Below are 102,318 nucleotides of genomic sequence, written 5' to 3' on the forward strand. Positions count from 1 at the left end.
TTGCTCAAATTTCCTGAGTACTACACTACTGACCTTCAAAGAGATGAAAAAAAAATTTTTTTTAAACTCACTCCAGCAAATTTTTATGGACTTCTATATGTCTTAATAACTCACTAAAGTTGTTAAAAGTCCACAAAAAGTCCATATGTTTAATTTTTTGATGTTTGATTTTTTCAATTTTTGTCGCGATTTTGGTCGATTTCGGGTACCCGGAACATTTCTCGAGCAATAGCTCCGGAACTATTAGAGATAACCTCATGAAGTGTATTATCGTTGGAAAGCTCTTTAAATTATCTATTTTTTTCAAAAAAGATTATTGTTCTCCGACTAATAGTTTTCGAGCAAATTGCTGATAAATGCAAAAATTGGTAATATTTTAAAAAATTCATAACTAAAAAACTATTGGGAATTTGGCAGTTTTCTCGACGCCAATCGCTTCCTCGGATTATTTTGCATTGGTGAGGATGAAAATAGTTCCACTTGTTCGAGTAGTTTTGCTACAATTAAGAAAATATTTTTTTTAATAATGGCCGATTGTCTCAAAATCAAATAGAATTTAAAGTTTTGACTAAATTGAAAAATATTTAGGAAAATTATTTAAAATTTTGACAAACACGTTAGGGGAATTCGGGACATATTGGTACACAGTATTGATTGAAACTCGCTATTTTATTATTTACAAAATAATGCCTGCTAACATTAAAACCACCAAAACTGTGGCAAACCCATGCAAAGTTCCCTTGCTTTTACACGCATTTTCCTCCCCATTGCCTATACAAGAAGCATATGCCATAAAATGTGGTATCACATTTTGTTCCACTACTCCCCTATACAAATGTGCCCATGGCCCTCTTGCAAAAATAATAACATCATCCCCACCATGTGTCTCCGAATCTAGGGGAACCACAGCCGGGTATCTGTACTCAATATCACCTAAAACAACCGACTCACACACGTTATTTTTTCTACTACTCTACCAAAATTATACCCAAATCATCCTTAGATGGGTCATGCCTTGCCCCATCCTCCGCCTTCCTAAACCCAGGCCCATTGGCGTAATTAAGCGTAGTGAAGGCTAACCCATCGGCGGCTTGATCGCCCACGACACCCAAAATATCGTTACCACGGAACGGGTAACCGCCCATGGACATGGTATGGGCATGGTCGGACGTTACCACAATCAGGGTGTCGTGTTCTGAGGTCAAACTCACGGCCCGTTCAACGGCTCGGGAAAACTCTGCGGTTTCCTCCAGGGCCAAGTGGGCCATGGCCTGGTGGTGACCCATATCGATCCTCGCGCCTTCCACAAACAGGAAAAACCCATCAGGGTTCTTCGACAGGATTTTGATGGCGCTTTCGGTCATTTCGGTGAGCGTTGGGTCCATAGCTGGGTCCCGCTCCAGGTGGAAGGGGCAATGGTCACTTTCAAAAATCCCTAAATTATACCATTACTCCCCTCTCCCGAAATTTTAGCAAAATAACTAAATACCTAAAACATAGTCTATGTCCTGGGGGTCAAGACCCAGGAGTTGCTCCCGATTCCAGATATATTTTGCCTTTCCCTTCCTCAATTTCTTCCACCCTTCGATCAAATTCACCCCATCTGACCTGTACCCATAATCGCCCTCCTCCCCCTTAGTGTCATTCGGGAGGAAGGCGTACCGGCCCCCGCCCATGACCACGTTCAAATTTTTACCATCATGGTACACCAGTTGGGTGGCCAAGTCCGTACAAATTTTAGGGTCTTTACCATCGTTCAGTATATCGGTGTCCGTCTCCCACTCCCGTTGGGCCGAGTGCCCGAAAACCCCAGCTGGGGAGGCATGAGTGACTCTGGCCGTGGTCACAAAACCCGTACTTTTACCCTGTTTTTGGGCCCAAAGGGCTATGGATGGGACGTTGTTGGAAGTGTTGGTCATGGCCTGGCAATCGTCCCATGGGACATGGGCCGTTACCCCAACGGTGCCCAAGTTACCCTTGACCCCACCCAGGTATGCAGTGGCGGTGCATGCCGAGTCGGGCACTTGGTAATTGACACAGTATGTCTAAAAAAAACTCAAAAATATTTTTTTATCAATTTTTGGAGTAGATTAAATAGCACTTTAACCGAAAAGGTGGATAAAATGTGTATAACTTGAAAACAATGTCTTATACACGACGATCAAGATTAAGACTTCAGTCTCTTTATCGTCTTGTATAACAACTAACCATTACCTTAGAAATGGCAGTGTGGGGGAATTTGTCGAAAGACAGCTCGAAATTTTCGCCCCCCATGTAAACCCTGGTTGCGGCAAGGGTTGGCACTGACATGCCATCCCCCATAAACAAAATCACGTTTTTTGCAACATCTACAATTTTTTTGTAGAATTTTGATTTTTTGCAAAAACTTACTTGTGTTAATTGTTTCCGAAACGTGGGCTTTGAGGGTGCTTTGCGCTTGTTCGTTCCAAAATTTCGCCGTGTTTTCGTCACTTTTGTATGGAATTTTAGGGGTTGTTTGGGGGTGGGGGTGCATGAGTTTGTCATTCAACCCTTTTGTTTTTGCACAGATGGCGAGATAAATAATTAATGAAATTATTTTGGGCATTTTTGGCGACTTTGTGGCTGTTTTTTGCCGATTGTTGCTTTAAATAGGTTTGAAAGTGTGGGCAAAAAATTATCTAGAGTGGGTTATCTTGTATTATTTTTTATAATGGTATTGTTTCGGGTGCGAAAAAAAACGCCTTGTCGTTAAAACACTCTATTTTGATAAATCAAGTGTACATAAAAAATGTAACGTAACAACAACGAAGGGTTATTGTAGTAAAAACTACAAAATTATAGCCATTCACCGATTAGTTTATTGTCTATGACGAGTGTCCCCTTTAAAGCAAGCGAAAGAGGCGAAAATGGTGAAACGTGGCCTCTTGTCGGTTATTTTAACGAGGACCAGACATTTATACATTTCAACATTTAACTGTAACATTGAATATCACCAAAAATTGGCTCTACTGAATTAATTAATTTAATTAATTTAAAGCATAACTTTGTAAAAAATTCATTATTGGATCATGTTATAAAATGGAATACAATTTGTCTTAAAATTAATTGCTATCTAATTAAACGTGTACTCTAATTGCGATTAATTAGTAACAACCTCATATCAAGCTTTCGTTTCACGTAATTTGTAATTTGTTTGTCATCATCATAGAAACGCGGAGAGAGGAAAAATTCTTAAACTTACTTTAGAAAGACTCGAAAAGGCCTAACAATTAATTAATTACGAAAATTAACAACTAATTAAGGCTGTATTTAATAAAAATAATTTCTCGACCATTATTTTTAATAAATATCTCAACCCTGTAAGTTAGCGTTTGTTTCTTCTTTCAAATGTAAGTATCTAGAAGAATTGTACAGAATAGAAGCAGTGCTTGTAATAATGAATACGATTAGACTGTAGTTGTTTAACTTTATATAATTTTAAGTTTTTTGTTGCTGGGCATTCTTTGATATAAGCAGTACGCTAATTGGACCATTGGCTTCCAGTCTCTTTCTAGTTCTTGGCCGTCAAAATGTTGACGAATTCTGGAAAAAAAGCACAAAATTAGTACTTATTTACGCAATGAAAAAAACTAATTTTAACGAATTACACTCAATTAATTGATTCAAGGTTAAATAACTACTTAATTCGAATTTTACACATAAAGTAATTATTTTTGTTAAACGTAAAATAAAAATTATATAATTAAGTGCCACAAAATTTTATTAATTACTTAATAAAATTAATTAATAATTAATACTCAAAAGAAAATCGTAATTACCTGGTACAATTAGTAATTCATTCAAGCAATTAAAAGTCCTAATTTCAACAAATTACACTTAATTAACTGATTCTAGGTTATATAACTAATTAATTCAATTAACTGCCTGGAAATTTTCTTAATTATTGTAAATTTTGAAATTGAGAAAAACCTGATTACTTAGAAAAAATAAGTAATCGTAATTAATTAGAGGCATTTTTAACACGTACAAAAATAACAAAATTAGTAATTCAACTACGTAATTAGAAGGCCTAATTTCAACGAATTACATTACACTTAATGAAACTAAATACAGAAACAACTGATTCCAAGTTAAATAATTGATTAATTGGAACTTTACACGTAAATTATAATAAGTAATTACTAACTATAGTAACTAAAACATTACTTTTGCAAGTTAGTTTTGTTAAACTAAAATAAAAATTACAATTAACTGCCCGGAAATTAAATTATTTATTATAATATTTTCACATTATTGAAAATTAAAAAATTACTCAAGAACACAATAAATAATTGTAATTAATTATTAAAATTAATTAATAAAATTAGTAATTCATTTACGTAATTAGTAGTAATTTCAACGAATTACACTAACAAAACTTAACTCAGAAGCAATTAACAAATTCCAAATTAAATAAATAATTAATTAATTGGAATTTTGCACATTAATTATAATAAGTAATTAGTAATTATTAATTAAAACAACAGTTTTGTTATTTTTATTGAGCATAAAATTAATTGCATGGAAATTCCGTTAATTATTGAATTCACGTAATTGAAAATTACGAAAAACGGAAAAAATGAATCGTAATTATTTAGAGACACTTTCAACACTTGGAAAAAAATTAACCAGCTATAAAGCAACGTAATAAAATTAATTATAGTTTGCAGGAGCACTTGAAATATCGAGCGTCCGTAATTAATTAAACTCCTCTGCAATGATTATAATTAAACATGAGACAAGCTAATAAAATGATTCGTAGCATTTTCGTCGGTCATAATTATAATTTGTTTTGGCAAAGTTGCAATCGATTATAGCCGCGCAATTACTTAGAATTACTAATTAAATTGGAAAATTTGATGCGTCCAATCCAATCACGAGCAGTGACCTTACGCAACAATACTCGTCTCATTAAAATCGCCTAATTATTGACTCGGTGCCAAGTCGAAAATATCTCGCATATTTTTCTCGCACCCACCTTCGTAGTTGACTTGGCCGTCGCCGTCCAAGTCCGCCTCTTTGATCATATCGTCGACCTCCTCTTCAGAGAGGCGCTCCCCCAGGCTGGTCATCACGTGACGCAGCTCATTGGACGATATCAGCCCGTCGTTGTTCTTATCAAAGACGCGAAACGCCTCCTTCAGCTCCTCTTCCCCGTCGGCGTCCTTCAACTTCTTGGACATCATCTGCAGGAATTCGTTGAACTCGATGGTGCCGTTGCCGTCCTGGTCCACCTCGTTCACCATGTCGCGCAGTTCCGTCTCTGAAAATGGCGGATGAGCCTCCCCTCCGGCCGCCATTACGCTTACCTGTAGGTCGTTGACCCAGCGACCGCATTACCACCCCTAGCTCCGCCATTGTTATCGTGCCGTCTTCGTCTTTGTCAAAAAGCATGAAGGCTTCCTTGAACTCGGCCACTTGGTCCTCCGATAAGCCATATTCCGTCTGTAACGAAAAACTAAGTTAATTTTTTTTCGGACATTTTTCCACCCCCTCCACTCACGGATGTCTGGATTACGTCTAAATTGCTGGTCAAGCGCCTCAAACGGCTGTATTCCTGGCCGTAGCGTTCGGTTTCTGTCATCTTATGAATCTAGTGAGCTGGTTTCGTCCAGCCAACTCGATTTTCGCCAAACAACTAAGTAAATTTCGGTGTTTATGTAACCTTCTATTTATTTACTTCGTTGTTGGCAAAACGACAGCTTATTTGAAATTTTTCGGGAGAGATGAGATGCACCCTTTGATAATGAAACAATGACCCAATTGACGACGACGAAAATATATGTCGCATAAATACATTTTCGATTTGTTTTCTTCTGGTGATAGCGAATATCGGCAAGGATTTTTTCCAAATTGAATTTTGTGGCGGTCGTTACCGCATATTTACATTTCATTCAGTCCAGCACACAAAGAACAATATTAGTGGGAGTTGACGTTACATTTTTCAATGATGTATGCTTTGTTGACGCGCCTTGATTAAAAACAATGCAAATTTATGGGTCAATAAATGAATTGCGTAGCTAACGTGCGTCTCAAATTGCTGTGAATTTTTACCATGGCTAGAAAATCTTTTTTTGGGCATCTCCAGCTGTTTTGAACACACTTTGTATTATTTCAAATACGGCGTGATTTGCTAATCGATTTTTTACTCAAAAAAATAAAAAAAAAATATTGCCACAGAGAAAAATATGGAATATTTAAGATCAAACGATTTAATCATGATTTTTTCTTATGTTCTTTCTTTTTATCTGATTTCCTACAGATTTTTTCTTTTTAATTAGAAATTTAAATTTTTTTACCTAAATTTAGGGTAGCCACTTGTCACATTGGAAAATTTTATTCAACAAAAAAAATTCATAACTCAAAAACTAAAAGTCGTAGAGCAATGCGGTTTGTTCCATTGAATTCAGCGGTTCATTTTCTGTATTATACCAACCTTGCACGAGATTTAAAATTTTCAATTTTTTTGCTCAAATTTCCTGAGTAATACACTTACTTACCTTCAAAGAGGAGAAAAAAATTTTTTTTAAACTAACTCCAGCAAATTTTTATGGACTTCTGCATGTCTTAGCAACCCACAAAAGTTGTTAAAAGTCCACAAAAAGTCTAAATGTTCGATTTTTTGATGTTTGATTTTTTCAATTTTCGTCGCAATTTTTGTCAGTTTTGGGTACCAGGACCATTTCTCGAGCAATAGCTCCGGAACTATTAGAGATAACCTCATGAAGTGTACTATCGTTGGAAAGCTCTCTAAATTATCTATTTTTTTAAAAAAATATTATTGTTCTCCGACTAATAGTTTTCGAGCAAATTGCTGCTAAATGCTAAAATTGGTAAAATTTTAAAAAATTCATAACTAAAAAACTATTGGGAATTTGGCAATTTTCTCAATGCCAATCGATTCCCCGGATCATTTTGCATGGGTATGGATTAAAACAGTTCCACTTTTTAGAATAGTTTAGCCGTAAATGAGAAAATATAAAAAATAAAAAAAAAGTTAACACCCCCCCCCTTAAAATCGGTCAATTTTTAAAGTGTCTCAAAATCAAATGAAACCCATCCTATCTTATAGTTTTTGATGTGCTCTTTACGATGGAACAAACCGTTTTCTCCTAGCACTTTTAGTTTGGCCGTAATCGGCGATTGAAAATTGAAATTTTTTTGCGAGATATCGCTTTGAGTCTTATGCTATTTTGTAGAGTTTTTTATTCCGGTTGTCCTCCATTTTTTTGTTTCTCGATAACTCTAATAGTTTCGCCGTAATTGGCGGTTGAAAATTGAAAAAAAGTGAAAATGGAAACCTTTTTTTGCGCTTTTCTCAGAAACTGTAAGATTTAGAGCAACGAACAAAAAACAATCGAATAGCGCTTAATTTTATCTATTTTTTCGTCTAAACCCGGAGCCGCTCCGTGCAACGGTTCCGGTTACAGAGGCGATCAAAGTTTTTCACTAAAAAAATTCATAAAAAAAAACTAAAAGTCGTAGAGCATTGCGGTTTGTTCCATTGAATTCTACGGCTCATTTTACATATTATATCAGTTTTTCACAAGAATTAAAAATTTAAAATTTTTTGCCTAAATTTAGGGTAGCCATTTGTCATAGTGAAAAATTTTATTCATTAAAAAAATTCATAACTCGAAAACTAAAAGTCGTAGAGCAGTGCGGTTTGTTCCATTGGATTCAGCGGCTTTTTTTCTTTGTTATACTAATTTTTCACGCAATTTAAAATTTTCAATTTTTTTGCTCAAATTTCCTGAGTAATAATACTTTACCTTCAAAAATGTGAAAAAAATTTTTTTTTAAACTAACTCCAGCAAATTTTTATGGACTTCTACATGTCTTAACAACCCACTAAAGTTGTTAAAAGTCCACAAAAAGTCCAAATGTTCGATTTTTTGATGTTTGATTTTTCCAATTTTTGTTGCGATTTTGGTCGATTTCGGGTATCTGGAACATTTATCGAGCAATAATTTTGGAACTATTAGAGATAACTCCATGAAGTATATTATCTTTGGAAAGCTCTTTTAATTATCTATCTTTTTCAAGAAAGACCTTTGTTCTCCGACTAATAGTTTTCGAGAAAATTGCAAATAAAAGCAAAAATAGGTACAATTTTAAAAAATTTATAACTAAGAAACTATTAGGAATTTGGCAATTTTCTCAATGCCAATCGATTTCCCGGATCATTTTGCAAGAGTGAGGATTAAAATAGTTCAACTTTTTCGAACAATTTTGCCGTAATTGAGAAATAATAAAAAAAATATATTTTTAAATGGATGTAAATTGGCGACCAAGTTGAAAAATTGCGTTGTTTCTCTTGCTATAGTTTAGATTAGGTTTGTTAGTGAAAAACTTTTCTTTTTTGCAAAAAGGCCTAAAAATCACGTAACTAGTTCATGTAGAAAAGTCCAGTAATCTAAAAATGCATTAAAAATGCATTTTTTTTTCTATCAGTAGTAGGGGAGAGTGAGGTAAAATGATCCCTTTAAAGAGAAAACTCTTTATAATGTGGGATTTAGACAAAAATTTAGATTTAGAAAAAAAATTTGTTCATCAAGTCACCTATGAAATTTGAACGTAGTGCCGCTTGATTTAAAAAAAAAATAAAAATAAAACAGAGAAACTAAATAGTCATTTAGACGAAGCGGAACAATGAATTTGAATTCCATAGTCAACTTGATGAACACCATTTTTGAACACACTGTATTAATGTTTTAATTAAAACTCGGATAAATTTGATTATATTTATTGTTTCAAAATTCGAGTTTTAAGAATTTTGCGTTTGGACGTGAGTCACATTTTTCGCAATTTTTTCCAAAAACTAAATGATTGCGCCTCGCCGGCCCATTTATCCAGTCCCATTTCGCCGACTCATTTCCCGCTCTAAAAATACGCCTCGTCGAAAATTTCAAGATCGCTCGAACCGGGTTACGGTTACGCCACTCACCAGGTTAATAGTCACGATGAGGTCGTGCTGGTGATGTTTCCCCTTCTTGGTCTTCTTCGCCGTTTTGTTAACAGCCGCAGCCGCCGCCTTGGCCGGCGCCTGCTTGATCGGCTGCCCTTTCTGGGCCGCATTCTTCTGCGACGGCTTGCTTGGTGTCTTCGGGGGGCCGTTTTTGGCCCCGTGTGTCGGCGTGCGTTGCCCGGCTTGCAGCTTTTGGGCCACGTGACCGTCAGCCGGCTTATTGCGGGCCTGAAACAACAACAGGAACCGCTATTTATACCGAAAAATATAAAAATAGCCGCGTATTGATTCTACAAACATGGAGTAAAAATAACAGCCAAAATATAAAATTGAAAGTGAAATGTGAGAATTGATTTGTTGACGCGGGGATTTGCTGATTAATTAGTGGCGCTTTGTGCTTTTGATGACAGGCGGTGGCGGTTTGTTGCAATTTCCTGTTTTCGCATCGAATTGTTGCATTTGATTCGGGATGATTCATTTGGCTTATTTTGGGACAAAGAAGTTGCGATTCGACGATTTCTATTTTTCTCAATCATTATTTTTATTTTAAATTGCTTTATTTACTACTTGATCAAAACAGATATTTTTGCAGCACCTCAAATGGAGTGCATCAAAATATCAATTAGTTTAATTAGTTTAAATTATCAATTTGTTTAACAAAATTTTTGTTTAATTAAAATTCATATATCATTACGAATGTTCAATGTTTAAAATCCTCTTTGTCTTTGTTTAATTTGTCACTCCAGTAAAGTAGAATGCATTTTTTTAATAACTATAAAAATAAAATGACAATCTTTGGTTGTGATTAACACAAACTAAGTTTTTTATTTAATTTACCAAAACCAAACCATAGATTTTTCTAACGGAACGCTTTGGCTCCAAAAATATGAAACAGACAGACAGACAACAAAGCAAGTTAAATAAAACCTTTTAACTAACATTTTTTTTGCAATTTTTTTAACGTGAAAAACCAACTTAAATTATTAGTTTACAAATAATACCGGTGCCTAATGGCTTAAGCAAATCGAAAATTATGTTAAAAAATCGAAAACTATGTAGTTAGTTTTGCATAAATGTGCCAGAACATGCCATTTATCCAATTATTCATTCCATTTCTTGTTTTACAGCGAAAAATTCACACGATGTTTTGTAAAAAAATTAATTAAAATAAATTAGAATTGAGGTTTTTTGGCTTGATTAGAGTGAATTACATTGTTTTGAGCCTAAAACTCACTCGTATTTTGCAAAATTTTTGCCTAATACTTATTAAGAAGTTTTAAGGAAAATAAAAAATGTCTTTATTTTATTATTTTTATTGTTTAATGTTTCCCCATAAAAAAAGCAGCTAGCTAACTGAATAATTGGTTTCAAGACTTTTCTTCAGTGAAAGCCGACTTTGTACGTGAAATTCCGCTCAAATATTATCAGAAAGAGACATTACTTTTGTCTTTTAGCACACTCTTAGTTAAAAATAAATCACTTATTTTGCATAAATTTCTAGAAAATCAGAAAGGAAGCGTGAAAATGATGTTGTTTTTGAGTAAGAAACTTACTTATTTTGCGATTTTTTTTTGTAAAATGTTTAAAATATATCGAAATTAACATTTTTTTGACTAGTTAGAGTTTTTTTGCGGAATTTTTGAAAAATCATTTATTTTAATACCTTATTCTGAAATAATGAAACTTCCCTCTAATGAAATAAAAGAACCTGTTTTTATATTCCTTTTGCTGTAGGTATAGATCTTGCTTATTTATTATTGAAAAACTTTTCTTTTTTTGTAAAAACTCACGTAATTAGTCAATGTATGTAAATTTTAATTTGTTTTTTTACATCACCATTAATTGTTGAAATAAGGAATTGGATGGTAAACAAAAGTTTGCTAATTTGTTGTAATTTTAAGGAAAGAAGATTGAATCAGGTAATACATAAGGTTAGATAGATTTATTTAATTGTAGAAATTTTGTCAGGAGAATTGAAAAACATCGTTTTTAGTTTAAAATACGTTATTTTAGAATTACCAAATTTCAAATCTTTTCATCTTTACTTTTTTTTAATGTTACACCCTTCAAAAAAAATTTTTACAATAATGGTAAATTTTTAGAGAAAATAAGGAATAATTTAAAAAAATAAGAAATAATTTGAAAAAAGTAGAGACATTAGATAATTAGAGACCCACTGTTTTTATGTTATTTTTTTATCAAAATAGAGTGTTTTAATGACAAGGTGATTTTTTTCGTACCCGAAAACAATACCGCTATAAAAAATACGAGATAATACACTCCAGATAATTTTTTGCAATTAATTAATTAATTAATTTAGTAGAAATAAACAAAACAAAATGAGCAAAATGTTCATTAATACTTGTTTTTTCCCAGTAAAACAGGCAAGGAAATAAAACTGACATAAAATCAGATTCAGTCATTTTTATTTTATGGTTTGTTGTCCACAAACCGTAATTGGCTTTTAATGCCTCCCTTTTAATTCGTCTTTTCATCAGTCCGGTTAATTACAAATTCAATAACTAGAATTGATAAATAATTCCCTATTATTACAAATCGATCCCTTGTATAAATAAAATGTTTACGACTTTGTGACCTATTCAAAAGTTTGCGAAAAAATTTATTACACTGCAACATTTCCGCGTCTTTTCAACCCTCCTTCTTGGCGCCACAATATCATGTAACTCCGACCAAAACAATCCCAGACAGTTGCAATCAAAATTCCCAATTCGGGGACAAAATAGATCAAAGTAGAAATTCAAACTAAAAGAGCTACAACAAAAATTAATTGCACTGCGTGACGCAGCGAGAAAACGCACAATTAAGTGCTAATGCCGGGTATATTTTGAGGCGAAATTGCGAGCTTTATGCTCTTGCGGAGCAATAAGTTTGATTTATTTGGCATAAAAATTTTCCGCTCACTCTGTAATTTTTTACCCACGTGTGAAAACTATTTCCCCGTCAAAAAAACCAAACCTGGACCGTGAAGAAAAGTGTTTTAATTTGTGCCGAGACGGAATTTTTGACACAGGGCCAGGGATAATTTAGCGACCATTTATCTTAATTTTAATAAACGAATACTTCCAATTTTTGCACGAAATTTTCGAGGCCGACGAACTTCACTCTGGACGGATCAAAGTTTGAGCTGATAACTCATTTATCTATTTTTATTATTTCGATAAAATCTGCTTTCGGCTCTCCAGCGTTATTAATGGGAGTTAGTCGAATTTATTTACGAAGAGTTATGGCCCGGCTCCTGACCGTTTTATTTATCATTGTAAATGTTTCCTTCACGAGAAAATTAAATGCGAAGAATTGGCTTTTAAAAATGAAACGAGACGTTCACCCCTCTGCATAATTATAAACGTATTTGTTTAACGAAATCGGTTCGATCTAATTACCCGGCTTGAGGCTGTGCGAACACTCGTGGATGTAATTTGCCTGAAAGAAATGTACACAACTTACCTTATTTGCCAAAAACGTTTATTTAGGGACAAGAATGAAAAAAGCTGGAATTGTGCTGAAATTTATTTCGAGTTTTGGAAATAAGTATTAATCCTCCTTCCACCGAATCTCATTATCTTGTCACGAAGCTTTCAGTCTAATTATCCTTTATGCAACTGTTCCATCAAGTATAATAACCGCATCCGCAAAACTATTCCAAGCTTCGCTTTAAACTTAAATAAAGCCTTGCTAATCCAGGCTGAATTACCACCACGATAAATACTCGTAATATTGCCAATTTCCCGCCAATCAGTCCTTTATTTTCCCCGATTTATGCCTCGTAAATACGAGCATCTGCTTTCAGTTTTACGGCCATCTTATTTCAGAAGTTGCTCAATTGTTTATGACCCATTTTTTATTTTTTGTTACGGAAATTATTTGCTCCATTTTTTCAGTTCAACGAAAGCAAGGGGACATAAAATGGTGTAATTATATTGTCTAAATGGTTTTATTCTTACTTACAAATTAGATCGAAACTTGCTATAAATGACCAAAAAACACTACTTAATTTTTGTTTCTTTCGAGTGGTAAAATCACCAAAATAGCTTAAAAATTTTGTTATTTTTGGCTTTTTCAAGAGTTTAAGCACATTATTAAGGTAAAAACAATACGTATTATTCATTATTTTAGCTAAAATTGGCTGGAAAATCTCGGAATACGTTTGATTTTTTTTTATTTCGCAAGGTTATGTCAAAGTTTTGGTTATTGTTTTACTCGATTTAGTTCGTTTTTGAACAAAATTTCTTCAAAAATACACCAAAAAAGTCGAACTGAACGTTCTTTTTTGTTTTCAGAAAAAAATATTTTTCTAAATTTGTAAAAATGTGAAAAACAAACCAAAATTTTACCAGATTAGACCGAAAATTGTGTGAATTCTAGTTTTCTAAATTGATTAAACACCTTTTTAAGATAAAAACTGTGTTCTTTAGAAAAAAAACACTATTTTTTATTAGAATTAGATCGAACCTGATGTTGTCTTATCTTTTATAGTTTTTTTATTTATTTGGCAATAAGTTGTCAAAAGACACGAAAAAATCACAAAATAAATGGGAGCTCATGTTAAGTTTTTCAAGATTTAGCTGTCAAAATAGACCAAAAAATTACAGAATTTGGTCAAAAATCAGATAAAATGTTAAGATTAAGATGATGTATTTAAAACAATTTGAAAAATTATCCATAAGTAAATAAAAAGTTGGGTAATTTTTGCCTTTTTGGAGTGTTTAGAATGTTTTTTAGCTGGAAACAAAAATATTTGCAAAATTTTAACAAATCAAACCAGAAAATCAACAAAATTAAGACAAAATACCTTTTTCTTTTGAAGAATTTTGGAAAAACTGGCTGAAAAATTACCAAAATTCTATTGAAAAAAAAATTTTAATTAATTCAATTCTTTTTTGAACCTGAAAATCATTTCATTTGTAAAGTTTTTGCAAAACGTTTCAAAATCACAAAAATAAAAAAATAAACAAATGTTTGCTTGTTTTACGCGATTTTTTGAGCGAAATTTCGTCAAGAATAAGCTGAACAATGCCAAAATGTGTTCGAAAAAGTTATTGTTTTTACTTTTTTCAAGGCAAAAACGTAATTATTTTGCAAAAACTGCAAAAAATAAGTGAAATAATTGTCAAGAAAATAATTTAGCAGTCCCTTTAATAAAGATACCCACTCGCTATCGCTCGTTCGTGCTCTAAAATGTACCGATTATATTAACTGCTCAATGATTATTAATGTAGATACGTAATTATTTTGCAAAAGTTGTCAAAATTAAGTCAAGAAATTTCCGAAAAGTTTATTTAATAACTCCCTATATCAAAAGCACTCACTCGCTATCGCTTGCTCGTGCTTTAAAATTAAATTATTTCAATGCAGATACGTAATTATTTCGCAAAAATTGAAAAAAAAGGCAAAAAATCGCTAAAAATATAATTTAACAATCCTTTAATTAAAGACACTCACTCGCTATTGCTCGTTCGTGCTTCAAAAGGTACCGGTTATATTTATTGCTTAACGGTTATTACCTCAGACACGTAATTATTTTATAAAAATTGACTAAAATAAGCGGAGAAATCGCCAAAAAGTTTATTTAATAATTTCACAGGTATATTAAAGGCACTCACTCGCAGTGCTCTAAACAGTATTGATTGTTTTAACTGCCTAACGATACAGATACGTAATTAATTCACTAAAATGGAAAAATAAACTATTTTTTTTTTTCAAAAAAAAAATGGAGAGAGAATAACCGAATTAGTTCGAACTTGATGTTATCTTATCTTTTATAAATTTTTTATTTATTTTGCAATAAGCTGTCAGAAGACACGGAAAAATCACAAAATAAATGGAAGCTCATGTTAAATTTCTCAAGATTTAGTTGTCAAAATAGGCCAAAAAATTACAGAATTTGGTCAAAAATCAGATAAAATTTTAAGATTAAGATGATCTTTTTAAAACAATTTGAAAAATTATCCATAAGTAAATAAAAAGTTGGGTAATTTTTGCCTTTTTGGAGTGTTTAGAATGTTTTTTTAGCTGGAAACAAAAATATTTGCAAAATTTTAACAAATCAAAGCAGAAAATCAACAAAATTAAGACAAAATACCTGTTTCTTTCGAAGAATTTTGGAAAAACTGGCTGAAAAATTACCAAAACTCCATTGAAATCGACATTAATTTTATGCTATTTTAATAAATTTAATTCTTTTTTGAACCTGAAAATCATTTAATTTGTAAAGTTTTTGCAAAACGTTTCAAAATCACAAAAATAAAAAAATAAACTCATGTTTTGAACTTTGAAGAATAAGCTGAACAATGCCAAAATGTGTTCGAAAAAGTTATTGTTTTTACTTTTTTCAAGGCAAAAACGTAATTATTTTCCAAAAACTGCAAAAAATAAGTGAAATAATTGTCAAGAAAATAATTTAGCAGTCCCTTTAATAAAGATACCCACTCGCTATCGCTCGTTCGTGCTCTAAAATGTACCGATTATATTAACTGCTCAATGATTATTAATGTAGATACGTAATTATTTTGCAAAAGTTGTCAAAATGAAGTCAAGAAATTGCCGAAAAGTTTATTTAATAACTCCCTATATCAAAAGCACTCACTCGCTATCGCTTGCTCGTGCTTTAAAATTAAATTATTTTAATGCAGATACGTAATTATTTCGCAAAAATTGAAAAAAAAGGGCAAAAAATCGCTAAAAATATAATTTAACAATCTTTTAATTAAAGACACTTACTCGCTATTGCTCGTTCGTGCTTCAAAAGGTACCGGTTATATTTATTGCTTAACGGTTATCACCTCAGACACGTAATTATTTTATAAAAATTGACAAAAATAAGCGGAGAAATCGCCAAAAAGTTTATTTAATAATTTCACAGGTATATTAAAGGCACTCACTCGCAGTGCTCTAAACAGTATTGAGTGTTTTAACTGCTTAACGATACAGATACGTAATTAATTCACTAAAATGGAAAAATAAACCAAAAAATCGTCAATAAAATTATTTAATAATCTTTCTATATCAAAGGCACTCACTCGCTATTGCTTGTTCGTGCTTTAAAATTAAATATTTTAATGCAGATACGTAATTATTTCACAAAAATTTGTCAACAATAAGCCAAGAAATCGTCGTACATTTACAATAACCGTTTTGTGAGTTTTGGGTGGTTTTTGGCGCTTTTTGTGTCTATTGTGTGCATTTTTGAAATAGCCCTCACGCTTGTTAGCTGTTCGCGCTCCAGTTGAGCGCATTGCTGCCAACCTTGCGATCGGAAAGTCGAAAAGAATCGCCAAATTCTCCGACGACATCACAACACCTATAATTTCAAGTATAGTCGATTGCGAGTGTCGTCGCTAAATATAAAACCCCGCCTCTACCACATGAGAGTTTCTTATGCGGGTGTGCAAGCCGAAAGCCCCCCCGGATTTATAAAGAGTGAAATCGGTCCGAAAGCAGGACCAGTCTTTGTGCTTTGCGTGATGCTGATGGTGCTATTGTCGAATTATGGTTAGTTACTGCTTTCATTTATCTCCGGACTAATCCGGGCCTTTGCCTCACTTCCGGCGCAGCGAAACTGTAACAAAAATTTTGAAAAAAAAATTATGTTACGTCCGGTATGTTTATTACTCCTTCCAGTGTTTTAATTTGGAATTGTGTTTCAGGCCGACGGTTTGGATAAGGAAAAAGTGAAGCGTGAGTAAAATTTGCCTAAAAATAGTTTCAAGAGTGATAAACAAAAGCGCGTGGGTGTGTGATTACAAATCGAGAGAATTATTAATTCGCAACTATTTGTGGAAGCAAAAATGAGTGCACTAGGTCGAGACATTGACTAATCGGCACGTACAACGTGAACAATTCATAAAATTTCCGACTACTTAAATTGCTCGTATTTTTCAATGGAATTAACTCGCTTGTTTATAACGTGGTCATTTGTTTAGCCGTTAAATTCGCTCAATCGGAACATTTTACGTAGTTTCGAATTGATAATAAAAGGGAAATGGTCGTAAAACAAGTTCGGGGCCAAAGTAATGCGACTCGTGTTGCGATTTTTTCGATGCTCACTGTACTCTTATGGCATGATTTTTTTAATCGTAAAAGTACAGTAGTTCAATACTTTGTCTTAATAGAGCAAATTGGTGGATGCACTCATTATTTGTTTCAAATATAAACAATAATAGTAATAACAAAAATAAATAAAATAATAATACATAAAGGTATAAAAAAAATTAAAAATGCATGACAATAATAAAAATATACCCAACAAGTGTAACGAGTTAAAAAGCTGAATAAGTAGATATTTATTACAAGCAAATTAATAAGAAATAAAAAAAAATAAAAATGAAAAAAATTATTATTTCTTCTAATAAAACATACAACAAAAGTGAACTTAGCAGCGTAATTTGGACATTAAAGACAATATTTGTAAAACAACTTTGGGTACACTTCCGGACAAAAATAATGCGACTCCTGTTTCAATTTTTTTCTGACGTTTACTGTACCTTACAGGACAGAAAAATTATGAGCTGTCAACATTATTTCCTTACGTTGACATGATTGTTCTTTATTTAATTTAATAAAGAATTTTAAAATTGTAATAGCAAAATTATAGTTCAAAAACAAAAAAAGCCAAAATATTAAAAAAAAATTGTTTTTTTCTGTCAATTTTGTTTCCTTGTTGACATTATATTTTTATTTTATTTGAAAAAGGGACCCAGAATAGTAAGAAAACAATAATTCTAAACAAAAAAAAACAAAAATATTCAAAGAATTTTGTTTAAATAAATAAAGAGAACAAAAGATCAAAACAAAAAAAGGCAAAAATATTTAGAAAAAAGCCCTAATTTTGTGTATTTACGTTGGCTGCACTGATTATTTGTTCAAAACTAAAAATTGCTACGTGATTTGGACTGAAATAATAATCATAAATATTAATTATTTAAAATAAATCGATTTTGAATTAATCACTTTGCTGATTGGCTCATTATAAATTTAATTAATCTTATCATTGTTTCGATTTTTCTCTGACGTTCACTGTACATAATTTAAATACTTAAATACCTTTCAATTAATGAGTTTCTATAAATTTATCGAAAGTAGGAAGAAACTAATGCACAAAATACCTTTGTTGTGTCACTTTTTTAAAATTTTTAATGCTACATTTTCTGACTTTATAATGATATTTCTGACGTCGATTTTAATTTTTTTTAATGATTATTGATCTTTTTCATTAGTTTCTTAGATTGTCCATATTTTGATCTTTCCGATAAATACAGTAACAAATTCAAAAAAAGATTATAAAATCGAATAAAAATAAAAAAATTATGACATATAAAATAAATCAAGAACAAAATAATAAAGCCTACTATTTTAAATTGTCAATTTTTATATTTTGTATACTTTATACTTCATTAAACTTTTATACTTTACTCAATTTATTTTTAATTTTTAAATTTATTTGTTATTTTTTATTTCCAAAAAGATAATAAAGATGTGTACTATCTAAAACAGTAAACAAAAATCTAGATAGTCATTAAAAATTTTTTTTTAAATTAATACCAAGATATAAATTTTGTACGTTATTTTTGGTTTTGTCGTGTTTCTTTAACAAAGTTTAAAAAAACTGATATTACAAATAATATTTCACATTTTTTCATTTCTGGTTAAGTCTAAACAATCGATTTATATGTTTTATTACAAATAAGTACAAAAATTCAAGCCACCGCTTTTTCGTAAATAGTAATAATAATTTTAAAGTTAGCATTTTTTAGTTTATTTCATTTTTATATGCAAATATTTTTTCTTCTTTTTTTTTTGAAGAATCCTTTCTTGTTTCTTGTTTCTTGAGAGACTGGCAATAATTTTGCTTTTTTAGTTTTTTGTTGCTATTTTTATATTTATATTTTTATATTTTCTATTATTTTCTTCTTTGAAGTTGAGTAGCTTGAAGCTTGTTCATCTGTGTATTACTGTTTAATTTTTTTCAATAAAGGCTCATTATTATTATAGTATAAAAATTAACTAAATGAAGAAATATTTTCGTTGTCATTTACTTTATGTGGACTTAGTTAATTAAAATAAAAGATTAATTGGTTACTGATTATCACTAACTGAAAAATTATTTGTTAATGAGCTTTTAGATTAACCCATTTATTTGTTCGTAAATGATTAACCACTAAACTTTGTAATTAGTAAATAATTACGATTATTTCTTTGCGCTTTTCGTCAATGTGTCTTTGCTTGCGTGGAAACCGCGCAAGAATGCGTTATTCCAGCGCTCCAAATTAGATCGAAAATTGCTATAAATGACCAAAAAACACTACTTAATTTTTGTTTCTTTTGAGTGGTAAAATCACCAAAATAGCTTAAAAATTTTGTTATTTTTGGCTTTTTCAAGAGTTTAAGCACATTATTAAAGTAAAAACAAAACTTATTATTCATTAGTTTAGATAAAATTGGCTGGAAAATCTCGGAAAACGTTTGATTTTTTTTATGTCAAGGTTATGTCAAAGTTTTGGTTATTGTTTTACTCGATTTAGTTTGTTTTTGAACAAAATTTCTCCAAAAATACACCAAAAAAGTCGAACTGAACCTTCTTTTTTGTTTTCAAAAAAATATTTTTCAAAATTTGTAAAAATGTGAAAAACAAACCAAAATTTTACCAGATTAGACCGAAAATTGTGTGAATTCTAGTTTTCTAAATTGATTAAACACCTTTTTAAGATAAAAACTGTGTTCTTTAGAAAAAAAACTATTTTTTATTAGAATTAGATCGAACCTGATGTCTTATCTTTTATAGTTTTTTTTATTTATTTGGCAATAAGTTGTCAAAAGACACGAAAAAATCACAAAATAAATGGGAGCTCATGTTAAGTTTTTCAAGATTTAGCTGTCAAAATAGACCAAAAAAATTACAGAATTTGGTCAAAAATCAAATAAAATTTTAAGATAAGATGATGTATTTAAAACAATTTGAAAAATTATCCATAAGTAAATAAAAAGTTGGGTAATTTTTGCCTTTTTGGAGTGTTTAGAATGTTTTTTAGCTGGAAACAAAAATATTTGCAAAATTTTAACAAATCAAAGCAGAAAATCAACAAAATTAAGACAAAATACCTTTTTCTTTCGAAGAATTTTGGAAAAACTGGCTGAAAAATTACCAAAATTCTATTGAAATCGATATTAATTTTATGCTATTTTAATTAATTTAGTTCTTTTTTGAACCTGAAAATCATTTAAAGCAGAAAATCAAAAAAATTAAGACAAAATATCTTTTTCTTTAACTGGTTACCGATTATCACTAACTAAAAAATTATTTGTTAATGAGCTTTTAGATTAACCCATTTATTTGTTCGTAAATGATTAACCACTAAACTTTGTAATTAGTAAATAATTACGATTATTTCTTTGCGCTTTTCGTCAATGTGTCTTTGCTTGTGTGGAAACCGCGCAAGAATGCGTTATTCCAGCGCTCCAAACTAATAAATCGCCGTTTATTTAATTTCTCCTCGTTCCATTTTTAGCCGTCATTTTCAAGTTCATTCTCGTATTTTTGGCTCAGCGACTGATTTAAACCCCATTGTCCGTCGTGCGCTTTCATCTTTCACCGATCATTTTCAAAAAGCATAATCCAAACAAACGCGTTTCAGCTTTAATATCGCATGATCAAAAAGATTTGGCGAGTAAATAGATCGTTTTTTAAGCGAATTGTCTCTTTGCTTGGCACACGAATCGCGATGACACTTCATAAATAAATCCGAGTCAATTAGAAATGAGTTCTTTTGCTGGAAAAATAATGATGTGGGTGGAGGCGAAACTTTTTCCCTCCACGTGTTTTAGACAGGACCGGGCTAATAAATGCCCCGGTTTAATCTCCCCCATTGTAGCGAGTTGCTTTGTTTCGTGTGCGTTTTAATCACACTGTCCAACATTGGAAAAAGCGTGTTTTCATTTTTTGTTTCAGTGCTGAAGAGGGCCTTCTCCATGTTCGATTCGTCGAAGACGGGCAGCATCGAGAAGGAGAAAGTTCGCACGATTTTAACCACTTTGGGACAGACTTATGATGAGAAACAACTAGATACACTTCTGGATGGAGAGGATCCAGAAGGTGGTTGAATTTTTTTTTTTAATTTTTTTTTGTAAGATTGATCGACTCTTGTCAGCGCTAGTGCGAAAGTTTTGTCGAGAAACATTTTCAATCACACATTAAATATTTGATGATGGATGTTTACACGAGGTTTCGACAAGTCGGATCGATTCATTGAGCACGTGACTGTTATGCAACTGGGAGAGAACTAGTTATGATGAGTTTTTTCAAAAAGCAAACAAATCGATTAATTACATCAAGGTGTGAGGCGGAAAGTGATAATTGATCGTTCCGTTCAAAATTTACTTATCTACGCCAACTTTGCGTATTCAAAATTTTTTTTAAATTTGTCCAAAACTGATAAATATTTGGTTTGGTAAATGGGTGTTTTGAAATCTTTATTACCAGACTAGAAACTAGTCGTTTGTCGTTTTCGTGTTATTGTTCAATAGAGAAGGTCAAAATCTACCAAGCTGAAAAATTTCAGGCGATTTCAGGCATTTTTGTAGAAGTTATGCGGTCAAATGTGAAACAAGTGCCTGAATTCAGGAATTTTTGCCTGAAAATGTTTTTTTAAACTTTATTTCTATATTTTTGAAAGCTACAAGATTAGCAAGGTATGAATAATGTTGAGAAGCTTTAGAATAAATCCAAATCACAGTTTTTAATCCACTTTTGACACTATGACAAATTTTCAGAACAAATTTTTGGTCATGTAATTTTATACAAAAAATTGATTGAGGAGTTTTTGGAGGCGGAATTTTTTTACATCAGGGTTTTAGTGTGTGCTAATTACGAATTTGAGGTCGTTATTATGTTATGATTATGTTGTAATGAATTCCTGAAATATTTATAATGCAATATCGACAAAAAATGTAGGCTTCACTTCTGACGTTTCTGACACCAGAACTAGAAGACGTATCTTGTTTTTCTGGTCATTTTTGGATAGAACAGCTCAAAATCTATAACAATAGAAAGTTTCAGTTGGTTTCAAGCATTTTTGTAGGAGTTATGCAGTTAAGTGTGAAATCAAAGCCTCAATCAAATTATTCCAATTATTTTTTGGGCTCGCTATTTTTAAGTTATGGAAGTTACTGGCTTATAAAATGTTAGGAGGCTCTAAAAAAATTCAAAATACCTGTTTTTATATTTTTGGCACTTAGACGAAGGATCAAATTAAGAAAAAAATACATGAAAACTTTTGTCACAAAAAATCTGAAAAATTGATTAAGGGTTTTGAAAAGTTGAATTTTTTTATCAGAATCGGAAGACATATGTCATTTTCGTGCTTATTATTGGATAGAACAGCCCAAAATTAGTAGAAATGGAAAGTTTCAGGCGATTTCAGGCATTCATGTAGGAGTTATACGCTCAAATATAAAATAAAAGCCACATTTCAGTAATTTTTGCTGAAATTATTTTTTGAGCTCTATATTTTTATTTTTGGAAGCTACTGATTTACGCAAATTTTAAAATCATGCCAAGAAGCTAAAGAAGAATTAAAAAATGTACTACTTATTTAAATTTCTGGAACTTTGACTATTAATTAAATTTCTGAAAAAATTTTTGATGAAAAAATTTAAAATAAAAAATCTGAAAAATTGATTTAGTGATTTATTGGGCGTCTTTTTTATTTCAGGATTTTTGTGTGTGCTGATTACCTATTTATAAGGTCGCTATTATGTTATGGTTATGATATAATAATTTCCTGAAACGTTTATAGTGCAATGTTGACAAAAAATGTTGGCTTTACTTTTGAGGTTTGTGACACTAGAACCAGGAGACGTATGTCGTTTCTGTGCCCATCATTGGATAGAACAGCACAAAATCTATAATCCTGGAAAATTTCAGGCAATTCTAAACATTTTTGTAAATGTTATGCCCAATATTTTGCTCGAAAATAATGTTTTGAGCTTTTTTTCCTTTTAAAAGCACCTGGTTTACACAAAGTTCCGAATAGTGTTGAAAAGTTTCAGAAAATATTCAAAATGCCTGTTTTGAATTATTTTTGCCATTTTACAAACAGTAAAATTTCCTGATTAAATTTTTTTTTACTACAAAATCAGAAAAATTTTATCAAAGCTCTTTTGGTGGCTACAATTTTTATTCCATTGTTTTTGTTTAATTTAAAATCACTTTTATGTTATAATTTATTGGTTTTTTGAAACTTTTATTACATACTTACTTTAATGTCGACAAAAAAAGTAGGCTCCAAATTATTTTCGTAATTATTTTGGATAGAACATCTTAAAATTTATAAAAGTGGAAACTTTTAAGCAAACTTAAAAATTTCCGTGAAAGTTATGAGGTTACATTACGTACAATAAGAGCATGAAATTTAAAATTTTAATGTATTCAGAAGCTTCCGAATGTTTGAGATGCGTATTTTTGAAAAAATAAAAATTTCTTGGTCTCCACGTATATTAGGAAAAAATGTCCGCTTTGAAATAATGGTTCCCGAAATAAAAAACCGCACTTGTCACGGTGCCAAGTCGTTTTTATGACCAAAAATTCCCGAAATTTTTTCCCAAACATTCACTTCCTGTTGTTGACAAAAAGCAGGTCAGGCCTCGCCCGGAAATCGGCAACAATTCGCGCTTTGAAGTCTTATTTATTCCTTTCTAAACGTCGTCTGCGACAAGCAATAAAAGCACAATTTCAACTCAACTCAACGAAATCGTTCCCCAGGACCGTATTTTGACAAATTTAGAACACGCATCGCCGCCAACTAAACCACATAAATAATAAACGCGCCCACGTGTCATCACTTCGATCAACAAAAACGAAAAATATTATAAATCTCGATTCCAGGGACGGGCTATTTAAATTTCGACTCATTTTGCAAAGTCGCCGCCAACTTCCTCGATAATGAGGACGACGAAGTCCTTCAGAAGGAATTAAAGGAGGCGTTCCGGCTGTACGACAAACAAGGTGAGTCGCAGGTGGCGCGAAGCGCTCTTGATTTTTCCCATCGACAGGAAACGGATACATCCCGACTTCGAGCCTGCGGGAAATCTTGGTGGCCTTGGATGACCAGCTCACCAACGATCAATTAAACGAAATGATCGCGGAAATTGACACGGATTCCTCCGGAACGGTCGACTTCGAAGGTAAGATCAAGTCGCCACGGCGTGTGACACTACCATTTGTTTTTGCAGAATTTATAGAAATGATGACAGGTGATTAAGGGGTGTACAAATGAGGTGTTTTATACTGTTAAGTGCGTTGGTTCCTAATAAAACTGTAAATATTTGAAGTGTTGTTTCAATTATAATACCCGTCACGGCCAACTGTGTGAAACTTTGAATTAAGTACAAACTAAGCCTTGTAGTCCCAAACAATGAACTGCTTACTACGAACTAACCTAAAACACATGCAAACAATGCCGAGCCCTGAAATCTACGCTCATTATGTAACTATGTAAGCGTTCATGTTTTGTAGCATTAATCGACTTTTCAATTGTCTTGGCGTCCAAGATGCACAAGCACTCTAGATTCTATCACTACCTAACTTTACCTGACTTAGACTTCTATAGCTACTGGCGCTTCCGCTGCGCGCCTGTGAACAAGAACAAATTAACAAAGTGGAAATTTAAATTCGGCGAAATTATTTATAAAGCGCCCATTTGGCTTTTTCCAACAACCAAGGTCACATAATATCGGACATTTTTACTGCGTCTTTGCATAAAGTTACACGCAAGTGAATGTAAAATATGGTGGAGGCGCCGGGTGAGCGATATTTACAACCGGGCATGCAATTATTTGATTAAAGCATAAATACGTAATTTCTGTGAAAAATAACACCGATTTGAGAAAATGCTTTGAGAAGGTTCCGTGCGTTGAATTAAACCTTGATCAAAGTGGGCTGTAAACGGAAATATTTCGCTCGAATGTTTTTCTCGGTTTTTAGGTAAAACAGTACAAAAGGTATCCAGTTTATGTTTTACTTCATTAGGAAAAATCATGCAAAGTGTCGGTTTTATTTGAAAAAAGGACAAGAATAAATTGAAGTGCTTCTCTCGTCTTAAAAAAATAGTTACCTTAGTCTTAAGGCAACAGTTTAAATGAAATTAAAACAAAGTTTTTAATGTTTTTGGATCAGAATAAAAACATAACAATTTTAGATCTAGTCCGGTTTTAGGTCACAAATTAACACAGAATTTTGCTGTTTATTTTTTTTACAATTATTATTAAAATAATTCTGATTATTGGTTTTTAAGATACAGTAAAACCTCGATAAATCGAATCCCTATATCCTGAAATTTTGTTAGTCAAAGTGATCTGCTGATTCCAAGCATTTTTTAAGTTGAATTTTTTTGGAATTTTTGCAATTTTATGGAAAAAATTTTTTGGAAAATTTTCAAAACTAACTCTAAAAATGCACAAATAATTCAAAACCTGTGACAACTTTTTTGAAAAAAAAATTAAAAAATTGTATCAGACAGTTTTCCGTAATAAATGTTTTTTTCATAGCGTGAAGACAAATGAATAAATTCTATCAACTAAAAACTGCATTTTTATTTTTTTTGACACTTTTTTGAATTTTTTTGTTGCTAACATTTTAAGTCTTATCTGAATCCTAGATTATAAACACTATTTTAAAACACGTTTCCGCTAACAACGTGTGTTTACAGTTTTAAAACACGCTTCCGCAACGTGTGTTCACTATTTTAAAACACGTTTCCCATAGCAACGTGTTTTAAATTAATGTTTTCATTATTTTAAAACACGCTTTTTATATAAAAATGTTACAACAACAAAAAATTAGTTAAAGTTCTCGGGTGTCTAGGTAAGCAACTCGCATACGCTCGTTGCATAACGACAGCCCTCAAACTTTAAACTTGTATTTTCGCACTCGGATTATTAATAAGTATGTGTAAAATTCGTTCTCTAGAAATAAATGCGAATGAACGCTTCAATAATAATTTTTGCGCCGTTTCGGCGGCCACTAATGTAATTGCAAAACTCGTAACAAGCACTTAACAAGTTTGCAGCAAATTGTAAAAATTCAAATAAGTTCGGCGAAGTTTGGCTTTGCTCCAAATATGACAAGATTACCGACTTATCATCGTTCTTCGAAATCCGCATTCGAACAAAACAGAAAAATTGATATATGGTCTTTTCTTTGGGTGAAAAAATACGATGCATGCGTCACACGTGCCTCGAGTGCAGATGCTTTATTACCAAACGGAAATTAACGATCGATTTTTGGTGGGTTGGGTGATCTCGACACCTCACTAACCTACTTCCACACTCGTGCCAAGATGGAATAAAACGCCCGATGTAAAGGGAAAACAGAGGAAAAGAGCCTTATCTGCTGGGTTGCGACTCGAGGAAATTTCATATTTTATTTTATTGTGCGGAGATAGAGTCCAGATACATTATAGGGATTGGAAAAGTTGGAGAGATCGGAGCGGCTTATCAAAGTTGATAAAAGCAATTATTTCGCCAAGAGATGAAAGAGACTTGTTCCAGGATTGAAAACCCGTTCTTACTGAACAACTAATTAAGGGTCTTAGACAATATTAACCAAACCGTTGGTTTGTTAATTTTTACATTTTGGCTCAAAAAACGTGAATAAATTATAGTAGTTCGATTTTTTTTGACAGTTTTTTGTATTCCAACTCAAACATTGCGCAAAAATTGTTTCGCAAAATTCTTTCCCAAAACTCAAAATTGTATCAAATTAGGTCAAAAATCTTTATACCTTTTTAGTTACTATCTTCGACATATTAAATTTACGAGTTATGTTTATATTTGGACAATTTAATGATCTTTGAGAAGCAAAAACAAAAAATTGGGTGTTTTTCGAATTATTCAACTTTTAACAAAGTTCTTTTGTTTTATATTCTCAGGCTTCTAGTCTTTCAATCACAGATTTTAAATTTATTTTCAGTATTTCAGCTTTCTAGTTTCTTTTCCTATGTTTAATATTAATTTCCAAAATTTTTCATTTTTTTGTTATTTCACCGTCATACAGGGTGTCCTCAGGGGTGCGTAATCGCTCTATAACTTTTTTGTTACTGAAAATATTGCTATGCCGTTTTCATTATCCGATAGATCGACTTAATGTCCACAAATTATTTTTTTTATTATACACAGGGTGTTGTATACAGGGAGATGAACCAAAGTTATAGTTTCTTATATCGAACACTCTATATATTTTTAAGCAAAAAAATAATGTAACTTTATACAAACTATTATGGGTCTATCTGTTTTCGTTTCGGAATTGTTCAACTTTTTGTTATAAAAAAAGTTTTTCAAAAATTACTGCGAAGTCGCCTATAAATATTTTTCGATAAATTTGCAACAAAAAAAAGTTACATTAGTACATATCAAAAAATAAATTACCATTTGACTTTTCAGATTCTAGGATAACAAATTTTCTTGTAGGTAATAAAATATTTTTTTTGAAAATTCTTGAAAAATATTTAAATTTTTCTATGCAAATTTTATACCATTACAAAGCTTATGCAAAATGCTATCGATACCTGTAAAAATACATGGTGTTCGGTTTGAAAAAAAATTGTTATTCAACTTTTTGCGTTTTGGCACACCCTGTACATTATGTGCGTGTTTCAAGTAAAAGTCGACTATTTACTAAAACAAGGTATTCTGAGCTTTTCTGTTGCAAATTTACCGGAAAGTATTCATAGGCGACTTTGCAATAATTTTTCAAAAATTATTTTTTTTTATAACCAAAAATTGAATAATTTCGAAACGAAAAAAAAAATAAATCTATAATATCTTATACAAGGTTACACTATTTTTTGTGTAGAATCTAATTATGCAAATATATATAGGCTGTTCCAGTTAAAAGAATATAACTTTGGTTCACCACCCTGTATAGAACATCCTGTATATATTAAAAATCTTTATAATTTGTGTACTTTAAGTCAATCTATCGTCTAATTAAAACGGCATAGCAATATTTTAAATACCAAAAAAGTTATAGACCGATTACACATCTCTGTTGGTCACCCTGTATAATTTCAGTTTTCCAATTTTTTTAAGTTTTTTTTGCGGTTCTATTTTTTTGATTTGTAATTTTTTCAGTCAGAATATTAATCATTTAATTTTTTTTATACCTGTTTTTATATTTTTACCTTTACAATTTCTTAGTATTTTGTTTTTTATTTAGAATCTCTCATTTTTAATTTCTGTTTTTTTTAAATCTCTAAAAGTCCGGTCTCTATTAATTTCTCAATGTTTTACGCTCGGGGATCGAATTTTCTGAGAAGAAAGAAAAACAACACACACTTTACCTTGCTCTTATTCCGCGGAGCGAAATCCTCTTTTGATGTTTTCCTCCTCTTGTCTTTGAGAATCATCCTAGCGGCCGCAAACGCCATTTCGGCTCGTTTCTGGCACTTCTTACCCAATTATTGCGTAATTACATCGCTAAAGAGGCGCAAAATTTAATTATTTCGCTTGAGGGAAGCTTTATAGGTCAAGTGTTATCGCATAAATTATCGAAAAAAAAATAAAAGAAACGCATTTTTTCTTTGTACACAGTCTTGGCTCGCGCGCTGAATTATTAAATCATATTTCTATTGTTGGGTGCTTGATAATGTTGCTATTTATAGAAATGAATTTGAGATTTTTGCGCTTCAGTGTAATGAATGATCCATCGATAAAATCCGAGTTTAATGGAATTAAAAGGTTTGCGTTTCCCCAAATAAACTGGAAATTTTAATTAGTAAAGCGCTCCATTTCCGCTGAAACAGTTTCTTTTGCAAGTCGACCACATTGAAACTGATCCGAAACTCGATTCAACAAAGACCAACACGAATTCGAGGGATGAAGACAGTCTGTGTCGTAGCAAAGCGTGAATATCGATTAGACTACCTCCTTGCAACCTCTTCCTGTTATTGCAAAACAATCCCCGAGCTTTTGCGGGGCGATAAGTGCTTTTACATGGCTTCATTATCATTTATCGGGGATGGAAACGAAGGGAGACAAGCGCCTAATTAATTTTTCGCCAAGCCTCTAAAATACATACAACAAGGTGGGGGACAATAATGAAGCGAAGGGTTTTGGCCAACGTGGTGCACTTCGATTTGGTGCTTTGGTGTTTTTTTGACTGCAGGGCAATGAAACGCCAAAAAACAACTTCGGAAAAAAATAATTTTCTTTTTTACCTTTTATGAGGAACCTTGTTTTGTTTTTCACCCAGAAAATTTATAACTCAAAAACTAAATGTGTTGAATTCTGCTTAAAATTTTAATTGTCAAAAATGAAAAAAAAATTTGTAATACTCTCTTTAGCGCGGCTTTATGGCATTTTCTATGCATTTACAACCCAAAAAAGTATATATGTTAAATTTTTTGGGGATTGATTTTTTTAATTTTTGTCGCGATTTTCTTCTCCGACTAATAGTTTTCGAGAAAATTGCAAATCAAAGCAAAATTAGGTAAAACTTCAAAAATTCATAACTAAAAAACTAAAAGTTGTAGAGCAATGCGGTTTGTTCCACTGAATTCAGCGGTTCATGTTCTGTATTATACTTTTCACGAAATTTAAAATTTTGATTTTTTTGCTCAAATTTCTTGAGTAATATACTTACCTTCAAAAAGGTGAAAAAAAAATTTTTTTTAAACTAACTCCTGCAAATTTTTATGGTCTTCTACATGTCTTAACAACTCACTAAAGTTGTTAAAAGTCCACAAAAAGTCCAGATGTTCGATTTTTTGAAGTTTGATTTATTCAATTTTCGTCGCAGTTTTTGTCGGTTTTGGGTACCCGGAACATTTCTCGAGCAAAAGCTCCGGAACTATTAGAGATAATCCCATGAAGTATATTATCTTTGGAAAGCTCTTTTAATTATCTATTTTTTTCAAAAAAGATTATTGTTCTCCGACTACTAGTTTTCGAGCAAATTGCTGCTAAATGTAAAAATTGGTAAAATTTTAAAAAATTCATAACTAAAAAACTATTGGGAATTTAGCAATTTTCTCGACGCCAGTCGATTCCCCGGATCATTTTGCATAGGCGTACATTCCACTTTTTCAAATAGTTAAGCCGTAAGTGAAAAAATAAAAAAATTGAACAGTTTGTTTCGTTTGTAGCAAAAGAGGCATCTCATCCTTATCTTACTTAATTACACAAGCACGTATTTTTCGATTTGATCGTTATTTAAAAACACAAAACATCAAAACGGCTCGACAGATGTCCGTTTGAACAACATGCTCGTTTGTCCACGCAATAATGGCCTTTTGTTCTTAATGTTGGCAGCTTCCTATTGTGCGACCGACAAGCTCCCGGATATAGTCTATAGACAAAGAAGACTCGACTGTAAATAATTTTAAAAAGTGACCCTCGATCCGGTTCGGACACTTTGTTTGCTTCCTTCCGATACTACAACGTTTTTTCTTATCACTTGAAAACTTCAAAATGAGTTAGTTATTTGAAACGGGTCGGCGTTTGATAATTATTTGCGTTCGTTTCGGACTAGTTTCTGGGAACTCGAGTAGATGCGATAAATAACTCCCTAATCAGTTAATTCATCACAGTCGACAGTGAAGGGAGTGCGTGGTAGTTGACCGTTATTAACATTTAACAAAGGCACGCAAAAAATTCAATAATAACAGACTGGTCTGCAACCAATCCTCTCTTAAATTAATCTAATGTCTTAAAATATAATTTTTGTGTAAATTGCATCTTTACGTAAATAATATACAGGGTGTCCGTCTAAACCCCACATTAAAATTATTGGTAGTTCTAATAATGATAGTCATCTGTAAATTTGTATACAACCATAATTTTTTAGGTCCTGCTCAATGAAAATATTCCCAAGGTGGTAACACTTCCGGTTATACCGGAAGTTGCTATCAACTTTCTTATTTTAAATACTAAGCTATATTTTTAAATGCATTTTTGGATTACTTGAGTTATTTTAAGATAGTTTTTATAACCTTTCTCTGTATCTAAATTTAGCCGTTTACGAAATATTTAGGGTTTTTAATTTTTTTCGAACTTGCACCTTCCAGATTAAAAATCAATTACTCTGTCATTTTTGAAAATTTAGAATAATTTTTTAGCTCATTTGAAAGAGAAAGCCTAGATCTTTCCTTTGGTGTTTTCAAATTTATAAAAAAGAATAACAAACCCCAATTGTTTAGAGTTAAGTTTTCAGAACTTTTGAGCACCCATAACTCAATTTTTTCAAATGAAATGACACAAGTTTTATTTTATTAAATCGTAGAGAATTTAATTCTGCATCGATCTGTATTAGCATTCCCTATACTTAAGTTTAATAGTTTTCAAGTTACAATAACTTTTTGTTGAGATTGAGAAATTCACTAGCCATCATAGGCTGCCATGGAAACGAGAAAAAAAATGTGAGAAATTAAAGTTTTTCAAATGAATTTATTTTGTTTTCACAAATCGGACAACACGATTTTGAACAGAGTTTATCGTTTGTTTAATCAGAAATGTTTTTAAGGCAAACTATGTAAAAATAGCTGTGGCTAGTAAGAAATTTTCTACAATGTCAAAAAAACCAACATAACTTGAAAATTATCACAGATAGGTATAGGGAATGCTAACACAGATCGATGCAGAAAAAAATTCTCCTCAATCTAGTAAAATAAAAATTAAGACATCCCATTTGAAAAAATTAAGTTATGGGTCCTTGAAGTTGCCCAAACTTAACCTTAAAATTTTTGGGTTTGTTAACTATTTTTTTAATTTTGAACACACTGGAGAACAGATATAGGCTTCATCTTTTAATTCTCCAAATATGATTTCGAAATCTCTAAAACTAAGAGAGTTACCGATTTTTTAATTGACAGTTGCAAATCCAAAAATTTTCAAAAATTCTTAAATATCTCGGAAACGGTTAAACTTAGGTACAGAGAAAGTTGATAAAAGCGGCCCTAAAATAACTCAACTGATCCAAAAAATATGAAAAAAACTACAAAAAAAATTCTACTAATATGATGCAACTGGTTTGATTTTTTAATGATTTTGTAACAAATTATAGAATTTATTCGAAATTATTATCGTAATTTTTGTTCTTAAATTGATTCAGAAGCACTAAGTTTATAATAATAAAAAGAACCAGTGTTATTTATCTTTTCTAACAAAAATTAGTTATGCGAAAAAACAGGCAAATATAATTTTGTAGCTTCGTTGCATTAACAATGCAAATATTTTCATTGCATTCGACTAAAACACAACACGTCACGAAACGAAGAACTCAATTGGGTCACAGAATTTTTTATCCCTTCTGCTCTCCACGGATTAATTAACTTCAAAAGTGGCCATTACGACGTGAGAGTCCATGTAAATGCATGAATCTCACACAAAAAAGTACAAAAAAGTCTTCCTAGACAGCGCGTAATTAATTCTCTCCTTAACTTGATTAAAAATTTAAACAAATCTTCCCCCAAGCAACAACAAATTTTAATACCGTGCGATGTTTAGGCCATTTTTCGAACTGTTATTACACTTTGCGCGCACGTGGCAAAGACGGACGCAGACTCTCGCCGCGAGTCGCTAAAGGACTGACTATATAACGGTCAGGATAAAGGCTCGCGCACTAAAAACCCCAAGGCATAGTCAGGTGGATGTTTACCGCGAAAAAATTAACTTTACTTGTAGGAGAATTTTGGTGGAGGCGCCGGGATCAAAGATTTCAACACGAAAGTTAAAATTGCATTTGCAAAGCAAATCCAAATTTAACAACAAACTTTCAAAGCTGTGTTAATACTTGATTAAAATCCATTTTAAAATTGAATTTGTGTTTGGATTAAATCAAGCTGAGGCAATTTTTCGAGCAAAAATTTTTTTGGTCAACTGATTAAAGCTTCATTAATTTTCGTCTAAACAGAATTTTTGATTTGAATTTTTCTGTTGCTAAAAATTGCTGAAAGTGGTAAAAAGTTGTGTGTTTAGCGTCTTTTCTCCTTTTCGGTCGCTGATATCGACTTGGAAACCCCAAATCCCTAATAACTGCAATATTGGCTGGAATGATTGACATTTCTGAATATAAATCTTTCGCCGTCTCGATATTAACCCCACTTAGCCTGACCCAAAAATCTCAACTTTGGCCTTTGTTGAATCGAACTTGTGTCTTTTATTATTTATTTTCGTTCCGTTCCGGAATAATTAGCAAGTTAATATACATCGCTGGTAATAATTAAGCCGTGATTTATCATCTAAAGTTTGAAGATGGTCTAAATCCGACGTCGATTTAGTCTCGAGAGGAGCTTTACAAGTCGCGTATAATTACGGCCCTAATTTCGTTATTGATTTATTTTTATCAGTGTGGTTCAAGGCCAGAAACGGAAGGAGGAAGCGAGCCATCATCGTCGAGAGATAAGCGAGATTTTGCCAAAAATGCAATTGCTCGTAAACAGGAAAATCCAGTTACAAAGTTTTCAAAAGTTTCAATTGAATCTGCATTCTGTCGGGCGATTTAATTAGATTTCGATAACTTCAAGTTTTTCTTGTTTTTTACGGCACATGACAAATAGAACTTGTGGCAGATGAGCCCTTAAAAGAGTGTCTAGGGAAATTATGTTGTTAAGTTATTTCGCAAAAACATAATAAATTATTAAGGACTTAAGAAGTAATTGTCCGTTTACTATTTTTTTTGCGGTCAAAAGCCCTTTTAGTAGGCTTTGTTTTATGCAAAAAAATGGATGTCATTTAAAAAAATTAAATTTATGTGCTCATGTTAGTGCATTCTAATTGATTAAAAAAACAATTCAAGACTCCAAAAAATTTTTGCTAGTTTATTTATTTCTTAAGGTCTAAAACCCTTTCAATAGGCTTTGTTTTTAGCAAAAATCAGACAAATTACTACTTGGGATAATACCCAAAAAAAAAATAAAGTTAGGGTACGCAAAATATTTTGAGATAACAAAAAAAATTATTAGGGCTCTAAAGAGTTGTTGACGGTCCTTTTTGTTTTTTACAGTCAAAAGCACTTTCAATATACTTTGTTTTTTTTGCAAAAGTCACTTAAATAGACTTAGAAAATAACACTTGAAAAAAAAAGTTTGTATCAGTTTGCGTAGTCACGATATTTTGAAAAAACAAAAAATTCATTAAAGTCCTAAGAAGTGTTTGCCGGTAAACCATTTTTTTGAGTCAAAAGCCCAGTAAATAAGCACTGTTTTCTGCAAAAATCAGAATGATAGTTACACGGGATGACACTGAAAAAAAATTTGTATCAGTTTGTCTAAACAGGATATTTTGAAAAAACAAAAAATTTATTAAAGCCCTAAGGAGTGTTTGCCGGTAAACCATTTTTTTTAAGTTAAAAACTCAGTAAATAAGCCCTGTTTTCTGCAAAAATCAGAATGATAGTTATACGGGATGACACTTGAAAAAAAATTTTGTATCAGTTTGTCTAGTCAGGATTTTTTGAAAAAACAAAAAAATTATTAAAGCTCTAAGGAGTGTTTTTCGGTAAACCATTTTTTTAAGTTAAAAGCTCAGTAAATAAGCACTGTTTTCTGCAAAAATCAGAATAATAGTTACACAGGATGACACTTGGAAAAAAAAAATTGTATCAGTTTGTCTAGTCAGGATATTTTGAAAAAACAAAAAATTTATTTAAGCCCTAAGGAGTGTTTGCCGGTAAACCATTTTTTTTAAGTTAAAAACTGAGTAAATAAGCACTGTTTTCTGCAAATTCCAGAATAATAGTTACACGGGATGACATTTGAAAAAAAAATGTTGTATCACTTTGTCTAATCAGGATATTTTGAAAAAACAAACAATTTATTAAAATCCTAAGGAATGTCTGCCGGTAAACCATTTTTTTAAGTTAAAAGCTCAGTAAATAAGCACTGTTTTCTGCAAAAATCAGAATGATAGTTACACCGGATGACACTTGAAAAAAAAAATTTTGTATCAGTTTGTCTAAACAGGATATTTTGAAAAAACAAAAAATTTAATAAAGCCCTAAGGAGTGTTTGCCGGTAAACCATTTTTTTTAAGTTAAAAACTGAGTAAATAAGCACTGTTTTCTGCAAAATCCAGAATAATAGTTACACGGGATGACACTTAAAAAAAAATTTATATTAGTTTGTCTAGTCAGGATTTTTTGAAAAAACAAAAAAATTATTAAAGCCCTAAGGAGTGTTTGCCGATAAACCATTTTTTTTAAGTTAAAAGCTCAGTAAATAAGCACTGTTTTCTGCAAAAATCAGAATAATAGTTACACAGGATGACACTTGAAAAAAAATTTTGTATCAGATTGTCTAAACAGGATATTTTGAAAAAACAAAAAATTTATTAAAGCCCTAAGAAATGTTTGCCGGTAAACCATTTTTTTTATGTTAAAAGCTCAGTAAATAAGCACTGCTTTCTGCAAAAATCAGAATAATAGTTACACAGGATGACACTTGAAAAAAAATTTTGTATCAGATTGTCTAAACAGGATATTTTGAAAAAACAAAAAATTTATTAAAGCCCTAAGGAGTGTTTGCCGATAAACCATTTTTTTTTAAGTTAAAAGCTCAGTAAATAAGCACTGTTTTCTGTAAAAATCAGAATAATAGTTACACAGGATGACACTTGGAAAAAAAAATTGTATCAGTTTTTCTAGTCAGGATATTTTGAAAAAACAAAAAATTTATTTAAGCCCTAAGGAGAGTTTGCCGGTAAACCATTTTTTTAAGTTAAAAGCTCAGTAAATAAGCACTGTTTTCTGCAAAAATCAGAATAATAGTTACACAGGATGACACTTGGAAAAAAAAAATTGTATCAGTTTGTCTAGTCAGGATATTTTGAAAAAACAAAAAATTTATTTAAGCCCTAAGGAGTGTTTGCCGGTAAACCATTTTTTTTAAGTTAAAAACTGAGTAAATAAGCACTGTTTTCTGCAAATTCCAGAATAATAGTTACACGGGATGACATTTGAAAAAAAAATGTTGTATCACTTTGTCTAATCAGGATATTTTGAAAAAACAAACAATTTATTAAAATCCTAAGGAATGTCTGCCGGTAAACCATTTTTTTAAGTTAAAAGCTCAGTAAATAAGCACTGTTTTCTGCAAAAATCAGAATGATAGTTACACCGGATGACACTTGAAAAAAAAAATTTTGTATCAGTTTGTCTAAACAGGATATTTTGAAAAAACAAAAAATTTAATAAAGCCCTAAGGAGTGTTTGCCGGTAAACCATTTTTTTTAAGTTAAAAGCTCAGTAAATAAGCACTGTTTTCTGCAAAAATCAGAATAATAGTTACACAGGATGCCACTTGAAAAAAAATTTTGTATCAGTTTGTCTAGTCAGGATTTTTTGAAAAAACAAAAAAATTATTAAAGCCCTAAAGAGTGTTTCCCGGTAAACCATTTTTTTTAAGTTAAAAACTGAGTAAATAAGCACTGTTTTCTGCAAAATCCAGAATAATAGTTACACGGGATGACACTTAAAAAAAAATTTATATTAGTTTGTCTAGTCAGGATTTTTTGAAAAAACAAAAAAATTATTAAAGCCCTAAGGAGTGTTTGCCGATAAACCATTTTTTTTAAGTTAAAAGCTCAGTAAATAAGCACTGTTTTCTGCAAAAATCAGAATAATAGTTACACAGGATGACACTTGAAAAAAAATTTTGTATCAGATTGTCTAAACAGGATATTTTGAAAAAACAAAAAATTTATTATAGCCCTAAGAAATGTTTGCCGGTAAACCATTTTTTTTAAGTTAAAAGCTCAGTAAATAAGCACTGTTTTCTGCAAAAATCAGAATAATAGTTACACAGGATGACACTTGAAAAAAAATTTTGTATCAGATTGTCTAAACAGGATATTTTGAAAAAACAAAAAATTTATTAAAGCCCTAAGAAATGTTTGCCGGTAAACCATTTTTTTTATGTTAAAAGCTCAGTAAATAAGCACTGCTTTCTGCAAAAATCAGAATAATAGTTACACAGGATGACACTTGAAAAAAAATTTTGTATCAGATTGTCTAAACAGGATATTTTGAAAAAACAAAAAATTTATTAAAGCCCTAAGGAGTGTTTGCCGATAAACCATTTTTTTTTAAGTTAAAAGCTCAGTAAATAAGCACTGTTTTCTGTAAAAATCAGAATAATAGTTACACAGGATGACACTTGGAAAAAAAAATTGTATCAGTTTTTCTAGTCAGGATATTTTGAAAAAACAAAAAATTTATTTAAGCCCTAAGGAGAGTTTGCCGGTAAACCATTTTTTTAAGTTAAAAGCTCAGTAAATAAGCACTGTTTTCTGCAAAAATCAGAATAATAGTTACACAGGATGACACTTGGAAAAAAAAAATTGTATCAGTTTGTCTAGTCAGGATATTTTGAAAAAACAAAAAATTTATTTAAGCCCTAAGGAGTGTTTGCCGGTAAACCATTTTTTTTAAGTTAAAAACTGAGTAAATAAGCACTGTTTTCTGCAAATTCCAGAATAATAGTTACACGGGATGACATTTGAAAAAAAAATGTTGTATCACTTTGTCTAATCAGGATATTTTGAAAAAACAAACAATTTATTAAAATCCTAAGGAATGTCTGCCGGTAAACCATTTTTTTAAGTTAAAAGCTCAGTAAATAAGCACTGTTTTCTGCAAAAATCAGAATGATAGTTACACCGGATGACACTTGAAAAAAAAAATTTTGTATCAGTTTGTCTAAACAGGATATTTTGAAAAAACAAAAAATTTAATAAAGCCCTAAGGAGTGTTTGCCGGTAAACCATTTTTTTTAAGTTAAAAGCTCAGTAAATAAGCACTGTTTTCTGCAAAAATCAGAATAATAGTTACACAGGATGCCACTTGAAAAAAAATTTTGTATCAGTTTGTCTAGTCAGGATTTTTTGAAAAAACAAAAAAATTATTAAAGCCCTAAAGAGTGTTTCCCGGTAAACCATTTTTTTTAAGTTAAAAACTGAGTAAATAAGCACTGTTTTCTGCAAAATCCAGAATAATAGTTACACGGGATGACACTTAAAAAAAAATTTATATTAGTTTGTCTAGTCAGGATTTTTTGAAAAAACAAAAAAATTATTAAAGCCCTAAGGAGTGTTTGCCGATAAACCATTTTTTTTAAGTTAAAAGCTCAGTAAATAAGCACTGTTTTCTGCAAAAATCAGAATAATAGTTACACAGGATGACACTTGAAAAAAAATTTTGTATCAGATTGTCTAAACAGGATATTTTGAAAAAACAAAAAATTTATTAAAGCCCTAAGAAATGTTTGCCGGTAAACCATTTTTTTTATGTTAAAAGCTCAGTAAATAAGCACTGCTTTCTGCAAAAATCAGAATAATAGTTACACAGGATGACACTTGAAAAAAAATTTTGTATCAGATTGTCTAAACAGGATATTTTGAAAAAACAAAAAATTTATTAAAGCCCTAAGGAGTGTTTGCCGATAAACCATTTTTTTTTAAGTTAAAAGCTCAGTAAATAAGCACTGTTTTCTGTAAAAATCAGAATAATAGTTACACAGGATGACACTTGGAAAAAAAAATTGTATCAGTTTTTCTAGTCAGGATATTTTGAAAAAACAAAAAATTTATTTAAGCCCTAAGGAGAGTTTGCCGGTAAACCATTTTTTTAAGTTAAAAGCTCAGTAAATAAGCACTGTTTTCTGCAAATTCCAGAATAATAGTTACACGGGATGACATTTGAAAAAAAAATGTTGTATCACTTTGTCTAATCAGGATATTTTGAAAAAACAAACAATTTATTAAAATCCTAAGGAATGTCTGCCGGTAAACCATTTTTTTAAGTTAAAAGCTCAGTAAATAAGCACTGTTTTCTGCAAAAATCAGAATGATAGTTACACCGGATGACACTTGAAAAAAAAAATTTTGTATCAGTTTGTCTAAACAGGATATTTTGAAAAAACAAAAAATTTAATAAAGCCCTAAGGAGTGTTTGCCGGTAAACCATTTTTTTTAAGTTAAAAACTGAGTAAATAAGCACTGTTTTCTGCAAAATCCAGAATAATAGTTACACGGGATGACACTTAAAAAAAAATTTATATTAGTTTGTCTAGTCAGGATTTTTTGAAAAAACAAAAAAATTATTAAAGCCCTAAGGAATGTTTTCCGGTAAACCATTTTTTTAAGTTAAAAGCCCAGTAAATAAGCACTGTTTTCTGCAAAAATCAGAATGATAGTTACACGGGATGACACTTGAAAAAAAAATTTTGTATCACTTTGTCTAAACAGGATATTTTAAAAAAACAAAAAATTTATTAAAGCCCTAAGAAATGTTTGCCGGTAAACCATTTTTTTTATGTTAAAAGCTCAGTAAATAAGCACTGTTTTCTGCAAAATCCAGAATAATAGTTACACGGGATGACACTTGAAAAAAAATTTTGTATCTGTTTGTCTAGTCAGGATATTTTGAAAAAACAAAAAAATTCATTAAAGACCTAAGGAGTGTTTGCCGATAAACCATTTTTTTAAGTTAAAAGCCCAGTAAATAAGCACTGTTTTCTGCAAAATCCAGAATAATAGTTACACGGGATGACACTTGAAAAAAAATTTTGTATCTGTTTGTCTAGTCAGGATATTTTGAAAAAACAAAAAAATTCATTAAAGACCTAAGGAGTGTTTGCCGATAAACCAATTTTTTAAGTTAAAAGCTGAGTAAATAAGCACTCTTTTCTGCAAAAATCAGAATAATAGTTACACAGGATGACACTTGAAAAAAAAATTTTGTATCAGTTTGTCTAGTCAGGATATTTTGAAAAAACAAAAAATTCATTAAAGCCCTAAGGAATGTTTTCCGGTAAACCATTTTTTTAAGTTAAAAGCCCAGTAAATAAGCACTGTTTTCTGCAAAAATCAGAATGATAGTTACACGGGATGACACTTGAAAAAAAAATTTTGTATCACTTTGTCTAAACAGGATATTTTAAAAAAACAAAAAATTTATTAAAGCCCTAAGAAATGTTTGCCGGTAAACCATTTTTTTTATGTTAAAAGCTCAGTAAATAAGCACTGTTTTCTGCAAAATCCAGAATAATAGTTACACGGGATGACACTTGAAAAAAAATTTTGTATCTGTTTGTCTAGTCAGGATATTTTGAAAAAACAAAAAAATTCATTAAAGACCTAAGGAGTGTTTGCCGATAAACCAATTTTTTAAGTTAAAAGCTGAGTAAATAAGCACTCTTTTCTGCAAAAATCAGAATAATAGTTACACAGGATGACACTTGAAAAAAAAATTTTGTATCAGTTTGTCTAGTCAGGATATTTTGAAAAAACAAAAAATTCATTAAAGCCCTAAGGAATGTTTTCCGGTAAACCATTTTTTTTAAGTTAAAAGCCCAGTAAATAAGCATTGTTTTCTGTAAAAATTGGAATAATAGCAAAGCGAGATAAAACTTGAAAAAAATAGTTTGTGAACTTGAGTTATTTTGAGAAAACAAAAGAAATTATTAAGGTTCTAACAAGTTTTTGCTGGTTTATTTATTTTTACAGGCAAAAGCTCTTTCAATATACATTGTTTTTTGCAAAAATAAAATACATACCTGTACAAACGTACATTAAAAAAATAGTATTATTAGAAAGTTAAAAAAATAATTAACTAGTGATTGTCCGTTTATTATTTTTCTAAGTCAAAGCTTCATTTTCTACAAAAATCAAGAAAACTGCTACACGGAAAAACATCTCACGCTCTAGTGAAACATTACTTTTGCGCTGTCCCATTTCTAATGTCGCCTACTTTATTTTAATACCGGAAAATTGCAGGAACAATAAAAATGTAAAACAGCTGAAAACCTCAGAAAACCACATTTTAACGCACCTGCGACAAAACCCATTTTTCTTTGTAAAATAAATTCAAGTGTAGTCAAGTTTGAAAACCATTAGAAATCAATTGAGCGTAAACCACTCGTCTGACTTTAGCAAAAAAAAAGAATTAAAAGAAAAATTTTCTAAACTAGGTCAGGATGTTACAAACAGCGCCCTCTAAACCCCCACGTGTAGACTACCAAAAATCAAAGAATGGCCTGTTGCAGACGAAGGTGGCAGCAATATAACGTCGTTAACAGAGGGCAGCAGGCCATAAAATTCTGTATCAATTTAACGGCGAGATGCTGGTGGCGGCGGCGTCACCACGGCAACCGAGTTGCCAATGCCGCCCCCGAATCAATCCCCGACAGGTTTGATTCCGAAAAAATTGGCCCGGAATTTTAATAATTGACCAAATTGAACAATAAAAAAACTTCAATTATTCTATCTAGATGACCACTTGGAACTTTCACAAAGTTAACAGTTGGTCCTTTATTTTAATGTGTCCAAGAAAATTGTTACGGAATAAATTTTCTAATTAGGTCATGAAAAAGCGTGTTAATAAAATCCCATTTTCGAAATGACACCCTTGAGAGTAATTTTTCGTCCCACTTTAATCCCATTCTAATTAATTCCGTCCGGTTAATTACTCGCACGTAATTTCTGAAAATAGTCGGCGATTAATTAAGCCCAGAATTCATCATAATTCCGGGCTTTGTTTCTTCCGGACTGCCCGGAACGCATGCAATTGCATTCAATTAAAGTGTAATTTAGATGGGTAAAGCCCTCTCGGGAGAATTACGTGTTCGCAGCTGTAATTATCGAGGTAAAAAATGTTTATTAATTTTTAAGTGAGCTGAATTAGGTCGATTAAGGTGCGGTTTTGCGGTAAATAAATAAGGAAAGCCGTGTAACAAAACATCCATCAATTTTATAGCAGCTTGCAACAGCTTGATGGAAACGAGATTAAAAAAGGTGGAACGCCGTCTTCGGGAAATTATTAGGTCGGAAACGCGAGTATGAGTTAACTTAGAGCATATGGTGCTTGTTGGGCGAACAGAATTGCTTTCGTATTAAAAGACTGAAGCATTTTTAATCTGCTTGTTTGGAGCGAGATTATTTGATGAAGGGAAGCAATAAATACGGAATGTAATTCTTTGAGGGGTTATTACAAACGGGCGGGAATGGGCTTACGATTAGATAAATCAGAGCGAGGTCAAAAATACAATTACATATTTTCAAAAAACTTTACTATTTAATTTTTTTTAATAAAACATTTATTATGACAAAATTTTGTGTTTAATCAATTTAAGATTGTAAGTTATTTAGTAACAGAAGAAAAATTTATTTAATAACAAATCGAAAAATTTTTTCTTTTAAGTTTTTTCTAATAATTTCGCTGTAATCGGCGTATGAGAATTGATAAAAATTAAAACAGTGTTTTTCTCAGAAAATTCAGGTCAAAAATTTAAAAGCATCAGAATTCTCCTTTAATTAAAAGCTCCAAATAATATCTCAGGAAACAGAAGCATTAAAAAAACGATCTTTAAACCATTTATTATTATTATTATAGCCTTGGCAATTTTTGTTGACAACTTAATTTTAGAACTTCAAAGTTTAGACATAAAGTGAATAAAATGGCAACAAATTATTAATCTTTATTAATTAAAAAAAATTTTTTGAGTGATTTTTGACGTTTGACTTTTACTGGTCATTGACACCACTACCAACCTTAAAACATACAGACGCAAAATGGAAGAAATTTTTTGTGAATAATGAAATAATGAATTTACTTTTTAAATATTTGTAACTTTTATTGTTTATTTATTAACATTTTTGTATCTACACATAAAAATGATTTTAGTAGTTTTAGTAAATTTAATCTATTAATTGTATTACAAAAGTGTTTCTTTGCTACTTCCGCATATTTTTTTTAAATAATTTTTAGTTTAAGGCGATTACGGAGAAGTTCCCGTTCTTGTAGTTTCGCTATAGTCGGCGTTTGAAAATTAGTCAGGTTTAAAGTGTTACTAAATTTTGAAAATAATCTAATTTTTGGACTCTATAAAATTAAGTTGGTAACATTGAATAGTACAAAGAATTGGCAAGTTTTGTTGCCAACTTAATTGAATAAGTTGGCAACAAATTATTGATCTTCATTAATTAAAAAAAAATGGGTGCTTTTTTGACATTTGACATTTACTGGATATTGGCACCACTACCAACCTTGAAACGTACAAACGCAAAATGGAAGAAATGGCTGTAATAAATGTGACACATGAGATAAAATTTTATAACAGCAATGATTTTTCTAAATAATGAATTTACTTATTAAATATTTGTGCCTTTTATTGTGTAATTATTTACATTTTTATATCCACTCGTAAAAATGATTTATGTAGTCTTAGTAAATTTAATCTATTAATTGTATTACAAATGTTAGTTTTTTTTAAAAACTTTTTTGCGTTCGATTAGTTTAAGATCATTAGTTATTTCATGACAGAAACAAAAGTGTGTAGACTCGTTTCTCTGCTACTTCCGCATATTTTTTTAAAATAATTTTTTAAGGCGATTACGGCGAAGTTCCCGCTCTAGTAGTTCCGCTGTAATCGGCGTTTGAAAATTAATTTTAAGTGAAAATCACGTTATCTTTGGACAAATCAGATTTTTGGACTTTGCTTTTTAAAATTGGCAATTCCTGTTGCCAACTTAATTTTAGAACCGCAGATTTTGACTCGTCAACAAATTAATGATGTAATTTTTTTGAGAACTATTTTAAAATGTAGATTAGGGCCGTTTGTGACGTTGACATTAGCTGGTCATTGACACCGCTACCAACCTTGAAACGTACAGCCGCAAAATTTCACAAATGGCGGTAATAAATGTGCCACTCATGAGATAAAATTTTGATGGCCTAACAATAAAGTACCGAAATGAGCCAAAGTTCTGAGACAATTTCCAAGATTACAATCAGTCCTCGGGCAAGTTTTCCGATAAGCCCGAATTAAATAAAAACTAAACTCTCGAAGCCTCGAACTCACTTAAATAATAAAACCGTTCCCCAAAGAAACGTTCCGATTTTTTCGCTTCTTAATGACCGGAATTTTATCGATTCCGGAATTACCGTTAGTTACCGCCCCTTCGCGACCATTACCTGGAACAATGAGACCGCTCGGCTCCGGGCACCTGTTGCATCGCCTACTTTGATTAATAGCGGCGAAAACATCGTAACAATCGAAAAACTGCATCACCTCCCCTGCGATCGCCATTAATTAGCCCCGCCCATTGCCATTAAAACCAATCAAAATGAATGGTTTCGTCCCCACCCTGCAATTTAAGTCGCTTCGACACTCAACACCGAAAGCTGCACTGTTGTGTTGCAAAAGCTGTGATCAAAGGGAAAAGAAGCGACATCCAACAGGAAACCTTACCCTTCGCATGACTCTCAAGGAAAAGGACGAGGTCTTCATTTTGTCCTTTTAATTGTCCTTTTGGCTTGGTTTTACTTCGACGGACGAGAGTCTGAACGGAGCAGAGCCACGCCATAGACTGACAAATTCGCCCTCGAGCCGGCGTTAGACACCCCTTCCACAGACGTAAGAACAGGCCCGGAGTGCCCAAGTTGAACCACCCCCAATTCACCCCCAAAAAAATTGGAAAAATATTTCCACAAATAAATTATCGTCTTGTTTATGAAATTTAATTCAGAAAATGTGGCCCAAAAAGACGGTGCCTATAATTAAGTCCGGCCCTGGTCGGGGCCCCAAACCCCTCCTTGAGACGTTCAAACCAAGAATTATAAATTGGTCCATTGGTGAAGAGTTTTTTTCCGGACGCTCTATTTCGCGTAAATCGGTGAGGCGGCCGTGTCTGTGCAGACTCCGGGTTGCCGGGCAACCCCGGATCACGTGTCCACCGGAGTTTCCGGTCGTAATTAACCGATACGAAAATCAGCGCATTTTAATAGCCGGAGACGAAATGTGATGAAAAATTGATCGAGTTTTTGCGGGGGTTGAGTCTTTGGGGCGAATGCCAGAATCGATGGAGGAGTCGTCCGAGGGTGAATTTATGGACGGAAAAGGAATAAAAATAGGGGAAATTGGGGAAGTGGACAATTCGTCCAAGTTTGAATTGCTTGTGGAAAAAGAAGAGAATGATACACGCAAAGTTGCGTTTTTATTAATGAGGACGGGAAGTTCATTATGGGGGTTTAATTGAATTTGAAAGTTGTCACACATTTGATAGCTGATTGTGGTAATTAAATTGGACGAGTTATAGGCTTTGTTTTCTCCGGTTTTGCAAAAAATCACCAGAATTCCGATATTTCAGCCACTTATTTATGAATGATTTTTTTCCTTATTTGAGTCAAACAGTCACTTATTTATAAAAAAATTGTCGAAAAAAACCCGTTAACTCTGGAATTAGTCTTCCTGTTGATTGAATTAGCTGATTTGAAATAGAAAAGAAAGATTTACAAATTATCCCGGCGCATCCACCATTTTTGTCGGTGCATAAAACTAACTTTTTCTCAACAGATATGAACGAATAATCTTATCACATATAATCTTGTTTATATTCAGTTATATACAGAGTGATGTGCACCAACTTTAAAGTTGGTAATAAGAGAGCCACCAAAAAATTCCTAAGAAATTTGGCCTTAATGGCGACCAAAATTGTCGAGATATCAAAAAAACCGCAAAAAATTAACAGTTTTTTTATTAAATGCAATCTTTCAAAATTATATTTTTTGTTTAATTAAAAAAAAATAGTTGGTACTATATGTTTTTTTAAGTTCTTAAAATTTCTAAATAATTTGAAATTTTTCAAAAATATTTACTCAAAAAAACTCAGAAAATCAAAAATTCTAGTTAGTTTTCTAAAACAGAACAAAACAATGGATAGACAAAAAGAAGTGGAAAAATATGATGAAAATAATACATTAAAAAATCAAAAAGGAAAGAAGATACAATAGAAAAAAAATCCAAAGACGTAATTGATGAATATTTTATAGCAAAAATAAAAGAGTCACCTCATTTGAATTTAACCTAAATAAATAAATAAATAAATAAATCAGACAGAAAAATAGAAAAGAAAAATAATTGATAAAATGAAAATAAAACAGTAAATTACTAAAATTAAAAATTAAATTACTTCAAAATAAATTTTTTTTTTAAACTGCTTTACTTTTTTTCTCCACAATAATTTACACCATAAATGACAATAAACTCTCAAACCTTTGGCCTGCTTTTGAAAAAAATACATTCAAACCAATGTATTTGTACAAATCTTTAATTTTTTTATAATTATTTAGACTTCTGAAGTGATTCTTTATAATGCACTAAACTTGGAACTCGCCAGTTTTGAGACATTCTGTATATTATGTATAATGCATTAACATCTAATCTGCTATAAAACAGTTCAAAAGACGTGCAGTGCAAAAATTACGTAATAAAAAAATATAGTTTTAAGTACTTCATAAATTCACTGATATCTCTAATTATCATTATTCGTTTTATGTTAATTGTTTGACGTAGTCATTAATCTGCGTAGTAACACCTAATGCTTGCCAATAAATTTATTTATTGAAATTAATCTGTAATTAATGGGATTCCAATGATTTTTTTAATTAGAATACTTATTTCAAAAGTACTTTTTGGACTTTCGCGCAGCATTTATTTTTTTTGACGTCCGTATTTGCTGCATTTGGAGATTACTGTAGTCAAAAAAAATGTACCGCCTTAATTTTATGGTTTTACGATATTACGAAGCAATCTTTCAAAATTTTTCCAAACGTTTAATGAAACGAAATTAATTATTGTGAAATGTCGGTATTTAATTTTCCCGCTTATCAGTTATCAATTTTGTAGGGTATGCAAAAAATACTCGTAGCTTCGATAGATTCTTTTATTAATAAACAAGTATTACAAATTAATTTTTGGGGGTATTGTACACTGGCTAGGGTTGGTATCACTGCCGATTCTCTTGGGGATTCACCTCCTGGTTCTGGTTGCCCCAATCGAACCCCCCGGGCCGCTCCTCAGGAGGCGGGGCATAGTCCGGGTCTTCAGGTATTTCGTCAAATAGCGTACGCCTGCAAGAATCTATTAAAACTAACCCGAAAAACGCCCAATCCTTACATAAAATGCGGCGTTTTAAGTATCCTAAAACCCCCTCTTTGGTTTGGAAAAACATCCTCTATAAAATAATAAATATGTCCCACGGCTATCCCCATCAAGTCGACATAGACCGCATTTCCCAACAAGAGCGAGAAGCCCAGTAAAACCCAAGGCAAGTAAGGAGCTTGGAAGTTCAAAAGGCCGAAAAAGTTCATCCTAACGTACGGATTGCGCCGCGACCACACGTAAACCAGCATTATTGTGAACGCTTGTCCCAGAAATAATAAGTTAACAAAGAACGCAAAAATCTAGTCGGCGTTAAGGCCAGCTTTTGACGTTAAAAACGGCGCGCTTTTTGAAAGGATACAATCATACACACGCCCCCGAACAGGAACATCATCACAAAGTCGGCCGTCCTGTTCCGGAACGAGCCCTCCTCAAGCATCCTACAGTACCTATAAGTGAAAATCATGTTGAAGAAGAAATTGAAACCGAACGTTCCAAAAAATAGGAATGTGGTGACTAGCCGCCATAACTGCCCCTGTTTCAGGATCAGGATGGGGTTGAAGTACAGCTGGAAGGGCGACGCCAGTTCCAATTGCTTGAATGAAACAAATTTTAACAAAAAACCCCCCAAAAAAATATAACTTACAACAGCCAGCGTTGTTATCACACATGCCGTTGTGTACGCCCGGGTCACGGGGGGCATGTGCAGGTATTCGTTTCGTAACGTCTGATAAGCCATTTTCGGGCTAACTATCACGACATGTCCATTTTAAGCCAAAAATCAGATTTTGAAAGCCACATCAGTGCTTGAAATTATCTTGTCAAAATTTGACATTGTTGACATTTCTCTCCCGGCGCTAGTAACTTCGTTTCGGCACGATTGGTACCCAAGTCGTAAATTCGGCGAAATTAATAAATTCGTTTCAAATAAACAAATCCCCGATGGTCTATTTCAGAAAAATTCCGTGTTTACACTTCCAATTGTGCCTTTGTTTAACTAAAAATGAGCCTGGTTTGTTTAAGTTGGCGGGACTGTGCGCACGCGCTACGTTTTGTTTAACCATACTGTCAAATTTTTCCAAAAAATAAAACCATTTTTTGCGATGGTTTTGACTAAAGAATACCGAATTTGTATGCCGATTACGGTCGAAGAGGTGAGTTGTGGTCATTTAGTGCTTTACTTGACTTGGTTTTATGAAAGTATCAAGTGGGGCAACTGTACATGATCGCGAGGCACAGTTTGGAGCAGTCGGGGGATGGCGAAGGGGTTGAAGTGGTTGAAAATCGGGAAATTGACGACCCGGAGCATGGCAAAGGCCAGTTTACCGAAAAAAGAATTCACTTATCAAGGTTTGATTAAGAATTAGCGAATTAGAGCGTTAGGTAATGAGTTTTTGTAGCCGTTTGCCTTACTGGGTGCAGGCCATTATACCTAAGATATTTTACGTGACGGAGAAAGCGTGGAATTATTACCCGTACACTATCACAGAATATACGGTACGGCCCAAATATACCGGGTGTTTCGGTTTTTTATGCGCACCTTTGTAACTTTTTTATTTTTGTAAAAAAGTGTACAAGTCGTTTATATTTTTGGTTGGATTGACAAAATATATTGAATAAAATCATCAAGTTGGCTGTATGGTGACATTCGTCAAAACGGTGACTGTCAATTTTTTTTCATTGGTTCCTTGTATAATTTTTTGCACCATTATTTATAATTTTAAACATGTGACAAAGAATTGGTAAATAATTAAAAAAATATAGATTATTTTAAATAAAAAAATATATATTATATACTTTTATTTACTAACTTAAACAAAATACTATTTTTTTGGCACTCCTTTTATAATAAATTCATGTCTACGGATATCTAAAGGTTAGGATATAAAACAGCCTACTAATAAAACGTTTCTGTCCTCGATAGTTCCGTTAATGACGCCATTATTGCATTGTAAAGTCAATTTATGCCTAAACCGTTAAAAATAGAAATATGGTATTTTACTTTATTTAATAAAAAAATTACAAGGGTTAAATTCCCAAACTGAAACACCCGGTATATTTTTTATATATTTTTTATTATTTATTTGTAGTGCTCATTTATTCCACGTTTTCACATTGAAATTAAAACCAAATATGAGAATAACAACGGCAGTACCGAAAACGTGAGTCAAAAAATAAATTGCAATTATTTTTTTTAAATAAAAAAATTTAGTGTCTTAATTTAACTCCTGAACAACTTGCCGAACGCCTAGTCGACCACATTGACATAGCCTACGATGAAGTGAGCCCCAAACACTACAAAGAGGAAGAGGACCCGCGTTTTTTCCAGTCGAAAAAAACGCAAAGGGGGCCCCTGGTGGAGGGCTGGCGGGCTAACTACACCCCAATCATGTGTTCGTATAAATTAGTAAATGCCTCGTTTGAGGTTTTTGGCCTCCAGACGAAAGTCGAGGATTTTATCCATTCGGTGCGCGCACTCGTTTTGGCAAACTTTTGGTTGTTAAACAATTTTTTTAGTGTATTCGCGAGGTGCTGTTGCTGGGGCACAGGCAAGCCTTTGCGTGGATTGACGAATGGATAGAAATGTCGTTGCAGGATGTGCGTGAATACGAGGCGAAGTTGCAATCTCAGACCAATTCGCTGCTTGCTGATAAGGTCGGGGGCGGCGATACAGCCGCCCAGGAGTCCCCCAAAAGCCCCAAGTCGCCCCAGAAAAAGGGCTATTTTTCGTGGTTCTAGCATCAGGAGGTTACGTTAGAGGATTGTTGCGTTTTTGTTCTTTTTTTGTTACTTCATGTTTAGTTGCTTTTGTTTAACTAGTCAAATGTCTGCGTCATTTGTTATCGCTTGACGTTTAGGAAATTTTTATTTAACGAATTTTAGGTGCACTCTGGACCAGGGCGTTTCTCCTCAATTTTTTGTATGTATGTAGTGTAGAAGTGAGAATAGTTGTGTAAAGGGGATTTTTGTCTCCAACTTCCTCGTTTATCGTGATTAATACCTACGTTGTATTGTTGGAAAAATAAAATTTCACACGGAAAATTGGATTTTTTTTCTGACCCAAATTTACAATAATTTGCATTTGGGCGATAAAATTGTGAGACATAGTTAAGTCACAAGGTTATCTCTACTCAACAAAAAAACAAATTTTTGGTTTAATTTGTGTCACAGTGTCGTGTTTGTTCGTTTGGAAACAAAATTCGGCTGAAATGCTTCATACGAGGGCAGGTCAAAAATTAAAGTAATCGACTGTTAAAGGTGAATTTTTAATTTTTTATAAAATCCCCTTATCCTAACGCATTGAGTGTAAGGATTGTGGTAAAGACAAAGACAAAAAAGTATTAAGGAAACTACTGCCCCCGTATGAAGTCCAAAAATTGAGATGCTTTATTTTCCGCAGTTTACTTGCGGTAAAATAACTTTATCATTAATTGAAATAAATAAAAATATGCAAAGCAATTTACAGAAAAGCATTTTTGTGCACTATTTTGCTCGGAGTGTATATTTGGTTGCCTACACTAAAAAATTGAAACTTGTTTTGGCTGATAAAATGAATTTTTATATGCCTTTACAACCCAATAGAGTTGTTAAAAGTCCAAAAAAAGTCTATATGTTCAAATGTTTTTATGTTTGCTTTTTTCAATTTTTGTCGAGATTTTGGTCGATTTCGGGTACCCGGAACATTTATCGAGCAATAACTGCGGAACTATTAGAGATAACCCTGTGAAGTGTATTATCGTTGGAAAGCTCTTTAAATTGTCTATTTTTTTCAAAAAAAAATATTGTTCTCCGACTAATAGTTTTCGAAAAAATTGCAGATAAATGCAAAAATTGGTAAAATATTAAAAAATTTATAACTAAAAAACTATTAAGAATTTGGCAATTTTGCCGATGCCAATCGATTCCCCGCATCATTTTGCATGGGTAAGGATAAAAATAGTTCTACTTTTTCGAATAGTTCAGCCGTAATTAAAAAAATAAGAATTTAAAAAAGTTAACGCAAAATTTTATTCAACAAAAAAAATCATAACTCAAAAACTAAAAGTCGTAAAGCAAAACCGTTTGTTCCAGTGAATTCAGCGGCTCATTTTCTGTATTATACCAACTTTTCACAAAATTTAAAATTTTGTTTTTTTCTGCTAAAATTTCCTGAGTAATACGCTTACTTACCTTCAAGATAGTGAAAAAAATATATTTTTTTAAACTCGTTCTATTATAGTTTTTTGGACTTACATATGCTTTTACATCCCTCTAGAGTTGATAAAAGTTCAAAATAAGTCGAGTTGTTCGATTTTTTCAATTTTTGTCACGGTTTTGGTCATTTTTCGGTACCGGGATTATTTATCGAGCAATAACTCCGGAACTATTAGAGATAACCATACGAAGTGTATTATCAATGGAAAGCTCTTTAAATTATCTATCTTTTTAAAAAAAGATGTTTGTTCGCCGAGTAATGGTTTTCGAGAAAATTGCAGATAAATGCAAAAATTTGTAAAGTTTTAAAAATTCATAACTAAAAAACTATTGGGAATTTGGTATTTTTCTCAACGCCAATCGATTCCTCGGATCATTTTGCATGGGCAAGGATTAAAATAGTTCCACTTTTTCGAATCGTTTAGCCGTAATTGAGAAAATAATTTTTATTTCTTCAAGTTATAGCACGTAATATACGAGCTCTTCACGAGATTTAAAATTCTTAATTTTTTTTGCTTGAAATTTTATAGGTCAAGTGACTTACCTTCACAAAAACGACGTTTTATTCATTGTTAAATTTTTTGAAGATAAAATAAAAATTTTAATAATTATGTATTTTTTGATAATTTGTAATAAAAAACGGGCTACTCGTAACAACTATTTATTAAAACTAAAAATTCACAGAGTCTTGCACAAATAAAACAAGTGATGAGTATACGTCCTAACTTAAAACAAGAGTGAAACACGGCGGAACCTAAATATTAGGTTCCAATAATGAAATTTGGTTTCATGATCACGTAAAACGTCTTTAATAGCACTTGAATTTCCCAAATGAAAGCACTACAAGCATTCGTAAATAAAATAAAATTAGCGATAGAGGAACCGATTCAATATTTCTCCTAAATTTCTCATATTGCGACAGTCGCCAGCAGAACGGTGATGTCGTCCGGTTTGCCACCTGAAAAAAAAGCTCAATCAAATCTGGCCATTTCCTCGCCTAATTACGCACCGATCGTGTTGATACCGTTGGCAAAAGCACTTTGGGCAAATGGTGAAAAGAACGTCTCATCGAACGATAAATTGCGCGCCATCCAGGCAATGGAATTCGCCACCATTTGGAGACGGCTAGCGCAACGCTCGCCTTGAACCTGCAAAAAATTTCATTCGCAAATTGAGGAGAAATTAAAGTCACACCACGTAAAATAATGCACCGTTAGCTTTTTGTGTCAACAACGAAAATTGCCTGTGACACACTAAAGTCAATGCGTGTTTTTGCAGAAATTTATCAATTGTATTTGTTTCAATTTAGATATCGAAGGTGAGAAAAACAAGCGAAAAGTCAACGCGTTTATTTGACGAAAATATTTGAAAAGGGCGGCAAATTCCATTAAATATTTAATCAACATGGCCATGACATAATTGGAACCGGTATCTGTCAGTTTGGGTCGACGCTTACTTGTCATAATACAATAATTTCGATCAAGGAAGGCCTTGCATGAACCTAATCCGAGCAGGCTGTGAAAAATGGTCTAATCAACCGTAGCCAACGCGGATCGTTCTTTCAAACAAAAAAATTAACCACTTCAAAACTAAGAAAAAAACGATGTGATTGAACCTAAATATGGCGCTCAAACAAAATGGCGTTTTTAAAGAATTTCAAAAAGAAAATATCAAACAAGTTTTGAAAAAAACATTGACTAGAGGATAATTTAATTCGGAGCTGTCGGGTTTGGACAAATGGCGAACAAACAAAAAACAATCCTAAAATTAATTTGGCAAGACTCAAAGTTGAATAAAAATATAATAGGTGTGGTACAGTCATGATAAAAAAATGACAGTTTTTAGAATGTAATAAAAACAAAAAATGCGATTTAAATAAATGTGAAAACACGAAATTGGGTAAAAAGCGAGTTGGCCGTGTACCGAGCCACAGCACGCTCGGACCAACACAAATTCGCCGAATGTAGTCACATGCTCTATGAAAAAAAACGGCAAGTCCGATTAGAGTGTTTTTGTTTAGTTTAAATTATAAATAGAGGCGATAGCGAAGTATATTTGTTCAAAACTGAGTCAAATAAAAGTCACAACTGTCATATAACTTGTGTTTATCATAGCCAACTTCTAAAATAAAACCTGCAAAATGTCATTTTTATTGGCAAACCTTTTTCAGTTCATTGACGAGTAAATTCTGGGGTAAATTATCGAAAACTCCGTCGGTGGCCACCAGAATAACATCTCCATCCTCAACCGGAAAATTATCCGTAATAGCGGAGTCCGGTTGATCGGACAAGACATCGGCCTGGTATCCAGGCGGCGGTAACGACAATTGAAACGGAGTATTGAAATAATGCTGCTGTTCTTCACTTTTACGTATCACACGCCCCTTTCGCACAACCATAAAGCCACTATCTCCGATATTTGCGGTGTAGAGGGTGTTGTTGTCGCGGTTTAGCACCACAACGCACGCAGTGCTGCTACCTGTGAAAAAAACTAGTGACAAAGTTCAGTTGGCAAGGGTAAAAAAGTACCCAAAATGGCCTTCTTGTGGTGCAATAATTCGCAGTAGCTCCGGGCTAGGAGTTCCGAGGGGTTTGTTGGGGTGAAACGGCCGAGTTTGACGAGGTGTTCACAGGTCCGCATTAGGTGGAGGGAGAACTCCCCCGGGTCTATGCCGTAGGCCCTCCAGCCCCCCACGCCATCGGCCACACCTGGAATTAACCAAAAATTGAGTTGGCAAAACTGCCCATGTTAAATGTCAAATTTGATTGTTTCTTAGGTACTAAAAAAATCTTTAAATTAACAATGTAATGATTTTTTTACACAACTTGACCTTAATGTCACTTGTTCGGAATGACATTAATGACAGTTTTTGTGTGAGTCGCCTATTAAAGTACGGTGCATTTTGACTTCACAACCTACTTGATGCTCATTATTTGAAAAATAATAACATACGTTTTTGTATTGTTTTCAATTTAAAAATAATAAATTTATGAAAATGGTTGTTGGTATTATTTCACATAAAAATTCAAGTCCATATCTCATATAAATTACAAAATGTGATCCATAGAAAAACGCCGCAATTGTGTGAATAATGTGCTGACATCACTGCTGGTTATCGCACTATCGCATTATTACACCATTTTTTTCATTATTACAGGAAAGAAATAGAGCGAAAATTGCGTTAGTTTGGACACAAAAGCAAAAAAATTCGGTAATTTCACGATTGACTAAACCTGGGAAAAAATCATTCATTTCTGAGTGTGACACAGTGGCGTAACCATCAGACCTTGTAATAAGGGGACGAGTAAAATTAGTTAATAAAGGATTATTATATTATTCACTAAATGATATAATTTGAGGAAAAAGCCAAAATCTTTAAAAACAATTGATAGAAATTATCAAAGTGACCTGTGACTTTCAGTTAAGTTGGCATCATTGAATAATGCATTTCTTGCTTTCTTTTTTTCATAATAAATGGAAGACACCAATGTCGTTTCGGGAGAAATACAGTGTTTCAAATGATTTAATTATTTTTTTCAAAAATTTAAAAACAGTTAATGATATAATTTTAGGAAAAAAACAAATTCTTAAAAAACACTTGATAGAAATTATCAGCCGCCTGTGACTTAATTAAATTATCACTGCATCTTGCATTTCTTCCTTTCTTTTTTCATAACAAATAAAAAATAAGAAAAAATATAATTAGGAGAGAAACAAAGTGTTTCAAATGATTTCATTTAATTAATCAGATTTTTCAAAGATAAGAAACACAGATAATAATGATATAATTTTAGAAAAAAAGCCAAGATCTTAAAAAACATTTAATTGAAATTATCAGTGGGCTGTGACTTTTAATTAGGTTGGCATCACTGAATAATGCATTTCTTTTTTTTTTCATAACAAATGAAAGATCAGAAATGTAGTTTCGGGAAAAATACAAGAATTTTCAAATAATTTACTTATTTTTTTTTTCAAAAAGAAAAAACACTTGATAGAAATTTTTAGTGGCCTATGACTTTTAATTAAGTTGGATAATGCATTTCATTCATACTTTGTTTTACAACAAATGAAAGAACAGAAAATGTAGTTTCGGAAGAAATACAAATGATTTAATTAATAAATTTTTTCAAAGATAAAAAGCAGCTAATAATGACTTATTTTAGGAAAAAAGTGAAAAAATTACCACTAGCCTGTGATTTTTAATTAATCCATGTCAAAACCAAAAATAAAAAATCAGTTTAAATATTTTTTTAGAGATTTTTAGAAAAAATCAAGCCTTGATTTCTCAGTCTTACCTTATTATGTATATTAACGATCGTAGTGGTCTGTGATTCTAAAATAGAATACCAGATGATTTATGTAAGATGTTGAGCCTGACAAAAAAGCAAAACAAAATCCGTATTTTACTAGTAAACTACATGAATCACCTGGTAATTAAAAATTGAAATAAATATCAAAAATTAATAAAAAAAATCCGTCCATCAACTCCGTACAAAATTACAAAATCATGGCCGCCATGATACACCTAAGCTAATTTAAAAAAACAATCGAACGTAAGATTACTTAACACCATAAAACTGACAAACTTTTATTTTTTGAGTATTTTTTTTATGTATGTCTCAACAACTAACAATTACCCAGCGTTGGCTAATAAAATACTTAATTCTAATTAAAAATATATTCTCTTCGCGATTTATTTATGATAATTTTACGACTTCTAGCGACATTTTTGACTTTAAAACTACACTACCGTAACAAATGAATGTCAATTGTAACGGTATAGTAGGCTCTGAGAAGAATAAGACATAATATGTAAAATAACATATTTGCTAAATCATCGGTCATAACTTAAGGCCACCAATTAACGGTCTCATTAACGTTCTGAACCTTGATGCTGACAAAGAAACCGCTTGTGAGAAGTGTGTTGAAGAAATCCTCATTTCGTGTGCTCAAAAATGTCACACACGTGTCTGTTACCCAACCAGATCAATGAAAACAAATGACGTCGATCCCCGATATCAAAGTAAACAAAAATCGGCATAAATTAGCTCCTGATTACTTATTCCGTGGCATAGTTAGGAAAATTCTATTTTTTCGAACCGGTTCGAAATGAGAAAAAATGGCCGCGTGAGGGGAGGCTCTCACGTGACTGGTTTAAAGGTTATGTATACTGACCCAAAACATCGGCCGACTTGTGTTTCGCCGTAAACCAGGCGTCATCCCCGAATTGTCCCTTAATCAGTCTCTGTATTCCCCTCTCCTTTGAGAAGCCACAAACGGCCGACACCAACTGCGGGTCTGGTTTTTTCTGTAGGTTGGGATCGGCCGCCGTCGATATATTGCTGATTCCATTGAAAATAGCACGCGATATAAGTCTACCAGTTAGCCACAACGAGTGCATTATATAATAACTTTAGAAAATTTCACTCGGACTTGACTCTATCACAAAAACAAACATAGCGTCGCGGCTGCCTTGACTAACACGCAGTTGTTTCAAATCACCACCAATCGCCTACTAGGACACATTACGGGGAAAATCTAGTCAGCTGTGCTCACGACCACCACATTGCTGACGCCATTGCTAAAATCGTGACGTTAGCGACATCTCGTGAGCGTCGGAATGTCACGTGACGGGCGTCGGTTTCAAAATCACGCGCTCCGTTAATTATAGAAGGCACTTGTTTTCGCCAAGCACACTCGATTCGATTTATTTGTGCCACGCACCACACGTCACAACTTATTCATTGATCATTTCAGTTTGATTAACTGACAAATCGTAAATTGGGGCGATTTATACTGACTTGATTTTTCTGTTTAATTCCGTGAATGATAACGCAATTGCTCAATAATTTAATCAGTTGTTGATTATTACGCCTGACTATATGTGACCAATAATACACTCGGGACAAAAACAATTATAATTTTTTTGTGCCATTGTTTATGTAACCAGCAATACGTCACGTGATTATAGAATTTGGCCATAAACAATAACAGTTTGATTTGTTTATAAAATTTATCTATTGCAAAGGTCAGGTTTGTTTTTTGTAAATAGAACGACTGGCCATTTTTTGGCGATAATTTGCACTGCGTGCAAGTCGATAACGTTTTTAATTTATTTTTCTCTAATTAAAGTGCACGTCGAAGAGAATATTTGAAAGAATAAGTGGTGTAAACAAGAAATGTTTTCGAGAAAATTCAATAATAAAGCGTTAAAAACATCCTGAATTTTAGAGATAAGATGATTGAGTTTTAATTATTTAAAAATGTTTCATCGGATAAGTGGTGTTATTGCCAAGTTTTATTTTTAGCCCTTGGTAATAATGATCCATTAATGAAAATAGGATTAGGCAACGTAAAAATAGCAGACATTTTCCACACCCTGACGTTAAATTAAAAAAAACACAAACACACACTAAAAATTATTGGAAAAACTGACAAGTTCTAAACACAATATTTTTGGCTTAGTTTTCCGTATTTCTCAAAAATTAAAAACATTACCTTAAATAATGATTGAACAAATAGCTTAATAATTGTAAATTTAAATAAAAAAAGAATAAGATAATTGGCGTTTGAAAATTGAAATTTTCTACTGATATTTTGTTTTAAAACTTTTTATCTCAAAAATAAAAAAATTATAATTTTTAAAATTCGACGCTTTCACGAAGTTTATGGACTTTTTATGAACCCTCCCGAATTCCTAAAAGTACCAAAAAGATAATTGTATCGATTTTTTAAAGTTTGATTTTTTTATTTTCTGAGAAATTTTTGTCGATTTTTGGGACTCGGAACATTTATTGAGCAATAACTCCGGAACTATTAGAGATAACCGTATAAAGTTTATTATCGTTGGAAAGCTTTTAAATTGTCTATTTTTTTCAAAAAAGTTTATTGTTCTCCGACTAATAGTTTTCGAGAAAATTGCAGATAAATGCAAAAATTGGTAAAATTTTAAAAAATTAATAACTAAAAAACTGTTGGGAATTTGACAATTTTCTCGATGCCAATCGATTTTCCGGATCATTTTGTATAGATATGGATTAAAACAGTTTTACTTTTTAAAATAGTTTAGCCGTAAATGAAAAAATAAAAAAAATTAAAAAAAAGTTAACACCCCCCCTTAAAATCGGCCAATTTTTAAAGTGTCTCAAAATCAAATGAAACCGATTCTATCTTATAGATTTTGATGTTTTCTTTACGATGGAACAAACCGTTTTCTTCTAGCTCTTTTAGTTTGGCCGTAATCGGCGTTTGAAAATTGAAAATTTTTTTGCGAGATATTGCTTTGAGTCCTATGCCATTTTGTAGAGTTTTCTATTCCGGTTATCCTTCATTGTTCCGTTTCTCGATATCTTTAATAGTTTCGCCGTAATTGGCGATTGAAAATTGAAAAAAAGTGAAAATGGAAACCTTTTTTTGCGTTTTTCTCGGAAACTGTAAGACTTAGAGCAACGAACAAAAAACCATCTGATAGCGCTTAATTTTATCTATTTTTTCGACTAAACCCGGAGCCGCTCGGGGCAACGGTTCCGGCTACAGAGGCGATCAAAGTTTTTACTTAAAAAAATTCTTAAAAAAAAACTAAAAGTCGTAGAGCATTGCGGTTTGTTCGATTGAATTCTACGGCTAATTTTACATATTATATCAATTTTTCACAAGAATTAAAAATTTAAAATTTTTTGCCTAAATTTAGGGTGGCCATTTGTCATAGTGAAAAATTTTATTCATTAAAAAAATTCATAACTCAAAAACCAAAAGTCGTAGAGCAGTGCGGTTTGTTCCATTGGATTCAGCGGCTTTTTTTCTTTATTATACTAATTTTTTACGCAATTTAAAATTTTCGATTTTTTTTGCTCAAATTTCCTGAGTACTACACTACTTACCTTCAAAGAGGTAAAAAAAAATTTTTTTTTAACTAACTCCAGCAAATTTTTATGGACTTCTACATGTCTTAGCAACCCACAAAAGTTGTTAAAAGTCCACAAAATGTCCAAATGTTCGATTTTTTGATGTTTGATTTTTTCAGTTTTCGTCGCAATTTTTGTCGGTTTTGGGTACCCGGAACATTTCTCGAGCAATAGCTCCGGAACTATTAGAGATAAGCCCATTAAGTGTATTATCGTTGGAAAGCTCTTTAAGTTATCTATTTTTTTCAAAAAAGATTATTGTTCTCCGACTAATAGTTTTCGAGCAAATTGCTGATAAATGCAAAATTGGTAAAATTTTAAAAAATTCATAACTAAAAAACTATTGGAAATTTGGCAATTTTCTCGATGCCAATCGATTCCCCGGATCATTTTGCACGGGTATGGATTAAAACAGTTCCACTTTTTAGAATAGTTTAGCCGTAATTGAGAAAATAAAAAAAAATTAATGGTCATGGCAAATACCTTCATAAATATGAAAAAACAATTTTTTTTAACTCACTCCAGCAAATTTTTATGGACTTCTACATGTCTTTACAACCCATTCAAGTTGTTAAAAATCCACAAAAAGTCCAAATGTTCGATTTTTTGATGTTTGATTTTTTCAATTTTCGTTGAAGTTTTTATCGGTTTTAGGTACCCGGAACATTTCTCGAGCAATAGCTCCGGAACTATTAGAGATAACCTCATGAAGTTATTATTTGGAAAGCTCTTTACTTTATCTATTTTTTTCAAAAAAGATTATTGTTCTCCGACTAATAGTTTTCGAGCAAATTGCTGCTAAATGCGATAATTGGTAAAATTTTGAAAAATTCATAAATAAAAAACTATTGGGAATTTGGCAATCCTCTCGATGCCAATCGATTCCCCGGATCATTTTGCATAGGTGTGGATCAAAACAGTTTCACTTTATCGAATGGTTTAGCCGTAATTGAGAAAATAAAAAATAATAAAAAAAAGTTAACAAAAGTGTTTAACTTCGCACTTGGTATGTTAATGAAAGCTTATTCTCATACAATTTAAACCCAGTTTTAATAAATCTTTGTTATTGATCTCTAGCACAATCCTTCAACTTCCGTCCTCCAAACTGAATTAAGAAATTAAAAAGTTATCGAACGAACCTTCCAACTTCCAACGACAATATTAAAAAAATTACGAAAATTACAACTCAATTACACGAATCTCCAAGTTGGGGCCGAGACGCGAAAAACAGAGTTCAGAGCGAGTTAATTAACTTAATTCGGTTGAATTTTATTCCATTCCACTGTCAACGACTCCTTTATCTCTGACCTGCGACTTCCGCAATGCCAAACTATTTACTTGATTTGTTTCCGCTTCATTCCAATCAATATTGCGCCAATTGCAATAATAACAACCCATCGGGGGCTGAGGGCGCGTTACCCCAGCGAGTTCTTTGACTTTTTTAAGTAGGTTATTGCGCATTTCGCACGTTTAATCCCGTGCCTTCTTAATAGATCTAAATTGAAAAAAGTCAAAATAATTAATCGAAACAACAATCGCTCGAAATTCACGAGAGAATCGTCGAACAAAACGCGTGCAACACAATAAAGGGCATTTCCGCTTCGTACAATAATAATATAGGAAGTGAAGTGGGGGCAATAATGACACCATTATAGTCCGGAAGCACGAATCGCTGTGCCAGTGCTAATAAACGATGTTCAAAAGACGAAATCGAACTGAAAGGTGTGCCAAAGTGCGAAAACTGGAAGAAGCAATTCTGCCAACCGCCAAACTGAGATTCTGTCCCGAGCAGCTCCAGAACTTGAACTACATCTTCCAGAAACGGCTCCAGGAGAAAATCGGGCAAAGTGCGGACAAGGCGCTCCTGCTGGCCAGGTCTGTGACGGAGAGGCTGGTCCAGAGGCTCGTGTGCTGTGCGGGGATTTTGGACACGAGATTTGCGTCCAAGTTTTTGATTGCCAACCATGACAGACTCACTGGAGTATTTTTTTATTTTGATTTTTAAAGCGTATTTTTTTACTGATTTTTTTAGAATTTGCCCTCAACTAACTTGGAGTATATACTCAGAATTGACTCGCTTTCGACCCCAACTCTGTATGAAAGTGACCCTAAACCTCGGTATTCCATTATTGAAGCCGATCCTGATTATCCTCCAGCTTATGCAAGGCTGCGCCTCCACACAACTGCGATCAAAATGTGGGGGGATTGCGCCAATTCGGCTGGATTTTTACGCCGGTAAAGCACAAAAATGTTTCAGTGTTGCCAGGTCTGGGAAATTTCACTAGATTCGGGAGCAAAAATATAGTATATTTGAAAATTAAAAAAAATATATAAAAACTAAAAAAATGTTTAAAAGTAAATATTTATCGAAATAATCGGAAAATATTGTTAACTTTTTATAAATTCATTTAAACATCGCATAATTTGATCAAAATAGATGTTATTTTAATATGTTTCGTTCACATTAGTTTATTTAAAAAAAAACTTTAATAGAAATGAGAAAATAATCGACAAAAATAAATCGAAAAACTCTACAATTAAGCGAGTTTTTGAAATAAATCGTATAAATCTTTACTAACGAAGATTGAAATATCATAAAAATTTACTCAAAAATCGCATTATTTTTATCTTCTTCTACGAATGTTCCACATTTTTCAGCTAAAAACCCAAAAACTCTAAGCTGAAAATTTACTAAATTAGGTTACAAATAGAATTATTTTAGCTTTTCTTGCTTAATTTGAGATTATTTGGGAATGTTTTTTATGTCTGTTGTACTTGAATTTGAAAGGAAATTTATAATTTTTGTTTTTTTTTAGAATTTGAATTTAATTTTTTTGTGAGGTTGCTCTAAAACCGTACCAAATTAACTCAAAGTATTTAACTTTTTTATGAGTTTTGAGAAAAAGCAACTATTTTATAAAATGCACTAAATCTTATTTTTTTTAATAGTTTTTGCTATATTTAGTTTGTTTTTAAAGCATTTACTTTACAAAATATTTACCCAAAGACACTCAAAAATAAAAAAATAAACTTCAATTTATAAAATTTTGTCTATTTTATTTATTAATTAACTCGTCTTTAGGAGAAAATTTGGAAAATTAATAAAAAAATTCGAGGTTGGGAAGTGCGATGTTGTTTTAAATTTTTTTAACATTTAATTTCTCGATTATTTCTGAGCTTGCCAATTATAAAAATCTCAAAATTATGTCTAAACTCATGTCAATTTTACTTTTTTTTGTTAAGTTTTAAACGCAAACTAGTTTGCAAGATTTTGTTCAAAATAAGTCACAAATAAAAAAATGTCTGTTTCATTTAATTAACTCTTTAAAAAAATTGAGAGATGAGTCAAAAAATTTAAAATTGGGAAACACTATGTTTTTTTATTTATTTTTTTATATTCATTTCTTCATTTATATTGTGAGATTGCGCTAAAAAAAGTGTTAAAAATCTCCAAATTATGTTCGAAATAAACTTATTTTTACTTATTTTTGTATATTCTACGACTTTATATTCAACCAGAATCGCAAAATTTTGTTTAAAATATGCCAAAAATTTACTAAAACAAACCAAATATTGTATTTTTACATATTTAGGAGGTCCATGAATAAATTTTTGTCAAAAATAGTCAAAAAACTAAAAAAAATTTGGTTAAAAGAGTATTATTTTAACTTTTACAATAAAATTTAAATTCATTTTATTTAAAAACTGTTTGTGAAATGTGGCTTAATAAAATAAAAAATTAGAGTTGAGAACCACGAAGTTGTTTTTAATTTTTTTAAATTTAGTTTGTCAATTTTTTTAAGATTACGCTAAAGCCTAATTTCAAAAATCTTTAATTTATGTCCAAAACTAACTTATTTTATTTTTCTTGTAAGTTCTGAGGCTTTATTCAGCCAAAATCGCAATTATTTTGCTAAATTTTGTCTAACAAGTCAAAAATCTACCAAATCAGACCAAAAATAAAGTTGTTTTTTTTTTGCTTATTTAGGTCGCTTTCGAGCAAAATTTGGTTAAAATTTTGTAATTTTAACTTTAATATAGGTATAAGCAAACCAAAAAATCACTAAACTAAATCGAATCTAATTAGTTTCGACCGATTTTAGCAAAAGTTGCGGTAAAAAAATATAAAATCACTTCAAAAATTTTCGTAATCTGCTAAAGTTTTTCTTTTTGTCAACACTTCTTCGCCCAAACTCAGCATTAACTCCAATTTTCCAGTGACAAAGTCCAGGCCAAACTGGTCGAACTCTTGGCCCAAGCCTCAGCCAGTGAGTCTCCAAACTCTCCCTTGAACATCGACGAATCCATTCTTTGTGCAACCCCCGGAAAAATCGTCGATGCAAACACACTTTACCAAATTTTGAAAATACCAAGTAACCGACACGTGTTTTATGGACCTTCCGGAAACGTGCCACGGTTTCCGGACCCGAGAGATTTCCGGTTGGCCATCGTGGACGAACCCGGAGGCGCCCGGATTAAAGTCGAGTTTTTATCACCGGCTTTGGCCAACATCACCATAGATGTGCGCATTTTGATAGGGATTGGGGTCGATTCTTGGCCTTCGACCACCGATTTTCCCTCAAGGGTTACTCTGGGACATACCGACTGTCTTTTGTACCACCAGGCGGCCCAAACTGTACTTATTTGTCTCATACAGAGTGGTTCATATAAAACTTAAGTCAAAAATAAGTCAAAACGAAGTAATAAATAAACTTCGAAATTTTTACTGCACAAAAAAACTTTAAAAAAGTTTATTAATTGTTCTAAATTTGCGTTTTTTATAATATATAATATATAAAAAATATTTTATATATTATATATTATATATTATATATTATATATTATATATTATATATTATATATTATATATTATATATTATATATTATATATTATATATTATATATTATATATTATATATTATATATTATATATTATATATTATATATTATATATTATATATTATATATTATATATTATATATTATATATTATATATGATATGTTATATATCATACATTATACATTATATACTTTTTGAGTAACTTGAAGTTTATATTTAACTCAAAATTAACTCGATTTTGTAAAAACGGACCTTAATAATCAAAAATAATAACCAAAAAAATGTGAAGACATTGATTTTTGAAAAAAAATTAGATAGATCAAATCTAAAAAAATTCAAAAATTTATATATAAAAAATATTTTATATATTATATATTATATATTATATATTATATATTATATATTATATATTATATATTATATATTATATATTATATATTATATATTATATATTATATATTATATATTATATATTATATATTATATATTATATATTATATATTATATATTATATATGATATGTTATATATCATACATTATACATTATACATTATACACTTTTTGAGTAACTTGAAGTTTCTATTTAACTCAAAATTAACTCGATTTTGTAAAAACGGGCCTTAATAATCAAAAATAATAACCAAAAAAAAAGTGAAGACATCGATTTTTGAAAAAAAATTAGGTAGATCAAATCTAAAAAAATTCAAAAATTCAAAAAAAATTATAAAAACGGTTAGGTTAGATATGAATGACTCTGTACTAAAACCAAAAATATAGATTTAAATATTTTCGTCAATTTTTTCCCAATTTCACGTCCATTTTTTAGGGGATGTACTTAATTGGGTTCGGAGTGCAGTCCTCCGCCTGGCAAATCCGGCTCCCAGCGGCCCAGGACACAATTTTGAACCATTACGGCCCTAACAGCACCGTCCGAACAATCCTTGACGTTTTATTCGATGCTTTGGACGAAATCGCCAAAATTCGCCAAATGAAAAAACAATCATCTTACAAAATCCTCAACCGCTACATTTTCCTGACAATGCTCCTCAAACGGCTTGAGGAGACCTCAACCACTCCCTCCGACGACCTTTTGGACTGGTCCCCGATGTACCTCTCCACACACGTCCTCAAAATTTTGGACAAAACCATCGAGATTTTGCGCGAGCAAAACTACGCTAACTATTTTTTCAAAAAGTCGAATTTGTTGGTGAATCCCGGACATTTGTGTGAGGACGACTACGTGATAGAGGCAAACAATGTCAAGTCTTACATTATCCGGTTGTTTGACGAGGCTTTAATGTCAACACGTGACGATCAAGGGTTTAGTAAAGTGATTATGGCGCAAGAGAGCGAAACTTTGTTACTTTACAAGTGGAAGGATTTGATTGATAGTCTTTTGCCACCGAGTGGTACAAGGGCAAGGCGGTTTTGCTTCAGAGGGTCCAAAAGCTACGAGGTTGCCTATACTGAATATACAGGGCGGCAGCTGGAATATATTGGGTTGCTTCTGCACAATTTGCTCAACGTCAAGCAAGCAATTTTGGCGGTACGTAAAATTATAAAACACAAAAAAAATACTGTGTGCTACCTTTGTCTGATAAAAATCTTGCTTTCAATCATTTAAACGCCGAATTAAAATAATTAAAAAATAAAAAAAAATAAAATAATAAAATTAAAAACAATAAAAATACAATACAATTAAAAATATATACAGTAGAGTGAAATTTTGAACATAATAAACTGTTTATTATTTTTTTGATAGATAGATAATCAGTATCAACAATTTAAATACAAAAACAAAGTGTTTACAAAATGTTAATTATTGAGATAATGGTCAATGGAATAGAAACAATGTTTTAATAAATGTGAATACATACTTTTCGTAAAATTAGCTAAAAATATTGACTATCAAAATTAAACTAAAAATAAATTAAAAACGAAAAAATAAAGATTAGCGTATTTTGTATTTTTTTTTTGTTTTATTTTTTATTTTTAAATAAAAATGTGCTCTTTCTAAAGCACTGATTAAAAATGACGTCATTACTTACAAACGAATGGCATTAGAAATGTCATCAGATTTTGAACAAAAATTACGGATAGAAACACTAAAATAAGCTTAATTTTTAAGCAAAATATGCATAAAAGATACTCAAAAATTGAAAACATGCATAAAATTATATTTGAAATTGTTTTCAATAAAACTTCATCGCTACTCGAAACAAATTTATTTATCAAATGTTTAACAAAAACAGACTATTATGAAACAAAAAGTAATTAGTACATCAAGTAATTAAAAAAAATATTTTTGAAATTCTATTTACTTTTTGAGGCGGTTATTAAAACATTTTTTAATGGCATCTTACTACGGCATTTTTTTGGCAAAAAAGTTTGCTCTAAAATTGACTTCTAATTAAAAATATTGGTTTTAAGCCAGTACTTTTTTTTTAAATTTAATGCTTAAAGTTGCCTTCTGAGCTCATTACTAAAATTTTCGGGACTTGGTCAAACTGTTTTCTACGACGTCTCAAAATGACCAAAGTTTATTAATCTAAAAAATTATGAATTTTTAAAACTATGACGTTAATATTAAACAAAAAAAATTGAAAATTCTTAAAATTAAAATAAAATAAAATTGGTTTTTAGCAAAAAAAACACGCCAAATTAGCAAACAACTATTAAAAAATTTGGTTTATTTGAAACAGAAAATTTTAATTTGCCTGTCAGCAAAAAATTTACGCTATTTATTAAAATTTTGGATTAGCAAAATGCTAGAAATCCGGATTTTTTTGAAAAATGATTTATAAAAAAGAATTGAATTTTTGTTACTTTTGGTTTAGTGTGTATTTATTAAAATATTTGTCTACATTTTTACTGTCACTAATTTCTGCAGTGTTTCCCTATAATATTTGCCGAGTTGTTTGTAGTTTCTTTTTGCTGCCGTATTTGTAGTTTTAATTTGGGGTAAATTTTTGGTAAAATACACAGGTTAGTTATCTAATTAAAATAATTTTTATTTGGGCAAAGGTTTATTTGCACAATTTGAATAAAATTTTATTAATAAATATATAATTCAAATTTATTATTTATATGTTTCAATTTTTGGTTACGATTGTTCATGGACGCCGACTTTTTGAATTTTGAATTACAATTTTTTTTGTATGATTTTGTTCGATTTAAACAAAAATTGTTTTATAAAAAATTGTTAGTGTAGGCAGAAAGTTGCAGATTTGCAAATTTGTATATTTTTTGACATGTTTTATTATTTGACTAAACTTATTCTTTAACGACAAATTTTTTTAATTTATACAGAATTGTTTATTATCTGTTGAATATGTTCCAGAAATCATAATAATAAAATTTATTCTAATATTTTAATTGATGCAGAAAGTTGCAGAAAAATGTTCCAAGTTTAATTTTTTACCTTATTTTGTTCGGTTTAACTTATTTCTCAGTGAGAGTCAGTTTTACGATATTTAAAAAAATTTGTTACTTTCACAACAATCTCGTTTTTTAATTATTGGTCTTATCCTGTTAAATTATACGGCTAGATATCGTTAAAAAAATCGCTAGTTAGAAAAAAATTCTCAATTATGCTCTAATTTTGTAAATTTTTGGTAATAATATTCATTAATAAATACAAGAAATGCTATCCTTAATAAAAAATTTGCTTCAATTTATGAAAAAATAAGAAATTATTTGTCAATTTGTTTTTTTTGTGTTAAGGATTTTGGAAAAATTATAATTTCATTAAATTATAATTTGATTTTCCAGAGCGATACTTACATGGCCGATGACTCGGCAATCAAAGTAGAGTCAACCATTGAGGAAAGTCACCTAGAGGACGTGATTTACCTCCTGGTGACCATCATGGACCAGGCCCGTGACAAGTACTTATCAAGTCAAAATAACCCCCCTGTGAAAAACCGTCCAAAAATCAAAGCCCAATTCAACTCCTACACCTCCAAATTAGTCGACTCAATCCGCAAGGACAAAGAATCCTCACACTTAACATTCGAGGACGACTTAAGCTTAGTCAAAGTGATACTTAAGTGGCTTTACCGAGCCATGGACCACAACAAGCGTTACTTAGCCCCGATTTTGCGCCCTTACTTACAAACACTTTTCGCTTCCTCTCACTCCATCTCCTGGCATTTAGATTTCATCAAACAAAGAATGAACCGTGACGAAGTCACAGCTTTGGGTTTTTTCGCCAAATTGGTTAATTCCGGGAAAATAACCCCAGCGGAAGGGTTAATAGACGCGGTTAACAAAAACTGGCTATGGGCGCGTTCTATGTTGAAAATGGTCGAGAAAAACACCTTAAGGGTGGTTTTCGTGACTGGGAGGGGAAAAGTCTACCGACACATCTTATCACTACCCTCTTATCAGCGCAATAAATCAACGGAGGAGGAGCAAGATAAGAAAAAACAGCACACGTTACCAGCCAATCGTAATTATTTTAGCACGATTTTGAGCCAAAGTGAGTTGAGAATTAGTCGAGTCATGGAAATAGTTTTGGGTTTTAGAATTTCGGGATGATTTCCCCGAAGCTACTCCTCAGCACGATGTGTTGAAATTTTCAAGTCCTTTGACTCTGGTTCTGAATGAATCCAACCGGAAGGGACAACACCGCGGTTATGGCGATATTTTAAAGTCCCTCCAGTCGATGCAAAAATTAAACGTGGGTCATTTATTTATTTATTTATTTATTTACTTATTTATTCATTTATTCATTTGTTCATTTATTCATTTATTTATTTATTCATTTATTCATTTATTTATTTATTCATTTATTCATTTATTCATTTATTCATTTATTTATTTATTTATTTATTTATTTACTCATTTATTTATTTATTCATTTATTTATTTATTTATTTATTTTTTTATTCATTTATTCATTTATTCATATATTTATTTATTCATTCATTTATTCATTTATTTATTTATTTATTTATTCATATATTCATTCATTTATTCATTTATTTATTTATTTATTTATTTACATATTTATTCATTTATTCATTTATTTATTTATTTATTTATTTATTTATTTATTCATTTATTTATTTATTTATTTATTTATTTATTTATTCATATATTCATTTATTTATTTATTTTTTTATTTATTTAGTCATTCATTTATTTATTTATTCATTTATTTATTTATTCATTTATTCATTTATTTATTCATTCATTTATTCATTTATTTATTTATTTATTTATTCATATATTTATTTATTTATTTATTTAGTCATTCATTTATTCATTTAGTCATTTATTTATTTATTCATTTATTCATTTATTTATTTATTTATTTATTCATTTATTCATTTATTCATTTATTCATTTATTCATTTATTTATTTATTTATTTATTCATTTATTCATTTATTCATTCATTCATTTATTTATTTATTTATTTATTCATTTATTCATTTATTCATTTAGTCATTTATTCATTTATTCATTTATTCATTTATTTATTCATTCATTTATTCATTTATTTATTTATTTATTTATTCATATATTTATTTATTTATTTATTTAGACATTTATTTATTCATTTAGTCATTTATTCATTTATTCATTTATTCATTTATTCATTTATTTATTTATTTATTCATTTAGTCATTTATTCATTTATTTATTTATTTTTTTATTTATTTAGTCATTCATTTATTTATTTATTCATTTATTCATTTATTCATTTATTCATTTATTCATTTATTCATTTATTCATTTATTCATTTATTCATGTATTCATTTATACATTTATTCATTTATTCATTTATTTATTTATTTATTTATTTATTTTTGATTTGTATTTTTTTCAGATGTTCCAGCAGGCGGCCTCAAGTTTGCCTCAGGAGGATCGCTGTGAGATCATGGAGGTGGTTCAGACGATGCAATCGATTAAAAAATCGTCAAAAAAGTGGTCAAATACCTTGCCACAGTCGCATAAAGTTGCTCCAAAGTCGGAGAAATATACTCCCAAGGAGGAGAGTGCAGGAGTGAGAGATGTGTGTCACAGGAAGCGGGAAGATAAGCAAAGTGGGAGTTTGATTGGGAGTTGTAGGGCGGCCAGGATTCGGGAGGATAGTAGTGTTTTGTTGTTCCAGGATTCGTTTAAGATTAAGTCGTTGTTGAATAAGAGCGAGTCGTTTAAATTTTAATAAAGTTTAGCCAAGAACTTGTTGTTTTATTTATTTAATCCTTGCAATTTTTTCTACTGGAAGAGAAATTTTGGAGGTACTAGCCACTAGGCAATGAAAATAATTATTAAAAATTATTTGATTAAAATTTTTTTACTGTTTCACAAGAAACCAAAATCTTACGTAAAATCATCTACAAAATTTAAATTCGGAAAGCATTTCGATCTAAGACTGTTTTGAGTTATAATTTTTTTATTAAAAATGATATGATTAAAATTATAAAAAATCGTATTTTTGACTGTTTTACCGAGAATCTATGAAATTTTATGTAAAATATTTTAAAGAATTCAACTACAAAAACAGTTTGGGTCTAAGATCAATTTTTGTTAAATTATGATTTTTTTGTCTTTTATTTTATGATTAAAATTTTGAAAATTTTTATTTTTAATTGTTTTACTCGAAGCGTTTCGGAATTTATGATAACCTATTTAAAGTTGTCTTAAAATGCTAAATTTGACAACCGATTTGACCAATGACCGTTTGTTTTCCAATTATAAATTTTTTTATTAAAAATAATTTTATTAAAATTATATTAAAAAAATATTTCACACTATATATGTGGAGCGTTTCGGACTTTATAATTTCTTATGTAAAATTGTCTCAAGAAGCCAAATACAAAAACCGTTTGACCTATGGTGGTTTGTTAATGAATTATTACTTTTTTTTAATTAAAAATTTTTTGATTAAAATTATGAAAATTTTTATTTTTGATTATTTTACTTGGACTACGGCGAAATCTATGTTACCTTATGCAAAATCGTCTTAAAAAAACAAATTTGAAAACTGTTTTGCTCTATGACCCCTAGTTTTTAAATTATATTTTTTTATTAAAAAACTATTTGATTAAAATTATGAAAAATTTTATTTTTGATTATTTCGCTAAACGCGTTTTGAAATTAATGATATTTTATGTAAAATTGTCTTAAAAAGTCAAATACAAAAATCGTACTGACTTATGGTCGTTTGTTATTAAATTATTATTTTTTTATTAAAAATTATTCAATTATTATTATGAAATTTCGTATTTTTGGCTATTTCATTAAAAGAGTTTTAAAATATATGTTATCAAGAAACCAAATCCAAAAACCATTTTGACCTATGACCGTTTGTTTTTGAATTATGATTTTTTTACTTATTACAAATTTTTTGATAAAAAATTAAAAAAAAAATATTTTTGACTATTACATTTAGAGTGCGTCAGAATTTATGTTATCTTATGTAAAATCGTCTCAAAAAACCAAATTCGAAAACCGAACTGACCTATGGCCGTTTGTTATTAAATTATTATTTTTTTATTAAAAATTATTCGATTATAATAAAAATTCATATTTTTGACTACTTCACTAAGAGAGTTTTAAAATATAAGTTATTTTATGTAAAATCGTCTCAAAAAACTAAATCTAAAATCCGTTTTGTCCTATGGCTGTTTGTATTTAAATTAGAATTTTTTTTATTAAAAATTATTTGATTAAAATTATGAAAAATCAATTTTCTGTCTGTTTTACCCGAAACCTCCCAGAATTTAAGATATTTTATCTCACGTATAATCGGCCGGAAAAGCGAAATATCAAACTTCCTTCGCTTAAGACCAATTGAGTTATGTTTTTCGACCAAAAATTTATTTCAAAATGATTAAATTTACGATTTTTTGTTAAAAAAATAATGTGTTTAAAATTAAGAAATACACAGATTTTTGCCTAATTAACCGGAATCGTCCCGGAATTGACAATTGCGAATATAAGATCCTCTGGAGAGTCCGACCGCACAAAAAGCGTCATTTGTAACACTTTGAAAACCTTCACGTCGAGAAAAATGTGCGAGTCCGGGTCGATGCCAATCACCGGAAACCTCCGTAAGAACGTCCCCCGGACTTCACTGGACAAAACCCACATCTTTGCCCCGTCCTCTCATTGAAAAAACGTCACCAAAATCCCGGAATTTCTCAAATTCTCTCAGATTTTTGCGTCCCTGTCGTTCCTCTCCTGTCTTCAGCTCCCTGTTCCCGGAATCAATGGCGTAATGCGGCGCCGCAGTCGTCCCCAGCATCCAGAGGTGTGTCGACATCACATCATCTCCCGTTTAAATACGACGTTAACCCCAGAACCGGAAAAACCGTGCCTAAAATGTGACCACTTCGGGCTCCGGGTGTTGCAAATCGCGAGGTAAAAAACACTTCTCCCCTCTTGCGCTAATTGTGGACTTAATCGGGTAATAGTCAGGGTGGGTTTGTTGATTGATTGTTATTAGATTGGCACTCGTGGAATTTCGTCTACATGAAGAAACACAAAAGGTTCAAACGCTGAGAAATGACGGCCTCCACCACCACCGTCGAGACCTCTTCGAACTTTTCGCGAAAATTTCTAGAACCAACTCCGGCGCTTAATCAAACACAAAAGTCAATTAAAGAGCTGTTCTACAACGGGACGGGGTATTACATAGAGGATGAAGTGGACACAGGTAAGGAAACGGCCACCAACGAAAAAATATCTCTTGTGTTTTATTCAGGTCTGAATGATCTCCAAACGTTGTTCCTAGCTTGTTTTGCCACATTAATTCCGTTAGTTATTTCGTTGCTCACAGCATTTGGAATAAGGTATGCATTATTCATACATAAATCAAGCGAGACTGTGCGCACATTTCTCAGGGTACTTTGGACCAAATACAAAAGACAAAAGGAAAATTCCAAGTATGATGGCATGGCCAAAAGGGACGCCTCGGACGATAACGCCAAGCCCTTGCACTCGCATTTGCTGAACAGCGACAAGGTAACCAATGCAACTTTTTTAAAAGTTCACAGCTAGTGTTAATATTGATATGACGTGTACGTACATAACTGATAAAACTTCTAAGAAATTTTGAACACGGTGCGGTCATGAATTTCTAATAAGAGAATTTCCTATCAAATGACTCACTCAGATAACAGAACCGCAATAGCGTCTAGTGGAATTTAAGTATGAGCAAAGTTTTGATAATTCTATTTATTTGGTTGTTAAACTGTTTTAGAAAACTAATAAATTTTGGTTTAAAAGTCCAAAAACTGCAATTGTGTTTAAGTCCATTTCTTATTATTAACCTCTTGAAGTCTTTAATTATAAAAATTGCACAAGTAAATCTGTGTCTTGTTATTTAATTTATCTAATATTTTAGATGTTTTATGTAATTTTTCTTCTTCAATTGTTAATTTTTTAAGTACCTAATTTTTAAATCAACAGTTAAACCTGAGGTTAATAAACCTATTTGAAAAGTTCTTATTTAAAAATGGCACGAGACAGTGTTTTAATTTTTTTACGGCAAAATATTATTTCTTTGTTTTCTTTTAAATTTTTTATTAACGTAAGATGCTTTGGTACAGGTTTATCACAATTTATGAGATTTCGCGTGTTTTTCTTTTTGTCTAATGAAATAGATGCAGTGTAATTTTAGTTTAATTACTAAAACAAAACAGAAAATGTTAATAGAAAAAACAATGAATCAAAAGAAAAAAGACAACACAAGCCTAATAAAATTGTAACAGTTTTTCTCAAGTAACAATTTAAATGCTGTTTAGATCTATTACGGTTTTATTTGTAGATAAGTTGCTGTAAAATAGTCTTGCCTACAGAACACAAAGTTTTAATGGACACTCTTATAGCAAACTTTAAAACTAAATAATAAAACTATTTAAAAAATATACAGCTTAAGTTTTGTCACAGTTCTTTGTATTATATCTTTGAAGTGTTTTTACTTTTATAAAGGCATTGATTGACAGCCAGTTCGTCTCATCAAAAAATTTTAAAACTATAAATTCTAAAGATAGTTTAAAGAAAAGTTTTATAATACTATTGTTGTTACCTTGTACTTATCTTTAAAGCTTTTTACTCCCAAACAATCTTATCTGAACAATAGGCGTAATAAAACTATAATTACTTGTAGATTGTTTAATAAAAGTTATTTGTTGTAACAAAATACACATTTTTTTCCACCAAAACTTTCTGTGCTATTAGAGCTGCCTTGTATTTTTTTAAAAAACATTCTGTGACGTATAAAAAGATTACTTTAAGTTGTTTAATTATTACAGCGTTTATTTATCTTTAACTAAAACTTAAAAACTTAACTTAAAAACCTGAAAACTTAAAGAAAAAATTAAAACTAGTTGACTTAAATAAAATCATCGTAAAACTATTGACTTTAACTGAGAGTTAATATTCTTATAAATGTTTTTAAATAGAAGACATAGTTTTATATATTTAACTGTGTAACATAAAATTAATAACTATGCTCTTTTTAAACATTCAAAAAATAGTAATAATATTTGTTTTTTTGGTTTGTTAGCAGTAAATACAAGTAGGTATATTATTATTCAAAAATCTACTAGAATTAATATAAAGAATTATTAACGCATATTTCTTATGTTTAGCAAATACATTGTATATTATATATTATATATTATATATTATATATTATATATTATATATTATATATTATATATTATATATTATATATTATATATTATATATTATATATTATATATTATATATTATATATTATATATTATATATTATATAACTTTGGTATTTACGATGGGCGTTAAAATTTTACAAGATTTTGCATAAATTGTATTAGAAAACGGGTTTGTTTTAAAAAAATTTACCTAAATATCGTGTTCATTATATAGGATTATTTTAAAACCAAATTATTTATACTCATATTTTTGTTTTTATTACAGCTTTCAAAATATTTTGTTAATATCATTTTAATACTAGTTTATTATAAATTGTCAATTATCGTATTATTAGCAACATAATTAAATTAGCTATTGAAATTCCGGGCAATACCAAAGCCACATCCTTCAAGAATTTTTTTTACATTTTTTGTAGACGATAACGAAATGATGTGTAAATGGTACAAGTTTATAACATGTTATTTAAATTTAACCTAATCGGGTGTCCTAAATCGTTAAAATAAGTACCTAATCCTTATTCATTGTTTTAAATTCGCGATAAACTAATAAAATCAAGCACAGGTGTATTACTGGTTGCCTATTGTCGCATCTTTTTTAAGGACGCTTGAATTTAATTAATTTTTAATTAGCGTATTGTAGTTGAAAGAAAGTTTTATCATTTACGAAAAATAGCCAAATTAACACTATTTTCCTTATCTTTATTGTAATATATTCGTCGGTAATTACGGAAATGCGCACCAATTTCCATAAATTATCCTTAAAAGTAAAAAGTCAATTTGATAAATTTGCATTTATTACAAAATGTAAACCGGAAACGTCGTGCCCACGAGCCAATCGCATCGCTGTCTATCGACAAAGAACAAGTCGTCACACAACTTGCATTTATTAATGAACGTAGTACTCTAATAGTAAAAGTGACCTAGTCCTAGACCTAGCAAAGCCGGTTATGAGTTGTTAGCACCTGCTCGCGAAAACACGTCCATTAATCAAATTATAAGCACGCTGCAATTGCACCCAAAGCGATAAACGAACGGTGTATAATTTTTCCCGAGTTTGGGAGCAATTTGGCGATGGATAAATTTTTTAATGGGTGCATTGTTCGCATGCAACAACGCTGGAGAAATCATCGGCTTGATTTATCGCTTTCCCGAAAATTTCGGGAAAACACATAAAGCGTAAACGCTTCTAATGTGTTTAAAAAAATACAACACTTATTTTCTTTTGAAAAAAATCGCATATTGGTGGGAAGACCAACTTTCCACCACCTGCAGGCAAGCCGTGATATTTGAGCAATTTAAGGTTTTGCTCCTGCATATGCTTGAAATTTTAAAGTTGGTCACCGTGAGGCAAAAACCTGCGAAATATTTGGCTGGACGCTGTTTAACGTCTTAACTTGTCTGCGAATCGGCAAAAAATCTCGCCTCATCCGAAAAAAACTTTGTTTATAGTCTAATGCATTTTTCTTGCAGCGAACCCGTCCTATTTATAAATATCGCGAGGCCAGGGCCGAATTCGCACATTCACTCGAATCCTGTTGCCTCAATTAGACATTTTGCACTTCCTTTTTTCGAATCTCTTGACGGTTACGGCAGTCGGATGGCAAAAATAAAAGGAGCACACAGGCCGCAGCCGTCTTGTTCCTTTTGCTTAAAAGTTGTCCAAAACGTAACGAGCGAGTCGTTGGCCTCTCGATGCAATTATTCGGCGCGAATCGCCTAGAGCCAGTCCTGCCTATTTTGCTATTGCTCTGATTGGCTGTTTGCGCTCAAACGGAATGTCCTTGGTGCATTTGTGACCTCAATTCGAAGCGTTGCACTTTTGGGGCTTCGCTGCGCCAGGGCCGGAGCTGGGGAATCGTGGCCTAGTATTTGGGGTCAGCGTGCGCGAAAAATCATCGGGGCCACCTGCTGGAGGCGCCGGCCAGCTTGGAAATTCACCCCGGTGCAGAATGCAACAGGCTGCAGGTCTTTGGCCGGCCATTCACTCCCGAATTTCTGAGCCAGTGGCCCTTGTAGTGCCGTCCTGCTCGGCCAAATGCGAAACGAGAGGGATGGAAGCCAGCCGGAAACATGGACCAGCAAAAACGGGCGTTTTTTTGCCTTTGAAACCGCATTTGCTACGCTGACAATATTGACGGCCTGGGGATGCACAGGGGCGGAGAGCACGCTTTTTGGGGCACATAGTTCCGTTGCGATTATATTGTAATGAGCGATTTGGTAGGCAAATCAAAGTGGGCGAGATAATATGACAAAGCGAAAATTTTTTACAAATTGTGGAAATGTCAAGTTCTAGGGTATTTACAACTTTAACAACTCTTCTGTTTATTTCTGGAATCGACCCAAATGTCGCTTATAAAAGCAAAGTACAGAAAACTTTATTAGATCAAACGCCTGTCTCAAAATTAATACGAATAAATTGCATAAATCAAGTCATCTTTGAAATTTGAACGTAATGTGCCGCTTAATTTAAATTGTGAATGCTGTCAAAGTGACAGATTTGTCAAAATAATGCAAAAATGCTTCGGATTCAAAAACAACAATAACAAAAGTCACAAATCAAGACAAACCCTACACTTGAAAATTTTTTTCTATAAAGTGAGTAAAAGCTAGTTCAAAAACTTGACAGAAAAATTACGATAGTCATTTGGACTAAGCGGCACACTGATTTGGAATTCCATAGTCAACTTGATAATAATACACAATAATAATTTCAGTAAAACAAAAATTAGTTAAAAAATTAAAAAATTCCGAAGATAATTTTTCTATAACAATTTTTTTTGGCTGATTTCTCTTAATTGTCTGCAAATTCGTTGTCTGTCCTTTAGGATGTTTTCTATCTCACATTGCATTTTTTTAAATTTTATCTTGATTATTTTTTTTATCATTTTTATTTCTTTCATTTCTTACTTTTTTGTATTTACTTGAATTTTTTTTGGTAATTTATATTTTACGTATTTAATTTAATTTTTAATTTATTCAATTAAATCTGTTTCTAAAAAAAGAATTTCAGCGTGATTTTCGCAATTCAAAAATAATTGCGTCAGTCATTTCCAAGTAATTTCGGATAATTTTCAAATGAATTATAATATTTTCCAAAAAAATGCGCCTTTTTTAACAAAACTAAATACTTCAAGACTAGTCTGCAAAAAATATCGTTTTTTTTTCTTTTTATTATTGTGCGTGATTAATTAATTATTATAAATTTAATGCTTCTGAGGCAAAATACTTGACATTATTGTAAAATTAACCAACTAAATTCACGAAATAAATAAATACATACACATAAATCTGTATCTAGTAGGCATATTACATGTTTGAGTTAGTATTCTTTCTTGAAAATTCTGTAAATTATTGTCAAAAGTAAACAATTCTTGAATTTTAGTCTAAATTAGTTTTTTTCGGAATATTTTTTAATTTAAATGAGACATCTTTTTTCTTATGCAGTGTGTCCAAAAATGGTTGTTCATCAAGTCGACTATGGAATTTAAATTTAATGTGCGGTTTGGTTCAAATGAATATTGTAGTTTTTTTAACAAATTTTTGAATCAGATTTTTGCAATTTTCCGCAAAATTGTTTCAAGTATAGAGTTTGTCTTGGTTTTTGTTTCATATTTTTGTCATTTTTGTTATTGCGTATTCTTTTGTTTTTGGATCAAAGTTTTTTGCATTATTTTGACGCATCTGTCACTTTGACAAATTAAGCGGCACATACGTTCAAATTTCATAGGTGACTTGATGAACAATCATTTTTGAACACATTGTATTTAATTCGCCTAAATCGCAATATTAACACAAAAGAGCAAATTCTGTTAAATTTTTTTTAAAAGTTTTAGCACTTTTTTTGACTTGTCATTCGAATTTTTCATCAAATTTTGCCAAATTAAAAATTAAGTTAAATTTATTACTCATTTTTAAAATGGCGTTTTTTATATTTTTTATAATGATTTTTGGATTCTCGTCACAATCTACTAAAAAATTACCAAAATTTGTGTATTTTTAGTCACATACAAAATTTGCTCCGTTTTCCTGGCAAATATTGAATGAACAGAAAAGAAAAAAGAAATGAAAGAAAATAGAAAAAAGTTGAACGGACTGAAAAACTGAACACAAATAAAGAATTCAACAGAATAGGCATAATAATAGAATTAAATAGAAATAAATAAAATTTTAGGTTGGCAATCGGAAACTAATATTAAGGCTGGTGTCATTTTTTAAGATTTAAATTAACAATGTGAGGATTATGGAGGTCAGTGGATAAAAATTAAAATAAATTATTGTATTTATATTTTTTGTTCTTTTTGTTCGTTTCTTTGACTTTGAAACTCAATTTTTCCAGTTTTGTAATATTTTTTGATTCAAACACGATACGGTTTAATATTTTGCGGGAAAATTTTACGACGCGGGTGCGCCGGGTCTTGGCCCTAATTAAGGCTGGGCCCTCTCGCCGCATCTCCATCACGTCTCGAATTTCGTCGAAATCTCGTAAACCGAAATTTTTGTCTTCATTTGATGCCATTTCTGCGAAACGTGTGCTAGAATCGGTCACGTGAACCGCCTCGCAATTCGCACACAATTAACATGTCTGCGATTAGTCATGAATGCCAGCCAGACATCCTCAGTCCGACCCTGTCCTTGGCGTGCGTTAAAAATAAATTTGACTGTTTTCGTCTAGTCACTACTATTGCATAGATAGCAATATAATGTTCAAAACACGGGTTTAATAACCAGTGGATATGCACTTTGCACGTGACGTCCGACGCGTTGTCCGTCTCCGTTGGGTGCACATTTTTTGGTCCTGAGTCGGAGTGAGAGCGAACTTCGCGGCTGAATTCGGCGCGATGCATTTGACTTTCGCAAAGTCAAACCGACAAGGATAGAAAAATGCAATGTATCTGGTCCTAATCATCGACGAAGAAAGAAGTTTTGTTTTGTTTAACGGGGCCGTTGCACTCCGCAAATAAGAATTCGGCGGGGTCAATATTAGCACCCGAAAACATTCACACGACTTTACTAATATTTTCACAAATCGCTCTAATACCCTTCATTACGCACACGCGATTTTTGCCCACAAGGCCGAATTAGAGCCTGAGCACATCAAAGCTTTCAACGATTTGATTTTGATATGATTATTAATGAGCTACTTTAGTGTACTGTCGGCAGCTGAAGTAGTGTCACTTGCTATGACATCTGCGACATTTTTTTTAATGGCACTGTACCAAAAGTGAAAAACTCTCAGTGGACACTTCTTTACAACGGACATTTTTGTAGGAACGTAACAAAAGCATTGTAAAAAAACTTATATTAAAGTTGTCCATCTCTCATTAGCGGACACTTTCCCACAACGGACAATTAAAGATTTCTTATCGGTGTCCGTTGTTGAGAGATTGTACAATGATAGTAAGACATAGATAACAGTTTTTTTTTCAACCTTTGTGCATGTTTATTTTTTTATGTCAGTTATGATAGTTAATGAATTTTTAATGCAATTCTGCTCAATTGTGTTAAATTTTTCTTCTTTTTTTACTCAATTCTATGTTATCAAAAATTAGTTTTACTTTGGAACTGTAAATTTTATTACAAGTTTGAGATTTTTGGACGTTTTTTAGAAAAAATTTAGCGAAAATAATAAGCTTCTAGCTAAGAAATGAAGAACAATTACATGAAAAGCATACTAAATTTGCCGAATGTTGAACTGATATTAGACGAAATTTTTAAAACTTTTGTGTTTCAAGTTGAAAAAGTACTGATGAGCTTTGAAAAGAGAACAAAATTTTATTTTTTTACTCAATTTGGTGTTTTTTGCTTTCTAATTTGCAAAAATGAGTGAGTTTCTGACTGAAAAAATGCATTAAAACATTAAAAAAATTCAAAAATAATGCAATAATAGTTGTTTTTGAGCAAAAATACTTGAAGAACGGGACAAATGTGACGATAATTTGGTTAATTTTTAGGATTTTTGACTAAAGAATTTAAAAAATCCACAAATTTTGAGATTTTTTTGGAGATTTATGATGAAATAATGCGGCAAAAGTCAAAAACATGCAAAAAGTCATAAAAAAGGTAAAAACAATTTTTTATTCTGAATTTCTCAAAATATATGATATTTTTGAATTGAAAAATCAACTTATACGCTTTGAAAATTTGAAAATATTGTCTTCTCTAACTTAATTTGGTATTTTTCGTTGAAATTTGATGAAAAATTACGGTACCTAGCAATTTAAAAAAAAATAAAAAATTTTTCTTCGACTTAATTTGCTGACTTTTGAACAAATTTGTGCAAAATATTTGTCTTTTAAGCGAATTAATGTTGATTTTATTAAAAAAAAATTGTCTTGAAACTTAAATATTTGTAAAAGGCGGTCACTTGCGAGGGCGTGGTGGCCCAGTGGTAAAAGCGCCGCTTTCAACGCTGGAGGTCGGGGGTTCAAGCCCCGGATCAGGTCTGAAAATTTTTCTATAACATAAAGTACAGGAAAATGTAAAATATGACGGAAACATACAAATAAGAGATTATAAGAACACGTAAACGTAAATCCGGCTGAAATAAGGAAATAATGCAGCAAAAGATAAGCACATAAGGCGCTTAATTGTAAACGTAAGACTTATAAAATTATCAATCTTGTCCAACCATCGAGAAACGTAAGAGCATTAAAAGAATGTAAACGTAAATGAATCAAAAATATTTGGAGCCAAACGACTTGACGAAGAAGAAGAAGAAGAACAATTTTCACAATATTTTACATGATTTTTAAGAAAAAATTCTAACTTAAACATGTAACATACAAGTTTATTTACGTATTTTGTGAATTTTGTGAATCGATTTTCGTTAATTTGTTAATAATTTTGTAATTGCTAAATAAAACTAGATTTCTTCCAGTCAATTTCTCTTTAATTTTATCAGTTTTTTTACTTCTATTTATAATTAGGAGTTTCTTTCAATTTATTATAATCGTGTTCATGTAAAAAACCCTTTTTAATTTTGGCAGAAATGCGAGACGCATCTGGCGATAACCACCGAGGAAGTCGAGGTGTGTGACGACACAGGTGTGAGCCAAATAAGGAGCAACAACCACTCCAGCACCAATGGCAGCATCATCACCATGACCCTGAAGAACAACCACCTAATCGTCGAAACGGAGGAGAGAAACGTAACGCAAAAATCCTTCTCTCCTCTTCCCACAATTAATTTCCTTTCAGGACATCGAGGAAGACAGTCGTGAAACAACAATGAAGTACTCTCCAGGGGCGCGGGATGGGGTTTTTGTGGTGGAGGTGCAGCAGGGAGTGAGGAGGAGTCCCGGGTCGGGGCCGCAGTCGGGGGCTGATCCCGAATTGTCGGTTTCAGTGAGCGATCAGTGCGCTCTGGTGCATAATCCTCCAGACAGGTTGGGCTTTTTTGAGAAATGTCATAATTTGGGAAGGCACTGAAATTACAGTAATTGCGAAATGATTAAAATGGCATAAGAAAGTGCCGAGAGGGTAAAACGATTTGGCAAAAGTAACGAGAAATAAATTATGTTAAAAAGTTCAAAAAATCACATAATTATTTCAAAATTAAGTGCCACGAATTTAACATACATCAAGGCGAAAAATGTAAATAAATGCAACATGTTCTTGGTTTTTATTTATTTTTGTTTCTACCTGACCCTGACCTCCCATTCCCCACTTTGGTTAATTTATGCTTTAATTATTACTTTATTTATTAAAAAAATAATACGAGCCTAATTTTTTTAAATTTCTGTTCAATTCTGGCAAATATCCAAATATTTGTCTTAGTCATTTCTTTTTATTTCTAAGCATTTAGTTGAAATTTACTAATTTCTATTCACTTTTATAATTCCATATCATGTACCACTTATTACTTAATTTTTGTATTTTTTTAAATTCTTGAGTTTTTATTATAAAAAAAGTTTTTGGTGGTTTTAGACTATCACTTATGAAATACATTTTTTTGAACAACGTTTCGAATTTTGTTTAATCTTCTTCAGGCCGTCAATTGATTTTTACTTAATTTTTTTTATTTCTTTTGATTTTCGTGCATTCTATTTTTTGCTATTCACTTTTGTTCAAATTTGTGTAATTTCTTTTAGTTCTGTTGATTAACACACGGTTTTAAGCCATGATGATAATAAATGCAAAAATTTATTTTTGTTAAATATTTTTTTATTCTTAACTAATTCTCTCTTGTTTCTTGTTTTTTGAGGAACAATAGCAGTTGTTTTTCTTTTTAAACTTTAATTTTTCGGAAATTTTCTCATATATTTTTATTTCTATTTCTTTTAGAATTACATTTTTAATTGTACTATTTTTATATTTTTTATTTTTTCTTTGAAGTCAAGTTATATAGCTTTAAGCTAGACTTCACATACTCATCTTTTTTTTATTGTTTAATTTTATTCAATAAATTTATTATCATCTACTTAAAGTTTTTCAACTCTACTTATTTCCATAAATTTTATTGACTTCTATTTAATGCAGTCTTATTTATTTATTTATTTTATTATTTATATTATTTTAAATCTATTCATAGTTTTTTATTTCTGTTCAAAACTGTTTACTTTATTCTCTAAATTTCTGTTAAATAAATACCACGAGTATTTATTCATTTCTTTTGCAGAATTTTTTGTTTTTTTATTATTTATTTTTTTATTCTATTCTTTCCGAAATCGTTCGAATTTGTTCAATTTTACTCGTTCCTACTTATGTGTTTTTAAATCTCCACTCATTTTCTTTCCATTTCAATTGAATTTAACCTCAAATTTTACTAAATTCCGTTTTTTCTAAAGGAAATTTCGAGTAGTAATTTTATTCATTTAAACTTATATAAATTTCTAGATATTAATTTAAAAGATATAAAAACTAAGAAAAAAAGGGTTTTACATAAAACTGTTAAGTCTATAAACAATATTTCAAGACAAGAGACACACAATCTTATAAAACATAAAACACAGCTAAACTTAAAAAAATGACTTAAATTAGAAAAAAAAATGTATTTTATGGTTTAATGGTGTTTTAAAACTTAGCTCTTTAAAATAATAATTTTTTTCTCTTAAACTTAAAATTCTGCTGTAGAAAAAATGTTGTATTATACACGACATAAATATTGTCCACTCGTAACTTCGTCACATTTTTTTACTTGTAGATAAACAATGTCTTTATCGTCTTGTATAATAAACAACTAAACTATTAATTTTTTCAATTTTATTCAACTCAGCTTATAACTTTTGCTCAATTTATACCTTATTTTAGGTACTGATTTCTACTCAATTATGTCGTTTTTTTTGCAAATTTTTTCAACTTTACTTATTTCTGTGACTTTTTACTCAATTTTTCACGATTTCAGTTATTATTTTGAGTCACCTTTTTTAAATTTTTGTTTATAATTTTTCATTTATTATCTTTTCAATTCTGTTTTTTTACAAAATAGACTTGGGTTCTGTTAATTTCTGTTCAGTTTTATTCAGCTATTTTTTTCTATTTTTTTTTACTTAGTTTTACTTCTGTTTTTTTTTAAATTATTTTATTATTCTGTTCAATGTTACACTTTTTGCAAATTATCCAATGCCTAAAATAAATAAAAAACGTATTATTCAATGTAAAGAATTAAGTCTAAGAAGTAGAGACAAAAGGTTAAATAAAAAACGAATTATTTAAACAAAAAGAAGCGAGACGGAAGGAAACATGGGACCAACAACTGACAAGACTTAATCCAAACTTAAGCAAAGCAAATAAGTTGCTAATGATAAGAAAAAAGTATGAATAATTAAGATTACACGATTTTGGTAAATAAGTAAAGTACCGTGACCCAAGTCAAGTACAGTGTGCGTCAAAAGCAATGTCCCTTCCAGGTACAGTGACGACGAAACGTTGGAGGAATGCGACGACTACTACATAGAAACAGCATCTCCGGCACGTGCCACCCCCGACTCCCTGGTGGCGCAGATCAGGACCGGCTTGGCCCAATCGGACCCCACCCTGAACGAGGAGCACCCCAGCTACAGCTACAGCACCCAGCAGTGCTACGACAGCGGCTTCTACGGCTACCACATCTACAACGGCTACATCAACGACGAGCCCCTGCAGCGTCTCAAGGCCGCCAGCACCAAGCCCAAGATCACGGCCGCCGTGTACAAGAACCGCGCTGAAGACGACGTCCACATTTTCGCCAACGACATATCGTACACGACGGAACCGGATGTCGGGTCTGGAGAGTACGAAAATAAAGGCTTCGACTAAGATTTTTGGGAGCGCGATGACCCCAAGGTCTTTAAACCTTATTTGAACAGGTTCTCGTCTTCCAACAAACCCTTAGAGTGCATGGCGGGAATTATCTGCATTTTTGCTGCGTTGAGACGACTGGATGGAGGACCAAGTGTAGATCACTTTTCTAGATGTCTCTAATGCTTTCGATGTATTATACAAGTGCAAAACACATAGAGTGAGAATTTTAGATTCGGTCGCTGATGCGGCCAATCAGCCTTTTATGTTGTACTTGTGTATATAGTTTGTAGCGTTTTTTTCTAATGCACCTCAGCTGGAATTTGCACTCTTTAGACGAATAGGAGTTTTGTTGGGTTGGGATGGAAAGTGTTGTATTTTTTTATTACTGTATACATTGTACATAGGTTATGATTACCGTCCGATTTCTCTGAGGATAACTCATTGTAAATATGTTATTGGCATTTTTTTGCATTACAATCGGTTCGGTGGCAAGAGCAGGGCGAATTTTACAGGGTTGAAGGACCAACTAGGTAAAGCACGACCAAATTTACACAGAAACAAACTTAGAAAACTGAGAAATTTAAAAAGGGAAATTTTAACACCTAGAAATAATGAAAAAATGTTAAAAAAAATTCTGAATAAAAACTAAAAACTTGTAAAAACTACTAATAAAGTGACAAAATGCAAATATATTGACCACTTTTAAGATATATTTACTTGTTCCGAATTGTTGAAATTATTGTAAAAAGATTTTAAGTTTTCTCAAAATTTTAATAAGTATAGTTTTTTTCTTACAAAAAGTTAAGTTTCTTTAGACCAAAAATAAATAATTTGTTATTTAAAAAAATAAAAAATAAATAGGTTGGCAACTCTGAATAAGCAATGACAGTGAATTCGAGATACTTATCTAAAAAAAAACTTTCAAGAAAAGTACGAATGACTTGAACTTAGATGCCGCTAGGAATGCTGTGTATTTATAAAAATTTATATCATTATGGACTGCGATTGTAGAATTAAGTTTTTATTTAAGAAAGACAAAAGATATAAAATTCATGTGTAAATGCGATAAAAAAATTCTTGATGTATTTCTGTTACTAAAGTTACTAAAGACATTTTTTTTGAAACAAAAAATAATAAAAAAGTAATCAAAACTCATCAATCAATTGGTCTCATTTGTTCACAAATGTTTAAAAATTTGCTGTCTTAGCTTGTCAAAAATTAAATTACCAACATAACAAATACTATTTTTATTGTGAAAAATTTTAAACGATTATAAACAGAATATAAATATAATTCTGACAATTTTTAGTGACTTAAACAGTTACGTTTTTTTTTTGAATGGTAGTTGTATAGAAAACTAGTTTTAAAGGCCAACCCAGAATACAATTTTTTTTGGAAAATTCTTTTACATAAAATTAAAATCGAACTCATATTTTAACTAATTGTCTCAAACATGTCTATCAATACTTAAAAATTAAATGTCAACTTTGTCGAAAATCAGAATTACCAATTTCTCAAAAAATACTTTTACTGTGACATATTGAAAACTTTTAGACAAGATTCTAAATAAAATAAAAATAAAACTCTTAAAATTATTAGTGACCTAAACAATTACAATTTGTTTTTCAATAAATGACAGTGTATAAAAAATTGGTGTTTTTATGGCCAACCCAGAATACAAATTTTTTTGAGGAAATTTTTTACACAAAATTAAAATTGAAACTATTATTTTAATCATAAATATATCTGTAAATACTTAAAAATTAAATCTCAATTTTGACAAAAACCAGAGTTACCAAGTTCTCAAAAAAAAAAAATGTTCTGTGACAAATTGAAAATTTTTAAACGAGATTGTTCTAAATAAAATAAAAATAAAATTCTGACAATTATTAGTGTTCTAAACAACTACGACTTGTTTTTTCTTATAAATGACAGTAGTGTAAAAAATTGGAGTTTTCGTGGCCAACTCAGAATACAATTTTTTTTGAAAAATTTTTTAACACAAAATTGAAACCGAAGCTATTTTTTAATCAATTGTCGAAAATATGTATACAAATAATTAAAAATCAACCGTCAACACTCTATCAAGAACCAAAATTACCAACTTCAGAAAAATATTTTTACTGTGACACAATAAAACATTCTACACGAGATTCTAAACAAAATAAAAATAAAATTCTGACAATTTTTAGTGACCCAGACAATTACGATTTGTTTTTTTATAACTGAAAGTCGAATAAAAAATTGAGTTTTAATGACCAACGCAGAATACAATTTTTTTTTTAAATTTTACCAAAAAATTAAAATTGAAACGATTGTTTGTCAAAGTATGACTACAAATACTTAAAAATTAGCTGCAACTCTGTCAAAAGCTGGAATTACAAACTTCACAAAAATACTTTTGTTGTAGTAAAAGTCTTCGAAATTAATAAAAAACACAACTTTTAATAACAGAATAATTACTGTTAGCTATTTTAAGGGTGCCAATTAAAAAGTAATTATTTAAAAAGATTTTAGTATCACCTTGTATAATAAATAAAACTTTTCACGAAATAATGACATTTTAATAAAAATACCACAGCATTGCACTTATAATTAAAACTGAATGATAATTTTTAAGAATTTCAAATTACTTTATTAAATAATTAAATTTAAGGTTTTGGTTCTTTAGAGGCTTGGGGACAATAATGTCAGTGTTTCGGTGGTTGATGGGTAATTACAAATTCGTTGTAATTATCGTGTTAGAGCAGCGTCCTGTCGAACAACCCTAATTACGAGTCGTTGGAGCGAATTAAAAATCAAAGTGCAAAGAAATGCTTTATTTGTTTACGTCTGCACCTCCACTTGCCACCGAAACGGATTCGCATCTATTTAAAGTAATGTTAGTATGTTTTTGCCAAAATCTAGTAAATTTAGGGACGAGTTACCACCACAAGGGAACAAGCGCTCGGATTTATTTCGGGTGTTAGTTGGTTGCGAAAAAATAAAACCGTGAGAGAAACGTCGTTGTATTTATTTGGAGATCCATCACGTAGCCCGAAGTGGGTCACCACCCGGCCAATAATTTCCAAATTTAATTGCCGGCGAAGAACCGCCAAATCATTCGGTTTCCGAACTTTCCCCGCTAATAAATGTGTTTTGACATGAAAAAACGAGCAAAAGGCCCGCCGTCTTACCGGCTCTAGTCTTAAGGCCGCTTTTGTCTCGTGACACATTTAGGGACTTTCGAAACGTAGGAGGGAAAACACTCGCGGGGGGAGTGGGAGCCAAATGCATGATTGCAGGTTTTGGCCATTCTTTCCAACTACCGTTACCCAGCACAAAAGCTTTTGCTTTTGTTGCACTTGCATAATGAAGATGGTTTTGGTGCCTGGATGCACATTCCTGCTGCTGCGGCAGCTTTCTACTCTTGTGAAATTTTCGCAAATAAATGCATTTACACTTTGTTTTAAACGCACAGCGACCTTTACGGAGAAATGTCAATAATAATTAGTGGCCTGAAAAAATATGTGGACACTTTCAAACAGACGAATCGAAAAATTCGAGATTTTTAGAACAAGGTCAGGCTTTGTTGTCAATGAAAACGACTACAACTTTTGGAGGGAGGCAAGGATTGGCACATTTTTTACACAGTTTGGACGCTTCCGGAACCAAACACACAAAGCAGATGCCACAAACAACCGTTACCTTAATTCAAATCACCAATTGCAAAAAATAACTCAAGAAGCTCCATTTCTGGACAGTTAACTCGTCCAAGTTGGTACCACTTAATCAAAAAAAAAAGTAAAACTTTACGAAAATTTATCATTTTTAGGCTGGTAGTAGTCAAGTCATTCAATAAAACACTTTTTTCAATATTTTTTTTAAGAATTTTTAGAAAGCTTTTTTTGTCCACTGTGTATTTACCTCGCAACCGAGTCATGTAAAAATTTAAATTACGTTTCGTACTTTGATATTAATAATAAAACTCCATTTCTATACGCATTTGCCGGGAAAAGTAAACGTAAACTTAATTTTTCTCGGAAATATTTACGTAAAAAAACAAATGCATGTTATTAATAATTAATCGAGGGTTGTGTTGGTTTAGCGCACAGTATGAGCTAAAAATTCACTCAATAATGCCTTGTGTTTAATTAGTGACTTCCTAAAACGAAATACAGTCAATAGAGAGCGAAATTTTTTCGAAAATTTGGAGTTTGAAGTGTTTACATCCTTCTCCGGTAAAGTTATTTTTAATATTTTAATAATAGTCATAAAATGTATTAAAAATCCAATTGATTAGACACTAACCAAGTCATAAATAAATGAGATAAAAATCATAATAACCATAATAACAATGATAAAAATTATCGTATTTTTTGAGATCTTGAGCGATCTTGATGCACAATTTTTGACAAAATACTTATCGAGTTTCACATCAAAGTGGTCTGTGCATTGCAAGGAGCGTAATTATCATTTGATAATCCAGTGTCACCAACTGAGTCAGAGGCCACTTTGTTGAAACAGAGAAAATAGCCAAGGAAATAATAATAAAAAAAAAGTTAATAATAAATTAGTAAAATAAAAAAGAACTACTGTTTCGAACGAGTTATAAAATCTTTATAGATGGCTAAAAACGCTCAAAGGGTTTAAAACAAATGAGGATCTCGTAGATACGACAAACTTTCATATTTAAAAAATCTAGTAAGCTTAGAAAGTTTGTAAAGTTGCATAATCGGATTCGGAGCTTTAGAAGAGTTGAAACATGATAATATTTACTATAGGGATGAACTGCTAAATTAAATTCATTGAAATTAAGGAATTATTTATATTATTGCACTTTTTACAAAAACCAATTAATTAAAAATCTTGAGGCTTGAAAACTTAAAGCCTTGGCTTTGCAAGATTTTCGAACATGTCTGTAACAATTTGAGCTTTAATTCTTTTGGATTTTTTTACAATTGGACTATTCTGTGTCAAGCTGAAAGGCAAAAAATTGGTGAATTAAAAAAATTATCACAAATTTTTGTTATAAGTTATCAAAATTTTTACCACTCTGTATAGCCACAAGCAGATGAGTCTGGTAAAAGTATTTTTAACTAAACTCTCCACAAAAATCAAATTTTGCTAAAAAGTAGTACTTCTCATTTATTTGCATGTGAATTTCTTTAGAATTTTTAGCTAATTAATAAAATCACAATTAATTAAAAAAAATAATATTACGCTTAGATAACGTTTTGTGCAAAAATAAATAGGGAAATTGTTGCTAGTCTTAATTTTTTTTTAGTGGAGTTTTTTTTTTTATTCCATTGTTATTGTGGGCTTGATCCAAATTTTTCACGTATTTTTGACAAATCTCTATTTAAACGTCGTTTATTTAACAGTAACACAAGAGATATGTTTTGCAAAGACTAATTAGTTAATTAATTTTTATTACAAGAGATCTAAAAAAAATCTGAAGAAATTTTCACGTATAGAAAAAATACAGAGTGAACTCAAAGTAAGGCACAAAATTTTTGAATCAAAAGAAATGCATAAAATTTATGAGTCATTTTATAAAAGAATTCTCGAACAGGTCAATTTTTTTTAAATGCTACATTTTGACCTCATAATGACATTTCTGACGTCATTTGTTTTGGAGTAATGACGCCATTTTTAATTTTTTTTAGTGACAACTGACATTTTTAATTTGTGTAGTATACATTTTTGTTTTTCTATTAAGTATAAAAAAATTCAAAAGGAAAAAAATTCAAAAAAGAAAAAATTATTTGAAGAAATAAAAGTTATGAGAGTACTGATTGTTTTTTGTAATTTTTTTGTATTTCGACGTCATATTTAATTTTTTCATATTAATTGTGCAAAAAAATATAAAATAAACAATTGTCGCTTATAAAATAAGTCAAGAACAAAAAGAAAAACTCTATTATATTTGTTGTCAATTTTTTTCATTTTATTATTTTTTTTATTTCATTTTCTTATTTTTTTATTACTAGAAAGATAAAGATGTGCACCTATTATCTAAAAAATGTTGTTTATTATTAAAAAAATAAGAATGACGCCATAACTCAAAAATTAATGACATCATAAATGTCAAAATCTAGCATTTAAAAAATTAAAATCGACCTGTTCGTGTTTTTTTTTTGACAAATGACTAATAACAAAGGTATACATTTTTTGCAATAATTTTCGTTCAGTCGGTATTTAAGTTTTTAACAGCAAACGCTGACTTTTGTGATTATTATTGGTTTTAGAGAAATAAAAAAAAATTTTAGCAGCATATTTGTGGAAACATTTTTGCAAATATCGTGAAAATCCGGCCGGATCAAGAAGTTTGTAAGTCACCACCGTGTGACAATCGACCTTCCCTTAATTACACCTTGATGAAGTCTCGGTGTCGAAACGTCGCCCTCACCCTCCGCCAGCGTCGAATTCAAACAGAATAAACAATCCCTGAAAAAAAAAATGGAACCCATACATAATTAAATCGCAAATAGAAACGTCAATACAGCGATCTGCATATCCTCTGTTTAGATGTTGTAACCACGCCTAAATTTTATATTCGCTAATTCTGCGCAGAATTATTAGATTTTTTTGTAGGGTCAGATTAAAAATCTATAAGGGAATAACACATAATTGAGTAGTGGGCCAAGTGACTAGAGTTTTAGCGAAAAAAATTGGATAGTTGGGCTATTTATCCGTGCGTAGGTGATTACTACGCATTTAGAAACGGAATGAGAGGGTTGAACGAGAGGGAAGGTTGGCAAGGGACCCAGTGTTAAAAAGTTCCGATCGATATGAATATGCTTTAAAATGTGGATTTTATTTCAACAGGCTGCTGAAGGGGTGGCTTGCAATTCCGCCAAAACTCGCCCGAGCCGCCCCCTTGAAGCCGCGATTCTGGCGTGAATCTCGCCAAGGTAAGCCGCCCCACGTGCGTGCCCAGCGTGGTCCAGCCGGGGGTGGGCTCCCATGGGGGTGGCACAGGCCCTTTGCTAGTTTTCCAAAGGGTTAAAAAGCGACTTTGGTGGAGTTGTCGCGGTCCGGATGCTGGATGAGTGCGATCCTCCTCTCCTGGTACTTCCGCCCCGGGACTTCCCGCAGTTTACATTTACCCCCGACCCTTCCTGCGCGCGGAGCGCCCCCGCCCCCCAACTCCTACACACAACTTTTGCTAGGGCTCTCTTTGTACATATTTTCGCGTCTCTATTTTGCGTTTTTAGCTTCTCTCTCGATTTTATTCCCTGCAGTATTTAGTGGAGGGGTGGCTGGGGAAGGGAGCTTGTTTTATGGATGCCGGGCCTTGTTTGCCTGATATATGCCGAAGCATTTTTTTAATTTATGACTCGAGGATTTTTGACGTGGCCTAGTTTGATAATTAGGCAAAACTTTGACGAATTTATTATTATTCAATTTGCAACTTTTTTCATCAGGGGAGGGTCGCGGGCCGAATACTAAGCGCGGCCTTGGGGGTTTAGGTGGAATTTTGGGTTTTGCGTAAGGTGCAGGACCGTAATTGCAAACGTTGGGGAAGTTAACCCTCAGGAAATGACTGATAAATTTTAAGCGGAAATGGAAGGCGTGATTTACAACAAAACAGTTATACAAACAGTTGTGTCTTCGGAAAAATTTAACCAACAATAATTTCCACTGGCCAAACTTGCAAACTTTACCTAATATTAAAAAAAATGTTTCTTTAAAACTTGCTGTAGCTAAGAATTATATTCTTTTCTATGTATTTAGAACTGTCTATGACCCTTAACAATGTAAAAAAAATCCATATGTTCGATTTTTTGATCTTTGATTTCTTCAATTTTTGTGACGATTTTGGTCGATTCCGGGTACCCGGAACATTTATCAAGCAATAACTTCGGAACTATTAGAGGTAACTATATGAAGTTTATTATCGTTAGAAAGCTCTTTGAATTATCTATTATTTTCAAAAAAGATTATTGTTCTCCGACTAATAGTTTTCGTGCAAATTACAGATAAATGCAAAAATTGGTCAAATTTTAAAAAATTCATAACTAAAAACCTATTGAGAATTTGGCAATTTTTTCGATGCCAATCGATGCCCCGGATCATTTTGCATAGGTGTGGATCAAAACAGTTCCACTTTTTAGAATAGTTTATCCGTAAATGAAAAAATAAAAAAAAATTAAAAAAAGTTAACACCCCCCCCCCCTTAAAATCGGTCAATTTTTAAAGTGTCTCAAAATCATATGAAACCTATTCTATCTTATAGATTTTGATGTGCTCTTTACGATGAATCAAACCGTTTTCTTCTAGCTCTTTTAGTTTGGCCGTAATCGGCGTTTGAAAATTAAAAAAAAAATTGCGATATATCGCTTTGAGTCCTATGCCATTTTGTAGAGTTTTCTATTCCGGTTATCCTCCATTTCTCTGTTTCTCGATAACTCTAACAGTTTCGCCGTAATTGGCGATTGAAAATTGAAAAAAAGTGAAAATGGAAATATTTTTTGCGTTTTTCTCGGAAACTGAAAGACTTAGAGCAACGAACAAAAAACCATCTGATAGCGCTTAATTTTATCTATTTTTTCGACCAAACCCGGAGCCGCTCCGGGCAACGGTTCGGGCCACAGAGGCGATCAAAGTTTTGCACTAAAAAAATTCATAAAAAAAAAACTAAAAGTCGTAGAGCATTGCGGTTTGTTCCATTGAATTCTACGGCTCATTTTACATATTATATTAATTTTTCACAAGAATTAAAAATTTAAAATTTTTTGCCTAAATTTAGGGTAGCCATTTGTCATAGTGAAAAATTTTATTCATTAAAAAATTCATAACTCGAAAACTAAAAGTCGTAGAGCAATGCGGTTTGTTCCATTGAATTCAGCGGTTCATTTTCTGTATTATACTAACTTTTCACGAGATTTAAAATTTTCAATTTTTTTGCTCAAATTTCCTGAGTAATATACACTTTACCTTCAAAGAGGTGAAAAAAAAATTTTTTTTTAAACTAACTCCAGCAAATTTTTATGAACTTCTACATGTCTTAACAACCCACTAAAGTTGTTAAAAGTCCACAAAAAGTCCAAATGTTCTATTTTTTGATGTTTGATTTTTTCAATTTTCGTCGCAGTTTTTGTCGGTTTTGGGTACCCGGAACATTTCTCGAGCAATAGCTCCGGAACTATTAGAGATAACCCCATGAAGTGCACTATTGTTGGAAAGCTCTTTGCATTATCTATTTTTTTCAAAAAAGATTATTGTTGTCCGACTAATGGTTTTTGAGCAAATTGCTGCTAAATGCAAAAATTGTAAAAATTTTAAAAAATTCATATCTAAAAAACTATTGGGAATTTGGCAATTTTCTCGATGCCAATCGATTTCCCGCATCATTTTGCATAGGTGTGGATTAAAACAGTTCCACTTTTTAGAATAGTTTATCCGTAAATGAGAAAATGAAAAAAATTAAAAAAAAGTTAACACCCCCCCCTTAAAATCGGTCAATTTTTAAAATGTCTCAAAATCATATAAAACCCATTTTATCTTATAGATTTTGATGTGCTCTTTACGATAGAATAAACCGTTTTCTTCTAGCTCTTTTAGTTTGGCCGTAATCGGCGTTTGAAAATTGAAATTTTTTTTGCGAGATATCGCCTTGAGTCTTACGCCATTTTGTAGAGTTTTTTATTCTGGTTGTTCTCCATTTTTCCGTTTCTCGATATCTTTAATAGTTTCGCCGTAATTGGCGATTAAATATTGAAAAAAAGTTAAAATGGAAACCTTTTTTTGCGTTTTTCTCGGAAACTGTAAGACTTAGAGCAACAAACAAAAAAACATCGGATAGCGCTTAATTTTATCTACTTTTTCGTCTAAACCCGGAGCCGCTCCGGGCAACGGTTCCGGCTACAGAGGCGATCAAAGTTTTGCACTAAAAAAATTTATAAAAAAAAAACTAAAAGTCATAGAGCATTGCGGTTTGTTCCATTGAATTCTACGGCTCATTTTACATATTATATCAATTTTTCACAAGAATTAAAAATTTAAATTTTTTTGCCTAAATTTAGGGTAGCCATTTGTCATAGTAGAAAATTTTATTCAACAAAAAAATTCATAACTCAAAAACTAAAAGTCGTAGAGCAATGCGGTTTGTTCCATTGGATTTAGCGGCTTATTTTCTGCATTATACCAACTTTTCACGAGATTTAAAATTTTGATTTTTTTTGCTAAAATTTCCTTTACCTTCAAAAAAGTGAAGAAATTAATTTTTTTTTAAACTCGTTTTATTACTTTTTTGGACTTAAATATGCTTTTACACCCCTCTTGAGTTGTTAAAAGTCCAAAAAAGTCCATGTGTTCTTTTATTTGATATTTGTTTTTTCCAATTTTTGTCGCGATTTTGGTCAATTTTTGGTACCCAAAACATTTATCGAGCAATAACTCTGGAACTGTTACAGATAACCCTATGAAGTTTATTATTGTTGGAAAACTCTTCTAATTATCTATCTTTTTCAAAAATGTCCTTTGTTCTCCGATTAATATTTTTCTAGAAAATTGCAAATAAAAGCAAAAATAAGTAAAATTTAAAAAAATTCATAACTAAAAAATCTATTGGGAATTTGGCAATTTACTCGATGCCAGTCGCTTCCCTAGATTATTTTGCATAGGTATAGATTAAAACAGTTCCACTTTTTCAAATAGTTTAACCGTAAAAGAAAAAAAAATTAAAAAAGTATTACAAAATAGCCAATTTAAAAAAATTCATAACTTAAAAACTAAAAGTCGTAGAGCAATGCGGTTTGTTCCGTTGAATTCAGCGGCTGATTTTCTGTATTATACCAACTTTTCACGAGATTTAAAATTTTCAAAAAAAGTCAGTAGAATCGATTTTTTACGATTTTTGTTGAGCGTCAGCTTTAAGAAATTGTTCCAAAATAATGAAAACATTTGAAATTGTTTATAATTAGGCCGCATGTTCCATTAATTCAAATGTAAAAATACGTATGCAAGCGTTCCAAATTTAAATTTCCAAACGTGCGATAATTCAACGTTTTTTCGTTGTCACACTCCAGATATGCACACTCTAAAATATTCAAAACAAATTCTCAATTTGGAACAATACATAAATTATCATAAATTGCGATAAACACCCCAAATGAGCGCGTTAATTACCCTCACAAGTCTCAATCCCCGAAACCCTTCAATTGGCCACGTTGTGTAGGTGTGGGCCGGGCGGGTTAACGACACTAAATTTACCCGAAAAATAGCCAAATTTAAAACAATGTTATTTATTTATTTTGCGTTGGCGTCGTCAGAGTAGGCCGCGATGCACCGACCGTGCATCTTAAACTTTTTACGATTGCACCGACTTTCGGATTCAGCCAACGTTCTCTCTATTTTTAAATTTTTTCATACAGCGTGTCCCACCTAAGACTTTCGGTGCCAACGGATTGTTATGAAACTTAAAATGCACATATTTTAGGCGGTGGGCTTTCAATTAGGATGACCTCAAGTAAAAAATGTAAATTAAAAGTCAATATTTTTTCCCTTTTCCTGCAAAACAAACGTTTTTAATTGATGAGATTTTGATCTTTACCTTCCAAAATATCTGCATTTTAAATTTCATAAAAATCCGTTAACAAATGTCTGAGATATCGGGCTCGGAAGTTTTAGGTGCGACACCCTGTATAGCCAAATATGCATGTAAACTAACCACATACTGATTTGAATATGGGCTAGAAAGGCGATATAATGCATGCCATTGTCTAGCTAGTAAGTTTCACTAGACCGCAAAAATCTGGTGGCCGTTATTTTGGTGTCGTCCCTGTATAGGAATATAATAAATCCTGCTAGCAACATGTGTCCCTTGTAAGGTGCAATGAAGTGTTGCGCTGTGCGAGGGGGCGGAGCGCTGCAATTTCGGCGCTCAGGAATAAGGGGGGGAAAGGGGGCCGGGTAAAGAGTTGCATAGTCCGGCGAAAGTGCAACCATGCGTTCCTAGCAGACAGCCGAATTGCATCGGGGTCCATGAACTGCTCCCCGCGTCCTTCGTACCCCCTCGTTGGCCCACCCGTTATTCGCGACCTAAGCCTACTTGTTTTCAAATGCGGTCATTCCACCAAGGACCGATTTCGCGCCGACGAGGACAAACACCACTTTTTCAATGCGAGCACACCTTAAAAACATTTAAAAAGTTATACGTTTACCTTTGACGAAAATATGGTCAACATTTGAATTTTTTCTGAAAATGAACGACACATTTCAGTAGGCCATGATTACTATCTAAGAACTTGTTATTATTAATAATTAATAATTATAGAGAGAGGCTGATTGTTTTAGGGCCTACATTAAAAACTTTAAAAAATTTTACTTATACAATGTGTTTTTAAATGATTGTCATCTAGTCGTCTGTCATTTTCCCATGTAAAATAAAAAATGCCGTTTTATAGAATTAATGACAGGCATTTAGACACCGAATATTACTATTCCCCATTTATGAAGTTTCCGGTTCAAAAATAAGTTTCGACAATAAAAGTGTTTTCTTGCACAGTATAACAATTTAGCTGCATTTTAACAGAATTTTTAAAATTAATTAACTGACAGTTTTGACATTTATTGACAGAGAATTCAATTCAGCAAAGTGACACAATTTTTTTTTTATATCTAAACCAATTTCAAAGTTAACTAGATGAAAATCATTTAAAAACACATTGTACCTACTATTCAGATCGACCATTCTGTGTTTAACTAAATTACTTTTAAAATGGCTGAACTTCGGGAACTATGATGAAATTGGCGGCAACTTTGACATTGAAAGTGACTAAATATATACCCTAGTTTTTGGTACTTATCTGTCATAATTATTGACGTATGTCATTTTTTTTTTCAAATTTTCATATTTAAAATATCACAGATCCTAAACCCTTAACTCATTCATGTTGCATTTGATAATTAAAAGTTCGGAGAATTTTCTAAAATCTTCGGAATCATAGTAGCCTTTGCAATTTGACAGCAAAGGCTACTATGATTTTATGAAAATAATAATTAAAAAATGATTATAACAGTCTCAAATGGAAGGATCCTGATTTTCAATAAGTTCTTAGTGATATTTATTATTAATAATAATAATAATAATAATAATAATAATAATAATAATAATAATAATAATAATAATAATAATAATAATAATAATAATAATAATAATAATAATAATAATAATAATAATAATAATAATAATAATAATAACAATAATAATAATAATAATAATATAATACAGTTAAAGTAATATTTCAAATAGTATTAAAAAAATAAATAAAAAAACTGTGTAGACTTCATACTATAGTGAAGTTTCACAGTATTATCTCGTAATTTTCGAGAGCGTTTTCCTTATCAATTCTCGATTTCTCGCATAGGCTGGGCCACTTATCTGATAGTAGTTTTCGGTTATTTTGCTAATTATTTCAATCGTGACCCAGATCTTGCACCATTGCACAATTTTTATGATAATTGATAACAACAAATTGACTAAAATAAATTACTTAAATATTATTTGTTTACGAGAACTCCACCTAATGAGAGCCACTTGCTTTCGTCTCGATAAAGCCAAGCCCTTGAGGAGATCTAATAAAATTATTTCAACTCTTGAGATAAATTGTTTAAATTTTTATTTTTTTTAAGAACACTTAGTAGCCACAATAGACAATAAGATTATTTTTTACGAGGTTTTTAATCATTTTGAAGATAATTTTTTCTTAGTTTTGACTATAACAAGTCGAAAGTCCAAATCTATTGATTTTTGTAAAGATTAGAGGACAAAACTTTGTACTTTTTGGGCATTTTTGTATAAATTCTTATCTTTATAATTTAAACAATTAACGACCTACTTGGCAAAGAAATACAAAATAAACATAATTAAAACAACGATACAGAAGTATTTTCCATCTTCTCATACATCCTGACATTTTTTTTTGTTATTTTGTTTCCTGTCCTTTTCCTTACTGCTATATTTATATTGCAGTTTTAATAAACAGAAAAAAATGTTTGATACTAGCAAAAAAATAAAATAAAAAACTGCAAATAGGACATTTTTTTTATTTTTCACTGTTTTTTATAAGCCTGTTAAATTTTAACAGTCACTCATCAGTAAGGCAGTTGTTAGAGATTATTTACCTTAAAATTAAAAATATAGGTAGCGTAAGATTTTTGGATTTTGAATTTACTCGGACTATTTTTGATGTTCAAATCAAAATTAAAAAAAAAATTAATAACTCAAAAACTTTAGCGTTCGTTATCAAATATATAGTACTATATTTTTCATTACATTAGTAAATTTTTTCAGTATTTTTCTATATTTTTTTCTAATGACGATTAATTACCGTTAAGTCTCTTTAAAAATTATTATTTTTTACGTGCTTATGTGATTTTGGAACCAGCGAGGCTTAAATATTTTGTGCAAAAAATTCGTAAAACTGACACAAAAAAGGCACAAAAATTCTGAAAAAAATATGTGCGTGCATGGAGAAATTAAATATTCCTGTAATATTTATATAAATTAAAGAGGAAAGACACATAATTTAAGTTTAAAAAAATGGTAAGAATTGAGTTATTTTTGCCTATTTTGCAAATGGTGTTCTGAAATGATTGTGGCATTTTTTACCGTAAAAAAATTCAAATAACCCATTCAAACGCTAACTGTAAGTAAGTGAGTAAGTGTTAAATTTAAAAAGTGCTTTAAATCCGTGTCCTGCATCCTTGATGTTCCTTTTCATTGTTTAAATGTAAACATTATTATAATTTTGACCTCCAATATCAAACAATTAGAATTTTTGAGGCTACCAACACAATAATAATCAATTAGCAAATTTTCCTCGCAGGAATGACCGGTGTGCCGAAATAATGACCACCTCGAACCTGGGAACTGAGTGCACAGGGCGTCCACCTTTAAAATATGATAAACCTCGTTTGATTTTTGCTGCACGTCGTTGTGCCATTACGGAATCGTTGCGATTTTTTCGCCGAACAGCGTCTGGATGCTGATGGTGCATTGCAATAATAATAATATTCCCTATCAGTTGAACGTGCCCTTGAAAAGCGATCGCGATCCAATTTCGCTTCGGGAAAAAATCCAACGGTGAGATTGAGATTTTGGCGAAAAAATTAGCAAGACGGAACCGGTCGCGTTGCTCTCGAACGAGGAGGGCTAGGGAGAGACTTTCAATAGATTTTCTATAGAGTTGAACCCTTTTCAGACGCGAAATTCGCAAAGGGGCGACTTCTAATGCGCTTTTGTCTATTAGAGACGGGGAGATGGACGCGGTTTGCGATTCACATGTGCGGATTCAACACTGATTTCACACAGCGAACGCAAAAGCAAAAATGCACGAAAATTTCAGGCATTTATTTGTAAATGGCAGTTTTTTACAAATTGTCACAATATTGCTCAAATCAGGGAAAATTGAAGAGAAATACAATTTTAATTTTTTTTTTTAATAATAAACATTGCTAACAAGTAGAAATGGACCTAATTTTTGTTTTTTTCACCTGTCTTTCTCGTTTCAAAATTTGATCAAAAATTAATTTATTTAACAAAAATTCTTTAAAATAACAAATTGCAAATTACTATTTCAGTATATTTTTTCTTTGGTGAATTCTAGCGAAAAAGTAGCACATTTTTCATTTTTCAGCTTATTCTTGACGAAATTTCGCTCAAAAACAAAGAAAATTGACTGAATTTATAATAAATTAATAACGATTTGAATCAAATTTTTTGAGGGAAAAATAATTTAGAGTGTTAGCCACTGAAAATTTTGTTGATTTTTCGATTTGATTTGATTACAATTTTGCAAATATTTTCGTTTTTGATTACAAAACGTACGGAACATTCAAAACAGGCAAGCATTGTTTTGACTTGCTTTTGTGGTTTTTGGTTTATTTTACAAAAATTTTGTCTAAAAATTAGCTAAATCGAAAGAAACCAACATCAATTTTCATTTATTTTATGATTTTTAGGTGTGTTATGAGAAGTTCTCGATTTGATAACGATAAGAAACATCTAATTTTAGTTGAGTTTTCGAAAAAAAAATTATTTTTACTTTAACAATACTCAAAAAAGGTAAAATACCACTCATTTTGAATGTTCGTTAACAAAATTTTGCGAAAAATTCTATTTTTAGCTTGAAGAATTTTTTAAAAAGACCAATATTAGATAATTTTTGGCTTAACTGGTGCTTTATTCTAGCAAAATTTTGAGAGGAAAAAAGATTTTACTTCTAAAATGTGCTTAAATGCTCAAAAAAAGCAAAAACAATATTAATTTCGACCTAACGGCTTTATCAAAACATTCAGAAAAAATGAAAAAACAATTTTAGTAAATTAATTTTCGTGATTTTTTAGTCAGTTTTAGCGGAATAGTTTGAGAAAAAAACAATTTTTGCCTAATTTTGTTGGTTTTTGATTGATATGATTTGAATAAAAAATTGCAAATATTTTAATTTTTGAGCAACTGTTGTGATTTTTCGGCTTATTTTTACAAAATTTTAGTCAAAAATAAGCTAAATTGAGAAAAACTAACATCAACTTCCATCTATTTTGTGATTTTTAGGTGTGTTTTGCCAAATTCTTGATCTGAAAAAATAGGATTAACATACAATTTTAAGTAAATTTTTTAACATAAACGAACATAAATTTTGAAAAAATTGCAATTAAAAGCGTGTATATGTATTACTTTTGACCAAGATTTTTGTTGTAAAAATTATTGTACAGTACCTAGGTAAATTAATCTTTATTGGACAAATTTAATAATTTGCACTCTATTTCTGACAAGAATTTTAGAATATAACTTGAAACATTTGTTTACTCGCTTGAAAAATATAAAAATAACACATTAATTCAATTTTGGCTTATCTTTTGCGAAATAAGCGAAAATAACATCAATCTGAATGAAAATTAGTGACTTTCCAAATAGCCAACCAGCCAAGAAACCAAAAAATTTTGGTTTTTTCTTCAAAAAATGTGCCTAAACTGTCAAAAAAAGCAAAAATATTACCATTTTCGGTAATTTTTTAACGAAATTTTGGGCAATAATTGGGTTTCTGTTTGAAAAATGTGCTATGGCGACAAGAGCTGGACAAAGGACGCGTCATTTTCATTTTGGGTGGCTGTACAATAAAATGGTGGTATTATTTTCGCTGGAGCACTCTGTATGCGCAAATATTTGATCTGACCTTTGCTAAGCTTGTGACTGATAAGGAAAAAAGTTGGCAAGTCGTCACGGATGCAGTGTGATTTAGGTCAAACCAATTTTGCTACATTTGTAATAATTTGCAACGAGTTGGTAAAATTTGTAGGGAAGCCGCCCCCATTTTCCGCTAGATTTACAATAATCGATTCGGAATCAACGTGTTAACGTTGCTCATTACGTTGTTGATTGATTAATTCTGGGCTAAGTAAGGAAAAGTTGTATTTTTCCAATAGGTCTGGAGGCGATAATTGAGGGAAAAAGGCCCGGACACGTCCCTCGGCAGCGCATCTCCATACAATAATGAACGAGTGAAAATTCAGCCCAGTTACAATATACGCACTAATGAAAGTGAAAAACTCGCCCCTCCGCCTCTACGCCGCCCCCGCCCCCACCC

At 31.4% G+C, this 102,318-nt stretch overlaps 8 protein-coding genes across 13 annotated transcripts; 4 read left to right on the top strand and 4 right to left on the bottom strand.

Moving 5' to 3' along the window:
- Positions 1-650: 650 nt before the first annotated feature.
- On the bottom strand, positions 651-2,635 carry LOC660001 (alkaline phosphatase). Its single transcript, XM_008199096.3, has 5 exons — positions 2,392-2,635; positions 2,215-2,348; positions 1,490-2,045; positions 989-1,435; positions 651-933 (listed from the first exon to the last, which is right to left on the bottom strand). The coding sequence occupies exons 1-5, from the start codon at positions 2,585-2,587 to the stop codon at positions 677-679; spliced, it is 1,590 nt and encodes a 529-aa protein (XP_008197318.3). The 5' UTR covers positions 2,588-2,635; the 3' UTR covers positions 651-676.
- Positions 2,636-2,724: 89 nt separating this feature from the next.
- LOC659938 (neo-calmodulin) lies at positions 2,725-44,368 on the bottom strand. 6 transcript variants are annotated; one of them, XM_015982934.2, is made up of 7 exons: positions 32,487-32,614; positions 28,339-28,474; positions 24,591-24,632; positions 8,969-9,217; positions 5,331-5,466; positions 5,000-5,284; positions 2,725-3,564 (listed from the first exon to the last, which is right to left on the bottom strand). In XM_015982934.2, the coding sequence occupies exons 2-7, from the start codon at positions 28,423-28,425 to the stop codon at positions 3,533-3,535; spliced, it is 831 nt and encodes a 276-aa protein (XP_015838420.1). In that variant the 5' UTR covers positions 28,426-28,474; positions 32,487-32,614; the 3' UTR covers positions 2,725-3,532. The 6 variants fall into 6 exon arrangements, with proteins under 6 accessions (XP_015838420.1, XP_064213451.1, XP_008197240.1 ...); XM_064357381.1 differs by lacking the exon at positions 32,487-32,614 and adding an exon at positions 32,435-32,450; XM_008199018.3 differs by lacking the exons at positions 28,339-28,474; positions 32,487-32,614 and adding an exon at positions 44,239-44,361.
- On the top strand, positions 16,344-24,330 carry LOC659805 (troponin C). Its single transcript, XM_008199016.3, has 6 exons — positions 16,344-16,498; positions 16,654-16,684; positions 20,952-21,095; positions 23,886-24,005; positions 24,053-24,184; positions 24,233-24,330. Exons 1-6 carry the CDS (start codon positions 16,496-16,498, stop codon positions 24,259-24,261), a joined length of 459 nt encoding a protein of 152 aa, XP_008197238.1. The 5' UTR covers positions 16,344-16,495; the 3' UTR covers positions 24,262-24,330.
- Positions 44,369-46,697: 2,329 nt separating the features above from the next.
- Positions 46,698-47,810, bottom strand: Der-2 (Derlin-2). The gene is made up of 4 exons (XM_965954.4): positions 47,576-47,810; positions 47,291-47,524; positions 46,945-47,231; positions 46,698-46,898 (listed from the first exon to the last, which is right to left on the bottom strand). The coding sequence occupies exons 1-4, from the start codon at positions 47,666-47,668 to the stop codon at positions 46,775-46,777; spliced, it is 738 nt and encodes a 245-aa protein (XP_971047.1). The 5' UTR covers positions 47,669-47,810; the 3' UTR covers positions 46,698-46,774.
- Positions 47,811-47,880: 70 nt separating this feature from the next.
- On the top strand, positions 47,881-49,971 carry rdgBbeta. Its single transcript, XM_965892.4, has 6 exons — positions 47,881-48,083; positions 48,131-48,279; positions 48,330-48,426; positions 49,020-49,091; positions 49,142-49,396; positions 49,447-49,971. The coding sequence occupies exons 1-6, from the start codon at positions 48,033-48,035 to the stop codon at positions 49,666-49,668; spliced, it is 846 nt and encodes a 281-aa protein (XP_970985.1). The 5' UTR covers positions 47,881-48,032; the 3' UTR covers positions 49,669-49,971.
- A 1,797-nt stretch (positions 49,972-51,768) lies between these two features.
- Positions 51,769-56,867, bottom strand: LOC659537 (uncharacterized protein). The gene is made up of 5 exons (XM_965836.5): positions 56,299-56,867; positions 53,652-53,831; positions 53,285-53,601; positions 52,133-52,271; positions 51,769-52,081 (listed from the first exon to the last, which is right to left on the bottom strand). The coding sequence occupies exons 1-5, from the start codon at positions 56,522-56,524 to the stop codon at positions 52,032-52,034; spliced, it is 912 nt and encodes a 303-aa protein (XP_970929.2). The 5' UTR covers positions 56,525-56,867; the 3' UTR covers positions 51,769-52,031.
- A 3,687-nt stretch (positions 56,868-60,554) lies between these two features.
- Positions 60,555-70,059, top strand: LOC103314106 (hypothetical protein). The gene is made up of 7 exons (XM_008199094.3): positions 60,555-61,008; positions 61,060-61,262; positions 63,246-63,663; positions 64,694-65,413; positions 67,639-68,347; positions 68,394-68,548; positions 69,704-70,059. The coding sequence occupies exons 1-7, from the start codon at positions 60,721-60,723 to the stop codon at positions 70,040-70,042; spliced, it is 2,832 nt and encodes a 943-aa protein (XP_008197316.2). The 5' UTR covers positions 60,555-60,720; the 3' UTR covers positions 70,043-70,059.
- Positions 70,060-72,081: 2,022 nt separating this feature from the next.
- Positions 72,082-87,743, top strand: LOC103314105 (uncharacterized). Its single transcript, XM_008199093.3, has 7 exons — positions 72,082-72,243; positions 72,329-72,538; positions 72,587-72,674; positions 72,726-72,846; positions 81,508-81,669; positions 81,719-81,906; positions 84,370-87,743. Exons 2-7 carry the CDS (start codon positions 72,388-72,390, stop codon positions 84,755-84,757), a joined length of 1,098 nt encoding a protein of 365 aa, XP_008197315.1. The 5' UTR covers positions 72,082-72,243; positions 72,329-72,387; the 3' UTR covers positions 84,758-87,743.
- The last annotated feature ends 14,575 nt before the right edge of the window (positions 87,744-102,318 follow it).

Source organism: Tribolium castaneum, chromosome 6 (genome assembly GCF_031307605.1).
Source record: "Tribolium castaneum strain GA2 chromosome 6, icTriCast1.1, whole genome shotgun sequence".
Lineage (NCBI taxonomy): Eukaryota > Metazoa > Arthropoda > Insecta > Coleoptera > Tenebrionidae > Tribolium > Tribolium castaneum.

Excerpts from the sequence above, each read along its gene's own strand:
- LOC659938 (XM_015982934.2), bottom strand. The coding sequence starts at position 28,425 with ATGGCGTTTGCGGCCGCTAGGATGATTCTCAAAGACAAGAGGAGGAAA. Across the intron at positions 9,218-24,590 it reads GCTATAGAAGTCTAAGTCAG|GCCCGCAATAAGCCGGCTGA; the intron begins GTAAAGTTAGGT and ends TTGTTGTTTCAG. Across the intron at positions 5,467-8,968 it reads TCATCGTGACTATTAACCTG|ACGGAATATGGCTTATCGGA; the intron begins GTGAGTGGCGTA and ends TTTTCGTTACAG.
- LOC660001 (XM_008199096.3), bottom strand. The coding sequence starts at position 2,587 with ATGCCCAAAATAATTTCATTAATTATTTATCTCGCCATCTGTGCAAAA. Across the intron at positions 1,436-1,489 it reads GGACATAGACTATGTTTTAG|GGATTTTTGAAAGTGACCAT; the intron begins GTATTTAGTTAT and ends GGTATAATTTAG. Across the intron at positions 934-988 it reads CCCATCTAAGGATGATTTGG|GTGATATTGAGTACAGATAC; the intron begins GTATAATTTTGG and ends CGGTTGTTTTAG.
- rdgBbeta (XM_965892.4), top strand. The coding sequence starts at position 48,033 with ATGGTTTTGACTAAAGAATACCGAATTTGTATGCCGATTACGGTCGAA. Across the intron at positions 48,084-48,130 it reads TGCCGATTACGGTCGAAGAG|TATCAAGTGGGGCAACTGTA; the intron begins GTGAGTTGTGGT and ends GTTTTATGAAAG. Across the intron at positions 49,092-49,141 it reads ACAACGGCAGTACCGAAAAC|TGTCTTAATTTAACTCCTGA; the intron begins GTGAGTCAAAAA and ends AAAAAAATTTAG.
- LOC659805 (XM_008199016.3), top strand. Across the intron at positions 21,096-23,885 it reads GGATGGAGAGGATCCAGAAG|GGACGGGCTATTTAAATTTC; the intron begins GTGGTTGAATTT and ends TCTCGATTCCAG. Across the intron at positions 24,006-24,052 it reads CCGGCTGTACGACAAACAAG|GAAACGGATACATCCCGACT; the intron begins GTGAGTCGCAGG and ends TCCCATCGACAG.
- LOC103314105 (XM_008199093.3), top strand. The coding sequence starts at position 72,388 with ATGACGGCCTCCACCACCACCGTCGAGACCTCTTCGAACTTTTCGCGA. Across the intron at positions 72,847-81,507 it reads ATTTGCTGAACAGCGACAAG|AAATGCGAGACGCATCTGGC; the intron begins GTAACCAATGCA and ends TAATTTTGGCAG. Across the intron at positions 81,670-81,718 it reads TCGAAACGGAGGAGAGAAAC|GACATCGAGGAAGACAGTCG; the intron begins GTAACGCAAAAA and ends ATTTCCTTTCAG.
- LOC659537 (XM_965836.5), bottom strand. The coding sequence starts at position 56,524 with ATGCACTCGTTGTGGCTAACTGGTAGACTTATATCGCGTGCTATTTTC. Across the intron at positions 52,272-53,284 it reads TCGTCAATGAACTGAAAAAG|GTTCAAGGCGAGCGTTGCGC; the intron begins GTTTGCCAATAA and ends AATTTTTTGCAG. Across the intron at positions 52,082-52,132 it reads CAACGGTATCAACACGATCG|GTGGCAAACCGGACGACATC; the intron begins GTGCGTAATTAG and ends CTTTTTTTTCAG.
- Der-2 (XM_965954.4), bottom strand. The coding sequence starts at position 47,668 with ATGGCTTATCAGACGTTACGAAACGAATACCTGCACATGCCCCCCGTG. Across the intron at positions 47,232-47,290 it reads TCGGGGGCGTGTGTATGATT|ATTTTTGCGTTCTTTGTTAA; the intron begins GTATCCTTTCAA and ends AACGCCGACTAG. Across the intron at positions 46,899-46,944 it reads CTTAAAACGCCGCATTTTAT|GCGTACGCTATTTGACGAAA; the intron begins GTAAGGATTGGG and ends AGATTCTTGCAG.
- LOC103314106 (XM_008199094.3), top strand. The coding sequence starts at position 60,721 with ATGTTCAAAAGACGAAATCGAACTGAAAGGTGTGCCAAAGTGCGAAAA. Across the intron at positions 61,009-61,059 it reads ACCATGACAGACTCACTGGA|AATTTGCCCTCAACTAACTT; the intron begins GTATTTTTTTAT and ends TGATTTTTTTAG. Across the intron at positions 65,414-67,638 it reads TCAAGCAAGCAATTTTGGCG|AGCGATACTTACATGGCCGA; the intron begins GTACGTAAAATT and ends TTGATTTTCCAG.